The 128,682-nt window shown below is 46.9% G+C and overlaps 2 protein-coding genes and 1 long non-coding RNA gene across 9 annotated transcripts; 1 reads left to right on the top strand and 2 right to left on the bottom strand.

The window, feature by feature from the left end:
* Nucleotides 1–40,179: 40,179 nt before the first annotated feature.
* LOC115848317 (uncharacterized) lies at nt 40,180–67,737 on the bottom strand. Of its 2 annotated transcripts, XR_009560213.1 has the most exons (5): nt 67,523–67,737; nt 63,462–63,580; nt 46,093–46,273; nt 45,734–45,991; nt 40,180–45,016 (listed from the first exon to the last, which is right to left on the bottom strand). It is a non-coding gene; the product is annotated as an uncharacterized lncRNA (long non-coding RNA). The 2 variants fall into 2 exon arrangements; XR_004037649.2 differs by having other exon boundaries at nt 40,180–45,991.
* Nucleotides 67,738–67,988: 251 nt separating this feature from the next.
* On the top strand, nt 67,989–97,286 carry DHX8 (DEAH-box helicase 8). The gene is made up of 23 exons (XM_030849023.2): nt 67,989–68,308; nt 72,670–72,755; nt 73,257–73,329; nt 73,743–73,828; nt 74,514–74,623; nt 75,011–75,352; nt 75,732–75,876; nt 75,965–76,168; nt 76,860–76,947; nt 78,768–78,865; nt 79,827–79,974; nt 81,006–81,187; nt 82,365–82,559; nt 82,865–83,050; nt 83,176–83,386; nt 83,931–84,112; nt 86,344–86,484; nt 89,302–89,457; nt 91,833–91,970; nt 92,457–92,585; nt 92,764–92,960; nt 93,439–93,618; nt 94,471–97,286. The coding sequence occupies exons 1-23, from the start codon at nt 68,161–68,163 to the stop codon at nt 94,688–94,690; spliced, it is 3,645 nt and encodes a 1,214-aa protein (XP_030704883.2). The 5' UTR covers nt 67,989–68,160; the 3' UTR covers nt 94,691–97,286.
* Nucleotides 97,287–98,416: 1,130 nt separating this feature from the next.
* On the bottom strand, nt 98,417–113,325 carry ETV4 (ETS variant transcription factor 4). Of its 6 annotated transcripts, none has more exons than XM_030849024.2 (13): nt 113,168–113,325; nt 112,487–112,597; nt 112,217–112,310; nt 111,948–111,995; nt 104,886–104,939; nt 103,585–103,711; nt 102,950–103,111; nt 102,446–102,723; nt 100,540–100,614; nt 100,311–100,379; nt 99,982–100,154; nt 99,609–99,710; nt 98,417–99,288 (listed from the first exon to the last, which is right to left on the bottom strand). In XM_030849024.2, the coding sequence occupies exons 2-13, from the start codon at nt 112,544–112,546 to the stop codon at nt 99,064–99,066; spliced, it is 1,467 nt and encodes a 488-aa protein (XP_030704884.1). In that variant the 5' UTR covers nt 112,547–112,597; nt 113,168–113,325; the 3' UTR covers nt 98,417–99,063. The 6 variants fall into 6 exon arrangements, with proteins under 6 accessions (XP_030704884.1, XP_030704886.1, XP_030704885.1 ...); XM_030849026.2 differs by having other exon boundaries at nt 102,950–103,093; nt 113,168–113,322; XM_030849025.2 differs by lacking the exon at nt 113,168–113,325 and adding an exon at nt 112,723–112,850.
* Nucleotides 113,326–128,682: the final 15,357 nt, after the last annotated feature.

Raw genomic sequence — 128,682 nt, 5'->3', positions numbered from 1 at the left:
GCACCTGTGACTAAGCCATGAGTCGTCTAGCTATTCCCAAGAGAGGGGAAGTCTAGTAGCTGTTTGAGCCTGGTGCGAGTGAGGACGGCTGGGTATCCACATAGACCACCAATGTTAGCAGTGATCGTAAGAATAAAATGCTAGTGTCGCGAGAGCCTGAATACCCCTGCCCAGACTTTCAGGGCCACACCCACCTCACCAGCACTTGAGGACAATTAGATCTTCCTAATCTGAGTGGGAGTCGTAAGTAAAAACCAAGCACCATTTTTTCCAGTCCCCCGGTCCCGTGCCCACCCTTTGTGCAAACATGGGATCCCCAGAGCATGTTCAGAGTCCCTGCTCCAGAATCAGATTAAAGGACCTGAGGAGGGAGGGGAGGTGCTGGCAACCCCATCCTGGGGGAGCCTTCCTAAGGAACTCGTTTCTTCCTAGCCAGCCGGCAGAAGCTGAGTTTGCTGAGTCCGGGCCAGGTCAGATGTGCTAACACCCGTGCACGCCCCTTCTCCCGCCCTCGAGGTGGCTGGCAGGACGGGGGTGGATGTGCATCCATCCGGAAGGGTGCCCAGGTCTGCGTCAGTGCTGGGGCCTCCTCGACAGAGCTGCCGGGCTGGTTCTGCTGGGGACACGCGCTCCCTGGCCGCCCTCTACCCACACCTGTGACTCATCTCTCCCAGTCCTCAGGGTAGAGTCCTCTGCAGCCCAGGAACAGGCTGGGGAGGACCTGGCTGGAAGGATCCTAGGTCTTGCTGGGAGATCTTTCTTCCCCATTCCACCCCAGTTTTGCTCTTTTGTCTCAAAATCTCCAAGGACACGCTCTCTCCATTTTTAGTCACCTGGGGGACTGAGGTCTCTGGATTTGGGGGGCTATGTGTGTAGAGGTGCTCCCCCATCCCTAGCAGAGAGGCATCCATGATGCCATGGTTCTGCCAATCAGCCTCCCTCCCTATCAAATTAGAACTGTCTTCTGCTCCCCTCTTCTCCCCCAAACCCCTCTCCAGCCCTGGGTGGGGACCATGGTCCACAGGAGACCTGCGAATGTCCTGGCTCGTGCCCTGACCCCCTGGGGGGTGGAGGAAGGGGGGTGCTGGCGACAAGTGAGATGGAGAAGCCAGTTGCTCTGAAGCGTTGTGGGGAGAGGGGAGCACGGGGGCATTCTGATTAGAAAGCCACATTCTGGCAGGGTAAGGGCCTGGAGCTTTGTAATAATCCTTAGTCCATCAAAGGGATGGAGGGCTGGGAGGGAGGGGACCACCTCAGGGGTTCGGCGTGTTGAACTCTGGGCCAGTTGCTTGGGATGGGGGTGGGATCAGGATTGCAGGTAGGTTGTAGTTTCTTTGTCTCAGCTTCTTTATTTAGGAGAATTTCTTTGAGACCCTGAGATGGGTGCTGAGGAAGAGGCTCCTTAAGGGCTGAAGGTGTCTAGGGGCTAAGAGTGGGGGCAGGGGCTGCTTGCCTGTGAGGTGAAGTTGAAGGAAACCAGTGGTCCCAGAGTTGGGGCTCCCTTCTGAGCGGCACCCCCCCAGTCACACCCCCCCAGCCACCGCCCCGCCCCATCCCAGCCACCTCTTCTTGCACAGTTTGGATGGTAAAATCCAGATGGAGTGCACTTTTCCTGGGAGCCCTGTGCTTCCCCAAAGCCCTCGTGAGGGCAAAGATGGCCGTGGTCCCTCACCTTCCCACACCCCCTCCAGTCCTCCCATGCTGCATGTGCTCAAGGAAGAGAAAAAGTAGCAAAAAGGGAGGAAAGAAGTCCCTAAGGAGGGGGTAGCAACTTGCCCGAGGACACAGCTACTTAGTGGTGTGTCCAGATCCTTCCTCCCAGGCCAGCTCCTTGGACTCCCTTGGGCAGACAGCCAGGAGGTTGGAGACAGGGAGCAAGTCCAGGACCTCAGAGCTCTGACCTCCCCCTCCTTCCCTCCCTCCCTGCCTTGATTAGATTAGGGACCAGCTTTCCACTCCCCCACTCCCCTTCCTGAGGCGCGCAGGGGCTTTATCTTCAAAGCCCAGCAGAGCTCTGGCCTCAAATCTGGCCAGAAGTCCCCACCCTCCTTTCACACTGACCATGTGTCATAACAAGTCTTTCTGGAGATGGACACCTCCAACCAGGGCCTGGGAAGCACTGAGTTCCACTGAAGCACTTAGGAGCACACAGGACAGCCTGTTCTCCAACATGGGCATTTTCTGAACGGAGGCCAGTGGGAGGGGAGGGAGCAAAGGCAGTAAGGAAAGCCCAGGTCCGCACTGGGCTGTAAGGAATGGGCAGTCTGTGGCCACACATCGTTTCCAAGGCCATCTGCAGGACCACGGCTGGGGAGTTTGTGGGTGGGTGTCATGGAACCTCTTCCTCTGGCTAAGACAGAGGAGGGTGTTTGTTCTTCCCTCCTTCCTTTAAAATTTTTTTTAAAAACAGTTCCCCCCTTCCTCACTTGATTATAAAAGTAATAGGTCTTCGTTGTAAAAGAAACTTAGAAACTTAGAAAATGGAGAGCCCCATAGTCTAAACTTCAGAGCTAGCTAAACATTGTGAACAGGTTTTTACATATAATCTTTCAGATATTTTTTCTCTGCGTATATTACAAATAGTGTGTGTATATATATATATATATATATATATATGAATGACACATGGGGTTATCTCAGGCATATTGTTGTAGTTTTGCTTTTCTCATTTATATCTTGGGCATAATTCAATGTCAGGACATATGGATTTTCGCATTCTTTTTGATGACTACATGAGATTCCATTGTATGAATGGGCCCTCATTTATTAATTAAGTCCACAGCGTGTCCCCAGCAATGGACTTCCTTGTACATATTTCTTTGTACACTGTGGGGAGATTTCCTGTAAGATGATTCCTAGAAGTGTAATTGTTGTGTCAAAGGGTACACTTTTTTTTTTTTTTTCCGGTACGCAGGCCTCTCTCACTGTTGTGGCCTCTCCCATTGTGGAGCACAGACTCCGGACGCGCAGGCCCAGCGGCCATGGCTCACGGGCCCAGCCGCTCCGTGGCATGTGGGATCTTCCCGGACCGGGGCACGAACCCGTGTCCCCTGCATCGGCAGGCGGACTCTCAACCACTGCGCCACCAGGGAAGCCCTGTTGGAGTGAATTTAATTCAGCCCCATCATCCTCCATCCTCAAATTTCAAGGCGTCTTCAAGCCGAGGGGTGTGTGTGGGGGTTAGGGTGTGAGAGTAGACATCGTAGTGCTCCTGCTTTATGGCAGGTAAGAAAAAAAATCACCAGCGATACGGTAGAGGATTTGCAGGCCTGGGGATTGAGCCCCACCCGGGGCTGCCTGGTTGATGGCGGAGGTGGGCAGATGGTGAGGACTCCCTTAGCACCCAGCTTCTCACAGATGGCAGGCGGAGTGGGCGAAACAGCTCCTGAAATAAATCCCCGGGACTTGGCTCAGGGAGGGAGTGCGGCTGAGATTAGGAGCGTGGGCTGTGAAGGGAACATGGAGAACAGATCAGAGCCTGAAGGAGGGTGGCTGGGGACCTGGACCTCCCCCACTCCCCTAGTGGGGACCCCCATCAGCCACTATAGCTCATGGACTCCTGGAACAGGAAGCAGAAGCGTGAAGTATCACATCCCTCGGCCACTCTGGGTTGTTGGGGCTCCATCTCTGTTGAGGTCATTCAGGCCTCTGGGCTAATCCTGGGTCTATGCCCCTCCTGGGTGGATCGGGATGGTGGGGAGTGAGGCAGGCAGGAGAGTGTATCTCTTTAGTACCTCCCATCCCCTCCTATTAAGTCTGGTGGAGATTGGTGGAGGAGGGTGGGGCTGACAGCTGGCTTTTAAAGATTGCTGAAAGTGAAGTTTTGCGATTTTGATTGTGTTTGTTTTTATAAGATCACTCACTGCTTTCCAGATGCTGACTCTTATCCCTCGGGAGAGAGAAGGCAGAAGTGCTTGCTCATTCCCTGGAATGCTCCCAGTCTAATGGGGGAGGAACAGAACCACCACTCTGACCAGGCAGCACCTCAGAAAGTAACCTCAGAGTAAGACGTGGCTCTGCCACCAACTTCTGTGACCTTGACCAAGCCCTTCCTTGTCCCCTGGCCTCAGTTTACCCATCTATAAAGTGAGGGGGTTGAGTACACAATATCAGATCTTTTCTGGTTCACTTTCTGTGGTCCTCAGTACAAGGTGGGTGTGGGGAACTCCTTAATGATCTTTCTCCCTTCATCTTATCACTCTCTGAAATTACCTTGTTTTGTTTTCAAGTTTGTTTACTGTCTGCATTCATTTCCACGTTGTGCAGGACAGCCCTCATCCATTTTGCACACCACTCTATCCCCAGGACAGTGGTGGGCACACAGTAGGTGATCATCGCATATCTATGGAATGTGGGGTGTCCACTCAAGGATTGGAGGGTTGGGGTGTCACCGCATTGAAGAAGTGGTTTTAGTCTATAAATGCTGACAGTACTCAGGAAAGAAACTATCAAATAAAATTGGGGAGTTTATCTGGGAAGACTTCCTGGAGGAGGTGGGGAAAAGAAGCAGATTAAGGAACTGGAATTAAGTATTCTGATTAACTAGGGACTTGGAGGACCTTGGGCTTGGAAGTACTTTCTTGGCCCTACCTACTGTTCAGGAGGAAAGATCTGAGGTTGAGGTTTAATAGACACAGCTTCCTTCCTCCCTTCCCAGTAATTAGTTGCCTGGCCTGGGATGCTCCCTGAAGTCTGTTCACCACTCCCCTCTCCCAGCTCCTCCCAAGGTCACCCCAGGATAGTCGAACTGTATCTAGATTCCCATTCTCTGCCTCCCACCCCAGAGGAGCTGAGTGCAGAGCAGGTGCTGGGGAAGGGACTCCCAAGGTCTGGACTTGTGCTATCCCATATGGCAGCCACCAACCACACGTGGCCACTGAACCAGGGAAATGTAAGAGAACTGAACTGGGACATGCTGTAAGTGTGAAATACACAACAGATTTTGAAGCCTTAGTATGAAAAAAAGAATGTAAACATCTCATGAATACTTTTTTATATAGATGTGTTGAATTTTTGGATATATTGAGTTAAATAAAATGCTTCATTAAAATTAATTTCATCTGCTTCATTTTACCTTTAAAAAATGTGGTTACCAGAAATTCTAAAATTACATTTGCTGTTCGCATTCTATTTCTATTGACAATGCAGGTCCAGATATTTGGGGGAAAGAGCATTATGGGTAAAAGAAGGGGAGAGCCATTGTTCTTCCTTTCTGCCGAAATCAGAAGAGAAACAGACCAAACTGCGGCAATCTGGAAGAAGGAGGGGAGGTTACAGAAGGGTCTTCTCGACAGGGAGGACTGAACAGCATGAAAGATCTGCTCACCTCCTTCCTGGAAAGCTTTCAGGATAGGTCAAGACTTTGCATATCTCAAGTTATTATTTATTTATTTACTTTTTTGGCCTCGTGGCAATCTTAGTTCCCAGACCAGGGATTGAACCCAGGCCCCCTGCAGTGGAAGCGAGGAGTCCTAACCACGGGACTGCCATGGAAGTCTCTCAGATTATCTTAAAACACCTTATCAAACTATGATTCTCACTGATCCAAACCTGATTACTTTGCAGGTGATTTTGTAGCTCCATTTAGGGTGTTTTCACTCTATAAGCAGCTCTTTAACTGTCTGTTTCATGTTAAGCCCAGTTACCTGGAGTCCACAGAAAATTCCTATCCTGATTTTACCCAATAGTTTCTGACCTTTCATCATACTGCTGAGATAGCAGCAACAGTGTTGACAGACTGAAGTTTCATCATGTTGCCCTCCTCTGCTGCCTTCCTCTGCCCAACCCTCTCCCAACCCCCAAAAGGTGTTGGAGCAGAAAGAGAACTCAGGCAGGACATACTGAAGGGGAAGATGCCAGCTGGGGGTCTGGGTAATCCACCAACTAGATTATCTGCTCCTGAGTTTGCACAAACATAAGCAGGTGGCCTATATGCAGACGGGATGAGCCACGGGGATCAGGTTAACACTGTGTGTGTGTGAGTGTGTGTGTGTGTGTGTGTGTGTGTGTATGTGGGGGAGGGCAGTTCTGCAATAAAAACCCTCACCCACTTATCTCCCACCCAGAGCATTAGTTCAATCAGTCATGTATTTTTTCAATTAATCACCTATAATATCATAAGATTTAGCCTTATTGGGCACTGACACACCATCCTAGGTGCTGGAGCTAAAAGTGTAACCTGTGCACAAAATTGTTCTAGATCCGGTTTCCTTGATGCCGAGCCTGAGACAGGGATTCAGGGGCATGTGGTTTATTGAGGGCAAAGTCTCAGGAGAAGGGGAGGAAGGGAAGCAGGATGGGGTAGGGGAGGGGCTAAGCAAGGACCCCCTCTCACAGCCGGAGTCTAATCTGGGCTTCACCCTGTAGGAAAGCTCTGGATGGAGACTGGGACCACAGAAAGGAGCTCCCTGAGGCAGGTACCCCCACCCCCATACCCCATCAGTCAGCTAATTGGCTGCTGGTTGCTCAAGTCTCCAGAGAAGGGGCCACTGGGAGCCTTTGGAGTCATTGGAGCCAACACTCACAGCCAGCAGAGGGGCCTGGGCACCACTCAGGGTGTAGACCGAGAGACAAAAAAAGTCACTGACCTGGGCAGGCCAGTGCCCTGGTTGCTGTCCTTGTTTGGCAATCCAGTCCTTGTTCTACTCTCACTCTGGACCTCAACCTCAGCCCTTAACTGCCCTTGTCGCACCTTGTTTCTCCCTCCATCTGTTTCTTGGTCCCTTCCTACCCCCACTGTCCTTGGTTCCTGCCTTTGATCTGCCTTCTCTCTTCTGAAACTCAGGATGAAATGCTGAGTTTCTTCAAGAGTCTCCAGGAAGCTGGGGTACTGGGTCACCCCTGTTGACCTCTTCCCTTGCCAATGGGTCACTTGAACCCCCGTTCCCCTGGACAGAAAGCTTTGGTGTCCCAGGGGACATTTGACTCAAATCACTTCTGTTGTGTGACTTCTTTACTGGGTGTATCCATCCCTGCCTCCTCTTGTGGAGCAAGGACAGTTCAGGAGAAATTCATTCTCAAGGCTTGACTCCTACTTAAACATCACAGGATACATTCTCTGGAAGGGAAGTGGGGGATCTGGGCTGGCTTCCTTAGAAACTTCAGCACTGAAAAGAAACCTCCTTTCCTTGACCCCTCCCAAATTCAAACAGGGACTGGGAGAAAGGAAGAGATGATTGTTTCTGGCCAGAGGCTGGGAGATGGATGGACTGACCTCTGAAATTTCCTTTTCTCTGGCACAGCCCTGTTTGTAGAGATGCCAGAATTCTCGTTCAAAAAGCAGGGGAGAGAGGGAACTTCCCTGATGGTTCAGTGCTTAAGACTCTGTGCTCCTAATGCAGGGGGCTCCGGTTCAACACCTGGTCAGGGAACTAGATCCCACATGCATGCCACAACTAAGAGTTTGCATGCCACAGCTAAGGAGCCCACCTGCCGCAACTAAGGAGCTCTCAAGCCACAAATAAGGAGCCCGCCTGATGCAACTAAGACCCGGTGCAGCCAAACAAATAAATAAATATTAAAAAAAAAAAAGCAAGGGAAAGAGTACTCTCTGAGGGCATTTGGTTGTTCTTTCATACCCCAGGTCACACAGAGGGATCCAGTGTCATGCCCTCCACATCCTCCTGTCCCTAGCACGTGGATTTCCTGTGGTATGTGTTTCTCTCTGACACACACACACACACACACACACACACACACACACCTTGTTGAAACCAGGATTGCTAGTTCCAGGGAGGGGAGTGAGGAAGCAGCTGTGGACAGGTGAGTGTGGTCACATGTTTATCCCTCTGGGAGGTGACACTTGCACTACACCTCCACAGGTTTCATCTGAACCTCACCCTAACCTGGGCCCTGTGTCATCAAGGAGGGCAGGAGGGATGGAGGAGTTGAGTTGGCCCTCTGGCAACAAGGAAAGCATTCTTAACAGGCCCTTGAACTGTCAGCAAATCAATTCTCTCCAGGACCACATCTGGAGGAAAGTCAACTTAAAGAACAGCAGCAGGTGGGACTTCCCTGGTGGCTCAGCGGTTAAGACTCTACGCTCCCAATGCAGGGGGCCCAGGTTCGATCCCTGGTTGAGGAACTAGATCCCACATGCATACCGCAACTAAGAGTTCACATGCCACAACTAAGGAGCCCTCGAGCCACAACTAAGGAGCCTGCCTGCCACAACTAAGACCCGACACAACCAAATAAATAAATAAAATAATATTTAAAAAAATAAAGAATCTGCCTGCCAATGCAGGGGACACAGGTTCGATCCCTGGTCCGGGAAGAGCCCACATGCCACAGAGCATCTAAGCCTGCGAGCCACAACTACTGAGCCCATGTGCTGCAACTACTGAAGCCCACGCGCCTAGAGCCCATGCTCTGCAACAAGAGAAGCCTCCGCAATGAGGAGCCCGCGCACCGCAAAGAAGAGTAGCCCCCACTCACAGCAACTAGAGAAAAGGCCCCCACGCAGCAACGAAGACCCAATGCTGCCATAAAAAAAAAAAAAAAGAAAAAAAGGACAGCAGCGGGAATCGGGCCTAGATTGCTGGGTGAACTTCAGTTGATAGAAGCACCCCGGAGAAGTTTGGGGGAAAATCCATCCTTCCTGATGTATTGGTTGAAGGCAGGGTGTAGGGCCAGGATAAAGTGTGCGGTCTGGATCTGGGAAGATGACCCTGGCATTCCAAAGAATTTGGCTGCTCTGAATCAGAGGAAGGGACTGTCTGACCGGACGAGTCGTCCCCATTAGGCTGGGGTTGAGGCTGTAACTGCGGTAATTCGTTGATGAATGCAATTTGCAGCTGGCTTCTCTCCCTGTGACAGGCCTGAATTAGAGCTGCTAGAGGGAGCCGAGGTGGGAGGAGGAGCTGGGATGTTGTTTCCGACTGCTTCTCCTGGTCCCCTTTCAGCTCGCGGCCCCACCCCGAAGAAACAAGAAGGGATTCTTTAGGCTGATTCATTGTCCCCCAACTCCTGAACTTACCCCCTGAGATGTAATTTCAGAACCAGTGGTACTGGGTGGAGAGGGAGAAAGGTATAAAATGAAGGATGCCTTCCGCAGGCTGGTTTGGAATGCTATGGATTTTAAAACTCAATGTTAATTTAGCTTAGTATTTTCTCATTTATTTTATAGCCTCTAAAAGTCCTATAGGAAGGAAGATTTTTGAGCCAAAATACTTATATCTGTCTTATAGTCCCCTGTGCATCTCATCAGACAAAGGGAAAAAATACGAGGCGGAATGATGGAAAGAAGTGAGAGAGAGAAAAATCAACTCCCCCCCCACCCGCCCCAAAAATATATATATTTTGGCCATGCCATGACGCTTACAGAATCTCAGTTCCCCCATCAGGGACTGAACCCGGACCACGGCAGTGAAAGCCCAGAATCCTAACCACTAGGCCAACCAGGGAACTCCCATATAGATAACGGAATTTTAATTTCAAAAGACTGTAGGGACACTAGAGACCATTTAGTCCAATGGTTTTCAAGCCGTTTTAAAAAGTAGTTGCAATGTTTCTTCCAACAAAATCTAACAGAGAAACTCAATGTGCAAAAAAGTTGTGACTGATACAGTGAGAGTGACAGTGGGGGCTCTGAGCCCCCTGGACTGTCCGCTGCCCTGAGTCCTGCTTTCCCTACTTCCTGCCTCTGTGACCTCCCTATGGTATCTGTAAGGGTCACCCTTCAATTAGGGTGACCAACTCATCCTGGATCTGTCCTGTTTTAGCATCAAGAGTCCCAGATCCCAAGAAATCTCTCAAACTGGGGCAAACTGAGACAGCTTGTTGCTCTACATTCAGTGGAGCATAGCTAGAAAACCACATTACAACCCTTTTGATATAATGATAAATATACTGGGGTCAAGAGAAGTGACATGGTTTGAAGTCCTGTGGTTCGATTCCCCATGCCCAGGTGTAGCCTATATATTGGGGTGTAAGTCTTGCCCCTCTGCCCTGTATCCCTGCGAGAGGTAAAACTGTGCACCTCCAAATTTTTCTCCTCCTTCAAGACCCTTTCCTAGGAAGCCTTCCCTGATTCCTCTAGAAAGAGTTATGTCTTCTAATTCTTCTTTTAGAACATTTCTAAGATTGAGTTATTTTTAATCTTGGGTCTTTTCCCACATTTGGATTGGAAGATTCTTGGTTCCAGTCTCATTTATTTTCATATCCCTCAGCACCTAGTGCAGTGTCTGGAATACAGCAGGCATTCTAAAGATGTTTTTAGATAGATAGATGGATGGGTGGACAGACAGATAGATTTGGAGGACAGATGGATGGGAAGATGGATAGATGGAACGGATGGGTGGATAGAAAGGTGGGTAGATAGAAGGCTGGGTGCCACGTTGAAGGCCTTGGGATGGAACAATTGGTCAGTTTCTAGGCAAGTTCCTCTTGTATCAATTTCCCTAATATGGCCATTTTGCTTGAATTTGACTTTTGCATTATCTAACCAACCCATATTCAGATGCAAGGACTGAAGCAGCTTCCCAACCCAATTAGAAGTCATTTAAAATTGATCATTTTTGGATTATTTCTGTCATTGCTTTCCTCTATGGAAAGTTATGATTTAACTACACAAATACAATATTCGATGAACATACCTCCAATAGGCAGCCGATGGCTGTGACGAATACTGTCTGAAAATAAAACAGTTTAAAAATAACAGCAAGGGGAGCGTGTAGGAGGCAGGGAAAGAGGGTGAGCAGCTGGTGAATATAGCTAGCAAGATGATCAGGACTCAAGGGCTGGAATCTGAAAGGAGGAATGTGTGTGAGGTGCACATTAGAAGAACTTCCCAATTCTCAGGATCCCGAGACAATAGGATTAAAAAAAGAGAGAGACAATAGGATAGAAAGTTTTGAAAGAAAGAGGGGGATGATGTTGATCGTGTTTGGAAGCAGAACATTAGACTAAATGATTATTCCTGATTATTGACCTTCTATTCATTCAGCTGCGATTTACTGAGCCTCTGTTCTGACCCACGTGTCAGGCCAAGCAGTTTCATTTACGTTATCTCTGCCCGTTTTGCCTGGGGACAGGAAGACAAAGTCTACACATTCTCAGATGTGCAAATTCTTCTCAGCGATCACATCCACACACATGGTTTTAACCACAGCAGCTACGCTGCCTCCCAAGGGTTCATCTCTAGCCCCACACCTTACCTCCACCCCGATGGTGAATATCCCCCCCAGATGTCTGCAGGAGACATCGTGTTAAACTCAAGAGACTCTGTGTTGAACTCGTCTGTTTCCAGTCCAAACTTTCTCCTCCGTCCAGATTCCCCATCTCTGTCCAAGGTCTCCTCATCTGATTCACTGAACACCCAAGTCAGGACCTGGGCCTCATCCTCTTCTCCCTTCCCCCACCCTCATCTCCCCATGCTGGTCACCACGTCCAATAAGTCTACTTCCTAAATACCTCTCAGATCTGTGTCTTCTTCTTCCTCCCCTCAGAACTGCCCTAAATTCAGGTCCTCACCGTTTTTTTTTTTTCTTTCAATTCCATGACTTACTTTACTAAATGAGTAGGAAATAGAAAAATTAAGACATAGATATTTGGGTGTTTTTTTTACATTTTATTTTGATTAATTTTTATTGGAGTATAGTTGCTTTACAATGTGTTAGTTTTTTTTTAAAGGTTGGTCTTTTAAAATAATTAAATAATTAATTACTTTTTGGCTGCGTTGGGTCTTCGTTGCTGCGCGCGGGCTTTCTCTAGTTGCGGCGAGCGGGGGCTACTCTTCGTTGCGGTGCGCGGGCTTCTCGTTGCGGTGCTTCTCTTATTGCCGAGCATGGGCTCTAGACATGTGGGCTTCAGTAGGTGTAGCACACGGGCTTAGCTGCTCCGCGGCATGTGGGATCTTCCTGGACGAGGGATCTAACCTGTGTCCCCTGCATTGGCAGGGGGATTCTTAATCACGGAGCCTCCAGGGGAGTCCCTGTTGTGTTAGTTTCTACTGCACGGGTCCTCACCATTTCTCACTGGACTATGACCGTAGCTTCCTTAGTGGTCTCTTACTTTGCCATCTTGCACCCTGGGAACCTCTTCCCCACTTGGTTACTAGACTCATTTTTCTAAAATGCAAATCTGATCAGTCACCTCCTCCTCTTAAACCTTCTGATGAAAGCCCAGCTGTCTTTAAAAACAACATCCCAAGTCCTTAGCATCTGTGACAAAGGCTTTCCTACTTTGACCACTCCTCTGCTTCTCTCCTCACTCAGCTGTACCAGATCATGGCCCGTGCCAGCAGGGTTCTCTCTGTGTCAGCCCCAGGCCTTTGCACAGGCTGTTCCCGCTGCCTAGGAATGCCTCTCCTTCCATGTTCACTGATCTAATTCCTCCTCATTCTTCTCAACTCAGGGTGTTGGGTGTGACCTCCTCCAGGCCGACTCTCTGACTACCTCTTCACTCCTGAGTCCGGGTGAGGTGCCCCTCCTCTGACCTCTTATTGTGTCCTGTGCTTGTCTCTTCCTTTCCTCTGATTGCACTGTAGCGCTGTTGCCTGTTCACTTGTCTGTCTCTCCCACTCCAGTGCAACATTTCCCAGGACAGGTATGCTGTCTTTCACAACTGCGTTCCTGTACTGAGGGTGCTACTTGGCACGTAGTATGCCCAGTAAATGTTTGTCGAATGAATGTATGACCTCTTGTCCTTCATCGTGGGTGAGACTTTGATCTCATCCTCCCTCCTGGGGAGGCCAATTCGGGACAGTTTAAGATAGGGCTCCGGATGTGCTGTAGGAATCAGTACATTTCTCTCTCTCCCCTCCCCCGTCTCACGCAGATTTTGCCAGTGGCCACACCCTTGGCACAGATGCAGGCAGCTCGGTCTGCAGAACGTCAGCTGGCAGAGAACAGCCCTTCCCTTCCTCCCTGGCTCTGTCTTCACTCAGCACAAATCATTTTTCCTTTTTGGGTGTTCAGAGCTCTGATAGCAGAGGGTTGGGTGGGAGGGTGGCGGCAGCCGGCAGTCTGCAGGGAGGTGGAAAAGGGGGGGGGGCGTTGTGGGAGAGCCAAGGCGTGGGTGGAAGTGTGCTATGTGCGCCCTTTTGAGGGAGAAAGAAAATTTAGCTCTTTGGGGCCGTCTGGGGTAGAGCAGCTGGGATGTACTTGTCCTCTTTTGTTCTCTGAAAGTTGAGATTGCCCTGTTGATATTTAAGCCTCCTAGATATCGGTGGACTCAGGACTTCCCAGGTGGTCCAGTGGTTAAGACACCGCGCTTCCACTGCAGGGGGCGTGAGAACTAAAATCCTGCATGCTGCGTGGTGCGGCCAAACAAACAAACAGATCTAGAAAGGAAAAGAGGATCTTCCGCATACCTCATTCATTCAGTCATTACCTGGGTGATGCCAGATGCTTGGGGACACAGAGATGAACAAGGCTTGCTGCTCACAGTCCAAGGGGGTGAGTCTGTAAGTAGATATAACACAGAAGCCAGTGTGGTCTGGGATGGCTGCCAGAGCTAGAGCTTACTGAGCTTGGAGGGCAGATCACTCTCTCCGTGATTGCCCTCCAAGGCATCGGCTAAGAAGGTGACATGCCTGCACTGACTTGTTCTTACTACTGCTTCCAACTTCCCTTCCTCAGAGGAGACTCTGTTTAATTCTTCACGAGGAGAGTAGCATCATATATGGTAGAGAGAGTAACTGAGTTTCGAGACAACAACATGGTTTCAGATCCTGGCTCCCCAACTCATTCATTCATTCATTCATGTATTCAGTAAATGCCCTTAATCAGTTGTGAGACCTTGAAAAGTTGACATTAACTCTCTGAGAGTCAGTTTTCTCATTTATATAATTAGGATTCCGGTGACACCCACCTCATCATTCTTTGGGGAGGATTACATGAACTGGGGTACGTGACAAGGGTTTGTAAGCTGTAAAATGTTTTGCAAATATGATCGGTTATTTGTCCTTCCGCTTATGCACTCATTCAGCCAGCCAGTTGCTATTGAGGGTCCTCTTCTAAGGAAGGTCTGACAAGCACCTGAGGCAGAAGCCTGTTTCGTGTGTGTGTGTGTGTGTGTGTGCGCGCGCGCGTGTGTCTGTTGAGTGACTATAGCAAGCCTTCATCAAGCAGCAGCCGTCTGCCCCGTCTAAAGGGAAGTCCTAGCTTCCATAGCCCCCAGCCCTCACTCCCAGGTGCAGGCGGTCATATGCTCTCCCGTCTTTCCCTAGGCTGATGGATGCTGGTACGTGGAGGAGGCTGGCAGGGTGCATGACTCCCCAGCCTTAATCACCCTGCCTACAGGACTTCTCTTTCTACAGGATGATGACCCCAAATAAAAACATGGGTGAAGAGCAAGGTAGTTCCCAGGCTGTGTCCCTGTGGGTCATCTGAGCCGCCATGAAGGGAGTCGAATTCACTATTTTGCACGTCCCCCAGCCCCTCACCACTCACCTCGGGAGCATCCCGGAGAATTCCAGAGCTTGAAGGGGCCTCGTGGTGAGCAGGAGACTGGAGGTTACTTTCCCACCACGGTCATTGCCTTAGCAGACCCTGGCCAACCACACCATCAGCTCCAGCGTGTGTACAGTGCTTTACAGTTTACAAAGAGCTTTAATGCATTTCTTGGCTTAGATTCTCACAAGGACCTTGTGAGGCCGTTACTGGAGAGGCAGAACAACGCAGAGGTGGAGGGTGTGGCCTCTGGAGCCAGACAGCCTGCATTTGAATTAGTCTCTGTTGCTTCCCAGCTGTGGGACTGAGCAAATCCCTTCACCTCGCTATGCCTCAGTTTCCTCATTTAAAAAAAAGAGGCTAGGGCTTCCCTGGTGGCGCAGTGGTTGAGAGTCCGCCTGCCGATGCAGAGGACATGGGTTCGTGCCCTGGTCTGGGAAGATCCCATATGCCGCGGAGCGGCTGGGCCCGTGAGCCATGGCCGCTGAGCCTGCGCGCCCGGAGCCTGTGCTCCGCAATGGGAGAGGCCACAACAGTGAGAGGCCCGCGTACCGCAAAAAAAAAAAAAAAAAAAAGAGGCTAATAATAGTACCTACTCTGTACAGTTTTTGTAAGGACTAATGGTTTACCTGTTTATCATCTGTCTCTCCAAATTAAACCATAAGCTATAGAAAGGAGGGAATCTTCGTTTTGTTCGCTGAGTGCCTGGAGCATTGAGAACAGTGCGTGACACAGAGGAGTTGGCCAAAAAATATTTGTGCAATGAATGAAGAAGCTTGGAGCAAGCCAGGCACACAGTATGTACTGTATGTGTTAGCTATTGTAGTCAGTTTGGGCTACTATAAAAATAATACCATAGACTGGGTGGCTTAGACACGAATTTATTCTTCACAGATCTGAAGTCTGGCAAGTTCAAGGTCAAGGTGCTGTGGCTGACTTGATTCCTCCTGACACTCCTGTTCCTGGTTTGCAAAGAGATGGCTTCTTGCTGCATCCTCACAGGGCCAAGGGAGAGATCTCGCGACTCTTCCTTTTCATAAGGGCATTAATCCCATCATGGGGCCCCACGCTCATGACCTAATTAACCCTACTTACCTCCCAAAGGCCCCACCTCCAAATACCATCACACTAGGGATTAGAGTTCCAACATATGAATTTTGGGTGGGGTGGTGGTGGTGGTAGGTTGGGGTGGGGGAGACACATTCAGTCCATAGCAGCTATTATGATAGAATTTCCCCTATTTGGTTGTAGAAACTGAAGTTTAGAGCACTTAAGTGAATTGCCTGAAGTCACAAAGCCAAAACATGGTAGAGCTGGAGCTTAAAATGGGGCTGCTTACTCTAAACCTAGGGCCATTTCTCTTGTACCGTGACTACCTCAGTTCCTCCTGTTTCCTCTCTTTAATCTCTCCTCTCACCCTCTCCAGGTAAGTACTCATTAAAGGTGGATTGATTGAGTTAATCCAGTTCCTTTTCTGCAGCATAGAGAGCTGTAGGACTTTCACCAATTCATAGCTTTTGTGAGAATAGTTTCTCCATCTCTTAAATGAACATCGTAATAGAAACTACCCCATAGGTTCAGTGTTTTTTTTTTTTTAAAGTATTTTATTTACTTATTTATTTGGCTGTGCCAGGTCTTAGTTGTGGCACGTGGGATCTTTAGCTGCAGCATGAAGGATCTTTTAGTTGCTGCATGTGGGCTCCTAGTTGCAGCAGGCATGCGGGTTCTAGCTCCCCAACCAGGGATCGAACCTGGGCCCCCTGCTTTGGCAGCACAGAGTCTTAACCGCTGGACTACCACAAAGTCCCAATAGGTTCAGTTTTGGGAGGATTAAATGATGGATAATGTATGGAGAGTGATAGGCACATAGTAATAATAGCTTATACATATAAAATATTAATCATCTTCATCATCTGTTAGTGGCCACTAGGCAGAATTTAAACTATATCTTAGATCTAGACTCATAGAATGTTAGAGTTGGAAGAGATCTTAAAGAATATGGTCTAACCTTTTAATTTTATATATGAGGAAATAAAAACCCAGAATCATTTTACTTGCCCAAGGGTTCGATATTTGCTAAAAATATGTATATCCTAGAGGAAACTGGGTGAAGATTTACAGGGACTCTTTTTTTTTTCTAATAAATTTATTTATTTATTTTTGGCTACGTTGGGTCTTTGTTGCTGCTAGCAGGGCTTTCTCTAGTTGTGGTGAGCGGGGGCCACTCCTCATTGTGGTGTGAGGGCCTCTCATCGGTGGCTTCTCCTGCTGCGGAGCATGGGATCTAAGTGCGCGGGCTGCCATAGTTGTGGCTTGTGGCCTCAGTAGTTGTGGCTTGCGGGCTCTAGAGAGCAGACTCAGCAGTCGTGGCGCTTGGGCTTAGTTGCTCCGTGGCATGTGGTATCTTCCCAGACCAGGGCTCGAACACGTGTCCCCTGCATTGGCAGGCGGATTCTTAACCACTGCGTCACCAGGGAAGCCCTGGGACTCTTTCTACTATCTTTACAACTCTTTTGTAAATCTAAAATTATTTCAAAATAAAAATAACAACAGCAGACTTCCCTGGTGGTGCACTGGATAAGACTCCAAGCTCCCAATGCAGAGGGCTCCGGTTCGATCCCTGGTTGGGGAACTAGATCCCACATGCATGCTGCAACTATAAGTTCGCATGCCGCAACTAAGAGTTCGCATGCCACAACTAAGGAGCCCACCTTCTTCAACTGACCTGGTGCAACCAAATAAATAAATAAATATTTAAAAAATAACAACAGCAACAACAATAGCCATTGCAGCTACTTCTAGAAAAATAATCACCTAAATTATAAGGTAGGGAGGGGAATGAGGGTTTGGGGCTTGGGAGGAGAGGTAGGGAGATATTTAGGGATATTCTTCAATTACCTTGTCCCTCCCAAAAGAGATATTGACTCATATTTCAGTGCATTTACCCTGTCTCTGTTATAGCTAGTAAACCCATCCATCGGTTTCTTATTTTCAGTGTCCATTTGATTTTTTTTTTTGTTAACAGATAACTACTTGATTTTTAAAATTTCTTTTCCCTGTTGAAATTCTCCATTTTTCATCTATTTTGTACATCTTCTATTTTCTGAACACCTTAAGAATAATTATTTAAAAGTCCCTATCTTGGGCTTCCCTGGTGGCGCAGTGGTTGAGAGTCCGCCTGCCGATGCAGGGGACGCGGGTTCGTGCCCCGGTCCGGGAAGAACCCACATGCCGCGGAGCGGCTGGGCCCGTGAGCCATGGCCGCTGAGCCTGCGCGTCCGGAGCCTGTGCTCCGCAACGGGAGAGGCCACAACAGTGAGAGGCCCGCGTACCGCAAAAAAAAAAAAAGTCCCTGTCTTCTAACTCCAATGTCTATATCACCTGTGGATCTCCTATTGTGTATTTTTTTCATTTGATTATTAGTCATATATTCCTATCTCTTCACATACATAGTAATTTTTGATTGCATGTTAGAAATTTTGTATATAAACACTGTCGAGCCTCCACAAAATGGTTGCTTTCCACCAGAGAGAGTTCATTCTAGGCTCTGCAAGACACAAAGTGTGGCCGATCCCATTAATCCAATGGGGATCTCAGCTGGGGCAAGGCTGTGTTACAGATTTGGTGAGATTCAGCCTACCTCGGGTTTGCACAGTTCTTGGGATGTGGACCCTCCTCAGCTTCCAGCTGAGGGGCTGGCAGATTGTGTCCTCAACACCGAGACAAAGGTAAGAATTGTCGCTCTGTTTTGCAGAGGTTTGTCAGTGTCTCTCTTTAGCTTTCCTCCCTGCATAGTTTTGGAATTCAGCATGTGTTTAGAGGGGAAGCTGGCTGCATATTAGAGGTCCCTCAAGTCTCGCATTTTGGTTTTCTAGTTCCCATGTGACTGTTGGAAGCTCTAATGGCTTTTCTGCTCAGCAGCAAAACCCTCTGTTTAGGAATAATCCAGATTGTCAGTCTCTCGTCCTGCCCAGAATTCGAAAATGCTCCCAGGGGAAAAGGAGCTACAGATCTCCAGTCATTTCTGAAGGGTCCCCCCAGCCCCCAGAACATTAGTCTCTAGAGGACTTCTGCAGTTCTCTAATGCTTTTTTGTTGTTGTTGTTTTGAAGTATAGTTGATTTACAAAGTTGTGTTAATTTCTGCTGTACAGCAAAGTGATTCAGTTTTATACACACACACACACACACACACACACACACACACACATACATTCTTTTTTATATTCTTTTCTTTTATGGTTTATCTCAGGTTATTGAATATAGTTCCCTGTGCTACACAGTAGGACCTTGTTGTTTATCTATTCTATATGTAATACTTTGCATCTACTAACCCCAAACTCCCAGTCCATCCCTCCCCTACCCCGCTTCCCTTTGGCAACCAGAAGTCTGTTCTCTGTGTCTGTGAGTCTGTTTCTGTTCCGTAGATAGGTTGGTTTGTGTCATATTTTAGATTCCACATACAAGTGATATCGTAAGGTATTTGTCTTTCTCTTTCTGACTTACTTCACTTAGTATGGTAATCTCTAGGTTCATCCATGTTGCTGCAAATGGCATTATTTCGTTCTTTGTTAAGGCTGAGTAGTATTCCATTGTATATATGTACCACATGTTCTTTATCCATTCATCAATCGATGGACATTTAGGTTGTTTCCATGTCTTGGCTATTGTGAAGGGTGCTGCTATGAACATAGGGGTGCATGTATCTTTTTGAATTATAGTTTTGTCTGAATCTAAAGCTTTTATAAATATTAGTTCTGCAATTTATCTGGCTGAAAAGGAAGTATTGGCTTGTTGTGAACTATTCTATCCTACCCAGAAGCACTCCCAAAAGAGATATTATAAAGGATTGAAAAATTGGGACAATATCCATTGTGAAATAATTTTTTCCTCCCTCTCGTCCTCCCTCTTTTGTTTTCCAATAGCCCAGTAGGATGTGGGTGTAGAAAAGAGAGTACGGCCTTGGGGTCAATTCCAGATCTGCTACTTACCTACTGCGTGACTTTAGAAAATTTATTTTATCTCTCCACCTCTCAGTTTTATCTGTAAAATGGAGATATCGTAGAAATTGAAGTAATATCGCATGGGTGGCGCGCAGCACAAAGCCTGACATATAGATTTTAGTACCTTTCTCCTCTTTCTTCTCTCCCCTCTTTCCACAGCTGGTTTAAAGCTTTCTCCTACTTGGTGGCTAGGGGAGTGGGGGAGTTTTCCCACAAAGGGATCAGGGTTAGTGTTTTTTTTTTTTTTTGGCTGCGCCGCGTGGCTTGTGGGATCTTAGTTCCCTGACCACCAGGGATTGAACTGGGGCCACAGCAGCTAAAGCGCTGAGTCCTAACCTCTGGACCTCCAGGGAGTTCCCCAGGGTTAGTGGCTTAAAGGTGGTTTCTTCACTGACTGGTAGAAGGGTGGTCAAAAAGCTTGGCCTCAGGTCCATTTGATGTGAAAGGAGATAAAACAGCGTCTCCACTCACAGCTTGTGGCCCTTGGAAATGACGGCCTTAGGGTATGAGGAGGATAGCACTAGTAATTTAGAGAGGTGATGGGGCTTCCCAGGGGCCCTGCATTCATAGCAGGCTGTCTTTGCCCAAAGTCAGGTGGGGTTACACGACATCCAGGGAACAGAGCTGCTCAAATCTTGTCACTCTTCAATGGCCTCTCCCCGCTCCCCCTCATGTCAGGCACTTACATTCTTGCTCTCATTTGAACCCTACAGGTGCCCTGAGCAGCAGCTGTGACGTGCTGGAGCCAGCTCATACCGGCTTGGCTTCTGAGAGCCAGTTTTCAAGAATTTTGTGAACTGGTTGACATCATGTTGATAACTTGGAAGCTGTCATTGTGGGACTGTTTACACCATGGAAATTAGCAAACACCACAAGGCAGGGCTCTTCTTTTCTTCTGGAGAGCTGGCTGTTAAACATTTCCTGGCATACCATTGGACATAAGTGTTGTTAGCATTTTACGACTGGGTAAACTGGGGCTTCGTGACCCACATTCTCAGAGCAAAAAGCAGCACAGCCAGGATTCAAACTCAGATCCGTTTGGGTCCAAAGTCCTTGAGCGCTTTTCCCTGGGGACATCAGCTGATTTTTTTTCATTGTTGTTGTTCCCATGATGATCTAATATCACCCCAGTTTAGGAAGAAATAAAAGTGCTGTATTCCCCACTGTCTTTCATCTCTCCACCTCCACCCCCAGCGTGAGTACGCAAAGAACTTCAGAATCTCACTTTTTCTCATATGATCCTCATCATGACCCCCTGACACAGGCAGCCACCCCCATTCTACAGATGTGAGGGTACAGTGACTCCCAGCCCCTTGCTCACACACCAGGGCCAGGACACAATAGAGGCCTCCTCACCTGAACTCAGAAACCGTTTGTCATCTCTGGTTGCGTCCTCTTCAAGGAGCAGAATCCTCACTTCAGATTCAGGGTCAGCCACCATGCACGTTTCTTTTCCTTTTCCCTTCAGGTGACAGGAAGCCACTGCTAGTCCTCTACAGGCTCTGATTACTGCCGCCACAACCTTGGCTGTTGCTGTGGTGGATCTGGGCACAGCTGGGAAGCAGACTCTTTGCAGAAACCTGCCTAGAGGCTAGGAATGTAGATTAAGGTACCAGTAGGACCTGCTCTTGGCGTCTGACTCCACCACTTACCTTTGCTGGGGAACTTGGACTAATTGTTGTGAGCCATGGATTCCTCACTTATAAATTGAAAATAGGAAGCTTACCTCACACGCTAGCGAGGATTAACTGAGCTAACACCCAGCCCAGGGGCTGGCATGCAATCGGTGCCCAATAATCGGTGAATTGGAGGCACACTGAATGGACATTTTTAGAAAATTTTTTATTGAAGTATAGTTGATGTACAATGTTGTGTTAATTTCTGCTATATAGCCAAGTGATTCAGTTATACATGTATATACATTCTTTTTCTTATTCTTTTCCATTATGGTTTATCACAGGATATTGAATATAGTTCCCTTGGCCATACAGTAAGACCTTGTTGTTTATCCATTCTGTATATAATAGTTCGCATCCGCACATCCCACCAAATGGACGTTTTGGACAAATGTCAATCAATGTTTGGCTGAGGGTGAAGATACACATTACCATAGAATGAAATTCTTGGGAACAAGAATAAATCTTAAATTTTGTTAAAGATTTAGTTACTGTTGCAATTTTGTTCTTTTAAAAACGTAGTAGCAGGGCTTCCCTGGTGGCGCAGTGGTTGAGAATCTGCTTGCCGATGTAGGGGACACGGGTTCGAGCCCTGGTCTGGGAAGATCCCACATGCCGCGGAGCAACTAAGCCCGTGCACCACAACTACTGAGCTTGTGCTCTAGAGCCCGCGAACCACAACTACTGAGCCTGCGTGCTGAACTACTGAAGCCCGTGTGTCTAGAGGCCATGCCCCACAACAAGGGAAGCCACCACAGTAAGAAGCCGTGCACCACAACGAAGAGTAACCCCCGCTCGCCGCAACTAGAGAAAGCCCGCGTGCAGCAATGAAGACCCAACACAGCCAAAAATAAATAAATAAATTTAAAAAAAAAGAGTTGTTATTCTGACTGAACGGTACTTTGAGCTGCCATCTTTGATTTAAAAAAAAAATGTAGTAGCCAAATTTCTAAAGTTTGTCATACTGCAGAAATACTACTTTCTCAGCATGTTCAGCAGTTGAATTGTTCCTGCAGTCACTACATGGCACATCTGGGAATATTAAATAACAGCTTACTTTCATCTGGGGTAGGTGGAGGGGCAAAACATTTTTTGGATACGTCACTGTTCTCTAACAGTTTCTTCTTATCTGTATTTTCATTATTATGACTGGATTGAATGTGACATGTCACGGTTGTTGTATGTTTTCTCCTTATGAAATTTTGAGGCAGCAAAGTTGACATTCAGCTTTTTTTTTTACATTCAAATATATATTTAATGGTAGAAAATAGTTCATTTACATATTGACATTCTGCTTTTAATGCATCTTCACAAGATAAGAAAGTTCTTAGAGTATTTTCTTGAAAGACTCATAGACTAAATGTCGTTAAATAAGAATTACAGTTCTAAACTTTATTTGCATTAAGGTTATAAACATTAGTTCACCAAATAATTCAACAAAGACTAGATTTATGATATAATATCTATCATTTTGCTTTATATTATCATTTATATTTTCATAATTGTTTCACAGTTCCAAAAGACTGTAATGTTTCCTGCAACGTTTTCTCACTCAGTGCTACTTAGTGTAGGTGCTAAGACCAGCAGCATCATTATTACCTTGGAGCTTGCTCTAAAGGCAACTTCTTGGGCTGGTCCAGAGACCTATCTAATCAGAATATCTGGAGGATGAGCCCCCCTTCTCCTCAGCTCTCCAGATTCTGATAGTCCCTAAGTTTGAGAAGCACTGATCTAGCCAACACACTCTCCTGTTATTTACATAGTCATCCACCTATTTCTTTATATCACCATTTGAAAGTTGAACACTGTTTTTGTACATAGAACCGCCAGTTTTCACATTCATCATTAATTATTAGAAAAATTTAACCTTGAGACAATAATTTCAACACATAGAGCATACAAGGAGATTTTCACTCCAAGGTACATTGGGAATGCTTACCTCTATGGAAATAGCATATCGATAACTTGAGGGACTTCCCTGGTGGTCCAGTGGTTAAGACCCTGTGCTTCCACGGCAGGGGGCAGAGGGTTTGCTCCCTGGTCAGGGAACTAAGATCCTGCATGCTGTGCAGTATAGCCAAAAAAAAAAAAAAAACAACCCCAAAACAAAAAACAAAACAAAACAAAACCTGAATGACAGGCCCTGTTTGTATAACTGATGTTATGATGTTATACCGGCAAGATATAAGATATGGGGCTTCCCTGGTGGCGCAGTGGTTGAGAGTCCGCCTGCCGATGCAGGGGACACAGGTTCGTGCCCCGGTCCGGGAAGATCCCACATGCCGCGGAGCGGCTGGGCCCGTGAGCCATGGCCGCTGAGCCTGCGCGTCCGGAGCCTGTGCTCCGCAACGGGAGAGGCCACAACAGTGAGAGGCCCGCGTAACGCAAAAAAAAAAAAAAAAAAAAAAAAAAAAAAAAAAAAGATATAAGATATGATGGCAAAATATTTGGCCACACGATCACCCATCATGTACAAGTTCAGAAATGTCATTGAAGGACACATTTCACAACTCAGTCTTCCAAAGGATGAGGTCAAAGCAGAAATTTTGGTCATATATTGAGATCAAAGCTGAACTTTGAAGTATCCCTAGTAGCTATTATTAACTATCAAGGTGACATTGTGCGGGAGTTCCCTGGTGGCGCAGTAGTTAAGACCCTGCGCTCCCAATGCAGGGGGCCCAGGGTTCGATCCCTGGTCAGGGAACTAGATCCCACATGCATGCTGAAACTGAGAGTTCGCGTGCCACAACTAGGGAGCCCGTCTGCCACAACTAAGACCCGGTGCGGCCAAATAAATTAAATAAATAAATATTAAAAAGGAAAAAGGTGGGCTTCCCTGGTGGCGCAGTGGTTGAGAGTCCGCCTGCCGATGCAGGGGACACGGGTTCGTGCCCCGGTCCGGGAAGATCCCACATGCCATGGAGCGGCTGGGCCTGTGAGCCATGGCCGCTGAGTCTGCACGTCTGGAGCCTGTGCTCTGCAACGGGAGAAGCCACAACAGTGAGAGGTCCACGTTCTGCAAAAAAAAAAAAAAAAAAGAAAAAAGAAAAAAGGTGACGTTGTGGTCTTCTGGCGCCTGGAGGGGCTTCAGTCTTCTTAATACACCCCCTACCATCTACTGCGCCAATTCCAGCTCCCGGGGAGCTCAGGGTTCCCCATCTCTAAGTGACATGTTCATCTGTGTAGGTGCCCGAGCCAAAAACCTCTATTTTGACACCAAATCCTATTAATCCAATGTCTTAACTTTCTTTCTGCTGTCTCCACCTCTCTCCCAGATCCAAGTCGCAGTTCTTTCTTACAGCTTTCACTTTTACAACCTATAATCCACTTTTCACATAGCAGCCAAAGCGATTAAGCATATATATAAACCAGAGCCTGTTATTCCCCTGCTTAAAACTCTCCCTTGGCTTCCCATCACTTTGCCCATTGCGCATTTCTAGCTCCTGTCTACCTTGTCAGCCTCATTTAGGATCACCCTCCCTCTGAACGGCGGGCATCTAACCAAACAGGATTCACTTTTGTTCCCTGGACACTTCTGGTGCTTTCTTGCTCTGAGACTTTGCACATGTGCTCCCTCTCTCTACCTGAATGCTCCCCACTGCTGCTGTCTCCTGCTGGCTCTTTTCTATCTTTCAACTCTTTATTAAACATCACTCTCTTAGAGAATCCTCTTCTGATCACCCAATTTAACGTAGATCCCTCCTCTTCTCCCTTGCTTCTACCATATAGCCCTTAACAAATGTGTATTTATGTATTGGAGCGTTTGTTTACTGTCTGTCTCTCCACTGGGAAATAGGTTCCATGAGGAAAGGAACCACATCTGCTTTGTCCTTCACTGTCTCTCCAGTGCCCAGCCCATAGCCGAAGCTCCATAACTACGTGTTGAGTGTTAGATGAGTCCCTGTCTTGAGCCTGAGCCCTGGTACATTGTGGGTGGTACCAGGCTCTCCGTGGAAACAGCATCCAACGGGTCTTCATTGGCTATTGGAAAAACATCCCAGTTTGTTCCAGCTCAAATGTCAGCTACTTCAAGAGGCCTTCCCACCCCCCTACCTACTTGCCCCTTCCTTCATTATTCTCTGCCATATTATTATTACGTATTGTTATCCTTGAAAGCCCTTACCACAATCTGCAGTTATCTTGTTTATTTACTTGCTTATCTATTTGTTGTTCTTCTCCCTCGATTGGAAGGAGAGACTTGGCTTGACTTTGTACCCCAAGCGTCTAAAATACAGTAGGAGAACATAAATATCTGATCGTTTTCGCAAATATCTGATAGTTTTTGCATTGTCTGACATTCCTAAGTTTATCCAGGTATATGTAGGCCTAGGATGAGCTGCTTTTATTGTAATAAAAATCAACAAAGCTGTTCCATTTTAGCAAAAGAAGAAGGACACAAAACTGTACGTAGAACACACTGTCAACCAGGTAACAAGTGCATAGGAAAAAGACTGGAAGGAAATATATTAAAATGTTAATAGTGCTTTTCCCTGTGGGCTAGTTTATGGGAATTGCTGCTTCTTAAAATTTAAAAAAAAATTATGCTTACCTGTATTCTTCCGAATGTTCCACAATGGTTAAGACTTATTTTTATAAGAAAAAAAATCTGGAAAAAACATTAAACTGGATAGATGAAATTAAAAAGGGAAATAGAGCAGAGAAGCAACTTCCAAGGCCTCTCCAGGGGCTCTGCCTCTCCTGTAGCTCTCTCTGCCCTGAGAGGCTTGGCTCCTGGGTCCATTGCTCTAGCTCTTCAGTGAGGCTTGAATTGATTCCACCGCCGCAAGACAAAGTGTCTCCTGGGAGGATGGGCCAACAGGACGTCTGGAAGCCTAAGGCTATGTACAGGCTCTATTCTGAACGCCTGGCAGGTTGGGGCTGGGGCTCTTCCAGGCTGGGAGTAAAGAAATCCAGGCAAAGCATTTGGTTGGCCTGGAGATGTGTTCAAACTCTCTACCCAGAAGCTTTGCTTCTCCTTGGGATGTACAGTCCTTTCAGAGGAGAAGCTACCCTTGCTAATTGGAAATACAGTGGTGGAAGGAGGCAAGGGGTGCAGAGGGCCAAGGTGGTAGAGTGGAAAGAGGGTTGCGTCTGGCTTGGGTTCCAGTTCTGGCTGTACTGTCTACTTGCCAAGTGAACAGAAGTAGGTACTTTGTTTCTTTGAGCTGTTTTGTTTTTGTTTGTTTGTTTGTTTGAATCTGTAAAATGGGAAACATAATCCCTGCTGTAGAATTAATTAATCACAAATGGGAAGGGGATTCTCTGCCCTAATTGCATCCCTGACAGAGGCAACAAGAGCCCTACTGAATCTGTTTTGGAATTTCATTTGATCATTTCCTCTTCTTTCCCGACCTATCAAGGTGATTGAGAATATCATGATATACCAGATGGGAAGGTGCTTCATAATCGAAAGGGGACCAGAAGAGGAGTCCCTGTGAACATGTGGTAATTCCTGAAGAAATGCCCTTTGAGGAGTGTTTTGTGGTCAGAATATATTCTCGGCAGCCTCTCTTTCTTTCATTTATTCGTTTGTTTGCGCACATGGCCAACGCTTCTTGAGTACTGCTCTATGCCAATCCCTATTCTGGGCACTGGGCATAGAGTGGTGTGAACAGGCAGATCTGGTCCTTGCCCTCAAGCAGTCGTCTATGGGCCAGAGGAAATCTCGGAGGATTGTTTTTTTTTTTTTTTTTTTGGCTGCATTGGGTCTTTGTTGCTGCGCATGGGCTTTCCCTAGTTGTGGGTGAGTGGGGGCTACTCTTTGTTGCGGTGCGCAGGCTTCTCATTGTGGTGGCTTCTCTTGTTGCAGAGCATGGGCTCTAGGCCCATGGGCTTCAGTAGTTGTGAGCTTAGTTGCTCCGCAGCATGTGGGGTCTTCTCGGACCAGGGCTCGAACCCGTGTCCGCTGCACTGGCAGGTGGATTCTCAACCACTGCACCACCAGGGAAGTCCCTCCCGGAGGATTCTGATGCTGTGTGATTGGTGCCAGGATAGAGGGGCACACAGGGACCCTAGGATCACAGAATTCTCATATCGGTCCTTCCTAAGATGTGGAGCAGGGGGTGTCTGCCCAGCATGGGGTTCCCCCAGCCCAACCTGAGACATCCCTTTGCTCTAGCTCATGGGTCCAGGGTAGACAGCCGATGGGGAAGGTCTGGGAAGGCTCCACGCAGGAGGAATCCAGGCTGGGCATATTCCTACTATAACCCTCTTGCCCAGACCCTGTGTCCCTCCGTACGGTGTTTGCAGAACCAGTCATGCCACTTCAGCCTTCTCGAATTAAGCATCATGAAGGCGGGGAGACTTGGAGTGCAGCCTGGCCACGGGGTTATTTATTCCATCACTTGAATCACAATACATCTCCAGACTTCCCTTGATTTGGCTAATTCAAGAGATGAAGGCCCAGATGTGATGGGGGGCAGGGTTGCCATTAAGCGTCACAAACCCCTCATTTTATACCAGCTGATGGGAGACCGTAATTGCCCAGATGGTGGGAGAGCATGATTAGTCCCGCTTTTATGCCAAGCCCCATGAGAGATGAAATTAGTCATGGAGCCAGAGTGGGAAGGGCTCTTCTGTCTCATCCTCTCTCTCAAGCTGGCCAAGAAGGTCCCTGATGAGTATGCAGTAGAGGAAGCTGGTCAGTCTTCCTGCTTTTCCAATCCAGTCTAGCTGTAGTCTAGGATTCTGGCAGACTCTATGTTCAATACCGCTTTTTCTCCAAGTCCTCTCCTTCTGGCTGCATATTTTGTTCCTCCCCTTTTCCTGTACACTTCACTTCTTCACTTCCCACTCACCCCTTTCAATATGCTTTTATGTTCTTGGCAACACTCTTACCACGGTCAAGAGTGATCTCCTATTAACCAGGACGAATGGCCTCCAGGATTGTTTTCATTTATTTGACCTCCCTATAATGTTTGAAGCTGTTGGCCATTTCTTCCTTCTGGAAACTCTTTTTTCTTCTGGGACTTCCTCCTCCTGCTTTTCTTTTCTTTCTTTTTTTTTTTTGGCTGTGATGCGCGATGCGCTTCTGTGATCTTAGTTTCCCCCCACAGGGATCGAACCCTTGCCCTTGGCAGTGAAAGCGCAGAGTCCTAACCACTGGACCACCAGGGAATTCCCCTCCTCCTGCTTTTCTGATCATTTCTTCTCCATCTCCTTTTTTTGTTTTTTTGCGGTACGCGGGCCTCTCACTGTTGTGGCCTCTCCTGTTGCGGAGCACAGGCTCCGGGGGCGCAGGCTCAGCGGCCGTGGCTCACGGACCCAGCCGCTCCGCGGCATGTGGGATCTTCCCGGACCGGGGCATGAACCCGCGTCCCCTGCATCGGCAGGCGGACTCTCAACCACTGCGCCACCAGGGAAGCCCTCCATCTCCTTTCTTTTCTGTCCTGAAAATGTTGACAAGTTCCCAGTTCTCTGTCTTAGGCCTTTGTCTAATCTCTTGTCTTCCTCAGTGAGTGGCAGATACTGTGGGCCGCCCATTCAACAATCATTCTTTTTCTTCTTGTTCAGGGAAGGTGACCCTTCCTCTGTGCCAGGGAATGGATCATGATTGGTCCAAGAAATCACAGTAAATAATTTATCTTTGCCTGTGATTTGTTTAAGGGTGGACACATCGACATAGCCCTGGCTAGTGGGGCACGAGCAGAAGTTTAGGTGGTAGGGATTTCAGGGGACCATTTTGGGACGACAAGCAGCCTTTCATGCTTTTAAACAAGATGTGAGGATACGGTACCTGAAGCTGCAGCATCTATCTTGTGAGCCTGGGGAGAAGACCAGTAGAATCAATCACAGAGATGCTGCCCAGGATCTTTGATATAATTAAGCCAATGAATGCATCAGTCCTGGCCTGACCCTGCTATTCTCATTTTTTAAGCTGTTGAAAGCATCTCTGATTGATGTATTGGAGATGTATTCTAACATCTCTTAAGACTTCAACTGCTAGCCTTCCGCTGGATGCCTCCCAAATTTACATGTTTAATTCAGACCTCTTGCCTGCAGCATCACAGACATCTTCACCTGGATATCCCTCAAATCTAATGTCTAAAACAGAACTCCATCTGGGACTTCCTTGGTGGTGCAGTGGTTAAGAATCTGCCTGCTAATGCAGGGGACACCGGTTTGATCCCTGGTCCGGGACGATCCCACACACTGCGGAGCAACTAAGCCCGTGCATCACAACTACTGAGCCTGCGTTCTAGAGCCTTCCAGCCACAACTACTGAAGCCTGTGCTCTTAGAGACTGTGCTCACAACAAGAGAAGCCACTGCAATGAGAAACCCGCGCACTGCAATGAAGAGTGGCCTCCGCTCGCCGCAACTAGAGATAGACTGCGAGCAGCAATGAAGACCCAACGCAGACAAAAATAAAAATTTCAAAATACATTTAAAAAAACTGGAAAAAATCAAGAATTCAAAATATAACCATATTAAAAAAATAAATAAAACAAAACTCCATCTATATATCCTCTTATTCTCAGAGCAAGTCAGTTTGTCTTCTGTCATCCTGTAGTATTTTATTCATACCTCTGCTAGAGCACTTGTCACATGGGTTTATTTGTTTTAACTATCTGTCTTCTCCTCTAGAATTTAAACTCCCAGAGGGCTGGAAACTTATCTGTCTTTAAATCCCTAGTATCAAATAGGAGCTCACTAGATTTTTGTTGAACAACTTAATTGGTAAATATTCAGAATGTTCAGATGTGTTCAGCTGCAAGTAATACAATACCTAGAGAATTGTAACTTAACTGTAAAGGCATTTAATTATCTCACAAAACATGGAGTCTGGAGGTAAGTGGTCTGAGAATTAGTTAAGCAGTTCAGCAAGGTCAGGGCACTGAGTCAGAATCTCTGAGATTTTCTTGGCTCAGGATCTCTGAGAATCTCTGACATTCTTCATGGTTGCAAGATAGCTGCTACAGCTCCAACATCACATCCTCACACAATGGGCTTCCAAACAGGAAACAAGAATGGGAAGTCTTGGTGGCACCCTAAGGGCTTCCACTTTACACACTAATCTCTTTGGAGGGTGAGGAAGATCTTCTTATCATTGGTAGCTAGAACTGTTAGATGCTCCTTTGGACCAATTGCTGGCAAAGGCAATAGCAATAACCAGGAATGGCTTAGACTAATCCTGAGTCATCTTTGGTGCTGGGCACATTGCTGTGTTCTTTTTTTTTTTTTTTAATAAGGGATTTTATTTTCCTTTGGCTGCATTGGGTCTTCGTTGCTGCGTGTGAGCTTTCTTTATTGTGGCGAGCGGGGGCTACTCTTCGTTGTGGTGTGCGGGCTTCTCATTGTGGTGGCTTCTCTTTGTGCGGAGCACGGGCTCTAGGCTCACAGGCTCAGTAATGGTGGTGCACAGGCTTAGTTGCTCCACAGCATGTGGGATCTTCCCGGACAAGGGCTCGAACCCACATCCCTTGCGTTGGCAGGTGGATTCTTAACCACTGCGCCACCAGGCAAGACCCAAAAGCAGGGTTCTGAATCAAGGCAGAAGAGGGGTATCTACTGGATAGCTGATCAGCGATGCTTGCCACTGATGTGCTCTGCCCCGGTCCAAGTTCTGCCAGAACCCTCACTGCTTTCTTGGGCACTTCTAACATACATGTGGCTCTATGGTCAACTTGGTGCCCTGATGCAGGAACAATCCCTAAATGCTCCACAGTTAGTGATCCGTAGCTGAGGTGGATTACGTGCAGTCTTACAACTTCGTGAACTTGTCCTCTGGCAGAACTGCTGCAGAGAATTGTGAGGGGTGTTTGTTGCACCTGGGGGTCAGCATCAAGGGGAACAAGCCAGGGCTGAAAATCCAGCTTCAGCTCTGCTTGCCCAGCCATGCACTGTGGCACGTGCTTGTGTCTTCCTGGAGGCAGGAGTATCTTGTTCCAGTCCAAACAAAGGCACCCTAAAGGCTGGGGCTGCCCTGCCTTCCAGAAGGCTGTAACAATTTATCCACCTACCAGCAGCATGAGAGAATGTGTGTGTCTCTGTACCTTCTCCTTGCTAGGTATTATGGTTTCAGAAAATCTTTCATAGTCTCTTATCTGGGCCCCCTGACCCCAGCCGATCTCTGTGTACTTAACTCCCAGTTTTATCTTCCCCCAAATCTTAAATGTCACTTCCTTGCTCAAGATCTTCTATGACTCCCTCTTAGGTGTAAGTTAAGCCCCTTACTTGGCATTCTTGGACCCTCAATATTAGTCCCCACCCTATGCCCCTGGCCTTATTTCTCATCAGGAATCTTTTGCCTAAGCCATTATTTGCTTATACTGTCCTCCACCCTCAAATTGCTTTCTTCTTCTTTTCTGCTCATTCTTGAAGCCATGGCTCGGTTCCCATCTCCTGCAGAAAGATTCTTTGGCCACTCTAGCCTGCCCTCTTATCACCTCTGAATTCCTTCAGTTCAGTGGTTCTCAAACGTGGCTGCACCTTGGGGTCCCCCAGGAAGCTTTAGAAAATACTAATGCCTGAGTCCACCCACGGGCATTCTGATTTAATCAGTCTGGGTGCCAGACTGGGCACTGGGCTTTTTAGGTGCTCCAGGTGATTTGAGTGTGTAGCCAAATTCCAGAACCACCTATTGAAATCATTTGGCCTTATTGCTTTGCATATGGGAGAGCTCCCTGGGGGAGCTTTAAAAGTCAGATTCCCAGACTGCACTCCTGGAGGTTCTGACATCTGTATTTTTTTTTAAAGCTCCCCAGGTGATTCTGATGTGCAACATGATTGAGGACCACTGTACTACGCTCATGTTTTTTCACACTTCCCACAGGGCCACGCACAGAGGCGGTGCTTAATAACATCTGATTGTTTATACATTGACTAAGGAGAAATAAAACGACCTAAGTATGTAAAAGATATTTGACAACTGTCATGTTCTGTGCAAGTGTAAGTGTTTATTATTAAGAGGTTATTGGGAATTCCTTGGAGGTCCAATGGTTAGGACTCGGTGCTTTCACTACAGTGGACCGGGCTTTGACCCCTGGTCGGGGAACTAAGATCCTGCAAGTTAGGCAGCGTGGACAAAAAAAAAAAAAAAAAAAAGACAGTTATTATGACTATTTTAAAGTTCCAAGCTTGTCTTTGCAGTTTTTGAGGTAGGGCTGTGTTTGGTACCAGTGAGTGCCTGGGAAGTTTGTTGAATGGGTACATGAAAGTCCCTTTATGATATTGCAATGCTGCGTAGTACTCAGGCTTTCAGCCTCAGCACAAACCCTTACCAGTGTCCTGTGGTAATGCTGAGGAATTCTTGGTTTGGAGAATAGGCTAGGGCCTTGAATACCTATGTTACCAAGACTTGTATTTTTTTTTTTTTAACATCTTTATTGGGGTATAATTGCTTTACAATGGTGTGTTAGTTCCAAGACTTGTATTTTTAGTTCAGAGACAAAACCAGTAAAAAAAAACAAACCAAAACAAAACTCTGCTTCTTCTCCGTCCTGTCCCTCCATGTCCGCAGGTGCAACTGCTGATGTGGAATAAAAGGAATCCTCTCCTTTTTCGTTTGAGTGGGGATTTTGCAAAGCAAGGCAAGATTGGGATGGAGATGGGGGCAAGGAGGTACTCCGGAGGGGGACTGGGATGGGGTTGGGGGTTGGGATGGAGATTGGGAGGGGAGAGTGGAAAATAGCATTGAAGCGAGTCCCAGGTATGATACAACTCCCACTTACTCTTATTTTTTCCTCTTCCCTCTTGCTAATTATAGAAACAATAGATATTCAGTATGGACAATCTGAAAAACATGAAAATAGCCTATTAGAAATCTATAGACACATCTGACCACCCATAATCCCACTACCTAGAGAGAACCATTGTTATTTGAATTTATTTCAGTCTTATACGTATGCATAACAAAAATGGTATCATGCGGTAGCTTGATTTTCTGTTTTCATTTAGCAATACGCCATAAACATTTGTAAATATCCTCCTATAGCAGAGGTTGGTAAACTTTTTCTATAAAGGTCCAGATGGTAAATATTTCAGCCTTTGCAGGTCATAAGGTCTGTTGGAATTACTACTGTCATATAGCATGAAAGCAATTGTTGAGGACACATAGACAATTAGCATGGCTGTGTTCAAATAAAACTTTATTTACGAAAGCAAGAGGCGGGTCGATTTGGCATGTGGGTGTGGTTTTCCGACTCCCGTTCTATAGCATTATTATTTTTTTTTTAAAATAAATTTGTAAGGCATTTAAAAAAAATATTTATTTATTTATTTAGGCTGCGCCGGGTCTTAGTTGCTGCACGCAGGATCTTTTAGTTGCAGCACGCGGGATCTAGTCCCATGGATGGGACATGGGCCCCCTGCACTGGGAGCTCGGAGTCTTAACCACTGGACCACCAGGGAAATCCCTATAGCATTATTTTTTAAGAGCTTGCTACGATCCCACTGTATGTCTACAATTTTTATTCTCTTACCCTTGAACATTAAATCATTTCCATTTAAAAATATTACAGATATCACTGCAAGTAATATCCGTGAACCCTGGATTTTTCTTTTTTTTAATTTATTTATTTTTTGGCTGCATCAGGTCTTGGTTGCAGTGCACGGGCTTTCTCTAGTTGCGGTGAGCAGGGGCTACTCTTCATTGCGGTGTGTGGGCTTTTCATTGTGATGGCTTCTCTTTAGGTGCATGGGCTTCAGTAGTTGTGGCATGCAGGCTCAGTAGTTGTGGCTCACGGGCTCTAGAGCGCAGGCTCAGTAGCTGTGGGGCACGGGCTTAGTTGCTCCGCGGCATGTGGGATCTTCCCGGACCAGGGCTTGAACCCGTGTCCCCTGCATTGGTAGGTGGACTCTTAACCACTGCGCCACCAGGGAAGTCCAGGGAGAACTATTTTGGAACTTAACGTGAAAACATCTTTGTGATTTTGCCTCAGTAAACAAACCCGACTCCTTGTTTTGAGTCCCGGGGCTGGTGGTCCACCTCTGGGGTGATGTCCTGTTCTGTGACACGGGACGTGGTGCCTTTGTGTGGCTTCCAGGCTTTGCTGACTCTTTAGGAGTTTGATTTGGGAAAGGGAAAAAGAAGGTGACTGCCATCAATTCCCAAGACGAATGGCTAAGAGAGGTTGCTGGTGAACAATTTGCATATAAGAGGCGGTTTGGGAGTTTGGTGAATAGCCTATGATTGCAGATAAACACCACCTGCCACGCTGTCCACCACGGCCCCCCTTCTGCTTGGCACGGAGGGTTTTCTCTTGGGCAGAAGAGCTGTTCTTTTCCTTCACTCTCCAGTGCTTTTATGCTAATGCTTTGGCGCTAGCCAAGCAAACTGGATTTCAGAGAGTCTAGCTGGTTCCTCTGGGAAGAAGGAAGAGCTGCTTCCTATTGAGGTTTGTCTACATTTTGATTAAATTGGAAAAGTGATGGCTGCAGAGGCCCTTTCCCAGTCCTCAAAGGTCCCCTTTGTATGGCCTGTGGACAGCATGCTTGTTGGAATGCAGATTCCATGGCCCCACACCAGGCCCAAGGTCAGCCAGGAGTCTGAGTTTTTAACAAGCACCCTTGGGATCTTATGGACCCCAAGGCAGTGGGTTCTAAACCTAGGTGAGCCTCATAGTTATCTGGAGGGGGTTAAAAACTATAGATCCTCGGGCCCCAAACCCTGAAGGTTCTTATTCCACGGACCAGGGACCTGGGCACGGGAAGTAGGAAGGGTTCTCGTAAGGGATGCTGGGAAGCAGCCAGGTGTGGGAATTTTTTCTTTTTTTTTTTCTGATCATGCTGTGTAGGCAGTGGGATCTTAGTTACCCCACCAGTGACTGAACCTAGGCCCTTGGCAATGAAAGTGCAGAGTCCTAACCACCCTGCCAGGGCATTCCCCACCATGCTAAGGAATTGATCAGAGGTGAAATACTACAGGACCTGGAGCAGAAGAGGCAGGGAAGGAGAACGGGGTGCCGCGATCCTTTCTGGGGGTTGCCTCTGAGTAACTCTTCAGACCTGGGTTGGAAACTTGGAGTCAGGTGGGCATTAGCTACAGAGCTCAGAGAGAGGCCTTTCGAGCGAGGCCCTCCTTTGCTTGTGATTTCAGCACTGAGCTTGTCTGAGCTAAAGCAGGCTGAGCTATGGGGTGGGGTGGAAAGAGCACTGGACTAGGCAGGTCAAAAATTTTCCTTCTAATTTGAGCAGCTCCGTGAACTTGGGCAACTTTTTGTAACTTCTCTGAGTGGGGTTTTAATGTGTAAAATGAAGATAATAATTTCCATTCTAGACACTACATAGAGTTTATTAATGTAAGGAAGAATACAAATAACAAACAGCACTAGGAAAATACATAAAATCACAGAAATGCAAATTTAAGCCAACTTGAAAAACCACCCCTTTACATATGTGGATGGGTTATTTTAAAAAATGAGAGTCCTTAATGCTGGTGAAGTTGTAGTGAAATTGGGGCAGGCATAGACTACCAGGAAACACTGTAAATTGGTACATATCTCTGGGAAAGTGATACAGAACTTTGTGCCAAGAGCCATGAAGATATCCACACCCATTGACTCAGTAATCCCATTTCTGGGAATTATCTGAATAATTAAAACAGAAGCAGAGCTATGTGTATAAAAATACATATTGCAGTGTTACTGATAAAGCGAGAACCCCAAAATCAATAAACATGGAAATGAGCTAAACATTTAACACTTGGGAGAGTGTTTAAAATTAAAGTAGATCTGTGCAATGGAACACTATGCAGACTTTAAAAAGATCATTTGTTATGAAGCCCAGGTAACCACACAGAAAACATTTCTAAGTGTTAAGTGAAGATAGCAGAACCCCAGAAGGTACACTCTTTGCCTATAACTGTGTTCACTGTGAGAACACGTGTAAACAGGGAATGGAAGAAACATACAAAACTGAGAGTAGTTATGCAGGGGGTAGGATTCGAGGTACTTTTCTCTTTTGCAAAATTAAAAAAAATTTAACTGTGGCGCATTTTTTTCATAGAAATGTCTAATTCTTAAACTGTGAAAATCGTTGTACATTCGTGAAATCTTGATGGAAATGAATTTACCATGTATGATTCATATTTTCATCCCTGTCATCCCAGGTCAATAAAACTGGATGCCCAGGCAAATCCTGGGGAGGGAGGACTGGGGCGAGGACTTTGGGTATCTTTAGGCCAAATGCTGGAGGTGGAGGAAAAGAAGACACATAGTTGTTAGCTTCAAGGGGCTCCTAAAATAGAGAAGTAGACAGACACCTTTGGGGGCGTCTGTTTATCCCAGTGGTTCTCAACTGAGGCTGGTACTTTCCCAGGGGGCGTTTTGATTTTCCCAATGACTGAAGGGTTTACTACTTCTAGCATTTAGTAAATGGGGTTGAGACTGTCCCGCACAACAAATTATCTGGTGCACAATGCTCTGGCCCACTCATACATGGCGGCCCCTGTTGAGAAACACTGATCTAGTCCATACTTTGTGGTCAGGGACACCATGTATGAGTGTACAGGTTGCCCACTGCACAATCCCAGGGGCACCATTCACATGGTGGTTAAATATGTGGGTTCTGAAACCAGACTACCTGAGTTCAAATGCCAGCTGGAAGACCTTGGAACTGTTGCTTATCTTCTGTGTACCTCAGTTTCCTCATTTGTAAAATGGGAGTAGTAATAGTCATATATTCATAATAATAATAATGTAAGAATAATCTCATAGGGTTATTCTTAGGATTGAATGAATTAATATATTTAGAATTTAGGGACTTCCCTGGTAGTGCAGTGGTTAAGAATCCGCCTGCCAATGCAAGGGACATGGGTTCAAGCCCTGGTCTGGGAAGATCCCACATGCCATGGAGCAACTAAGCCTGTGAGCCACAGCTACTAAGCCTGCGCTCTAGAGTGTGTGAGCCACAACTACTGAGTCCACGTGCCACAACTACTGAAGCCCACATGCCTAGAGCCTGTGCTCCACAACAAGAGAAGCCACCGCGGTGAAAATCCCGTGCACCGCAAGGAGGAGTGGCCCCCACTCACCACAACTAGAGAAAGCCCGCACGCAGCAACGAAGACCCAATGCAACCAAAAGAAAAAAAAAAAAATTTAGAACAGTGCCTGGTACACGGTAAATGTTCAATTAATGTTGGGTGATTATTATTCTTTGAGATCTAACTTCCCTATCCACTAGGATGGAGGTTCTACTCTAAGATCAGGTTCTACTCTCTGATCTTGACCAGAGATGCCGGGATGCCTGCTCTCCCTGAGGCTTAACTTTTCCTGGTCCCACCTGTAATCCTATTGTAAACTCCCCTGTTGCTTGAGGTTGCCTGAGTTGGTTTTTGTAATCTGCAACCGAGTCTTAATAACTAAGACTGTGAGAAAAGACTCACCTGCATGAAACAACAGGATAATAATACAAAATACGGATAATACAAAAGGGATTTCAATGAAGTGTGAGATGGCTTGGCTTAGAAAATCCATAGATGCCACAGACAATGCCTAATCACAACTGAATGAAATTGCCATTCAAACCACATCATGAAATAAATGGAATGCTGCTAGCTAGGATCTCATTCTCTAAGAAAACAGGCAGGACAAACAATCAGGACCAGTCTAGACACATGCCTGAAAAGTCAAGGGAAGAGACACTCTCCCTCAAAATCACCCCTACTGGCATCTGAAATTCCATCCTTAGAGATCCAGACCTTTGTGTTGCAGGGAGTCTTCTTTGAAAATATGAATGTCCCTGGGAAGGGTCACTCAGAAAACTTGCTACACCGTACTGAGCATGTGTTTATTAAGTGGCTTCCTCCTTCATTTCCCTACCCGCAGCTGCAAATGGTGGCAGCCACAGAGAGCCGGAAGACGATGGAGGGGCAGGGTGTTGCAGGACAGACTCTCCCTCCAAAGAATTGCTGATGGTCTCATCAACCACATGTCTGCAGAGAGAGCGGTGGCCCTTAAGGGACTGGAAAGGATGTTCTGATTTGTTTCTGTCCTGCATGGTGAACAGCGGGAAAGATTGTAACTGTTCTCTTTGCCAAGGACAAATCTGATCTGACTGCTCTGAGGTGGAGGTGGGGAGGAGGGCTGGCTTTTGGCTCCCAGGAATGGTTGTTCATCAACCATTTCCTAAGTCAGTGGTTCTCAAATTTTGCTGCATATTAGAATCACTTGGGAAGCTTTAAAAACTCTCAATATCCAGGTCACACCCCAGACCAATTAAATCAGAATGTCTGGGGGTAGTTGCCAGGCATCACAAATTCTTAAAGACCCCTCCCCCAGGGGGTTCCAAGGTATAGCCAAGTTTGGGAACCTGTCCAAAGTAGTTAGTGTGTGAGGCACCTTACATAGCAGGTGAGAACTCGGTTCCTGCCCTTCAGGCATAATACTTTATTGTATTAAATCTGACTTAAAAGAAAATTTTTTTTCTGTGGGTGTAAAGTTCTAGAATTTTTTGTCAATATAATTCACATAACATAAAATTCACCTTTTTAAAGCACATAATTAAGTGGCTTTTAGTATATTTGCAAAGCTGTGCAACCATCACCACTAATTCCAGAACATTTTCATCATTCCCCAAAGAAACCCCACACCCATTAGTAGTTATTCCTCATTTATTCCTTTCCCGAATCCCTGGCAAACATGAATCTACTCTCTGTCTCTGTGTATTTGTCTATTCTTGACATTTCATATAAATGGAATTACACAACATGTGGCCTTTTGTGTCAGGTTTATTTCTTTTTATTTTTTTAAGTTTTATTTTATTTTTTTGGTTGCGTTGGGTCTTCGTTGCTGCACGCAGGCTTTCTCTGGTTGCGGCGAGCGGGGGCTACTCTTCGTTGCGGTGCGCTGGCTTCTCATTGAGGTGGCTTCTCTTGTGGTGGAGCACGGGCTCCAGGCACGTGGGTTTCAGTAGTTGCAGCATGTGGGCTCAGCAGTTGTGGCATAAGGGCTTAGTTACTCCACAGCATGTGGGATCTTCCCAGACCAGGGATCGAACCTGTGTCCCCTGCATTGGCAGGCAGATTCTTAACCACCGCGCCACCAGGGAAATCTCTTGGTTTATTTCACTTGCTTAATGTTTTTGGGACTCATCCCTTTGTAGCATGTATCACTACTTTATTCCTTTTTAAAAGCTGAATTATATTCCATTGTGTGGATGTACCACATTTCGTTTATCCGGACATATACTTTCGTTCTCTTGGGCATATACCTAAGAGTGGAATTACTGGGTCATATGGTAACTCTATTTTTAATTTTTATGTTTAACTTTCTAAGGAACTGCCGGACTGTTCTCCAAAGTGGCTGTACCCTTTTACATTCCCATCAGCAATGTATGAGGGTTCCAATTTCTCCACCTCCTCACCAACAATTTTATTATTTGTCATTTTGATCATAGCCATCCTAGTGAATAGTTATATGAATTTTAACACATATATAGATTTATATAACCACCACCACAATCAGGATACAGGATTGTTCCATCACTCCAAAAAGTGCCCTGTACTATCCCTTTATTCCACTCCTCTCCATACTCAACCCTTGGCACCCACTGATCGGTTCTCTCTCCCTATAGTTTTATCATCTGAGAATGTTATATAAATGACATCTACAGCATGGAACTTTGTGAGACTGGCTTCTTTCACTCAGTATAAACCCCTCTGAGATTCATCCAGGTTGTGTATGCCAAAAGTTTGTTCCTTTTTATTGTTGAGTAATATTCCATTGTTTGTATGGACTTGGTTTACTTATTCATTCAACCATTGAAAGGCATTTGGGCTATTTCCAGTTTTTGGCAATTATGAACAGAGATGCTATAAATATACATATGCAGGTTTTTGTGTGGACATAAATATTCGTTTCTCCAGGGTACGTGCCCAGGAGTGGGACTACTGGGTCAATGTATGTATGTTTAACTTAATAAGAAACTGACAAGCTATTTTCCAGAGTGGATGTTTCATTTTGCATCCTCACCAGCAATGTATGAGGGTTCCAGTTGTTCTACATCATTGCCAGAATTTGGTATTGTCAGTAGCTTTAATTTTAGTCATTCTAATAGGTATGTAGTGATATCTCATTATAATTTAAATTTGCATTTCCCTAATGACTAATGATACTAAACAGCTTTTCATGTGCTTATTTGGCATCCTTATATCCTCTTTGGTGAAGCATTGTTCATGTCGTTGACTCATTTTTTTTTTTTTTGGCGGTAGGCGGGCCCCTCACTGTTGTGGCCTCTCCCGTTGCGGAGCACAGGCTCCAGACGCGCAGACCCAGCGGCCATGGCTCACGGGCCCAGCTGCTCCGCGGCATGTGGGATTCCCCCCGGACCGGGGCACGAACCCGCGTCCCCTGAATCGGCAGGCAGACTCTCAACCACTGCGCCATCAGGGAAGCCCCCTACTCATTGTTTAATTGAGTTGCCTATTTTCTTTTTTTCAGTTATAACAGTTTATATTATATTCTGAATACAAATCCTGTGTTGGGTATGTGATACGTAAATATTTTCTCCCAGTCTGTAGCTGAGACAGTACTTTTTTTTTTCTTTTTAGATGATGTTTTTATTTTTTAAAAATATTTATTTGTTCATTTATTTATTTTGGCTGTGCTAGGTCTTAGTTGCGGCATGTGGAGTTTTTAGTTGCAGCATGTGGACTTTTAGTTGCAGATGCATGCAGGATCTAGTTCCCCCACCAGGGATCGAACCCAGGACCCCTGCATTGAGAATGTGGAATCTTACCCACTGGACCACTAGGGAAGTCCCAGTCCTTTTTTTTTTAGATAGTATAACTGTTATTTTATTTTAATTTATTTTATTTGGCTGCACTGCATGGCATGTGGGATGTGGTATCTTAGTTCCCTCTCCAGGGACCGAACCCGTGCCCCCTGCAGTGAGCGTGGCTTCTTAACCACTGAACCGCCAGGGAAGTCCTGAGACATAGTACTTTTTGTACATGTGTCTGACTAGAGAAAGGAATGGAACTGATATTTATTGAGTACCTACTGTGTGCTAGACATCATACTGGGTTCCTGGAGGAACAGGGGTATGAGTGAGACAGAGTCCCAGAGGTGGGTGTGGAGAGGTGAAGTTGGAACCACAAGCAAAGTCTGAGCCACTTGAGGGCACAGGGTGAGGCAGAAGAAGGAAATTGTAGCACTGAATGGTTAAAAGTGAAGGCTCTGAAGTCACTCTCTGGTTCTAGCTGCACCATTTGTCACCTGTGTAACCTTGGGCAGGTTACTAAGTTTCTTCATACCTCGGTTTCTTTATTTGGAAAATGAGGGCAGCAATAGTGTCTACTTCAAAGGGTTGGGGGGAACTAAATGACATGTTGCAGGTGGTACGTGGTACGCTCTCCATCAAGGTTATTGCTATTTCTTTTCGTAGCAGCATTGTTCTGCGGCAATCGGTGAACTCCCTTGAGGAAGTGTCGTTTGAGCGGAGCCTCAAGGATGGGAAGGATTTCCGGAAGCTGAGATCGGGGCGGTAAGGAGGTAGAAGCCACTCTGGAACCACAGACTTTGTCTCAAAGCTTATATTTCTTCCCTCTTCCTCGTTCCATCCCTCCCTCTTCAGCCTGTAATCTCTTCTCCTGCAGGGTCTCTTTCTTTCCTTTCCCGACCTCCTCCTTTTTCCTTCTCACCCACTGGAGGCCTCCCTCTGGTGTCCTTGGCCTCCCAAGCTCGCTGACTGCTGGGTTAGGAGGTGCTGCTCTGGGGCTGCAAGGCCACCTGTGGCCCCTCGATGGGGACTCGGTGCCTGGTTCCAAAAGGAGGCCGGAGGCAGCATGGAGGATTCTTCCCCTGAAGCAAGTGCCTCTGCTCAGGGAGAGATGGATTTAGTGCTGGGTCACCTTCCGTACAAATTATTGAGTAGTTTTCTGGGTGGACATCAGGCCTATGTTGGGACAACAGCTGTACCAGCTCCAGCTTGTTCAGTGAATAATTTACTGCCGGGGAATGGGAGCTCAGTGAGCCAGGAGGCATATTTTGTGTGAACTTTGGGACACCTCTGACAGCCATTTGTGTAATTTGTCCGGGAAGATCCTAAAGCTATCTGAATTCTAGTGTTTTGTCTGCCGCACTGACCCTTGGATCCCTTTTATTCACATGGTTGGCTTTGATTTATATTTATTTTATTGTTTTGCTTTCTCTTCTGAGCTCATGACTGGAGCAGTGGTGAGTGTGGAAAATGGCTGTGTGTGAGGAATTACGTTCCCGGGTGTCCCTATTCAAAGGAACCACCCAGCAGTCGTGTGGGTTTTCTCTGCTTTTGTTTAGAAGGAACCCATACTTGACTTATACCTCTGCTGTTACCATTCCTGGAATTCCTAAGAATTTATGAACAAGGAGACATCATTTTGTACTGGGCCCTGAAAATTATGTATCTGGTCCTGTGTGTGTGCCATGGTTCTTGATGCTGAACTTGAGTGACCCTCCAAGGTCATTCTGTCCCTTCTCCTGCTTCCTGGACCATCCTGAAATCCTGACTGTCGAAGACCTTCAGGGAGGCTATGGCAACTCTCTCTAAGAATCTTACAACCCTACCAGCAAAGATATCTTAAAACACACACAGAGATAAAGAAGTTGTTTTAAAATAAGTAATATATGGATTTATATCAAAATTCAAAAGGTATAGAAGGGGTACTGCTGTTTTCCCCTAGTTTTCTTGTTCTCCTTCTGCAGAAGCATGAGTTACCCATCTCTGGCCACCTTCCCAAGACAGTCTTTGAACATATATGCACATATCTCCATATCTCTTTTTCTTTACCAGATGGTGGGATAACTTATACACTGTTTTGAACCTTCTTCTTTTCACCTAACTCTGCATCTTGGAAATAATTCCAAATCATCATATAAATTTGCCTTATTATTTTTTGGATGATGATTTCCCATTGTTTGGGTTTTCTATAATTTACTTAACAAGTCCCCTGTTGATGGACACTTAGGTTGTTTCTGAACTTTTGCTCCTATAAACAATGTTCTCAGAATAGGTTTGCCAGAGTTAGCATATTGAAATACAGGCTTCCCAGTTAAATTTCTTAAAAACAAATTTTTTTTTAAGAAATATTTTTGGCCATGCCACGCAGCATGTGGGATCTTAGTTCACTGACCAGGGATTGAACCCACGCCTCCTGCAGTGGAAGCACAGAGTCTTAACCACTGGGCAACCAGGGAAGTCCCTCCAGTTAAATTTCAATTTCAGATGAACAGTGAATAATTTTTTAGTGTAAGGATATCCCATACTTCTTGGTTTCTTTAGTTTATTTTTTTATCGAAGTATAGCTGATTTACAATGTTGTATTAATTTCTTTTTTTTTAATTTTATTTTTTGGCTGCGTTGTGTCTTCGTTGCTTCACGGGCTTTTTCTAGTTGCGGCGAGCGGGGGCTATTCTTCATTTCGGTGCGCGGGCTTCTCATTGTGGTGGCTCCTCTTGTTGCAGAGCACGGGCTGTAGGCACGCAAGCTTCAGTAGTTGCAGCACGCTGGCTCAGTAGGCATAAGGGCTGGCATAAGGGCTTAGTTGCTGGCATAAGGGCTTAGTTGCTCCCCGGCATGTGGGATCTGTCCAGACCAGGGATCGAACCTGTGTCCTCTGCATTGGCAGATGATTCTTAACCACTGCGCCACCAGGGAAGTCCTACAATGTTGTATTAATTTCTGCCGTACAGCAAAGTGACTCAGTTATACAAATATATACATTCTTTTTTATATTCTTTTCCATTATAGTTTATCCCAGGATATGGATATAGTTCCCTGTGTTATCTACTAACCCCAAACTCCCAGTCCATTCCTCCCCAGGAACATAGTTATGCTAAATAATATTTCAGTGTTTATCTGAAATTCAAATTTATCTGGGTAGCCTATATTTTATTTGGCAACCCTATCCTAGAACAATGCCTAGCATATAGTAGAGGCTCAGTAAAGATTTATTGGGTGAATGGATAAATGTTTCCTCTCTGGAATGAAAGCTCAGGAGGGCAGCTATTTTGGCATGTTTCCTGCTGTATCTGCAATGTTTAATATTTATTTGCTCAACACATGGACAAGTGCTACAGTGAATGTCCTTGTGAACGCTTCATTTGGCCCATGAGAGAATATATTTGTAGGGTAAATTCATTCGTTTAAAAGTCCGATTCTGCCAAATTGCCCTCCACAGGCCTCTGATACCTCTTGGCTGACTTGTCTAATTGTATTCCTGCTCATCACCTAAAGTCATTTAACCTTTGGGGAACTTCCCCCTTGAGGCTGCCTTTAATGGGGGTCAGAAAGGAATTAAAAGTGCTACCCCATTATACCACCCCTTTATGCCTCCTCCATCAATTCATGCCAAGAAATGATGAATTTTAGATGCAAATGGCAGGAGATAACATCTGGCCCTCAGGGCCCCCCTGGCTGTCTTGTCCCCGGAAGCACTGGAGGAGCTCGTGGGCCCTGCCAGCTCCCGGTGATGGATAGGTCATGTTGCTTGGGCTGTCCCAGAGGTGCTTTCAGGTTCGTGGTCCACCTGCCTCCCAGTCTTCCAATCTGTCACTGACACAGGACAATTTAATCATTGTAATGAGGCTGTCACAGTGCACATGCTGCCACCCCTGGCGGGAATGCCTGTTACACTTCCTCCCCCATCAGCCTGAGCACATGTGGTCTCTGTTTGCCAACCACCAAGATCTGGGAGGATCTGAGGTTCCATGCAGCAGAGGGACAGAGTGAACTAGGAATGGCCTTTTTTTTTTTTTAAATAAATTTATTTATTTATTTACTTACTTATTTCTTTATTGGCTGCGTTGGGTCTTCCGTTGCTGTGCGTGGGCTTTCTCTAGTTGCGGCGAGCAAGGGCTTCTCATTGCGGTGGCTTCTCTTATTGTGGAGCATGGGCTCTAGGCACGTGGGTTTCAGCAGTTGTGACACACGGGCTCTAGAGCGCAGGCTCAGTAGTTGTGGTGCACGGGCTTAGTTGCTCCGTGGCATGTGGGGTCTTCCTGGGCCAGGGCTCGAACCCATGTCCCCTGCATTGGTAGGAGGATTCTTAACCACTGCACCACCAGGGAAGTCCCAGGAATGGTCTCTTGAACTAGGACTCTGGGTGCTTGGGTCTGGGTCTTTATTTCACCACTTCCTGTATATTGGCAGGGTGACCTTGGACAAGTTTCTTAACCTCTCTGAGCATCAGTTTCCTCTGCAGTAAAAAAGGGGCTAATAACTGCTACCTACTACCTCAAGGGTTTGTCATGAAATTCAAATCAATACTTTATGGGGGAAGGGGTGTGGAAATTGTGAAGTGTTCTATAAATATAAACTATTTTGAGGTTGAGAGTGTGGACAGCAGACGGTCTTGAGTGGTTTCTGAGTTATTATTATTATTATCTTTTTATCAGCGTGGCTTCAAAAAATCTATCCAGGAGGGCTTAAAGGACAACCACGTGGAAGGTGGGAGTGGGGGCTTGCCCTTTAGAAAAAATTGGAAAGAGTCAATATCAATCAACAGTCCGTATCAAAGCCGGGGATCAGGGCTGGTTGGTTACAGAAATGGGCGAAGCCTCTCTAAGCCGCCCCTTGGTGACCCCACTGTCTCCTCCCAGGGCTGGGAACTGGGGTGTCTGCTCCCTTGGCTTCCTGGGTTTTTCTACCTAGAAGACTCTTTCCAAGATTGTTCATCAGGCAGACAATATCGACTCCACCAGCTTCTAGAAAACTACCATTTTGGGCTTCTTCCAAGTTCTCACCTTGGTACCTCTTGATCCATGGTGGATGGGAGTTCTTGCAATTTAAGAATCAAAGCCAATTTCTCAGCTCTCCGGGTAAGTGCAAGACAGCCTTCCCAGAAGTGGCTGGGGAGCAGAGGAAGTGCTGAGCCCTGGGGCGAGGGAGGCTGGATCATTCTTACACCACAATGAGTGTCAGGGCTATTGAAGTGAAGGCCCTGATCCACCCTGTCCCTGCGGCCAGCTCTTGGTTTGTGGCTCGGAACTCCTCTTTTTCCTCTGAAGTAAAAAGAAAGGTGGCAAATCACAGTGTGTGTGTGTTGGGGGGGGGGCGGGCGGTGGAGAGAGATGCAAAAGGCATTACTGACCTGGCCCCTTACCTCTAGGACCAGTGAGCTTTGTTCTGGTGTGAAATGCCAGTGAGCTGCAAATGAAGAATAACTTCCAACATCTACTTCCAGTGTAAATTACCTCCAAAAGAATCTTGTTACACCTTTGTAGAGTAGCTGCCCTTGTAGAGATGACTTTCTTTGCCAGTTGTTGGGTCTGACAGCTTCACACCTAGAGGTGGGAAATACACAAGAATGAAAGTGGGTTTGTCTAGGCTGCTTGGGGGTGGGGGGAATTCCCTAGGTGGAGAAAACAAATAGAACCAAGCAAAGCAGATCAAAACACAGCTTATCTCACACTGTTCCGCACCTGGGGGCAGATAAATTCTAAGCTGGGGAGGGGGGAAAACAGAGAAGTGAGAGGTGGCTGGCTCTTGGATTGGGGGTGGTAGGGGGTAGGGTGGGGTGTGGTGTGAATCTAGTTATAACTAGTAGGGCACATTGCCCTGGGTGCCTCCACTCCCACCAGTAAAAGAGTGGAAATGCATGTTGCAGAGGAAGTCTCCAAAGTTTAGAGAGGACTGATGGGCTCCTGGCCAGGAGGGTGGTGGCACACGAGTGTTTCCTCACCTGTATTCTCACTTCCCTGGGTGTTTCAGATTAGAAAGCTGGACATGTCCCTTTCAGGGTTCTGTCCCAGGCACAGGAAAAATGGGCCAGCGGAAGAAGGAAGTGAAAACCTTCCCATCTCCTATCTCCATTCCCAGACCCAGTGTCCCAGGACTCCCATGCCCAGCTAGTGTGGAAGTTTGGGAACCTGTGGATTTTTCCACAGAGTGTCAGTTCCCTTCTGCTTTGCTTTTAGCTCCACTGGCCTCCTTTCTGTTCCTGGAAGCCACCTTTCTGTCTTAGGGCCTATGCATCTGCTTTTCTCCCTGCCACGTTCTTGGAGAGACCTTCCCCTTCAGCTCAAAAGTCTCATCCTCAAGGAGGCTTCTCCAACACTTCTGGGAGCTGGAACATAAGGTCAAGTGGGCAGGGATCCCTCAGTCAGGTTGTGCTCATTGATTTATCTCCAGCACCCAGCACAGTGCCTGGCCTGTCGTAGATGCTCATATATTTCGTTTAAAAGAACATTGAATGAATTATTCACCCTGCTTTATATTTCCCATAGCCCTATTGCTATCAAACGTCATCCTGTTTACTCATTTGTCTGTTTACTTGTTTGTTGTCTGTCTCTCTGGCTAGATTAGAACCTCTGGGAGGGCAGGGACATTTCTGTCTTGTTTTCCAACGTCTATCATCAATGCCTGAATGACTGCCTGACACATAAAGGGTTCTAGATAAGCATTTGTTTAATGAATCCACAGGGGATCATGTTTTTCACAGACAAATGTGTCTGAATTAAAGACAACACCCTCCTTAGAAAAAAGGAGGAAAATTCTGAAGCACAGACAGACTGGGGTTGTGTTAAGACTGTTTCCACCATTCCAGAATCATTTCCTGTACTGAAGTGTGGATTGTACGATTTCCTTGACTAACATTAAAAAAATTTAGCTTATATATCTATTGATCACCTACTGTGTGCCAGGCAGTATGCTAGGAATGTTCACATATGTTGTGCCTCAATAGAGAAATTCTGTCCAATAGATTAATATCACTTAAAACTTTGCTTCTTTTTAAGAAGTACAGAAACAGGGACTTCCCTGGCAGTCCAGTGGTTAAGACTCTGTGCTCCCAGTGCAGGGGGACACGGGTTAGCTCCCTGGTCAGGGAATTAAGATCCGGCATGCAGCAGGAGAAACAAACAAAATAAACATCCATTTTATTGAGGGTTCTGGTTTATTGGTTCTTTATTGTTTGCTAGGCATTCAATGCCCTGGAGGATCACCTCCCAATCTATTGATAGCTTTCCAAGTATCTGTCCCACTGCTTCCCTTAAGGTAGGCCAAGACCCAGCAAATTCAAAGTGCTCACAATTCTTGCTCTTTCCATCCTGTCTCCTGCATTTGCCTGTTCTGTTCCTGTCCCTGGGTTATTCCTTTTCTCATCTCCATGGGTCTAAGTTTTCTTACTTATCATTCAATGTCCACCTCCTCCAGGAAGCCTTCCCTTATATTGCCTTGGATTTATGGTAGGGCATGCCTTATCTTTCCCCTCTCAGTTATGTTAATGAGGTGACTTTTGGATGGCACCTAAGGATGGGGGCTGGTTGCCAAAAAGACCAACTAGGTGATCAGAGGGCTGGAACTTTCAGTCTCTCTCACCCCAACCTTGGGAGACAGGAGAGGGGCTGGAGTTTGAGTTCAATCACCAATGGCTGATGACTTAATCAATCATGTCTACATAGGGAAGCCTCTGTAAAAACACCAAAGGACTGAAGATTCAGAGAGGGTGGTGTGCTCAGAGAGCATGTCCTTCCCACCTGCCTTCCCCTATGCTCTCTCACCTGGCTGTTCCTGAGTTATATCCTTCTATAATAAATCTGTAATCTAGTAAGTAATATGTTTCTCAGAGTTCTGAGAGCCGTTCTAGCAAATTAATCAAACCCAAGGAGGGGGTCATTGGTACCTCTGATCCATAGCCGGTTGGTCAGAAGCACAGGTGACAACCTGGACTTGTAATTGGCAAGTGGGGTGGGGGGCAGACTTTTAGGACTGAGCCCTTAACCTGTGGGGTCTGATGCTGTCTCCAGATAGATAATGTCAGAATTGAATTCAATTGCAGGACTGCCAGCTGGTGTCAGAGAATTGCTCGACGGTGTGGGGAAAATAACCACCCATTGTAATTGGGTGCAGAATCCTAACCGCAATATCTTTTGGAGGGACACAGTTCAACTCCGAACAACTGCCTTAACCTTTGTGATGTAAACGCATCATTAGGACTGGCTTCCCTAGTACAGGAATAGACATTCCTTGGTATACTGGGGAGGGCAGGGGATTGGTTCCAGGACCCGCCAAGGATATCAAAATCTGAGTGGCTCGGGGCTTCCCTGGTGCCGCAGTGGTTAAGAATCCGCCTGCCAATGCAGGGGACACGGGTTCGAGCCCTGCCCCGGGAAGATCCCACATGCTGCGGAGCAACTAAGTCCATGTGCCACAACTTCTGAGCCTGTGCTCAAGAGCCCGCAAGCTGCAACTACTGAGCCCATGTGACACAACTACTGAAGCCTGTGTGCCTAGAGCCCGTGCTCTGCAACAAGAGAAGCCACGACAATGAGAAGCCCGCGCACCGCAACGAAGAGTAGCCCCTGCTCGCCGCAACTAGAGAAAGCCTGTGTGCAGCAACGAAGACCCAATGCAGCCAGAAATAAAAACAAACAAATAAATAAATTAAAAAAAAATCTGAGTGGCTCAAGTCTCTTATATAAAATAGTATAATACTGTACCTTGATAAACTAGAGTGTTTGGGAGTAGAGGAGGTTCTGAATAATGGAGTTTTCTGGTTAAAGGAGGGTTACATTGCCCTGGTCCTGGTGATTCTAGAATAGTATAGTCAAGGTGTTTGGATTTTTCTTTTCTTTTTTTTTTGGCCACGCCACGAGGCTTGCAAGATCTTAGTTCCCTGACCAGGGATTGAACCTGGGCCCTCATCAGTGAAAACGCTGAGTCCTAACCACTGGACCGCCAGGGAATTCTCTTGGTCGTTTCTTGATTCGGGATCAACAGCAGTAGCAATGATGACTCCTGGCCAGCAATGATTGACATGTACAGCAAATGTACATAGGTGATTTGGGCCAAAACCAATTCTGCACCAAAGACTATGTCCGGACTTTACATTTGGGAAGAACTAAATATTGGCTTGTTCTGCTTTTGTACCTTTCACTTAGAAGGGAAGTACTGAAACAAACAAAATTCAGTTAAAGATCCAGGTTAGATTGCATCTGGTCAAAACAGATTTTATTGTACATTTGGATTATTATACTTTGATATTACACAACTTTGAATTACTAATAGTAAGTGACTGACATATATCATACTATCACACACATCATACTATGTGCTAGGTACTATCCTGAGCTGTTTACATTCATTAACTCATTTAATCCTCACAACAATCCTATATAGGTACTTTGGTTATCTCCATTCTACAGATGAAAAAACTGAGGCTCAGAGAGATTAAGTGACTTGTCCAAGGTTACACAGCTAGGAGATGACAGGATCAGAATTTGAATCCAGTTTCCAGAATTTGAATCCAGGCTCTACATTACGTTTTTCTGCCCATGGTGATACTTGTCCTGGTTTGCCTAGGACTTTTTGGATTTGGCACCAAAAATTCCACCTCCTGGGAACCCCTTCAGTCCCAGGCCACCCAAGGATAGCTGGTCACCTTACTTCTGGCTCTCAAACATAGTTTTCCAAGGTCAGCTATTTTTTAGTAGAGCCATAATTACCTCTACCTGTGTGCCATTCAGTTCACTGATCGCTAATAAGATAGAGGGGTTATGAAAATGACCTTGTCAAGCTCTTGCTATTGAAGTAAAGTGGATAATATATGGAGAAAATCTGTGGAGAGGACAAAACAGGAGCCAAGGGAAATATTTCCAGATCAACGATAAATAATGACTGAGAGAGAATGGGATGGGCGAAGAGCTGGCTGTGACTGAGGCCAGGACACGGTTGGAAATACCTAAAATAATGAAGGTGACAATGGTGATGGCGGTGTTTCTCAACACCTGTTGAGTGCCTTGTGCCAGGTTCTGTGCTAATCACTTTACCGCTGTTACCTCATTTAGTCCTAACGGTAACCCAGTGAGATAGGCACTACTATTCTGCAACTTTACAGATGACAAAATTGAGGCCCAAAGAAGTTAAATTAGGAGTGAAGGAAGCAGGTGGCTTCTGGGTGAGAAAGACGATGTGGACCTTGGCCTGTTCTTGGCTCAAAAGGTTTTTCAAAATATTTCCTACTTGGAATTTTTCCAGAATCTCTGAGGACAGAGCATTTTTTCCAGACCTGTATTCTGCTCAGATTCAAACTGGAAAAACAGGAAAAGGACTGGTCCCTTTCGCTCACCAGATACTTCCCTGCAATCAGAAAACTTACACATGCAGAACTTGCCGCTCATCTGGGGTTTTTCTGAGTTGGTCAGAGTCAGGCATCTCCTATGTGACTTGGGCAGACAACTGGGTGTTAAAGAGTGACTGATGAGGTCTACGTGCCGCAGGAGAAGCTGCGGGGATGTCTGTGCTGGGACCCTCCTGAAGGGCCACTGCTTTATTTTATATACCTTGATTCATCATTCAACTGTCACCCCTGAGGGCTTGCAATTAATTTTCATTTGTCCTGGTCCTCTAAAAGAGGGTTACAAATGGCTCCCCTTCTGGTGTCCTACAAAGAATCTTTCCTTTTAAAATAGTACCCCGTTAATAGAGAGAAAAGATCTCTGTGGAGATGGGTAATACATGAAGGACTTTTTGCTTTGTTCTGAGGAGGGAGTGGCCCTAATTTGCCAAATCCCAGTGGCTGCCTTTGATTCTGCTTTCAGATAGAATGCATTAAAAAAAGGAGTAGGGACTGCTCGTGGCGTAGTGGTTAAGAATCCGCCTGCCAATGCAGGGGACACAGGATCGAGCCCTGGTCCAGGAAGATCCCACATGCCACGGAGCAACTAAGCCTGGGTGCCACAACTACTGAGCCTGCGTTCTATAGCCCGCGAGCCACAACTACTGAAGTCCGTGTCCCTAGAGCCTGTGCTCCGCAACAAGAGAAGCCACTGAGATGAGAAGCATGTGTACCACAGCGAAGAGTAGCCCCCGCTCGCCACAACTAGAGAAAGCCTGCGTGCAGTAACGAAGACCCAAAGCAGCCAAAAATAAATAAATTTTAAAAAGCCAGCTGTGCAAATTTGACAGATAATCACTAACAAAAGAATTGTTAAAAAAAAAAAAGGGGTAGGGCGGACTTTCCTGGCGGTCCAGTGGTTAAGACTCTACGCTTCCAGTGCAGGGGGCGTGGGTTCCATCCCTGGTGGGGGAAATAAGGTCCCACATGCTGCGCGGTGTAGCCAAAAAAAAATAATAATAGTAAAAATAAAATAAAAATAAGATGTCTTAAAAAAAGAAGCAAAATGGTAAAAAAAAAAAAAGGAGTAGGGCAATGCAACTAGAGATTATCATACTAAGTGAAATAAGTCAGAAAGGGAAAGACAAATACCATATTATATCACTTACATGTGAAATCTAAAATATGGCACAAATGAACCTATCTACAAAACAGGAAGAGACTCACTCACAGACATAGACAACAGACTTATAGTTGCCAAGCGGGAGACGGGTGGTGGAGGGAAGGACTGGGAGTGTGGAATTAGCAGATGTAAACTATTATACGTAGGATTGATAAACAACAAGGTCCTACTGTATAGCACAGAGAACTATATTCAGTATCCTATGATAAACCATAATGGAAAAGAATTTTTTCTTTTTTTAACAGAGAGGTCTTTTTATTTATTTATTTATTTTTGGCTGTGTTGGGTCTTCGTTGCTGTGCACGGGCTTTCTCTAGTTGCGGCGAGCGGGGGCTACTCTTCGCTGTGGTGCGTGGGCTTCTCATTGCGGTGGCTTGTTTTTGTTGCGGAGCACAGGCTCTAGGTGTGCGGGCTTCAGCAGTTGCAGCACTCGGGCTCAGTAGTTGTGGCTCGTGGGCTCTAGAGCACAGGCTCAGTAATTGTGGTGCATGGGCTTAGTTGCTCCACGGCATCATCCCGGACCAGGGCTCGAACCCACGTCCCTCTGCATTGGCAGGCGGATTCTTAACCACTGCGCCACCAGGGAAGTCCGGAAAAGAATATTTTAAAAAAAGAATGTGTGTATGTGTATGACTGAGTCACTTTGCTGTACAGAAGAGATTGCCACAACATTGTAAATCAACTCTACTTCAGTAAAAAAAGTAAAACAAAACAAACAAAAAAAAGGAGTAGGGGGCTTCCCTGGTGGCACAGTGGTTGAGAGTCTGCCTGCCGATGCAGGGGACACGGGTTCGTGCCCCGGTGAGGGAAGATCCCACATGCCGCGGAGAGGCTAGGCCTGTAAGCCATGGCTGCTGAGCCTGCGCGTCCGTAGCCTGTGCTCCGCAACGGGAGAGGCCACAACAATGAGGACCCGCGTACCGCAAAAAAAAAAAAAAAAAAAGGAGTAGGGTGTTTGTTTTTGTGTTATTTTCTTGTTACCATATGCTTTAAAAAAAAAAAAATCCTGATTTAACGGATGTGCAAAGTGTGATTTAGTCAATCAGGTTGAATGGAAGGGTAGCTGTCTGCATGCATTCTGTTTTTTAAAAATTTTGATAAAATGTACATAAAATTTTCCAGTTCAGTGGCGTTAAGTACATTCACATTGCTGTGCAACAGTCACCTCCATCTATCCACAGAACTCTTTTCATCTTTCAAAATTGAAACTCTGTATCCTTTAAACAATAACTCCCCATTTTTCACCTCCCAACTTTCTTTTTTTTTTTTTTTTTTTGCGGTACGCGGGCCTCTCACTGTTGTGGCCTCTCCCGTTGCGGAGCACAGGCTCCAGACACGCAGGCTCGGCGGCCATGGCTCACGGGCCCAGCCGCTCCGCGGCACGTGGGATCTTCCCAGACCGGGGCACGAACCCGTGTCCCCTGCATCGGCAGGCGGACTCTCAACCACTGCGCCACCAGGGAAGGCCCCCACCTTTCTTTTGATAGTATGTGTTAGGATGGTCAGAAGAAGCATTAAAAATATGAATTTTTCTCCCTTAACTGACCCAGCTTTCTGCTCATCACTGTTTCTCAGAAGAAATGATTATACAACCACATGCATCTTCTGCCTCTAATGGGATCAAATGATTAAAGATTTCCCCCTTTACAGCTGTGGGCAGGGACGGGGCCTTGGAGTCACAATTCCCTGAGGCCTATTAAGTTCAACTGGTAAGCTCACTGGGTAATTAACAGTCCAGATAATAGTCAAATGGGACAGATGCTGGGCTGACATTATTTTGAAGAATGATTAGGGAATGGAATTTTTTTTAAAAAGTTAAAAAAAATGTAAACATAATAGATGCTCAATTATGAAAATTTCAAGCTTCATGGAAGGGTATAAAGAGAACATTAATTGTTCCTCCTTAGTTCTCTCTCCTGTTACTTGTGCTGCTTTCTGGATTAAATATGTAGAAAAGCATATGTTTTCAAGTATGTGTACATCCATCTATTAATTTTTTTCTGGTTCTAAAAATATGTTTATTGTATTATCTATTCTTTAAGAAAGACCAATGGAATATTATTGTTCTTACAGCTCTGCCACTTCACAACTGCCCTGTCTTCCCAGTACGGATGACTCATTTCCCTGGTGATGGGCATGAGGGTTGTTTGTAGTTTTTCACTAAGCAGTGTGGCAATGAACATTCTCATGCATTTAGTCATATAGTTTGCATACTTACGTGCACATGTCTATAGGATAAATTCCTAGAAACAAGATGTAAAAATTGGATGGATATTGCCAACTACTGAAAGCTAAAAATTTAGGACAACTGTTGACCTCTTGAGAAGCTTGGTCAGGCCCTCGTGACTCTATAAGCTGAAGGGATGCCCACCCAGTAAGTCAGTTAGGACCATCCAACTGAGGAAGATGCCGTGTGGTCGTAGCACCTGCATAATTTCAGGCGGGGTACTCCTAGCACTAAAAAGTTTCATCCTCATTATAAGTGGTCAATTTAGCTTTCTGATTTCTAAGTCAGTCTCTTGATGACTTTGGTGAATATCAATAAATTCTCTGGAGACTGCTCACCTATCTAAGGGGACCAATGCAATTTACAATTTATTTTCTTCCCTTGAGGTTTGAGATGATCAACCAAAGGGTAGCTGCACTGCTGAAGCATTTAGCCCCTACTGCTCAGTTGCTCTGCTGGATTGCTGGCTTGAATGACCAAAATGCCCAGAGCTGCTCTGAGACCTGGGATAGGTCTGAGTTCTCATTTTCCCGAAAGCCCACGGGGATCCCAGGTTGATCTTGGCTGACCTGGAAGAATCTGCCCTAAGAAACTTTTATCTTCCTATGGGAATTATTCTATTTATTTCCTCAAGATTGGTCTGACTGGAATCTAGCCAGGATCTCTGATTGTCCAAGGCAGATCTGAGTTAGAGATTCTCACCCAACTGATTCTGCCTGGCAGAGGAACTGAAGCCTCTGGGGAGTCTGTGACAGATGTCTCCTAGCGGGTGTGGGAAGAGCTTTGGCAACTTCAGCTGGAGGAGAGTCCCCAAGTGACAGCAACGCCTCTGCCCCAATTTACATTTTGATCTAATTTCTGCATGTGATTTCTGAACTGATAGTCTTCTGGTGACAGGGAATAAAGCAATGACAGGCCTCAATCATCTTTCATGTGCTTAGCAGGAGAAATCATGTTTTCTGCTGCTAGGATTGTCTACTAACAGAAGGGCAGGATTTTCACCTCCACACGACTTAGGCAATGGAATGTCCGCCTGCCTCCTTGAATTAGCTTCACATGCCATTGAAGGTAGCAAAAAGGGATTGGGGCTGTGTGTATGATCCATGAATCATTCGCTAGCTCCTGCGGTAATTTTTTTTTTTCTTGAGCAATTTTTGTGTGTGTGTGTGCTCAAGGCATAGATTTCTGAAACAGATTGCTTGAGTAGCAAAACCTTTCAATGCAAGATCTAATTGTTTCTAGGGCCAGTAAACACTGCCTTAAGAACTTTCTTCAGGGCTGGCAGGCCTGAGAAGTGCCTCTCTCATGCAGTGGGGATCTAAGGTCTCCGAACTTGCAATACACGAGTTCATGATGGGGTTAGAAATGTTCACAGTTGCAGATGTAGCTTCGTGTCGTGTAGTGCAGAACAAGACCACCCAAGTTTAAGTGATTCCTCTGCCCGGGAAGAGTCACTTCATGCCTCTGAACCACATGTGTTCATTCCTCAAATGTTCACTGAGCATCAGTAGCACATGGAATCAATGAATGAATTTATTGAGCACCCACTATACCCCTGGCACCGTGGTAGGCGTCTTTTTTCAGTTTTCCTCTCTAAAATGTAGGTAATACTGCACCTGCTCTCTATTCCTCCAGGGTTACTGTTGGACTCAAAACAAGATAACGTGTGGGAAAATACTTTGGAAGCAGCAAACCATGTAACCATGTAGAGGCCTGTTACCTTTACCTTTATTTCAGATTTTCTACTTCCTCTGTTTTCCCTTCCTATCCTTCCAAGTCTTGGGAGTCTGCCTGGGTGTGGCTTCAAGGGGCTGATTATTCACCATAGTCCAGTGTAGACGCATAGCTGGGAGTGTAGCATTTCCTTCCGAACCCGTGCCCTTAGGCACATGTGTCATCTTGAAATCTACATCAGTGGGAACACCAGCTTCCCACACCCTGTGGGAGATGGAGTTTGAATATGTGTGTGAATCACGTAAAGTTGAAGAGTTGGGTTCCGTGCCTTTGTGCTGTGCTGTCCCTTCCCACATTGTCAGAGACAAGATCTGAGTGATCAGGTGAACTTGATCTGTAGCAAAAAGAGCATGGGCTCAGGAGTCAGACCCTCCAATCCTGGCTTCTGCTCTGCCAGTTACTAATTGTATAGATGGCTTGACCCAGCTTAGGCAAAAAGGGAATCTAGTGGAAGGATCCTAAGACGTTAAGAATCAGGGATAACTGAAGTCAGGGACTTAAATGCCTCCAGGACACTCTTTTCTCTCTGGATTTTTTTTTTTCTCCCTACATGTTGGCTTTATTCTTTTAGCTCAGTGTTTTCCCCAGAGAGGGGATCATGGCTTCTGGTAGCTCTTGTGTCTTATGGATCATAACTTTACCATTAGAGTAGGCCTGGTCTCTTCCTTCAATTCCAGTGTCAAAAATTCTGGAGAAGAAATCTGATTGGCCTGGCTTGGGTCATGTGTCAGGTCCTAGACCAGTCAACTTTGACAAGGGGAGGGGCAGGAAGGGTCATGTAACAGAGACAAAACCATTCCCAGAGATTAGGAAATTCACTGTGAGCCTGATAGCTAACCTATTTATACAGTTACTTCATCTCTCTGAGCCTCAGTTTTCTAATATGTAAATGAGACTAATAATATGGTCCAATGCCACAATGAGGTATACAGCTCTCACATTTTGACACCTTCACGTTGCCCTTAGATTTAGCTAGCAGTAGGGGCTGAAAAATAATAAGATAAATCAGAAAACCTTTAATTTATTAATACAAAGAAATCTGGTGACATGCAATATTTACTTTCACGTATCAAAATATGTAAAGCAGAGACTTTTAAACTTAAATTTATTTCCTAGGCAAGACCTAAATTCTGGAATTCAGTATCTAATTAAACAATACCTTTAAAAATGGTAAATGAGGGACTTCCCTGGTGGTGCAGTGGTTAAGAATCTGCCTGCCAACACAGGGGACACAGGTTCGAGCCCTGGTCCAGGAAGATCCCACATGCTGTGGAGCAACTAAGCCCCTGAGCCACAACTACTGAAGCCCACGTGCTCTAGGACCTGTGCTTTGCAACAAGAGAAGCCACCGCAATGAGAAGCCCACGTACCACAACGAAGAGTAGCCCCCACTTGCCACAACTAGAGAAAGCCCGCGTACAGCAACGAAGATCCAATGCAGCCAAAAATAAATAAATAAATTTATTTTATAAAACGGTAAATGAAACTGTGTGAATAATAAAAGATGCAAACCAATCTAAAGAGTATTATTACAGAACTGACAAAAAGACAAAAAACACTAGTGTAGGCATAAAAGAACATAATTGAACGTGAAATTTTTCTGTTTTACATAAACCAGGTTAAAACTAATAAAGGGAAAGGTAAAATGTAGAAAATTAAATGAATAGCTTTTTAAAATAAGTCAAAAATTCAAAAGTATATTAAACAAATACATTAATAATATATATCATTATATATACAACTTTTAACATACAAGAGTGTGTGCAATTAATGTCTGTCTTTTATATTTATACCCAAAGCTGAATGATACCCAAAGATCATGTTCCCATGTGCTGTGGAGGAAGAAAGGTCTCCTTTGAGCTGGGATGATAATAACTTGAGCATCAGACGGCTTTTTGATCACAAACCCAGTTGAAATTTACAGGTAGCTGTGAATGACTAGGTGAGGCAAATGGGGGCAATATGGTTCTTGGAAAGAATTGAAGGGTATAGTTCAAGGCTTAAACCACCCCTGCTCAAATTTTCTTCTGAAAAGCAGCAGAAATTAGAGGCCCCATCATTTGAGACCTGGCCAAATTGCCTTGCTGCCTGTCTCCCCACTTCCCTGTTTCTTGCAGTTCCTACCTACCTCCTGCGGTTGTGATGATGATGATTAAAGTATCTAGCCATGTGCCTATGTAGGTACTCAAAGCATAATGATTCTCTTTTACATACGGCTCAAAAAAAAATCTTTAAAAAATCATAGGCACATAAAAAGGTTGGCTATAGACATTCATTGTAAGAGCAGGTCACATGGCTCAAATATTGACCACAGCACCCTCTGATTTGTTTAAAATTTGCTGAGAGGATCCCTCAGTGATTTTTAATCTGATCTGAGCAAGCTCAATTTGAAAAATATCTCAGTATTCTAAAGGCTTCTTGGTCTATAAAGAATCAGGCAGGCAAGAGCATGTTTGGATGAAGATTCACATTTCATCCATGAAACTATATAAAATGCTTATATTTTATCTAGTATTACACAGACACATGATATAATTATACTACATGGTATGCCAAAAGCTCAGAATAGCGGAACACTTATTTAAATTATAGTTTAGAATTTCTCAAATCACTACCTTTTCCTAAGAAGTCCATGTCCTCATGACATTGTCAGCCCAATTTAAAAACTAAGCAGGAAATCTAGTTTATCATTTGAATGCGCAGTCTCCATCATACAGCAGAACATCTAGCCATGTGGCTTTGGGCAAACCACTTGATCTCTTCAACTTGAAAAACATTTTCATGCCTACCACGTGCAAGGCTTTGGGATGGACTTCTGTGGGATGACTCAGGCATGCCTTTGAGGAGAAGGGCATGCTGGGTAGGGACTTTCAGTAGAAGTTAAGTACAGAATCTGCAATGGTTCTGGAAGTAGACGGCGTATGAAGGAGGGGGGGCTAGCAAGTGGTTTGGTCTGGTGGAAGCATAGGGGACAGGTAGACGTGCAGGGGGAGCTAAGGTTGTTGGGGAGCTGTTAATTGGATAGAAGGCTCATAAGGAAGGCAGGCGTCGCAGATCTGGAGCCTGGATGACCTGGAGAACAGGATGCCTTTTAAGCAACATTAGGGAAGATGGCAGTGTTAGTTTGGGGAAACCAAAAGAAGGATGCTTTTGGTTTTAAATATACTGAGCTTAGGATCCTACTTGGTTATCCAGCTGGAGCTTCCAATAGGTAACCGAAATAGGGGAGTTGAGTTTGAGAGTTGCAGGGACTGGAGATAGAGATCTGAGAGTTGCCAGAAGTGATAGTTGAACTTGATTGGATCTGTATTCATTAGGACGTGGGTTCCACCGATATAACAGCAACACCCAAATATGGTAGTTTAAACCAGACAGAAGTGTATTTCCTTCTCACGTAATAATTCAGGAGTGGGACCTCCCTGGTGGCGCAGTGGATAAGACTCTACCCTCCCAATGCACAGGACCCGGGTTCGATCCCTGGTCAGGGAACTAGATCCCACATGCATGCCGCAACTAAGGAGCTGGCGAGCCACAACTAAGACCTGGAGCAACCAAATAAATAAATAAATATTAAAAAAAAAAAACGAATTTGGGAGTGAGCAGTCTAGGGCTGGACTGGTGTCTGTGGGAAGTCAGAGACTTAGGATCCTTCTACCCTTTTGCTCTATGAACCCTAGGGTCATGACCTTGTTCATATGGTCCAATATGACTCAACACTATCACATCTGTACTTCCAGCAGGGAAGGGGGAAAAATGGGAAAAAGACAGGACCTGAAAGTACTATAGGAACAGAATTGGGAGAGTTGCCTACTGATTAGTGCTTTCACTGCCATGGCCGGGTTCAATCCCTGGTCCGGTAACTAAGATCCCACAAGCTGCGCGGTGCGGCCAAAAAACAAACAAACAAACTATAGGACCAGAGTCCCAGACTTAGCTAGACATGTGGCTGCCCACAATAAAGGTTACATTACTCATCTGCCTTGTAGATAAGTAGCCAATAAGAGGTGAGCAAAAGACACGTGAGCAACTCCTATATCCACCCTACAACATGCTTTGAATACCACTATATCCTTGGATAATGAATCAGAGAGTGCACTGTGGTGAAAGCCAAATTAAGGATAGTCTCCTGAAGGAGGGGTTTCACGATGCTATCCACATGTCAAGGAGTATGAGAATTGAAGACTTTAGGGCAGTGGCCCTTCAACCAGGGTTGGTTTTGCCCCTCAGGGGACATTTGGCAATCTCTGGAGACATTTTTGGTTGTCACGACGGGGGGCAGAGGATACAATTGGCATCTAGTACGCAGAGGCCAGGAATGCTGCTAAATCACCTATAGTGCATAGGAAAACCCCACCACCGGCAACGAATGATCTCTGCCCAAAAGGTCAGTAGTGCTGAGGTTGAGAAAACTTGCATTAGGGGATTAGGGAAGTGGTTCCCAAACTTTGCTACACATTAGAATCACCCGGAAGCATTAAAAAATCCTGATGCCCAGGTCACACCCAGACCAGTGAACTCAGAATATCGTGGAGTGAAACCCAGACATCAGTATTTTAAAAAGATCCCAGATGATTCCAACGTGCAGCAAAATTTGAGAATCACTGGATTAGGAGGTAACTGGTAACCTCTCTGAGAGGGGAGTTTCAACAACGACTGGCACAGAGTGGGCTCTCAGTACATGTCTGTTGAATGAATGAATACATAAATGAATAACATCATGAGGGTGGAAGCAAATGGTCAGGGGTTGAGGGGATAAGTTGGACAAGGGGGCAGGTGGGAGGAGGGGGAACAGAGAGATTTGAGTACAGTTTACTTTTCGCAGAGCTCTGGTTGTATCAGGAAACAGATAAGGAGAGTAGGTTGAGTGAAAGCAGATAGAGAAAAGATTTCCTTTTTAAAAAAAATTAATTTTTAAAAAAATTTTTGGCTGTGTTGTGTCTTCATTGCTGTGTGTGGGCTTTCTCTAGTTGCGGTGAGCGGGGGCTACTCTTCATTGCTGTGCGCGGGCTTCTCATTGCGGCAGCTTCTCTTGTGGAGCACGGGCTCTAGGCGTGCAGGTTTCAGTAGTTGTGGCATGAGGGCTCAGTAGTCGTACATTGGGTTAGAGAGAGGAATTTCAGATATTGAGGTCAGGGGAGTAGAACCATTTCAAATAAAGATGGCGTCTAATGAATTGATTTGATTACATTATCTCTTAAATCCCTTCTAACTCTAAAACTTCATGAAGGGCTTCCCTGGTGGCGCAGTGGTTGAGAGTCTGCCTGCCGATGCAGGGGACACGGGTTCGTGCTCCGGTCCGGGAAGATCCCACATGCCGCAGAGCGGTTGGGCCCGTGAGCCATGGCCGCTGAGCCTGCGCATCCGGAGCCTGTGCTCCGCAACGGGAGAGGCCACAACAGTGAGAGGCGCGCGTACCACAAAAAAAAAAAAAAAAACTTCATGAGAAGTACAAGTGATTGAAACTGCATTTAAATCCAAATATGCAAGTAGCTGACAGCGTGACCCCAATCAATACTTGTGAAACGTGAAGTCCCATCAGGTCCAAGTCCATGGGGATAAAACAGGATGGGGATTTCAGCATGTGATCAGTAGGGAGGTTGATCAATCATTATGGGATCTCCATGTCTTGCAAAATTTTTCAGGTAAGTTCTACTCACACCACTATTTGAGAGTTAGGGAAGATCAGAGTCTTTCTGGGTCATGTAAAAACAAATACATGCAGGGATTCCCTGGCTGTCCAGTGGTTAGGACTCTGCGCTTCCAATGGGGGGACTTCCCTGGTGGCACAGTGGCTAAGACTCCACGCTACCAATGCAGGGGGAACGGGTTCGATCCTTGGTCTGGGAAACAAGATCCCGCAACCTGAGCAGCACGGCCAAAAAAAAAAAAAAAAGCAAATATATGACTAAGAAGAAAGAATATCTTTGCCCCACACAAACCTTTGTGATAAAGGTTTATCCGCACTTCCCTCCTTCCTTTCCCTCAGCCAATTTGCAGCAAAAGAGGGTAAGATGTTGTTGTGTGGAACAAATGATTTTTTTGAAAGGTGAAACCACAGGTTGGTGTTTATGGAGGACAGACCAGGGGCGCTACTGAGAGGCAAAGCGGATGCTTATTAGGATTTCTGATCATTACTGAAGCAGGCAGGGAAGCTGGGGCCCTGAACTCTGTCTCTTTCTTCTTGGCCTTGAAAGCAGGAGCCGGCTTCCTAATTGCCCCATATGCTGGTTTTATTTGGTGGCTCAGCTGGGTGTAGTGAACCCTAGGAAGAGATGCATTCATTTTTAGTTACCTCACCAGATTGCTAATTTTCACTCTGGAGGCATCAATCACCATAATGACTATAATCCCAGGACAGAGAGGCAGCTATTTCGGCACCAGGGCAGCAGCTATTGCTACCACCAAAGCTCCTTTGAGGCTCAGGGCCTGGAGAGCCCAGGGAGAAGTCCCTCATGGCTTGCTCTGCCGGGCACTCTCAGATTTGGGATGGAGGGCATGCTGGGAAGTCATCCTTCTTTTCTTGGGGGAAGAAATGGAGTTTCCAAAGGAGCAGTGTCTTTGGAGTTAGTGGCAAGTGTGCAGATTAACACAGACCTTTGGTCCGGAGCTAACTGGGCAGCTGTTTACATGCCTGACCTGCAAACAGAACACCAGCTCCTCTTTTCTCTGCTCTTTTCCTATCAACATACTTCTTGGTTTGCCTTGTTTTTTGCATCTTTCCTGAGGAAAGCCTCAAGTTGCTAAAGAACGACCTCAAGCAGAAACCAGAGGCTACAAAAATACCCTGCTCCCAGAGGTCGGGGCTAAGTATCACTAGAGAAAAAAAAAGCTCAGTGTAACTTGTCACGTTGTCACCTAGACTTGTAATATTGACTTAAATTTTTTCTTTCCCTTTCTTTTTTTTAAAGTTTTAAATCCTGCCATATGCTGATCTCCTAATTGTCTTCCTTGCCTTTTTTTTTTTTCCCTCTCTTCTCTTTTTTAAAAAAAAATATTTATTTATTTATTTGGTTGTGCCAGGTCTTAGTTGTAGCAGGCAGGTTCCTTAGTTGTGGCATGCATGTGGGATCTAGTTCCCTGACCAGGGACCGAACCCAGGCCCCCTGAATTGGTAGCGTGGAGTCTTAGCCACTGTGCCACCAGGGAAATCCCCCCAAAATTTCTTTTTAAAGAAAACCAACCTAAATGAAGTCTACGAAATATCCACTACATCCCGAAGCAGGGTCACTTAAAGACGATTAACTAATAAATAAATATGTGAAAATTTCTTACCTTTTCCACAGACGATGAGGAGGTAGAGATGGGGGAATAAATTCTCTTAACAAGTTCACATCCTAAGGGTGTCTGGGTGTCTGACTTTTTTTTCTTCCCCTGACATTTTAAAGACAGCCCTGAAAGTGAGAGAGAAAAGAGGAAACTTAACTGTGACAAAAAAGGAAAAGTCTGTTAAGAAGGAATTTTTTTTGCCTAATAATATAAAACTTTGGAGAATTTAGAGCTCAAAGCATCCTTTGTTAATGATGGCAGGTTGACGGCCTAAGAGGAGGGGAAATTTTAGGTCAGGGACATTTGGGGTGAAACTGAGGCTGTGCTTGAGCATCGTAAGATAAGGCAGACAAATAAAGGATTGCAACAGGAGGAACGGCCCTCTGAGATGGCCCTGGCCCCATCTGCCCCCTTCCCTCCCCTGAGCTGACCTCAGAGGACCAGAAGCAAGCGTGCTTTGTTTTTTGTCTTCCAATCACCTGCCCTTATGTTTAGGCAGCAGACAGACCAGACTAATAAACACAGCTCTGCCCCCAGTCACGCATATGGTATTAAGAATATTCTAGTTCTTCCTTGATGGCTTTCTACTGCCTTTCTGCCCCCTAATGATCCTTTCTAGAACCTACCACAGTGCCTGTGCACGAAGTAGATGTTCAATACATGTTTGATGAATTGATTCAAATTTGGAGAAGAATTTGGGGGAAAAGAGTAAAAAATGAGGGGTGTTTCACTACTTCACTCTCTCTGGGGTCCTGTCCCTCTCAGCGAGAGCCTCGGATGAAAGGGCTCAGGCCCTTCCTACCAATGACTTTCGGTTGGTTCCCAGAGTCTCCGGTTGGGTCAGGGCCCCAGTGGAGCAGTGAAGTCGGTGCCATTTCTTTCTGAACTCTCCCTGCACTAATAACAATAACAGTTGAGTGGCAGTCACAGGCTTAGAAGCAAATCATTCTGACTTTGCCTTCCAGAGCAGAGCTGTTTCCCCTGAGGTCCCAGCAGAAAAAGTCAGGGCTCTCTTGGTTGCAGCAACACCATTTTTAAAAATTAATTAAATTAAATTAATTAATAATTAATTTTTGGCTGCATTGGGTCTTCGTTGCTGCGCGCAGGCTTTCTCTAGTTGTGGTGAGTGGGGGCTACTCTTCGTTGTGGTGCGCGGGCTTCTCATTGCAGTGGCTTCTCTTTCTCTTTTTTTTAAACGAATTTATTTATTAATTTTTCAATTTTTGGCTGTTTTGGGTCTTCGTTGCTGCGTGTGGGCTTTCTCTAGTTCGGGCGAGTGGGAGCTACTTTTCATTGCGGTGCGCGGGCTTCTCACCGCGGTGGCTTCTCTTGTTGCAGAGCACAGGCTCTAGGCACATGGGCTTCAGCAGTTGTGGCACGTGGGCTCAGTAGTTGTGGCTCGCAGGCTCTAGAGCGCAGGCTCAGCCATTGCAACGCACAGGCTTAGCTGCTCTGAGGCATGTGGGATCTTCCTGGACCAGGTATCAAACCCGTGTCCCCTGCATTGGCAGGCACATTCTTAACCACTGTGCCACCAGGGAAGGCCTATCATTTTGTTTTGGTGACAGGAAGTCCTGTGGTTTTTCTCACCAACTTCCCTGAGGATGCCATCTTTCAGCTACACACATGTAGTTTATTTCTGCTTTCCATCCATCCAATCTAGGGCTGCCAAGAGGTTCAAGACTTTCTTCTCTGCTTCCTACTTTCCCCCAAGCCCCAAGTTCTTACCCCAATGCCAGAAGCTGGGACCAGTCTCTGGGACAAAACAGAAATAATGTGGGAATTGTGGGTAGGGTTGAACACATACATCAATCTAAAAGCAAAGCCCTTGTTATTACAGGAGGGCAGTGGGAAATTATTTCTTATCCATCATGGGTGGTGGTAGTGATTAAGCATAAGCTATTTGTTTCAGTCTTTTATTTTATTTATTTATTTATTTATTTTGGCCACACCAGGTGGCATGTGGGATCTTAGTTCCCCGACCAGGGATGGAACCTGTACCCCCTGCAATGGAAGCTTGGAGTCTTAACCACTGGACCACCAGGGAAGTCCCTCGATATTTTAAATATTGTTTTGTGAAGGTAGATTATTTAATGGGAACTATCAACAGCTGTATTAAAGGGGCCACATGGAGGCTGTCCAAGGAAAGCAATATAATAATAACAGGCAATTAATTACATCTGGTTTAATATTTAAAAACATATCCAAAGGACAATGAGAATGAATTCACTTTTTTTTTTGGCTGTGCCACTCCACTTGTGGGATCCTTGTTCTCCGACCAGGGATTGAACCCAGGCTCTCAGCAGTGAAAGTGCTGAGTCCTAACCACTGGACCACCAGGGAATTCCCAGAATGAATTCACTTTAAAAACTTATTTTAATTTTATTTTTTATTGAGGTATAGTTGATGTACATTATTATATGTTTCAGGTGTACAACATAGTGATTCACAATTTTTAGTGGTTATACTCCATTTATAGTTATTATAAAATATTGGCTATATTTCCTGTGCTCTAAATATATCCTTGTAAGAATGAACTCACTTTTTAAAAAAATTTTTTATTGGAGTATAGTTGATTTACAATGTTGTGTTAGTTTCAGGTGTACAGCAAAGAGAATCAATTATACATATACATATATCTGCTCTTTTTTAGATTCTTTTCCCATATAGGCCATTAAAAAGTATTGAGTAGAGTTCCCTGTGCTATACAGTGGGTCCTTATTAGTTATCAATTTTATAGTAGTGTGTATATGTCAATCCCAATCTCCCAATTTATCCCTCCCCGCCATGAACTCACTTTTGAACTGCATTTGGTCCAATGTCTTTCATGGGGAGAGAGAGGAGCATTCCACATGCATCTGTGTTTGGGCTGTCAATTTATCAGTATCTATGCATTTGTTGTTTTCCTCTGGCTTCAAAAAAAAAAAAATCCCTTGGTATTACAGAATATATGTGTATTGAATAAAAAAACTTTGACTTCTGAAAACGTGTACTTTGCATGGCATATGCAAATAAAATGTAGTCAGTTTTGCTGTTAATATTTACTATTGAGATGTGTGTTCAATAATTCCCAAATAATTCAAAGAGTTCTTATGGTACTGCTACCAATACTACATGTTATAGTTCTATAGTGCTTTTTCCCACAGAGCTTTTAAAACAAAACAAACTCCACGTTTTTTTCCCCATCCAGTTAAATATTGGAGGAAAGCAGAGCATTAATTTATATATATTTTGAAAGGCAAAGAAGCACAAAGAAAAGAATTCAATGGAATAAGCCCCAGGTATCGTAACTCCAGGCTGGCAAGTTGAGCTCACTGAATCAAGGGCAGGATTTTCCATCCCATTCATGGGGAAAAGGAGGAAGAGAAAGGGGGAGTGGGAGGAATGCAGAGGGTACAGTACTAATTCCTTAGGAACGTGGAAACATGGAGCTCTTGGAAGCAGTGAGAGCTACTGCTCTGGGGTTTTCTCCCTCTGCTATTCTTCAGTTCACGGTGAGATGTTGGAGGAACAGAGTTCAAAGGTGCAGCAGTGTAATGTAGCCTGAAGCCAGAAGCAAAAGGGTCTGATTTCATCCCTTTTGATCAGACAGCCACTCACTTGGGGGTGCCTCTGTTTCCTCATTCATCACGCAGAGCAGTGTAGTGTGGGAAAATCCTCACGTCTGTCACATAGGAAAAGGGGGCCTGAAGCAGAAGCTGGGAGACCTGAGCTTATCGACTTTGGGTTCACAGCACAGCTGATATTTGGGGGAACAAGTTCTGAGAGGACTGAGGGTATGAGCATCCGGAAAATCGGGGGTTGAGAAGTGGTTTTCACAAGAGCTGAGCCAGGTGGCTCTCTGGGGTCTCAGACTGAGGAGATCTACGCTTGACAGAGTTTACGGTGACCATTGTCTCAGCTTTGGGATTATAGCAACTGCCATTTGTAGTGTGTTTACTACGAGTCAGGCTCCTTGTACAGTTATCTCATTTGATCATCACCTAAACCTAGTTAGAGCAACATCATCCCAGTTTACAGATGAGAAAACTAAGCCCCAAGAGATTAATTGGCCCAAGGTCACTCACCTGGATAGTGGAAGTATCAGTTTCTTCGTCTGTAAAATGAGTTAATGACAGAACTAGACTCCATCGCCTGCTGGTTTGTTACAGAATCGCTTGAGATAGTCATGACCCAAGCGGAAGCAAAGCCCCAGGAATATAGGGATCGGCTGTAAAGCGAATCTTGCCTTTTCCATATTTGAATTCGGGTACCTTTTTCAAGGCTTCTAAAGCGCGGTTCGTTGGGGTGGAGGGGAGTTCGATGGGGGGGGGAGGTCGCGACCGCCTTTCCCCAGATCCCCTTGCGCAGGCCCCGGTCGCCCTCTGCCGACGTAGGGCGGAAGCGCGTGGAGAATGAACGTTTCCGAGCCTGAGAGCGGGCCAAGAACCTCGTTGGCCTGTAGAAGGCGCCTCCCTGTGTGCAGAGTAATCCACTCAGCCGTCCCTTCCTTAAGCACTTCCTGTCTGATCTCTATGGTCCATCCGATAACGCCAAGAGAAGCTCCTGGAGATACCAATTTACCGTAAACAAAATCGAAGTGCGCTGACCCGGAAGAGGAAGCTGGAGCGGGGCGGGAGTAACTCGGAAGGCCGGCAGTGAGGGGGCTCGGCGGGTACAGTAGCTCCGAAGGCTGGCAGTGAGGGGCGCGGGGCAAATCGTAGCCATGGCGTTGGCCGTGGCTACGGCGGCAGCCGTACCCGGAACAGAGCTGGGCCCCGCGGAAGAACTAGCCAAACTCGAGTATCTGTCTTTAGTGTCGAAGGTTTGCACTGAGCTGGACAATCACTTGGGGATCAACGACAAGGATCTGGGTGAGTCCGCGGAGGTCTCTGCGCCATCTGGGTTTGGGCTTGAGGGAAGGGGAAGGAGAAAGGGGATTGATGGACCGAGTGTGTGGGTCCGTGTGAATCTATCTCTTTGTCAGAGACTTGGCCCAGGCAACCTGCGGCAGTGGCCTCCTCTTGAGAGCCCTCCGGGCCGAGCTGTTAGAAACCATTTCCCAGAGCTGTCGGTGAAACCTGGAGCGGCCATCGCTTTGGTTTTTTTTTTTCAGCCACAGACAATTAAACAGCGTTAACAACAACAGCGTAGAGCCACATAATGATGATGATGAAGATGTTCATGGCAGACACTTATTGGGTTCTCATTACATGCCAGATATTATGCTCAGCGTTTTACTTACATTATCTTATTTGGTTTTCATACCACTCTGTGAGATAGTATCTGTTTATAGTTTAAGAAAACAAGGCTCCAAGTAATTAAGTAACACCCCTCAAGATCACATATCAAATGTGAGCGAGCCTGGTCTGAATCCAGGTCTTTTGTAGTCTGTGGCTTTAACTGTGCTCTTAACCATTCCTGCTTATACTATCTCTCAAGCGCCAATGTCTAGTGTCTGTCAAACATTAGACGTCTTGGGACAAACTGTATACAGGGAGAACCCAAACTGAGAAAATGGAAAAGACTGGGGTCCTACAGCTTAAGGCCACAGGCAGGTGGAGTCCTTATGAAAGCAGAGGGATGGATGGGGTCGAGAGCATGAGTGGAGGGATTTTTTGACAGGTACAGGGATGCTTCATCCATTTTAAAAGGAAGGAGGACAGAATATGGTTGTAGATGCAGATGGATTTAGGGACTGGTGGTAGGGAGATGAGGGAGAGAGTTCCAATGTGACTGTTCTGTTTTCTAAATGAAGATGAAGTCATCAATTGGAGAGATGGAAGGGAAGGGACACATGCATGACAAAGAGGGGTCAGGGAAGTTAGATGTGTGATCTTGGGTAAGATGTAATTTCTGTGAAGCTGTGTTTCTCATCTGTGAAATAGGTATGATACTGTGTTCTTCACAGGGTTAGTATATAGCACCTGTATATTTTAGTTCACTTTTCTCTTGCCTCCCATCAAGATGTACCTATCCTGTATCATTTTTCCTCAGTCTTCTCTTAGATAATAATGAGGTGATATTCTCGTCAGTTTGCTATCTCTCTGGGTAATATGTTCCTTCATTCAGCAAATCTTTGTTGAGCTAGGGGCTTAGGAATACAGTAGAGAACAAGGTAGATTCCCTCGGTCAGTGCGCTTACATTGTTTCTCTCTCCCTCTCTTTTGAACTACAGTGTACTAATGCCTTAGCCTCTTTTAGAGGAAACAAAAAGTTATTGAGACCAAAACTGCCTCGCCCCCACCTTCGAGGGCCACTTGCAAGTCCAAGTTGTCAGGTGCAATAGATCTGAGGTTCCACCGACCCCCTCCTTGGGTTTGATTAATTTACTGGAGTGGCTCACAGAACTCAGAGAAACGTTTTACTAACTGGTTTATTATATTTATTTATTCATTTATGGCTGCGTTGGGTCTTTTGTTGCTGCTCCTGGGCTTTCTCTAGTTGTGGCGAGCAGGGGCTACTCTTGGTTGTGGTGCGTGGGCTTCTCACTGCGGTGGCTTCTCTTGTTGTAGAGCATGGGCTCTAGGCGTGCGGGCTTCAGTAGTTGTGGCACAAGGGCTCAGTAGTTGTGGCTCGCAGGCTTCAGAGTGCAGGCTCAGTAGTTGTGGCGCACGGGTTTAGTTGCTCCACAGTATGTGGGATCTTCCCGGGCCAGGGATCGAACCTGTGTCCCCTGCATTGGCAGGCAGATTCTTATCCACTGTACCACCAGGGAAGTCCCTAACTGGTTTGTTATAAAAAGATATAACTCAGGAACAGCTAAATAGAAGGTATGTGGCAAGGAGAGAGGAGCTTGCATGCTCTCTGAGTGCCCCACACTCCCCGAATCTCCATGTTGTTCACCATCCTGGAAGCTGTCCAAACCCTGTCCTTTTGGGTGTTTATAGAGGCCTCACTGTATAGGCACAGTTGATTAAATCATTGGCCATTGATGACTGAACTCAATCTCTAGCCCTTCTCCCCTCCCTAGAGATCAGGTTGGGGCTGAAAGTTCCAGCCCTCTAATCTCCTGATTGGTTTCCCTGGCAACTAGCCCTCATCCTAGTTACCTAGGGGCTTTCCTAAGGTTATCTCAGGAACATAAAAAAAAGAAAACTTACTCTCTGCACTTAGGAAATTCCAAGGGTTTTAGGAGCTCCATGCCAGGAATGGAGACCAAATATATATTTCTTCTTATAAATCACAGTATCACACTGTTAAACCCAGAATTACAAAAACAGTAACATTAAAAATACTAATATTGGAAAAGTGTGATAAACAATATTATTTTGATGAAACTAAATTGCCAGAGTTGGTTTTAATAACAAAAAGGTATATATTTACTTCTTTTGTGTTTTATTTGTTGACTTGATTCTTTTGATTTTGACCTTGATGTATTATCATTTAAATCAGTCTCATTGTTTTTCCTGTTTTCAACAATGAGCTTGTTTTTAATTACTGATCCAGTTTTTGGTACTTCAGTTAATTTAATGATGTCCTCATATAATTCTGAAAATTAAAAAACAAAATCCTCATTAATGACGGCTGCAGTACGAATATGCTGCTGGCTGCTTTAGGCTTGGCTCTTTTGAGCATTGTGTGACTAGCACCATGTGACTTAGTTCTCCCTCCACATTTCTCTAAAGAATTTGGGCTCTGAAATCAGATTTCTGGATTCCAGTCCTGGCTCCACCAATTATTATTGGGTAATTCACTGTCTCGAACCCTCAGCCTCCTCAGTTGTAAAACAGGGACAATAATGGTACCTACCTATGAGGGTCGTTGTGAGAACCATGGGGATAACCCATGTGAAACACTTAGCGTAGTGCCTGGCATGTAGTAGATGTTTGAAAAGTCTTAACCACTGATGTTGTTATTAACTTGTTACTTAAAAAAAGCTGATGGCATCTGGCTTTCACTTAATGTCATAAAAAAGGTAAAGGCAAATTTCAGCATGGAAATGGTATGGTGTTACTAGTTTATAAGTTAGCTATCCAGATCTTCCATGTTATTATTATTTTTTAAGGATTAACATCCAAATGAAGGGAATTTGCTGGCGGTCCAGTGGTTAGGACTCCATGCTTTCACTGCGGAGGATACGGGTTCAATCCCTGGTCGGGGAACTAAGATCCTGTAAGCGGAGTGGTGTGGCAAAAAAAAAAAAAAAAGAAAGAAATCCAAATGAAATCATTAAAATTTTCATGTGGAACTTACAGTGTGAGGCTTATTATCTCAGCCTATCATAATGCACTTTTCTCCTGAAAGTCTCGTAATTAATAAATAGTTCTAGGGCTTTCCTGGTGGTGCAGTCCCCGATGCAGGGGACACGAGTTCGTGCCCCGGTCCGGGAAGATCCCACATGCCGCGGAGCGGCTGGGCCTGTGGGCCACAGCCACTGGGCCTGCGTACCGCAAATAAAATAAATAAATAAATAGTTCTAATATTAGAAATTTCAAAACGAAACCGGTTTGTAGAGAAAAATCTGTGGGAGAGGGGCAAGTGAGTCTTTCACCGACTCTGATGTTGTACCATCCAGCAGCTGCCTGGCCCTCATATATAGATCAGGTGTGTCCTTTCAGAAACTGTAGAAAGCATCCTATTTGTGCGTGTGTCCATGTGTGCGTGCATGTACACATGCACATGGGCTCATGCTCTTGGACGTGGTTGCCTCTAGAATCTATATGGTGGAGTACATATCTAGCAGTTTCATGAAGAGAGTACAGTGATCTGGGACAAGGAGGTCTTCCTCCCTTAAATACACTCAAGGGCCTGATGAGCCATTTCTTGTTTTTACTTATGAAAATTAACTAGACTATACATGGCTAATCTTGGTAGTCTAAATTCTTTCTTTACCCTTACTGAATGGTGGTCGTCGGTTTTTATGACTGTTGGATAACCCAACTGGTTTTATTTATTTGTTTATTTATTTATATTTTGCCGTACACGGGCCTCCCACTGCTGTGGCCTCTCCCGCAACGGAGCACAGGCTCCGAGCACGCAGGCCCAGTGGCTGTGGCCCACAGGCCCAGCCGCTCCGCGGCACGCGGGATCCTCCTGGACCGGGGCACGAACCCGCGTCCCCTGCATCGGCAGGCGGACCTCCAACCACTGCGCCACCAGGGAAGCCCTGGTTTTATTTTATTTTTTTTATTTTATTTTATTTTTTTTCCTGGTTTTATTTTTAACATACTTGAAACTGATTTCTTGCTCAAGTCTCCATTCTTCTTCTTGTAATCCCTTTTCTCATTTGCAGCTGAATTTGTCATCAGTCTTGCTGAGAAAAATACCACCTTTGATACTTTTAAGTCTTCACTGGTCAAAAATGGTGCAGAATTCACGGTATGTGTATGTAGAGAACCCTGTTTTGTTTCAATGTCACTGTTGGATTTAAATTTTTATAGTACATGCCAATCAAGTAAGCCATTAAGTGTGATGTTTTCATGCCACTAAGCAGTGGTAATGTAACCGAATTACCTGTGACACCTTTCTAGGAAAATGGGGCAGGATTTCCATTATTAAGTCCTTATGGGTGTTTACATTCTTGTTCTGTGAATCAGGAAGTGAAAAGCAAGAATCTAGGTTTGAGAGGTAGTTCTAAACCATGGGAAATAAAATGGTTGATGGGAACTAAATTACTTCCCCCCAAAGAGTCCTAAATATTAGCTTTCTCTGAGGCTATGTTACTAGGTTCGTGCCATATTAGGTTGACACTGTATGCTTCATTTGTCCCAGTTAGCTAAATTCAGGTGCATAACCACCCTTTTCTAAAGGACACCCCTTTTCTTAGTGTTTTTAAGCACTGATCCAGGAGCTGACAATTTTTGTTGTTTCTTTTCAAAGGATTCTCTTATTAGTAACTTGCTGCGTCTCATACAAACCATGCGGCCTCCAGCGAAGCCTTCCACAAGCAAAGGTGAGCAGAGCTCCTAGCCAAGCTTCATCTCCAGAATAGTTTAGATTGTAAGCGTCCTGTAAATTGCATTTATTTCCCTTGCAGCAGCTGCTGAGCAAGTAAATGTTCTAGTAAAATTTTCAAGTGATTTAAGACAAAATTAAAATGATAAGACATAACCAATCAAATGAATGCTGAATCATACTCCCCACTGCCACGCCAGGATAGTTTGTTAAGGGTTTTGTAATCAGTGTTTTTTTTTTTTTTTTGGAAAATTGAATTACGTTTATAGTAATGTATGTGAGTAATATGTAGAAAAATGTTCTGTTTTTAGTTTGATGCAAATCTAATGTTGAAGTTCTTTTGTTAACCACTAAGAGTATTAAATATATCTTTTTTTTTTTTAACCCCTTCATGCGCTTTAATGAAACAAGATCCAGTTGTTAAACCCAAAACTGAAAAAGAAAAGCTGAAGGAACTCTTTCCAGTCCTTTGCCAACCAGACAACCCTTCAGTTCGGGTACTGTTATCATGAGAGCATGAGGATGGGGTGTCTGCTGTAACTGCATTTTCCCCCTTCCTCACCCCTTTTCTTTGTCTCATTAGTTATTAATTTTAAGTTTGTCTACACTGTAACATATTTTTCAAAGTGAAAGTGGTCACTCCCTGAGCACATACTGTTGTATAGAATAGTGTTAAAGGGTTCAGAGAACCATATTTTAGGGAAATGAGATTGGGAATTATGGAAAGCAGTGACTGGGGATCTGGAACAAGTATGAAACAACTTAAGGTTCTGGAACAGATGCCTGATGTGTGAAATTAGATTTTGACATCTAATTTTAGATGTCATTTAATTTTTCTGACATTTAATTTTTCTAATTTTAGAAAAAAATTTGACATCTATTTTCTGTTTATAGTCATCATTTTCATGCTTTCACGGGAGGGGTGATATCTAATTGCCTTCCATAGGCTTGTATTAAGGACAAGGGGGATTTGCCAAGTGTAGAAATGATTTCCAGGAACCTTTGCTCATACCTTCTTCCTCTCTCTCAAATTGTGTTGGAAATCTCTGTCCTCTCTGCTTCTTTACATAAGTGTTCAGAAATGTAGGGGGTGTTAGATTTGTAGATGTACCTGAAGTACAGATTCTTGAGTGACTTTTCTTGTCCCCTCTTCTCCTAACTTGGCTGCCTCTGCCCTTGTAGACCATGCTGGATGAGGATGATGTGAAAGTCGCTGTGGATGTCCTGAAAGAACTGGAGGCCTTGATGCCCAGCGCAGCAGGCCAGGAGAAGCACAGAGATGCTGAGCACCGGTTTGTCCCTAGCGTCCTGTCCTTTGGAAGTTTAGGATATGGTGATAGTTGAATTCTGGACCAGCCAAGCAAAATTTTGGGCAAGTTTACAGAATCTAGACTGGCCACGTACCATACTGTTGCATCTATTTTCATTGCTCCCTGTCGAGAATGTTTATGCAGCAAATGCTGAGGTGTTCAGAAGATAGAAATCCAGGTTGAAAGAGGATGAATATGTTTGTGGCCTCCTTTATTGGCCTGCAGGGATGTCATAGTTATTGAAACTCTGGTTCAGTTCAGCATTTAGTGGGTACCTGCCATGTACATGGCACTGTGCTGGGTGCTTGGGAAGGCAAAGATGGAATTGGGCTGGTTTCTTTTTCAGATAGGTATTTGTTGATTTGTTAGGGACAAGACAAAGAAGAAGAAGCGGAGCCGAGAGCGAGACCGCGAGCGAGACCGAGACCGCAATAGAGACCATAAGCGGAGACACCGGTCCCGCTCTCGATCACGTTCCCGGACCCGGGAGAGGAATAAGGGGAAGTCTAGATATCGGTCCAGGAGCAGAAGTCAGAGTCCCCCCAGAGACCGGAAAGACCGAGACAAGTATGGGGAGAGGAATCTGGACAGATGGCGGGATAAGCACGTGGACCGCCCTCCCCCAGAAGAGCCCGCCATCGGGGACGTTTACAACGGCAAAGTTACCAGCATCATGCAGTTTGGATGCTTTGTGCAGCTGGAGGGGCTAAGGTAATGGCTGGTACTCTGCTTTCACACCACTGAAGGACAGAATTTCTTTTATCACGGGATTTTCACATTCTAAAAAATTACTGTATCAGATTGTTAGAAGTTGACTTTTTATTTGAAATGTCATAGAGCCATTTATTCCTTCCTCTGCCTTTGGGAGGTCTGCCCTTTTGCTGGTTGAGACAGATGAGAATTTGTTGCCCCCTGGCCCCCAACTTTTTCTCTGGGAGGGTGGTAATCCTATTTTATTGTTTGGCCACCTTCTTGGAACTTTCCTCTTGAGTTTAAGACCATTTCCCTTTGTTCATTTCCAACAAGCGTGGAAATCGGTTGGGGAAAAAGTATTTTAGGCATGTTCCAGACGTGTGTGACTCTCCCTCAGGAAGCGGTGGGAAGGCCTGGTGCACATCTCTGAGCTCCGCCGGGAAGGCCGTGTGGCCAATGTGGCTGATGTGGTGAGCAAAGGCCAGAGGGTCAAGGTCAAAGTGCTGTCCTTCACTGGGACCAAGACCAGCTTGAGCATGAAGGTAGGTGAGATATCCAGCCGGTTTCCACAACTGATGGCCAGGGAAACATGACGGCAGGTAGGCTATGTCCCTTGTTTTTGTGCCTTAGGATGTGGATCAAGAGACTGGAGAAGATCTAAACCCAAATCGACGACGGAATCTTGTTGGGGAGACCAACGAGGAGACCTCTATGAGGAATCCGGATAGACCCACCCACCTCTCCCTCGTCAGTGCCCCTGAAGTAGAGGACGACTCGCTGGAGCGCAAGCGCCTTACCCGCATTTCTGACCCGGAGAAGTGGGAGATCAAGCAGGTTGGGGCCATTTGCTCTTATGGCCACGTAGTCATTCAGCAGGTAGCATGGTGTTTAGGAGTGTGGGCCCTGGAGCATGATGGCTTGGGTGACTTTAGGCCACTTGCTAGCTTGTGGTCCTGAGCCAGGTTACACTACCTTTTTGTGCCTCCACGCCCCCATCTGTAAAACAGGGCCAGTGGTGACATTGTGGGGATTAAACGAGTTAGTAGAAGTGAAGCTCTTAGGTTAGTGCCTTCCTGTGTTATGTGTTATATAAATGTTCATTCTTGTTTTCATCATTAGTCAGTAAACATAAAAGCGCTGTTGGCCAGGCCACTGTGCAGATGCTAGGGCTATGAGGACCTATCGTGGTTCCTACCCTTGAGGATCTCTCCTCCAGGGGAGGAGATAGATTGAAACAAATAACTGCGAAGACTTACATATTACATAATAAGGGGTGTGCAGAATGCTGTGGAGTCAAGGGAGGGAGCAGATAACACCCTGGGGATGAGACCGTTGAGCTGTGCTTTTGGGGGCATGTTGTCGTGCCCCCCTAGGGATGGGATATATGGTGTTCAAGGCCCTGCAGTCCTGGATCAGCAGAGGAAAAAACCTTGGTTTCCTACATGAAATCTCTGTATTAACTCTCCTACCAAAGAAGAGTTTTGATCTAGCAGGTGACAAATGCTTCCTTTTATCCTTTGGCTAGATGATTGCTGCCAATGTCCTTTCCAAAGAAGAGTTTCCAGACTTTGATGAAGAGACTGGCATTCTCCCTAAAGTGGATGATGAAGAAGGTAACCAGCCACTTAGATGGAGCAGGATGATGGGTTGGGAGGACAGTTGGCAAGTTGAGCCGTGGATAGGGTTTATTTGTAGTTTAACCCAGTGCTTAAACTCATTTGTTCCTTGGGTCTCACCACTAATCTCTCAAAGGAAAAGGGTCTCCTTACGATGGAAGCAAAAAACTTCATTTTTCTGATAAATGTGTATATATTGTTACATTTGTTGCTTATAATCAGTTTTTAGGATATAAAAAGTCATAATTGTATTTTGCGGAGTGAATTTGATCTCACATTTTTAGTAATTGTTCTGTAAACCCTGGATCTGCCTAGATTACCTCTGAGTTGCCCTGGAATAATTTTTGACTTAGCCCATAGGCAATTTTTTAAAATGATGAAATAAATTCCTTAATAAAGTGTGTATAGTTTATATAACAATAACAAATGAACATCTGCGTATATAGTTATATAGTTTATATAACAATAACAAATGATCACCTGTGTACCTACCACCCAGTTAAGTAGAACTTTACCTACCAATACCTTTGAAACCCATACATGCCACTCTCTGATTAGATCTTCCTCCTTCCTCCTTTGGGCAACCACCATTCTAAATTTTGCGTTAATTATTTCCTATTTTCCTTTAGTAGATAGTTTTACTATCTACTATATATCTATCCCTGAACATTGTATTGTTCAGTTTGTCTGTTTTTGAACTTCTTTTTTTTTTTTTTTGAGTCACCATCATTCTTTCCATATTTATCTATGTTGATTTTTTTAAATTTATTTATTTATTTTTGGCTGTGTTGGGTCTTTGTTGCTGCGCACGGGCTTTCTCTAGTTGTGGCAAGTGGGGGCTACTCTTCGTTGCAGTGCGCAGGCTTCTCATTGTGGTGGCTTCTCTTGTTGTGGAGCATGGGCTCTAGGCGTGTGGGCTTCAGTAGTTGTGGCATGCGGGCTCAGTAGTTGTGACTCACGGGTTCTAGAGCACAGGCTCAGTAGTTGTGGCACACAGACTTAGTTGCTCCGTGGCATGTGGGATCTTCCTGGACCAGGGCTTGAACCTGTGTCCCCTGCATTGACTGGCGGATTCTTAACCACTGTGCCACCAGGGAAGTCCCTCTATGTTGATTTTTATAGTTATTTTTCACTCGTTTTCATTGCTGTAGAGTTTTTCTGTATATAAATTTACCATTATTTACTCATTTTACTTTTTGATGGGCATATAAGCTGTCTTCTCGGTTTTTTTGTTTACCTTTATGAATAGTTCTATTATGAAGTTCCTGTGTTTGTCTCTTAATTCACATATGCAAGACCGTCTCTTTTTCCTAAACATGTAGGAGGAGAATTTCTGGGTGGTAGGAAATGTGTGTATTCAACTTTACCAGGGAGTCCACATTGTTTTCTAAAGTTTTTGTACCAAGTTACACTTCTACCATAAGTGTAAGTGAGTCTCTGTTACTCCACATCCTTGTCAGCATTTGGTATTGTCCATTTGTCCAACTAAAATTTTTCTCCCTAATCTATTGTGGGTTAGGAGTTATTCCATATGAAGTTGGATGGCAAATGCCTTAGTGCCATTTAGAGTGTCAGACAGCATTTTTCCACAGGCTTCACTTCTTTTGAAGAAAGCTCTGATCAGGTCTTGGGCTGGGGCACAGATGCCCTAGAAATGGCTGGTGGAGGGGGAAGCAGACACCTGCATTACAGTTTTGACCTTGGGAGCTATCTTTGATAAAGATTGCTGATGCTTGTGGAAATGTATTGTTTTGGTGAAAACGATCAGTCATTTCTCTCTTTTTTTTTGGCTGATTCTTCTTTTGGGGGACTTTTAGATGAGGACCTTGAGATTGAACTGGTTGAGGAAGAGCCTCCATTCCTGAGAGGGCACACCAAGCAAAGCATGGACATGAGCCCCATCAAAATTGTCAAGGTGAGAAACACTGAGACTCTAACCTGGACGTGTCAAGTGAACTTCTTTTCCTAAAGTGGCAATTCAGTTTTTCAGAGCAGGTTACTAGATCTGAGTAAGCAGAATTCAGGCCTCGGGAGGTAGTAGTGACTGTTGGTCGGGGTCCAGAATATTTTTGTTTTAGAGGAAGATTGACTTGGCTTTGTTGTTTTTGCCTTTTAAATTCTTATACTCTCATTTTAGTGTGTTTTGGGAGGAAGCAGAGGTAAATATGAGTGCTGGATCTACCATCACTGCCTTTGCCCAGGCTTTAGGGCTTGAGTCATTACCTTGCAGATTCAAGGGCAATTTTGAAGGGTTCACTTGAGCAATTGGGCCCCCCAGTAGAAAGCTTGTGACATGCAGTGTGAGGAGAAGAATTCACTGAATAATTATGATAAAATTTTAGGTTTGGAAAAGGGTATCTTAAAGATCTCCCAGCCCAGCTGATGCTTGTAATCCGCCCATGTATCCTTCTTCAGTGTTCCTCCCACGTGGTCTTCTCATGTCTGCTTGAAAATGTTGGTGAATTCACCAGCCCTTGAGGAGACCCATTCCATCCCCAGATGGATCTGATCAATAGTTCTTCTTTAGGTAGACCTGAATATGTTTTATTGAGGCATCTCACTGGTCTCAATTTTAGTTCTCAGGACCATACAGAAGAATTCTTATCCATTTCTTACATGTCCATTCTCTTGGGGTTCCCATCTTCAAGCCCCAAATCCCTAATTTCTTCAGTGATTTATCATTGTCCTTGTTCATTTTCTCTGAATATAGTACAGTTTATCCATTTCTTTCATGCAATCTGGTGTGTTAATATGAACTTTCTTCTGGGTGGACCTCTTTTTAGATTTGAGTGGCTTAACATCTGAATTTTATTTCCTAGATATTTAATGCATGCTGAGATCCCATTCTGATGTTGCTTTGTCCTCTGTTGCACTAGAACCCGGATGGTTCCCTCTCCCAAGCAGCAATGATGCAGAGTGCCCTCGCCAAAGAAAGGCGGGAACTCAAACAGGCCCAGCGGGAAGCGGAGATGGATTCTATTCCCATGGGACTCAACAAACATTGGGTTGATCCTCTGCCTGATGGTAGGACTCTGGGAGGGGACTATGGACTTTTCAAAAAAAAAAAAATCTGAACTTTCACATACACAGGGAGAAGGCACTGCCAGTACATAACTAAAGATTTAGCCTTGGCTTTGGTGATTTAGTTTTTCCCTTCAGTTAGAGCACGTTTTTGGTTTGTTTTTTAAATGTTTTCGTAACCGTGGTCAAATCATTAGACTGGCTGTTTTCTTCTGAGTAACTTAAAAACTTTTATTCCAAAGATAATACAGCTTTGAAACTTCTCTTTTCATATAAATCTTTGTGTAGTAAATATTAACTGACTGCTGGATACAGTCATAACAAATACTTACTGTTTGTGTTAGGTACCTGGGTATACAACTGTGAAGGAAGCAGACAGGATCCCTGCTCTCTGAGGCTCACATTTTAGTGGGGAAAATGGATATTAACCAAATACTACCAAATTACTGACCAAATCACGATGAGTGCTACATAGATAAGAAGTACAGGTAGTATAGTTGGCTGTGGTGGGTCATTTCCCTGGGAAGGTGGAGACCCGAAGGATAAATAGGACTTAGTCTGTCAAAGGGGCTGGCGTGGGGATTGGGGAATATGTTCCAGGCTGAGGAATAGCCTGTGCTGAGGCTGTGATGTGGGAAAGAACTGTGTAGCTGGAATAGAGAGAATGATGGGCAGAGAGGTGGGGGGTGAGTTGTGGCTGCCAGGAATTTGGAGATGGCATTAGGAATTAGGGCTCAATCCTAAAGTTCACGGGGAAATGGTGCAAAGTTCTACGCAGGGAAGTGGCAAGATCAGAGTTGCATTTCCAAAGGATTATTGAGGGTGCCCTACAAAATGGATTGGATGGGGCAAGAGTAGACACATGTGGTGAATTAGGAGGCTTTTATAATAGTTCAGAGGAGAGAGATGGTGGCTTCAAGACAGAGATAGCAGAGAGGAGGGATGTACTGGAGAAATGTGATTTGTCGAGTGTGGGGGGAGAGGGCAGCGAGGTAGCATGAGGATGATACTAAGTCGCCTGTTTTCCTTTGCAGCGGAAGGCAGGCAGATTGCTGCCAACATGAGGGGTATTGGGATGATGCCCAATGACATTCCCGAGTGGAAGAAGCATGCCTTTGGGGGCAACAAAGCTTCTTATGGAAAAAAGACCCAGATGTCAATCATTGAACAGAGAGAGAGCCTGCCCATCTACAAACTGAAGGAGCAGCTGGTCCAGGTGAGAAGCCCTTTATGATGTGTTGGTGGGGAAGTCAGGGTGTTTTCTAAAAAGAGGATGACATGTTTTAATTGAAATTAGCACATTTGAAGTGGCTTTTCCGAAGGTGATAGGAAAAAAGCATTTCCAAGTACTTAAAAAATATGTATATGTTAGTCTACACATTTTTTTTTTTCCTATGAGGAAATAAATCTGTTTGAACTAGGGATCCCTAGAGCAAGTGGACAGAGTATTGTGTTGCACAGACAAATAGCTCTGGACAATAAGCATAATCGGGATGCTTGACTTGACATTGAGGCAAATCTTTGCTTGAGATACTTATTTCCATTTTCTGGAGCTCTGATTTAAGACCACTAAACCTTCCTGAGGCAACTGAGTTCACTAGTTTCCAGGGAATCCTTTCAATGACATCTTATACATATACAATGAAGTACAAATATATACGAAAACACAGATATTATATGTTTTATATGAGCTGTATGTGTTTCTAAATGACAGCGTATTATATGTACTGCTCTGTGTTTAGCTTTTTCTCCTTAGTGATATAGCTCAGCATTGTTCCCTTTTTTTTTAAGGTGCTTTGTTATGTGGATGTGCTCTGGCTTATTTAACTAGTCCTGTGTTAATAGACATGTATAGGTTGATGGATGTCCTTTGCTGTTATAAACAGTGTAGAAATCAGGTGACTTTAGGGGGTAAAGTGACTTTATAGATTTGGGAATGGCAGTAGAAAGGAACATTGTATTTAACTTTTTTATTTACTACTGAATTCTTTAACCATGTTTGTGTAACACTTAAAAAATACATGTACGTATATAAAATATTAGGTCTATCTGGATAGTTATGCTTTTAGCATCATCTTTGTGTTTTTATGAACTTAAGGAAACCAATAAATTTAAAAAAATTTGAGTCAGTTAAAAAGAGAATTCTCATAAAGTTTAAAGTTTTTAATTTGTCATACATGCGATTAAAATAAGAAAGAGCATTGCTCATAGAAAATCACTGTTAGCATTTGTTTCTATGCGTCATTAAAAATAATTTAAGCTCCGATTGTCATCTTCCGTGTGTATACTACTGTTTCCCCTTCTTATCCTTTAGTGTTAGAGCATAATCAGTTGCTTTACTCCAAAATGTGCGGCAGATTTTAATGACCGTGTTTATGTTTGGCTGTCTTCAGGCTGTCCATGACAATCAGATTCTGATTGTCATCGGAGAGACAGGGTCTGGGAAGACAACGCAGATCACCCAGTACCTGGCAGAGGCGGGCTACACTTCCAGGGGCAAGATTGGGTGTACGCAGCCCAGAAGAGTTGCGGCCATGTCAGTGGCCAAAAGAGTGTCAGAGGAGTTTGGTTGTTGCTTAGGCCAAGAGGTAAGTGGTTGGCGAAGCTATGCTGAAAATGCCTGAAGAAAGTGTAAAGGCCCAGATCTCTGTCTCTAAGATGGGAGCAATTCTACCTTTTTCAGGTTTCTCCTGAGAGAGAGGGTTCTCATGGTCATCACTGATCTGTTCAGGATCAAGTCCAAGGCAGATTTTACTTTGAGGGAATCATTGTACATCTTGGTCAAATTCTGTCTGTTAAGATTATGGGTAATAGCCTGGGCTAAAATCTTGCCTGGAGATTGCAAAAAGGAGAGGTTTGTGTCTTAAGGTTTTCAGCTTCTGTTCTGCTTTAGGTGGGCTACACCATTCGATTTGAGGACTGCACCAGCCCCGAAACAGTTATCAAGTACATGACGGACGGGATGTTGCTCCGAGAGTGCCTGATTGACCCCGACCTCACTCAGTATGCAATCATCATGTTGGACGAGGCTCATGAGAGAACAATTCACACTGATGTGCTCTTTGGATTGTTGAAAAAGGTAACTGGGTGCTCTTTGGTAACCTTTATTCTACCTGTTGGGAACTGAATTCTGGGAATTGGATTTGAGTGCCTGTGCCTCTTCGGGCAATCCTTTTTCGTCAGCTACGTTGCATTTCCCTTTAGACGGTTCAGAAGCGGCAGGACATGAAGCTGATTGTCACCTCAGCCACCTTGGATGCGGTGAAGTTTTCTCAGTACTTCTATGAGGCTCCCATCTTCACCATCCCAGGTCGAACATACCCAGTAGAAATATTGTATACAAAGGAACCTGAAACTGATTATCTGGATGCCAGCTTGATCACTGTCATGCAGATCCACTTAACAGAGCCACCAGGTAGGGGGAAAGAGCATTTTTTCCTCTTAGACCAAGTCCTAATGTAGGTATTTTTGCTCACCTTTAGAAAATGCCTTTTAGGGACTTCCCTGGCAGTCCAGTGGTTAGGACTCCACGCTTCCACTGCCGGGGGCCCGGGTTCAATCCTTAGTCGGGGAACTCAGATCCTGGAAGCCTCGTGATACGGCCAAAACAAACAAAAAAACCAAAAAAACCATCCTGTAGTTTAGACGTTTAAAAAAATGCCTTTTAAGTATTGGTCTGTCTATAAGTCTCAGGCTTACATGTTTGAAATGGTGGTGATGAAAATATAAATAATGGCGTGTAGGGTTTAAATGCATCTATTTAAATATAGACACAAATTTTAAAAAATTAAAAAAACCAAAAACAAACAAATGAATAAACATGGATAGATGAAAACCTCTTGATTTGTTAGAGGTCAGAATATGAGTGTGTTTTCCATCGTTTGGAGTTTGGTGAATGTCACTGTGGCCTTTGTATAGGGCACACACACAGAAAGTCAATGCTTCTGTTCTCCTCTTAGGTGATATCCTGGTCTTCCTGACTGGTCAGGAAGAGATCGATACTGCTTGTGAGATCCTGTATGAAAGAATGAAATCCCTGGGACCCGATGTTCCAGAGTTGATTATCCTTCCAGTGTACTCTGCTCTTCCCAGTGAGATGCAGACCCGAATCTTCGACCCAGCTCCACCTGGCAGCAGAAAGGTAACACAGGCTCTTGTGCTCTGAAACCATGTGCTGTATGCAGCTGGCCCTAACGGGCATTGCTTAAGGTGTATGTGAGTCTTGTTTATTATGTTTTAGAAAGTGGTCCAACCAGTTTGTTAAGGAATGAGGGTCTTGTATGTGATCTTGCTCTTCTTCCTCTCTTTTCCTTCATTCGACAGATATTTTTTTGAGCATCTACCAGGCTTTGGGGTAGACACCAGGGCTGCAGTCTGAGGACAGGCTTCTATCTGCTGTGGGACATCCACCGGTAGACAGGCCTTTAACATATAGTGTGAACGTGCTGCTGGTGTGCTGGATGCCCAGTGGGGGAGCACCCAACCCAGTGTTCTTACAGGAAGTGAGGATCTAAGCTAGTCCTGAAGAACACGTGGATGTTCATCTAGACAAGAAGGGCAGGAGAACATGCATTCTGAGTAGACAGAACAGGCTGTGATAGCCGAGGGGTGAGAGAGTGTGGCCATTTCAGGGAGCTGTGTAGTTCCAGCAGCTGGAATTGACTGTGAGTGTGTGTATTGAGGCAGTGGGAAAGGGGACAGATGGATTTTAAAATAACAGTTTTACTGAGATATAATTTACATACCATACAATTGTCCCTTTAAAGCATACAATTCAGTACACTTTAGTATGGTCACAGAATTTTTTTAGTATATTCACAGGATTGTGCAGCCATTAATTACCATTATTAATCATTAATCAATCACCATTTATCACTACTGTTAATTTTTAGAACAATTTCATCACCCCTCAAAGAAACCCTGCACGCTTTAACAATCATCCCCCATCCACCCTCTGCTCAGCCCCTGGGAACCACTCATCCACTTTCTGTCTCTGGATTCTCCTATTCTGGACATTTCATCATTTCATATAAATGGAATGACATAATGTGTGGTCCTTGCGGACTAGCTTCTTTTACTTGTAGCATGTATAAACACTTCATTTCTTTTTATTGCTGAATAATACTCTGTTGTAGAACAGAGTGTACCACATTTTGTTTATTCATTCATCAGTTGATGGACATTTGGATTGTTTCCACATTTTAGCTATTATGAATAATGCTGGTATGAACATTTGTTTACAAGTTTTAGTGTGGACATGTGTTTTCATTTCTCTTGAGTATATACCTAGGAATGGAAGACAGATGGATTTTCTTTTTTAATTGAAATGTAGTTCATGTACAACATTATGTTAGTTTCAGGGGCACTACAAAGTGATTTGACATTTGCATATATTATGAAATGACCACCACAATGAATCTAGTAACCATCTGGAGGATAGAAGGATTTGAATAACATTAAAGAGTTAGAATGGTCAAGACATAGTGGATGCCTGGAGGTTTAGGGAAGGGCAGAGGGGAGAAGTCAGGAATGACTACCAGTTTCTGGCTTGGGCAGCTGGATGGAAGATGGTGCTGAGGAGGGAAACGAGGAGGAGCAGGTTTGGTGGGAAGACAGTGATTCCTCCTCTGTTCTGTTCCTGGTGATGACACTTCTCTCCGGGAGGGCTTCTGCAGCTCTCTGGCAGGTAGAAGCGTTTCAGGGCCGGTAAGATGCTGGCATGGGGTGAGATGTTTCGGTGCCTCCTAACAATGATTTTTCTGAGCATTTGTGTTTTATTATCTGAACCTCTGGGTGGAAGAACAGTGGCAGTGCCAAGCTGAGACCAATAATGTTCTAGATCACATATACTGCTGCATACACACAAACTGTGAAATTCCTCTGCCGCCTTATAGTTCATTTCATGATCAGAAAAAAAATCTCCCTCTTGTTCCACATACACAAACAGCCCATTTTGTAGTCCAGATGTCCCCGTGGGGGACGAAAAATCTCATTTTGCACTGGCACATGTGATGCCAGGAAATCTCTGCCTTCCCAGCGTGCTAGAAAATTAAAATTGTAGTAATCAACATTGGATCTAGAAAATGAGATATGTAACCATTTGCACCAAATGAAATTGGCTTTGATTGGCCACTGCTTTTTCCTACTCCACTTCTCTCAGGTGCCGCTCCCTCCCCAACCTAACCCTTAAGAGGAAGGCACCTCCCCTTCTGCCCATTTGAGGCCAAACTGAGGTTAAGTGCTCTCTAATCATCTAGAGAGAGGGAGGGCCACACAATCCCTTTGGGAAGGTGTCTGAGTTCAGAAGTCTCCTCTCACACCTCTGGGCTGAGCCTGGGCGGCTCAATCCAGCTGTGTCCTTCTTGCCTGCAGGTCGTGATTGCCACCAACATTGCGGAGACATCACTGACTATTGACGGCATTTACTATGTGGTGGACCCTGGATTCGTGAAGCAGAAAGTTTACAATTCTAAGACTGGGATCGACCAGCTCGTGGTAACTCCTATTTCTCAGGTATGGCAGCTTTTCTGAAAATCCTGGTTAGGGCTTTTCTGAAATTTTTTATGGTTTTGTATTTTGAATTTTATGGTTTTAAGATGCTGGCTGCTTTCTTGAGATAAGGGAGATTTTGTGTTGTTTGCTTTTAATCTCCAGAATTGTGTGTCAACATTAAAAAGCCCCATAAAACTGGAACTTAAAAAAAAAAAAGAAATTGAATCCTAGCACCCTAGATGATCTAATATAAGTGGTAAGAACATATATTTTAAAGTATTGCACTTAGCCACAGATATCTGAGATAGTAATAATTCATGAGATGATAATATGTTTCTTTGGTAATTATGGAATAATCTCCTACCTAAATTATATTTAAAAACGAATAGCCTGATCATCCCTTTTGAAGGCAGTTTGGCCACAATGTATCCGAAATGTAAAAGCTCATTTCTTTAACCTAACAGTTCCGCTTCTAGAAGTATATCTGAAAGTTAGAAATGATTGAACACATATCCAAAGGTAATGGAAAAGGATGTTCACTGGAGCATTGTTTATATTGGAGGGAACCTGGAAAAATTCTAAATGAGCTCCAAAAGGGAAGTAGTTTAATAAAATGTGGTAAATTCATTCCATAGAATGTTATGTGACATTAACAAGGTGGTGTGTATCTATATTTAATGGCATAAGCATAACTCTGATATAGCGTTTGAAAAAAGTGAGCTACAAAATAACATGAGTAGTATAATCCAGTTTTTGTTTAAAAATGTGTGTGCTTGTGCACAGTGTGTGTAAACGTGCCTGCGACCGAGAGCATGTTGGCGAAATGTTAGCCAGCATTATTTCTTGGTGGTGCTGCTGGTTACTGTGCTGATGGGTAAAGCACGTTTTCTTCCCTGTACTCTTATATATTGTCCTTTTTAAAAAAAATTTTTTTATAGGGGTATAGTTGTTTTACAATGTTGTGTTAGTTTCTACTGTACAGCAAAGTGAAGAAGAGTTCCCTGTGCTATACAGCAGGTTCTTATTAGTTATCTATTTTATATATATTATCTTAATATTCTGTAAGAGGTATGTATTACTTTCATAATTTATAATACCATAAGGCTGTTTTCATTTTGAAACTTTAGTAATAATAGCTAAGACTTGCAGGGTACTTCCTAAGTGCCAGGCACTGTCCCAGCTACTTTCACATGCATGAACTCATTGTATTCTCAGTTGATCCTTTGTTGTAGATGTTATTATTATCCTCATTTCACAAATGAGACTGACAACCAGAGGGGTTATGTGACTTGCCTGTTACACAGCTGGTGGAGCCAGGATTTAAACCAGGGCAGTCTGGCCCCAGCATGTGTACTCTGTACAGTTCTCCTGGGGGTGATACGTGCAACTCGCAGTGATGGAGAAATTATTTATTATTATCTGCTCTCCCTGATTTGGAGAGACACCTGTAGAATGCTGTGGAGTCTGCCACGGTGTGTGATTGCTGCCTGCCTTTGAGTGGGTAGTGACCTTGCATATTCCATCCTTTGGTTTGGAGCTGGCATAGGAATTTCTAAATCCTGATACTATTTATAAGACAGATGGTTTTGTCAGAAAACAGCCCTCTTCAGATTGCTATTCACTGTTTCCTAGCAACCTAGGGCTAACCTACATTTTTTTTTAATTTCAAAAATTAGCGCCCTTCTCCCAGGGCGAGATTACATTACATTATTTTGGAAGTTACCCATAGTCCTACTACCACCAATCACTGTCATCATTTTGATGTTTTTCTTGCCCATCTTTTTTCATGTTTGTTTCAGGTTGCAATTCTAGTAGTGTAGTAAGTGTGCGGTTTTTAATTAAGTATTTAATTTTCCTGAATATTAAGGTGATATATGTTCATTGTTGGATATTTGATAAAGAAAATAGAACTCATCAACAAGCCTACCATTAGAATTAGCCACAGTTAACATTTTAAGGTATTTTTTCCCTAGTTTTTTACTTCTGGTAGTTTGTGTATTTGCATTAAGATTAAAAAATAAATAAAATTAGTATTACATTGTTTGGCAACTTGCTTTTTCACCTCTGTGAGTGAACATTTCCTCCTGTCATTGAGCATCTCAAACCGAATTTTTAAAACAGCTGCAGACTCATTCACTGGTATGATTAACATTATATTTATTCAGTTCACTTACATTTGGTCATCACTGTGGAGGGTGGGTTTTGTCATTTTGTTTTATGCTTTCTCATTTATGATGTGCCACACTATTTTGTGTTTTTTTTAATATTTTTTATTTTATTTTATTTTTTGCCTGTGTTGGGTCTTCATTGCTGCGCGAGGGCTTTCTCTAGTTGCAGCGAGCGGGGGCTACTCTTCGTTGTGGTGCGTGTGCTTCTCATTGCGGTGGCTTCTCTTGTTGCAGAGCACAGGCTCTAGGCGCATGGGCTCAGTAGTTGTGGCGCTCGGGCTTAGTTGCTCCGCGGCATGTGGGATCTTCCCAGACCAGGGATCGAACCCGTGTCCCCTGCATTGGCAGGTGGATTCTTAACCACTGCGCCACCAAGGAAGCCCCTGCCACACTATTTTGAAGGTATATTTCTGTGATCTTTACCATATTTCTTCTATTCACTTGCTTGTATTTGGCCTCACTTGAACAAAGTTTCCTGAAATGCTGAGTGTTGGAGAGGGGATGATAAGAGCGTTGGTAGGTAGTCTTGGAAATGACCCTAAAGGAAGTGAAATAAACCCCATTTTAGGTTTTGCCTGTTGCTGAGTGCCCCTCTTTTAACAGATTTCCTGGGTAAAGCTGTTAAGCAATGTTTAACAGATATGTTACTTTTATATGCCCACTCCTCTAGGCTCAGGCAAAGCAACGCGCTGGCAGAGCTGGGAGAACAGGCCCAGGAAAGTGTTACAGGCTGTACACAGAACGTGCCTACCGAGATGAAATGCTGACCACCAACGTGCCGGAAATCCAGAGAACCAACTTAGCAAGCACAGTGCTCTCACTCAAGGTAGAAATCACTGTCTTGTTAGAATGCTTTGGTAGAACAGTCCAATCCTATGGCCTTAGTAAATGAATCTCAGTTTTATGAACCTTGTTAAATACTTCAGTAACCTCATGGAACCAGTTCCTTTGAGTGGAATGCAAACGGCTGTGATAACAGCCTCTCTGCTGCGGGGCTGGGGCTAAATTGGCATGTGTGCTGTGACATTTTTTCTTGCCATCGTAACCAGCAGGGTATTTGGTTATAAAAGGTTTTAGCTGGGAGCATTTTCAAACAGGATATTAGGAAAAATCGAATCAGTGCCAAACTGTGGACAAACTCACTTCCCTCAACCCTTTAACTTTCAGATCCAATTCTGTTCTTTTAGAACAGAAGCAAAACCCCCAATCCAAAAAGGGGAACTGTTAGTACAGATTTCAGCCTGGCCCCCTGGGGACTCGGTTTTCATTCTGAATCATTGCTCTTCCTCTCTCAGTCCCCTGTGAGGACCTTCCTTGTCTTTTGGCAGGGGGAGCTGCATGAGTAATTTCCTAGATGATGGGACCCCCGCCCCCCACCCCCCGACACTGATGCTGCGCTGGAGCCCTAGCACTTCGCTGATGCAGAGTGCTCTGTTGTCATTTATTATTCATTCCCTGTAAGAGAGGCTAAAACAGAGCTTCAGAAAAAAAAACCTGCTCCAGTCTCTGGAGTGAGAACAGAGAGGCATCTGTGGCTCAAACTTCTGCTCCGAGCTGTGTGTCCTTGGCAAATTTATCTGCTCGGCCTTCTGCCCTCTATTCTCTCAAAAGCGGGGGCTGTTAATAGTCTCTCCTGCGAACATAAAGGAGATAATGCAGGTAAGGGCACTGGGCACAGTGCTTACTGATTGCTAACATAATTCCTTGTAGTTCTTATACAGTAAGAATTTATTGAACACCCGCTGTGTTTATGGTCACCATCACTTTATGGGAAAGAAGCAGAAAGCTTAGGTCCTGCCACATCTCCCTTTATACACACTTGGATAGGGCATCATTCACTTGTCTCTCTTAGTCATCAAATTTGGTAACAAATGTATCGAATACACACTCTGTGCCAGGCAGATTGCCGGTGGTTTTGTGTCCACGTGTCTCACCATTGTGAACTCTGAGAGCAGGGACCATGTCTTAGTCACCTTTATATCCCTGCCACCTAACATGGTACAAGGCACTTCCTAGGTGCACAGGAGAAATTATGTATGCAAGAGACAGGGCAAGCTAGTTGTTGTCTTTTTTTTTTAAATTATGATAAAATACACAATACGTTATCACTGTAATCTTTTTAAAATGTCCAGTTCAGTGGCATTGAGTACATTCACAGTGTTGTGCAGCCACACAGCCATCACCACTGTCCATTTCCAGAACTTTTTGATCATCCCACATCGAAACTCTGTACCCATTTAACTAAACTATCCCTTTTCCCCTCCCTTCTGCCCCTGGTAACCATTATTCTACTGTCTGTGTCCATGAATCTGCCTATTCTAGGTACCTCAGATAAATGGAATCATAAAATATTCGTCCTTTTGATCTGGCTTATTTTACTTAGTATGATGTTTTCAAGGTTCATCATGTTGTAGCATGTGTTAAAATTTCATTTTTAAAGGTGAATAATATTCCATTGTATGTATATACGGTGTTTTGTTTATCCATTCATCTATTGATGGACATTTGGCTGGTTTCTACCTTTTAGCTATTGTGAATAATGCTGCTGTGAACTTAACGTACAAGTATTTGTCTGAGTCCCTGCTTTCAGTTCTTTTGGGTATATATCTAGAAGTGGAGTTCCTGGATCATTTTGTAATTCTCTGTTTAAGTTATTGGTGAATCACCAAATTGTTTTCCTCAGCAGCTGCACCATTTTACATTCCCACCAGCAACATATGAGGATTCCTATTTCTCCATATCTTGCCAACACTTGTTATTTTCTTTCTTTTTTTTTTTCTTTCTTAAATTATAGCTATAGCCATCTTAGTGGGTATGAAGTGGTATCTCATTGTGGTTTTGATTTGCATTTCCCTAATTACTAGTTATATTGAGCATCTTTTCATGTGCTTGTTGGCCATTTTTATATCTTCTTTGGAGAAATGTCTACCTTTGCCCATTTTTAAATTTTTATCTTTTTGTCGTTAAGCTGTACATACTGTCATTCTGAGAGAGTGTTTTTTAAAGTTTCCCGAGAAAGTATATGCTTTCTATCAGTCTTGAGTTTTGTGTGGCGCATTCCTGGAGATTCCTGCTGATCCTGCTAGTGGCTTCCTAATTGCAGTCGAAGATATAAGAGAGAAGGTGACAAGTAGTCTCCCTCCATGTTAACACTGGTGAGGCTGACCTTCCCATCACACACGTTCTTCTCTTCTGTTCTAGGCCATGGGCATCAATGACCTGCTGTCCTTTGACTTTATGGATGCCCCGCCAATGGAAACCTTGATCACAGCCATGGAGCAGCTATACACATTGGGGGCCCTGGACGACGAGGGCCTACTTACTCGCCTGGGCCGCAGGGTAGGGGACAGAACCTAACTTCTGGTGCTTTGGGGAAGGTTCCCTGGCTAACCTTCCATACTCTGTTCTGTTTAAAAGATTAAACTCTGAGGCCCTGGATAAGCTTTGAGTAGAATTCTACATGCCTGTTTTTAACCTGGATTTTCCGCTGTCACTTAAAACTCTTTCTTCTTTACAGAAAAAGAAATTCTATTCAGTTAATCTTACCTCATGATATATTATTGAGTCTAGCCTTAATTTGAAAAGATGTCTGCAAAATTCCCACCTATCCCAATGGTAGTTATATTCTTGGTCACATACATTTTGTTGGGTTTATTTGGGAAATTAAAAATAAAAAAGTCTTCTGATAGAGCCAGGCATCCCGCACCATAGTGCTTAGGTAAACCTCCTGTGGTCTGTTACCCACTCTGACCAGTGTTTTTACACTAGCAACCCCAGATGGGTCTGCCCCAGGGATGCAATTGTAGTTTCTTCTTCTCCCTCTAGATGGCAGAGTTCCCCCTGGAGCCAATGCTGTGCAAAATGCTGATCATGTCTGTGCATCTAGGCTGCAGTGAGGAAATGCTGACCATTGTGTCCATGCTGTCTGTGCAGAACGTCTTCTACAGGCCCAAGGTAGGGAGTTCAGGCCCACATTCAGATAGGGGTCAGGTGAAGTTGGGTGAAATCAGCCTGTTGCCACCACAGTGCTTAATGTGGACACTTGATGGGGCCGCAGAGGGCTCCCCAGCACTGCTGGATGTTCAGTTAGTAGCTGTGGGGTGGAAAATGATCCTCTCCGCACTGCTTGCAGGATAAACAAGCCCTTGCAGATCAGAAGAAGGCCAAATTCCACCAGACCGAAGGGGACCACCTCACCCTGCTGGCCGTGTACAACTCCTGGAAGAACAATAAGTTCTCCAACCCATGGTGCTATGAGAACTTTATCCAGGCTCGTTCTCTGCGCCGGGCCCAGGACATTCGCAAGCAGATGTTGGGCATAATGGACAGGTAACACCCGGTGACTTCTCATGTTCAAGTTGAACCTCCTTGAATGCCGTGTCTGTTTGTCTCTGTACGAACCTGTGAAGCTGTAGGCACCTGTCCTCTTGCTCCTCACATAACTCTTTTCCTCCAGCTTTTCCGTCTTTGTTGTACTCCTCCCCAGGTAAGGACGTGGCTGAGAATCACTTCAGAAAGTTCCTAAGAGGGAGATGATATATTATTTGTTGACAATGCTCTTTGTTTACAAGCGTCTGCAACATTATTAGTTGGGTTGAATTACAACCTAAGCAAAGTGTCTGGCTCTTATGGCATCCATCTTGCCCGCTGTGTAGAGCTGCCCCTGGAAGGACTGGAAGCAGGGTCCTGGTGCCAACTCTGGGGACCCCAAGAAGGATGTGTTGGGTACCATCATTCCAGAAGATAGAACCTCTGAAAGCAGAATAGTCTCACACCTTTGTCCTCTCTTGATTTATTCTCCTGCTAGACACAAGCTGGATGTGGTCTCCTGTGGTAAGTCCACAGTCCGAGTGCAGAAGGCCATCTGCAGTGGATTCTTCCGGAACGCTGCCAAGAAAGACCCACAGGAGGGTTACCGGACACTGATCGACCAGCAGGTGGTCTACATCCATCCTTCCAGTGCTCTCTTCAACAGGCAGCCCGAATGGTAGGTGGGCAGAGAGCTTGTGGATCTGCTGGCCTTTTGTGTTTGTATCCTCACCCACCCCCAGCACTTCCTATTCTAATATTGCTCATATTTCTAGAGAAGCAGGAGCCTGAATTAGACACAATATCAGGCCCTTTTTATTTATTATTTATTTATTTATTTTTAGTTTTATTTTTTTGGCCGCACTGTGCGGCACGTGGGATCTTAGTTCCCTGACCAGGGATTGAACCCGCACCCCCTGCAGTGGAAGCGCAGAGTCTTAACCGCTGGACCACCAGGGAAGTCCCGAGGCCCTTTTTAGAGAAAATCATGGGGGTAAGAGCTAGGAAGGATCTTAGAGATTATCTAGTGAGGTGGTTAAAAAAAAAAATTTTTTTCAAGTAGTATTTAAAAAAAAATTGGAATCTTACCCACCCTAACATAAAACCAATTATAAACCACGGTGCCACCACGGTGGTAGAAGAGGGCTGGAGATGAAGAGCCTTGCCTGCTTGGCTTTCCCCATCCCCTTGTGGCAGCCTCTGAGGTCCTCTTCAGGGCCCTAGAGGTCTATGGCTACAGCCCAGAAAACCACCCATTTCACAGAGCAGGAATCCGAGGTCCAGAGAAGGGATGTGATTGGCTCCGTGTCATTTAAATCGTTGGAACTGGCAGTTCTCTGTGGTTAGAGGTGTGCAGGCTCCTCAGTATTGGGGTGTGGCTATCATAAACAGAGACTGCAGTCTCCTCAGGGGTCAGGCAGGAAAGGTAGGAGGGTCAAATGCAAGCTCAGCTGAGGCCCACCAGGGACCAGGGTGCCGTGGAGCCAGGCCTGTATCGGAGGCTTGAGCCCTCTCTCTGTACCCCGCTCAGGGTGGTGTACCACGAGCTGGTGCTGACCACGAAGGAGTACATGCGTGAGGTCACCACCATTGACCCCCGGTGGCTCGTGGAGTTTGCTCCAGCCTTCTTCAAGGTCTCTGACCCGACCAAGCTAAGCAAGCAGAAGAAGCAGCAACGACTTGAACCCTTGTACAACCGCTATGAGGAACCCAACGCCTGGAGAATATCCCGAGCCTTCCGGCGGCGCTGAGAGGCAAGAGTCTGTTTGTCTCTTCTGCAGCAGTGGGCCAGGGCTTGGCCTCGCTCTTATTGATGAAAAGCTGATCCTGAGGATACAGCTGTCCAGTGACTGACTATCTCAACTGGGCATTTCCTAAACTTGTCTCTCATTTCTTCCCTGGTGGTAAAATAGAAACAGGGATTTACGCCTGGTTTGATCAGAGCCTCCAGGCCCCACCACCCCAAGGTACTCAGCCAGGGCTCACAGCCAACATGGGAGTACAGTGCATCATCTCCAAGACAGGGGAAACTTCCGCAGCCCTCGGATGGGAAAGGGGAGTCATGAGCATCTGGTACCTGGACTCAGTGAGGGCCCTGATGCCCTAGCTGGTACTCTGGAGGAGGGAGCCACAGAGCTCGCTGAAAGTGTTGGCCCCGCTTCCTGCCCCTGTCCAGCCCCTGTACTTTTGCTTAACCTCCTGCAAATATTTATTTTCTTAAGGAAACAAAATTGGTTTTCTGTGGCTGTTTCTTCTAGCTGAACGGTTAGTGTTGGCCTGGGCTGAGGGTGAGGAGGGTTAGTACCTGTGGCTTCAGTGGAGAGTCCCCTGAAACCAGAGCCTGGGGCCTCTTTGGGCTGGGAGGTGACGCACAGCCGGACCTCCAGTCTTATCTCTCAGCACCGGCGCTGGTCCGGCTCTGCGTGGACCGCCCCGTGATTAACCGCATCCACTGCACAGGCGCTCCACTTGGGGCGCCTGAGTGGTTGCAGATGCCGCATATTGAACACAGAAGGCTCTCCCCGGCTCCGTTTCCCGCCTGCCATGCTCACAACATGCAGCGTGTCCTATTTCCTTTTGAAACATGTAAGTGATGACACAACCTTCAGTTTATTTTGGTTTTATTTTTATCCTCCTGAGGTCTGACAAAGGGCTTTTTTGGTCAAAGCCTCCCTTCCTCCCCCCCAAACTGAAAATCAGCAGAGCACCTCTCAGAGCCTGATTTGTGCTGCCTAGGGTCTGTGCTCCTGGCCTCGTGCTTGGTGGTTTTCTCCTAGCATTTGCTGGGGAATGGCCACCTCCAAGTGCCCTCCTCACATTTCCTGAGAAGCCTCTGGGCTTGGACTTGGGAGAACATCAGGCAGATGCTGCTGGGCCAGGCTGTGGAACTTCTGGGAAGTTGGTCTTGTAGAGAAGCCCCCGGGGGATTGGGGACATCCTGTGTTATGGTCCGCACTGCTTCCTACCTCCTCACACCAGTAAGTAATGATGTAAATACTAGAACTACTATACAGTGGTACGCCGGACACTAAAAGAGACCATATGACATATCAGGATATAAAGGACTGTGGGCTGTCATTGAGCAGCAAACCAGCCACCCTGAAGACACAATTCAGAAACAACCCAGCAGAATCTGCTGACTGTAGGTCCCCACCCCTTTACTGAGCTGAGTGAGCTCCTACGATTCTGAGTGTGCCTCTCAGGAAGCCCAGGCCAGCAGTTAAGGGCAGGGGATCTTTACGTGCTAACCTTCAAGGTATTATAGGGAGAGGTAGTGCAGGGACGGACCGAGGACAGTGAAGTGGAAGCAGGGGCTGAGTACCCAGCTCGCCAGTCTTAATTCCAGCCCAGGTCTCTCCAGTTTAGGAACAAACTCTGGGCTTGGCAGCCCACCTGTCCCAGCTGGGTGACCAGCACTGACGGCATTCGCACCTCTGAAGTCATCGCCCCCAAGGAAGGAGGTTTGGGTTTTAAGCTGAAGTTGAAAAGGGGATGTTTAACAGGCCAAGGGTGAGAGACAGCAGGCTGGTCATCTTTCTGGGTTAGGTGAGCGAAAAGAAGGACCCCAGCTCTGTGGGTGTTCCTTGAACATCTCCCCGAAGAGCTGGGGTCATGTCTCTGCTGTGACAACATGACTGGGGTCTGACCTTCTGACTGTGCACCAGGAAACAGCATGTAGGCAGTATTGCTGAGCCTGCCCAGAGGGAGAAGGGGGCTCCCAGCCAGATTGGGAAGGACTCGCCTGCTGCTCCTACACAGTGGGGCCCCTGTTTCTCTTCCTTGAACCAGTATTTCCCGAGATTGAGTGACAGCCCAGGAGAGGATGTGGGTCTCACGCAGGGAGTTGGAGTCTTCTCGGTTGTTAAGAGTATGCTGTTTACCCCACCCCTGTGGGAGCCTAGCTCAGGAGTCTCCTGCCCCTGCACATGTGCCGAGTCTTGTACTTGTCTGTGTGTCGGGGGACCATCCCCACAGGCCACATGTCAGCTCTCCTGCTGGGTCACGTGCCTTGGTCCAGGGTTCACCTTCATCCATTTTGGAGCACGATTTGGTTTTGGCTGTCTCTCCTTCAGACAGAGAATTCTCTCCAGTGGTCGTGGTTGTGATCTGGTAGCTGTCTCCACTCGGAGCAGTGCCCTCCAAGTGTAAGGATTTGAACAAGAGTTGTGAGGAGTGTCTCGTTAACGCGCATTTCAGAGGGCAGAGGTCACGTGTCTCAGCCTGTGGAGACCTTTCCAGGACACTGCTTCTCACCTAAATTCCTGTCTCTCCTCATGTGCGCCTACTGGGGACCTCAGGGTTTCCACTTGACTTTACACCTCTTCCCACCATGATACCCTGGCTTTCATGTACAATTAAATCATATATTTTTAAAAACTTGTTTCTTAAAATTTTCTGTCTCTTGCTCTAAATTATGAAAATCAGCATTGTTTTCTGTTTCTGGGGAAAAAAATAACATTGCTTTTTATTTGTGGGTAGGGTTCGAGTGGCATCCCTTTCTGCCATCTTGGCGTAAGCACTGGGCAGGGGCTGAGGGTGAAGCATTAACGGGGTTGGGCCGGCCCTGCCTCAGCGCAGCTGTGGTTCCCTGCAGTTCTGATGTACCTGGATGGAGAGCACCCGTTTTCACCTAAGCCTGGCTCCTAGGAAGCTGCTTACACAGGGGCTGGGTCTAGAACTGCCTATCCTGCCCTTCCCTTACGCACAGCCACCCCGTTGTCATATCTACTGTTACACTGCCTCTCTAGGTGTCACTTTTGCAGCCTGGCCTTTCCCCGAACCCCAAAAACTCGGCCCAGGGTTCTGGTTTCCCCCAAATTTGGGCAAGGAGAATCCATGCTGTTTCTCCTTCCCTTTTCCTGCGAAGGTCTGGCCTGTTCTTCCTCCACTAGCCAGGACCCAGGGCTCGGGGCTGCTCCAGCCTCCCTGCACCCTCCTGCCTGGGTGCCTTGCTTCTCTCCCTGCTCTCCAGATCCTCTCCACACAAACTCTGTCCTCACCTTCAGCAAAAACAGCAACCTGGAGCCACGGCGGGAGGGGACACACAGTTGGGGTACACATGGGTAGCATGGTCATGGGAGCAACTGTGATCACAGAAACCACAGGCCAAACTCTGCCTGAAGAAGCCCCAGGAGGCCCTCAAAGCTCTCCTAGGCTCCCACTTCCCTCATCCTGGACAGGGAGATGGCTGCAGGTGGCCAGCGGGCACTAGGCCAGATTACAAAGTACCCTTTGTCCATTATTTCAGACAGTCCTCACACGATAATCCTGGGAGGGGGAAAGAGCAGGCACCACTGAGCCCATTTTCCGGAGGAAAAAGTCAGAGGCCAATTGTTTTTTCCTAAACCCATAAGGGAAGTTAAGTGTCAGGGCCAGGCCCCAAACTCAGGTCACGTGCCCCTAAGGCCAGAGCTCTTTCCAGCCCCAGGTCCTTCTCCCATGGCAGCAAAGAGGACAAAGGAGAACTCACAGGAGACGCAGGGGCCTTTATTAGGGTCTGGCAGATGTAGTGGAGATGGAGGTGAATCCCAGGCCTGGGCCTAGGAAAAGGCAGAGGGCCCTGGGAGCAGAGCCCAGCCATCCCTCCTCCACCTGGCAAGCCCTCCCCCATCCCAGGTTCCTCACTCCAGCTTCCCCGACTCTAGGAACAAAGAGCACCAAGAACTGCCAAGTAGGACCCTCCAGGGCCACAGCCTGGAGCAGAGTGCGGGATGCAGCGTGCCGTCTCCCCAGCATGGGAGATCAGGGGAGCTCAATGTCTCCCTCTCCGCCAGGATGAAGTGGGGAAGCTCCTTCTCTGTCCCCCAGAACAGAACAAACTCTTGTTCTCTGTGATGGGGGAGAGGGAGTGGGGCTTGGCCTCTAAGCAGGACCTAGGAAGAGGCCAGAGGTGGAGTCCCCGGAGGAGTTTCAGAGACACCACCTTCACACTCGCAGTGTCTCCACTTTCCCTTCCCATCAACTCTGGGGAGCAGCTCAGAGTCTGGGCTGGAGTGACTGATGGGCAGAGGGGATCTGCTCCAAAGACATCTGTGGGTTTCAGAGTGGGAGTTTCCCTGACACCAAATTCAGCTCTATGTACACAGGGCAGCACCCCCGGCAGCAGGGGAGCAGCTGCTAGGGGCTAGTAAGAGTAGCCACCCTTGGGGCCAAAGGGCTGGGCGGGGCCAGCCAGCTCTGGGAGGTAGGCGGGGCTCTCGTCCAAGTGGGACAAAGGGACTGTGTCCTCCTCACTGACGGGCCGGTCAAACTCAGCCTTGAGAGTTGGACGCTGATTGTCCGGGAAGGCCAGAGAGAAGAGGGCCTCGGGCTCGCACACAAACTTATACACGTAACGCTCGCCAGCCACCTGTGGGAAGAGAGGGCCGGGTCAGTGTTGGGGTGGGGAGAGCAGCCCTCCTACAGATGCCCGGGGCACATTTCTCCTCCAGCTGGTTCTTCTAAGAAGCTCCTGTTCTCTAATCTCAACCTCTCCATGCTTTAGGCTTTTCCATTACTATTTATGTGTATCACTGTTTTGGGAGAGGGAAATCTTGGGATTGACCAGTTTGACTTCTCTGACTGGTTCACTGTCTGCTCCTTCAAACTTGTGAGAGTGCTCTCCTGCCCCCATCACCTTCCCACCTCCACTGCCCCCCACCCCCTTGTCCTTGGACCCCTAAGCCCGACCTTCTGCATGATGCCTTTCTCGTAGTAGTATCGGAGTGAGCGGCTCAGTTTGTCGTAATTCATGGCTGGCCGGTTCTTCTGGATGCCCCAGAGCCTGGCGACCTGGGGACAGGAGACAGAGTTTGGGGATGGCGATGGCAGCTCAGCGGAGGAAATAATGGGGCGCAGGTCAGAAAGAGTACTTGAGATTCTTGGTGCAAATGCTCAGCTGGCCCTGCAGCTAAGCCCCAGCCCACAGACCCTGGTTTGGCAGGAATTCAGGTTAAATAAAGCAACGGTGCTGGTGAAGGCACATGCCACCAGTTCCCAGGTGCTCTCATCTCCAGGCCCCAAAGTCGTTGGGAGGAGGGGTGGGGACATCTGAGAGGCCCACCTCCTCAGGCTCAATTAGTTTGAACTCCATCCCCCGGCCGGTCCAGGCAATGAAGTGGGCATTTGTCGGGTCATCCAGCAGGGCCACCAGAAACTGCCACAGCTGCAAGGCACCCCGGCGCTGGTAGGGCGGCCCCTCTCTGAAGGCTCCCACCCCTTCCTGCTTGATGTCTCCTGGGGAACACAGGAAACAGGCGGTGGAGGGCTTGTGCCCTCTGGTCCCCCAAGCAACCCGGTCCCCTCTCCCCAGGGGTCTCTCCAGGCCCTTTCTCATGAAATGTGATGTGATTCCTGGGGGACACAGAGGGCATGAAAGGTCACTTCTCTGACCTTCAAATTTCTCAGGGACGACGCAGACATCATCTGGGAATGGTCGCAGAGGTTTCTCATAGCCATAGCCTTGAGGAGGAAGTTGCAGGGATCACTCAGATCTGGGGGTTCACTGATACGAGACCCCAGAGAGTCCAGAGGGACTCCTGGCCAGGAGCCCCTCCCCCAAGGCACGACTCCCTCCTCCAAACTTGGAGGGCTTGGCAGGGGAGGTAGGAGGCTGCCTTACCCATGGTCCCGTCACCTGGAGAGGGCCCGGAGAAACCCTCTGCGTGAAGGTACATTGAAGCATACCCAGGGACGTCTGGCGGGGGGGAAGAAAGAAAAAAGGGCGATGTTATAGGTAGCTGGGGTAGGGGCGGCAGTCCTGCACACATTCAAGAACTTCTTCTGCCAGCCTGCCTTCCGGTTCTTTTCCAAGAGGCCTGCCTACCACCAAATCCTAGGGGAAGTTCCCCCCAGAGGGAGTGAGAAGCCGGAAGCCCTCAACTTGAGGGCGGGGCCAGAGGGCCTGGATGGCAGCAGCTGGGGCTGGGCAAAGCTGCTCCACAAGGCCCAGGATTCCAGGGAGCAGCTGTTTCCTGTGAGTTTATGGGGAGGAGGAGGGTAGAGATGAACCTCCGGGGAAAGGGTTCAATGTCCCAGCCTAAGATTCCCTTGGAATGGGCTGACGTCCGGTCAGCAGGGCAGGTTCCAGCCCAGTGCGGGTGTGAGGGAGGGAGGGAGAGAGGGAGGAAAGGAGTGGGGGTGGGGCGGGGGGAGAGAGAGAACACGCATGCATCTATTTGTGGAAGAGGCAGTGGGCACACGGGGCTGTGTGTTTTCAGGTCTGACAGCAGACAGTCCACTCTATTTCATTCCATTCCACGGAACTGACACCTCCCCACCCCACCTGGAGGCGGCCCCGGTGCAAAGCCAGCCCTTCAAGTGCCAGCCCCTTCCCGCCCTACCCCCACCACTCCCACCTATGAATGAGATGGTGAAACCCGACACCTCCGGGAGGAGGCGGGAGGGTGGGCTCATTCATGCCTCCATTTTGTGAATGGAATTCCTGACTCCATTCAGAGAAAGCTGAAGGGGGAGGGGCAGGAGTTCAAGGGCATGTAACACGATCTCCTCCGGTCTACATCCTTTGAAGGTCGGCGGCAAGAGCGTCTCCCTCCTCCTTCCTCCATCTCACTGCCGGGCATGGCTCAGGCTTAGGGCCCGGGCTTGAGGAGAGGTGGGTGCACCTTTCTGGTTCTTGCTGGGGCAGTCTGGAGGATTTAGGGCTCACCCCCCTGTCCCGAAAAGACTGGGCACCAGGAATAGAGAAATTCAAAAGCTCTGGCCAGCTCTGAGCCTACCCTAATCTCTGAATTTATTTTTTCTAATGCAAGTTTGCAGATAAACTCAAATTTGGAGCTGGTAGCAATGTTAACAGGAGACAAGGTTTTCTGGGCCTTTCCTGGGCGCATGGGATTTTGAGCTGTAGCTGTTTTTGATCACTGCAGCTGAGTGCATCTCACTCCTGTCAACAGCCAGGTGGAACTAGAATTTAAAGCAGTCCCTACTTCCGGTCTGGCCAGGATGGCGGGTCCTTCCAACCTGGAGGCTCGGAACAGGATGTGAAAACCACATGTGAACCCCGCCTTCCAACTGGGAACTGTGAACCTGGCTAGTTTCAAGTTCATGTTTCTCCTCATTAAAATCCCTTTGTATTTTTAAGCTTCTGTGGGGACAGGGACCAATGACACGTCCTATTCATCTTTGTGTCCTCCAACTGCACACACTCATGCTCCTGGCACAGTACTTAAATCTCAGTAGGTAATTAAACCCCCAAGCACCTGCTAAATAGAAATAGGAAGAAATGCCTTAACTTTCCTATCAAGTCACAAGCTACCTGAGGGCAAGGACCTGCACATGTCACTTATCTCTTATCTGAATATAAGTTTGCTGATTGAAAAGTGACAGTTCTTTTGAATCTATGAAAAGAAGTGGTAGGTGGGTGGGTTGAATGTATGAACTGGTAAATGGATGGGAAGGTAAAAAAACTTGTGGGGAGACATTCTAGGTTTAATGGAACTGATCACATGCCACCCCACCCAGCAATCCCACCAAAACCCCTCCATCTCCTTCCCGGGAGCATCTCTTACCTGAGTCGTAGGAGAAGTCCATCTGCTCCTGTTTGATCACTACCCCCGCCCCTGGGTACCTGTGCCCATTGATTCCACCCTGGCCCACTGCCGGCTGGCCGGGCTGGCCGGCCTGTTCATACAGGGGGTCAAGGTATTCCCGCTTGAAGCTCTGCTGGGGGTAGGGTGGGCAGGGCTCCGACAGCTGGTGTTGGTAGGGGGCTGGGAGAGGTTCCCGGCCCCCTCCCTGAGAGGGTGTGAAGGAGTGGCAGATATCCAAGGGCTGCTGGAAGACAGAGCTGGATGTGGTTGGATGGAGAAGGAAGAAAAGAGAATATTAAACGAAGCCCTCCTTGTGCCTGCTGCTCCCAGAGCTCACAGAGTGGGCTCCGGCCGGGGGGGATGGGGGGGATGTCAATATCCCTTCCTCCCTACCTCCCCCCATGCCAGGTTTCTTAAGGGCAGCGAAGAACACTCAGGGATTGAGAAAAAACTGGTGAGACCTGGTTCTCCTTGTCACCTTACCTATGCTCCCCGAGGTACCCATGGCCAGGGTGGGGCTGGGAGGTGCCAGAAGATCTCAGGAAACTCCGTTGTTCTGCCCGGGGAAAGGGTTGCAGGGGCGACTGTCCGGGGGCACCAGGGGCGGGGGACTTGATGACGATTTGTCTAGGGGGGTCATAGGCACTGGAGGTGAGGGGGAGACAGGGGTGAGGGGGCAGAGAAGCTGGGCGAGCATCTCTGAACGCTTCACTCCCTGGGAAGTCAGGTCACAGGGATTATGGGAGAAGAGTAGAGGGTGCCGGGAAAGGAACAGCATGAGCCAGACTCAGCCCCAAATGAACTTTTTCTTCTCCTTTCTTAATCCTGAAGCTGGGTGTAATCTTTAGAACACCTCTCCCCAGCCCAGAGCAGCTGGGCTGGGTCAGACAGCAGCTTCTCCAGTGGAAACACCCTGCCTGGGTCTTAACACACATCCCTTGAACCCGCTGCTGCATTTTTCATCCTAACTACTCAGGAAATCCTGAGCTACATTACTGCATTACAGGAGCTCGGAAATCCTTTCCGTGTCTAACCTGCATCTCAACCGCTGCCATTGCTCACAGGTGCCCACCCCCACCCTCCATCCAACCCTTCCCCAGGGCGGGGCTGGGGCTCACCTGGAATAAAGGCACTGCTCGCCATGATGGTAGGAGAGGGGCGGCTTCCTGCTGCAGGGCAGGGCCCGCTCTGTGCGGGGACTCTGGGGTTCCTTCTTGATCCTGGTCGTGGGGCTGTGGAAAGCTACTGTGGGGGTCGGGAGAGGCAGAGCAAGGCCAGAGAGTGTCACAGGAGAGGCAGGAAGAGCTTCGGACACCTTCTGCTCTTTAAGGACCAGCTGGGTGCCAGTACAGCCTCATCCCCCTTCTCTGGATCTCCGTTGTCAGACACTTCTAAGAACAGTTGGCTATTTACATTATGTGTAGCCTTATACCTCAGGCTAATGTCCCATAGGAACCAAAGAAACTGTCTGAAGTTCAACATTTAACGCAATCCCCCCACCCCCCAAACACCTTTCTAGGGGTGAGCACCTCCAACGAAAGGCTCTGGTTTTCCTGACTGCCCTGTAAAATTCCAAGGGAGAAAAATGTTTTCTTCTTTGGGGCTATGAAGAATCTTTCTTTTTCTGGTTAAGGTTGGATATTAGCCCACTTGCCTGTCAGCTGACTAGCATCATACACATGCTCCTAATTATCTGGGAAGAACATTGGCCTTTCCTGTGGCCCCTGCTGGGTTCGCCAACTCCAGCCACCAGGCTGAGCAGCAGAGTTGGTTCCGAGGCAGTGAATGTGAGAGAGTCGAAACCTGCAATCGACGGTTCTGTTGTCGATCATTTGTGCCCTGTTTTCATGTCATTGAAGATAGTTGAGAGCAAAGTATCCGACATTAAAGCAGGGTTTCTCAACAGTAGCACTAGTGACATTTGGGCCAGATAATTCCTTGTCATGGGGGCTATCCTGAGCATTGTAGGATGTTAGCTGCATCCCTGACCTCTACCCACTAGATGCCAATAGCACCCCACCCTCAGTTGTGACAACCCCAAATGTCAACTGACATTGCCCCATGTCTCCTGGGGGGCAAAATCGCCCCCAGTTGCATGAAAGTAACTTAGAATGGTAGAACTGGACCCTGCTGCACGGGTCCAAGCCCCTCGTTTCAGAAATAAGGAAATGGAGGATCACAGAGATGAAATGTCTGCTCCAAGGTCACACAGCTAGGATGGACAAGCCCCGATTTGAAGCAAGGTCTTCATCTCCCAGTTATTGCTTGGTCTTTGGGTCCAAACCCAAGAATGGGGAGCCCTGCCCTTCACCCTCTTCTAGAGGACAGAACAAGTTGATCTTTTGGGATTCTCTATCCCTATGACTCATTTCCTGCCCTCCCCTACTCTCCATTCCCTCTACCCAGGCCCTCTACTCACAGTTTTCTGAATGGAAATCAGGAACAAACTGCTCATCACTGTCCGGTACCTGAGCTGCAGAGAGAGGCCAGAGGTGAGTCTGGGGTGGGGGCCCCGGATGGCAGCCCCTGGCAGACACCATTATTGCAGCCCTGCAGATTAGCACCAGCCCGAAGCAGGGAAACAGCTTTCCTAGGACTGAAGGCAACTCCACCCCAGGTCCTAGCGACCTCCATCTCTGGGTTCCATTAACACCCTGGAGGGAAGGCTGCAAGTTCTCAGAACCCGTCTGAGCAGATTCCAGAGTTTTGTCCTAGACGCTTCGTCTTTTTTTCCCTCCACTTTTATGAGTGAAGACAGCCCTGCGCCTCAGTTTACAAAGCTCCCTCAGAGCTCCCAGCAGAGCCACATCTGGGGCGCGCAGGTACTGTAAGGAGTGAGATTCTGTGGGCTTAGAATCACATGGGAAGATTCTGAATCTGGGCTGGACCCAGGAATCTGCCTTTTATAGAACCTCCCGGGTGAAAGGTAGAAATCTAGAGCCTGGTAAAGGAGATGGAAGGGAAGAAGGAGAATGGTTCAAGAGAGGTGATAAGAGGATGACAATGGGAGAGGAGGCTGGGGACACTGGCAGGTCAGGTGCCTTATCGCTCTGATGGGCAACTAGGAGAGAGAGAAGGGTTCCCAAGCTTGGAGCTCTGAGGAGCACCCCCAGGGTGCCAGCGTGGGTAGAGTTGAGTTTGGGGATTAGGCAGGAAAACTAAAATAGAACAACAGCTCATCCATGGCCTCCAGACTGGATATCCGGGCTTTGATTTCTAGTTCTTATCCTGGGCTCACTAACTCCTTCAGGTGGGTTACAGCTCAGCACCTCTCCTGACCCCAGTCTTTGCCCACTTTTTGCCCCTCTCTCAGGAATAAACAGATCACAGCAGGAAGGGGAAGGGTAGACACCGAGAGGGACTTCCTATCAATCTGGGAAGAGACTGGCTTGAAGATGAAGCAATGGAACCCATGGAGAGGGGTCTTTTGTTCCCTGGAGACTGCTCTCAGATTGGACAATAGGAAAACTCATGGATAAAATGACCGGAGAGTTGAGAATGGCTGGTAAGGGTGTGGGATACGAGGAGATGGCTGGAGATCACGGCCACTCGTCCTAGTCTATACAGGACACACCCCAGTCTCTATGGCTTCCCTCCTGGGCCAAGGCTCCATCATTTCTTCCTTGGATTTCAGCCACGACATGTTATCAGAACTCCCAACATCTACTCTCCCCAAAACTGTCAGAGGGATCTTTTTACAACAGAAATCCGATCACTTCTCTCCCTTGCTTAAAGCATGAACCCCAAACTCTTGCCCTTGGCCTCTGTGGCGCCCAAGTTTCTGGCTCTTGCTTACCTCTCTCACCTGCCTCTCCTTGCCTGTTACTCTCCAGAGCTCTGGTCTCCTTTTGGGTCCTCAAACTTGACCAGCTTGAACCCTCTTCCCCACATCTTTGCCTGTTTTTTTCTGGCCTTTGAAGTGTTAGCTCACTTTGCTATCTCAGAGGCTTTCTCTGACCACCCAAACCAAAGTGGTCCCTCCTGGCTCTCGATCGCATCCCTGTTTTATTTTTTCCCTAGTACATATGACTACCTGAACTTATTAATTTACGCACATGTAACTTATGTGTAATTTATTGTCCATCTCCTCTACCAGAAAGTTAACCTTGCTGAGGGCAGGGGCTTTGTCTGTCTTATTTGTCTGACTCCCCAGCACCCCTCAAACAAGGTCTCATTCAGAAGAGACACTCAATGCATTATTTGTCAACTATATGAATAAACTACAATGACGCCTTGTCCTCAGGCCGGTGAGAGCCAGCAACATGGGCCTGGGAGCAAGAACTGAAGAGATCCTAACCAATCAGCCCTTCCCTCCCCTTTAGGGCTCCCCCTCTCCACCACCAGGTAACATTAGAGGCAGGTCCCCTGAAAAGCACATCTCACAAGGGATGCTTTAGGCTGTGATCAATTGCTTGGCAAGTGGATTCTTCACCAACTTACTTTAAATATCAGAGGTGTCAAGTGCTTTAAAATACACATTTATGCGGGGTGGGGGGGAGGGATAAGTTGAGAGCATGGGATTAACAGACGTACACTACCGTATATAAAATAAACAAGGATTTACGGTATAGCACAGGGAACTATATTCAATATCTTGTAATAAACTATAATGGAAAGGAATAAAAAAAGAATATAGGTATACACATATATACATGTATAACCAAATCACTTTGCTGCACACCTGAAACTAACACAATATTGTACATCAACGATACTTCAATAAAAAAATAAATTAAATAAAATAAAATATACGTTTGTAGGTAGGTGACTTCCTGACAGAGGGAACCCAATGGCTGAGGGGTTTAAGAATCAGGAACCACTAGCAGCTAAAGAATTTATGAAAGAAAAGTAAGCATAGAACCATCCTAAAGTGATCAGATAGATCACCAGGGCATGAAATCCCGTGGCAAAAACAAATCAACCAAAAAACCACACAGCACATCTTTTCAGGAGCGCGACTAGGGCACAAAGGCAACCATTCCCAAACTGGGCCCAGTCAAGAATCCTGGGGCATTGTTAACAACGGATTCCCAGTCCCCTCCTCTGGAGAGTCTCATTCCACAGGCCCGGGGTGGGGGCCAGGCATCTGTATTTTAACGCATGCCCCTGGTAGCTCTTAAGAAGAGGCAGGTTTGGAAAACTGGATAAAGGGAAGGGTGCAAAACCTGCTCAGCTGCCCAGGGGTGCAAGGCCCAAGCCCATCCCTGCTGTGCCCTCTGGCCCGCCCACAGACAAGACCCCCAGAGTGGCAGGAGGGGGGTGATAAGAGCAAGATGGACAATATTTCCCTCCCTGCCCATGCCTGCTGTGCCCTCTGGCCCACCCACAGACAAGACCCCCAGAGTGGCAGGAGGGGGGTGATAAGAGCAAGATGGACAATATTTCCCTCCCTGCCACCTGGGCAAGGAGGGTTCCAAGGGTGGAGGAGGTGCAGAACACGGGGGAGGCTGACGCACATAGGTCTGCTTCTGGGGCTACGTTAACTGCCGGTTTCCACGGAGGTAACGGGCTGGGGGCATCTCCTGCTGGCGTCACAGACCAGGTCACGTGACGCTAGAGCCCTGGGGTCATCTTGTCCTTCCTCTTGCCTCAGGCCTGAAGGTTGGACCAGAACCCCCAGTCCCCCCAGCAGTCCCAGAGGAGCCCCCCCCGCCCCAGCACACTGACCACACCTCAAAAGAGGTGGCACTATCTTCATCCCAGGGCCATGAGAAAGCAGCCCAGGCAAGAAGGGGCTGTGGTGGGAACCCCAGTCCCTGCCTGGCCTCTCTCCAGAACACCGGCTTCTCCCAAAGGGGCAGGACAGGGCTTCAGTCGCACAGAGACTGTCAAGGATGGGAATAGGAACAGTAACGTGGAGCCTCTCATTCCTGGACAGCAGGAGAATTTCTAATACCGTGTTTGGTCTTGAGTGTCAGCCGCTCTGTATTTGTTGAGCTGGCTGAGCTCTGGCTGCCAAGCCAGTGTGCCAGGGTCTGCCCTCAACTCCATCCTGGCACTAAGGTGGAGTTCACCTGCCTGGGGACATGACAGATAATTAAGGAGGGGACGGGAAATGTGCCAAGCCAGCACGATACCCAGAAAGAGAGAATTTTAGGGAACATCCCTCCAGTGGGGGGCGGGAGTCAGTAGAAGAGAAGGGGCTTAGGGGCCTCCCAAGCTGGGCTCCAGGAGAGCTGGGAGGTGAAAACCACCAAGTAGCTAAGCCCACCCCAGGCAAACCACCCACCTATATGATACATGCCCCATCACCTTCTCCCCCTCCTAGGGTACAATTACAGGGTGAAGGGGTCCTTAAGGAGCCCCAGGGGGAAGGGGGGCCATTCCCCGGAGCTTCTGCTCCATTGTATCACCACTGGCCTCATCTCTCACCCTTACCCCGCCCCCACCCTGGCAGTGTGCTGGAAGGAACCAGTTCTCTATCTATGGAGGGGACATTTGTCCCCAAAAGCCTTCTGGAAGGGGAGGAGACAGAAAGATGTAGAAGGAGGCATTGTAGCTAGGAAAGACTGGGAGAGGGGATTAACCCCATATCGCCCCACAGACAGACTGCAGCACCAGCGTGCACACACGCAGGTTCACACACCCTGATGCCTCTTACTTCACGCCAGCACACGGATGAAACACATCCTCTCTGCATACCCTTCCCACACAGGTTCTCTTTTTGGACTTAAAAATACGATGAGGGAAAACCAAGGGGCAAGGGAGCTGAAGACCTTGGAGGAAGATTTGGGAGCAATGATTCTTATGGCAAGGGGAGCACAGACCCACCCCTTTGAGAATCTCGTAAAAGCTACGGATCATTCTCTTCCTAGAAAAATTCACATTCCTTTGTGTAGGGTGTACCCCCAACAATTTTATACACATATCAGAGGGCGCAAGGACCCCTGCCACCTATCCACAGAGCTTTTGGGAATCCACGGACTCATACAAAGGACATACATGACCCAGAGTCAATGTTCCTTACCGCCAAAGAGACCAACATCATTGTCTCTGGGGGTTCCTGTGGGCTCCCAACAAGCCCGGAAAGGAACCCTCGTCCAGAAGCGGCACATCTTTAACCATAGCCAGACACAGCCTGGGCTCAGCCTGTCTGAGCCTGAGTTTCCCTGTAGTAGCCTGATTATTTCTCCAGCAACTGAGCAGATCCCAGGCACCCCGAAAACAGACACACCTTCTTAGTCTCACTTCACCCCCACCCTCTCCATCTAGAAAACCTCCAACCCAAAGATGTCTGAGCTGCCTCGACCGAGCCCCCCTCCCCCTCCCCCTCAATGTTGCACGGACACCAGACGCCGCACCCAGAACGCCTCCGCCAGCATCCAGCCGGGTGTCCCCCGAAATCTTCACAGCCTCACCCACACTTCAAGGACCCACTGCGTCTCTCCACATTGGGGCTTTAGGGGGAAATCAAGCTGAGGGAGGATGGGCTCTGGCCTCCAGTCCCACGCGCCCCACCACTGGCAAGTTTCCAAAGGAGCTAGTCCCTCCCTGCCACCCCAAAACTCCCTCTGGGCTGCAGGGTCACTGACCTGGTGGGAAGAGGCAGGAGAGGAGGCTGGGGCGCTGCTGGGATGGTGCAGGGGGACAGGGCCCCGGCAGCTGCATCTGTCTCCGCAGAGAGAGCGAGAAGGAGCGATCGGCCTCAGCATCCCCCCCTCACGCCTGGCCATCCATCGCCAGCTGGGAACCTGAGCTGCTCCCTCAGAAGGAAGGACAGGGAACCAAGGAGACCCCAGCGGCCCCCCCCACCTCCGTCTTGCGATCCCCACCCACTGGATTTAAATGTACAGGGACTTCCAGGGCAGCAGCAGGAAGCACACACACTGGCTGTCACACTGACACATGCAGATAGACACAAGTACAATTTCTAGACCCCCACCGCCAAGGGGTGGGGCTTCCAAGGTTGAGAGCAGAGGAGAACGTTTTCCTCCCCTTCCCATTCCAAACCCAGCTGCTTCCAAAATGCCACCCTCTGAGCCTACCCCTAGATCACAGCCCCGGGAGCTGCCCACCTGGGGAGCCTAGGGACCCTCAGCTGACAGACGAGGAGCCTGGCAAGCCAGACAGAAATCGGGCTTTGGGAAAGGAAGTCTTTGAGAGACGGTGGAAACCGACACCGCTGCGTCCTTCAGCTCCAGCCTAGCTCCGAAACCTCGAGCGGAAGATGGGAGGACTGGGCATAGCTCTGCATGTAACTCGCAGCTGGGCACACAGGGCTTGCAGAATCGGGGAAGACAAGACGTGCACAATCTCCCCCAGAACCCCCAGATCCCTCCAGCACCCACGAGGCCGTTCAGCCTCGAATTCCACAAAATGTCTTGAGCGCTTGCTCTATGCTAAACAGTCAGTCTGTTAGCGTACATATTTTGGGGACACCACAGTCGTCAAGACAGATCTAGTCTCACCTAGTCAGGGGTCTTTCTCTTCTACCCCAAGGTTTTAAAGATGGCTCTAGAGGAGCTGGGTTTGAGTTTAAAAAAATCGTCAAAGGTGGAGGGAAGGGGAGATCCCAAAGAAGAGAAAAGCCCTCAAGAAGGGGTTCCTAGTGCTGTAGTTTCTTGGTTTTCAGTGTTACACTGAAGGGACCCTCAGATGGGGGTGTTAACCCTTCCCTCTCAGAGACTGCCTAAACACCATAAGCCTCCTACCTGCAGCCCCACCGGCAACACCCTCAGGCCCCACCCAAACACACCAAGGAATCCAACCAGGAGACCCCCCCCCCATCCCGGAACACACCTCGCTACCCAGAGGAGGTCTCGCTATTGACCCCACCCCTCCAGCTCAGAGCGCACCCCACCCCCGCCCCCAGCAAACTGGAGGGGCAATTTGCCTGGGGAGGGAGGTAGTCAAGAGGGAAGGAGGCGGGAGGATCAGTTGCCATTAGAATTACAATCAAGGCTGTTTGAGGAAGAAGCCCTGGGCTGCTTTGCCAAAGTGAGGCAAAAAAGAATTATTTAAACTTTTGCAGTTCTTTTGGCTCAAACAGTAAATTGTTTGGCGCTGCGGGCTGGGAAGAAGAGAAACCAAGGGTGTAACAATGAATGTTTTGGCAATTCCAGAAAGGAAGTAACAAATGAATCTCTACTTCTCCTCCTCCAGTTTCTTAAACTCCCGACTCCCGCAACACCCCAACCTACACCTCGGCCTGGCGGCTGGTGCCAAACAAACTTTGCAAATGAAAATTTCAACCAGGAAAACGGGCCTGGGGCCAAGTTCCATTCAAATAGGCAAATACCCCACACAATGGTCTGATTCATCCGCAGGCCTAGTTACACAAGCCTGGCTCAGGGCAGAGAAAATAAATATCAATATAAGTAACCACGCTGGGAGCTGGAAAGAGTGGAGAGGCAGGGGACGTGGGGAAGGGGCCTTGCAGAGGCCCTTGAGGGTGAGGAGAGAGGAAGCGGGCTAGGCTGGAATAGTAGGGGTAGAGAGCATCCCCCACCCCAATAATAGTAAAGGTCACAAAACCACTCACCTTCAGCAAGCCACGTCTCCTGGAAGTGACTTAGATCCTGGAATAGATCTGAGGGGTGAATAATGGAATTGGAGAAGGTGAGCTGGAGGTGCTCGTGAGAGAGCGGGAGCCCTAGCGAGCCGGATGACCTCCCCCTTGGGGGTACTGGTGGATAATGACCAGAGTCCCTTGGAGGGCGAGTCCTTTTGGGAAAAGGGCGGGGGCTCCAGGGTCAGCCCTCGGGGTGTGTGAGGTGGGGAGGGTAGCGGTTTGTCGCTCTGTCTCTTTACCTTCGGAGTCGGGGGGCGGCAGGGAGCCCGGGTCCATGAGCTTCCCCTGCGGGACCATCAGCGCTTCGCGCAAGCTCCCATTTCCGGGAGATTTCTGCGGAGAAGGGGAAGAATGCCCCCGAGTCACCCTGAGGCCGCCTGGTCTGGGGGGCGGGGCTGGGGTCCCGGGGTGACTCCGGGGCGGGCAGCCCTGGACCCCGTTGGGGCCGCTGGGTGGGTAGGGGCGGGGTGCAGGGAGGGGGCGGGCGTGGAGGCCGGCGCGGCGCTCACGCTGCAGAAGGTGTAGGGCACTTGCTGGTCCAAGTATTCGCCTTTCATCCTCCGCTCCATCCGGCCGCTCCCTCCGGCCACACGGCCCGGGCCCCGCGCGGGGGCAGAGACCTGGGGGCGGGGGAGCTGCGTTTGCACACCGTCTGGGGGAAGGCAGCGAGGTGGGGGTGGGGAAGGGCGACCGGGAGGGGCAGTCGCGAGGCTCTGGGTCCGACGGCAAAACTTCTCCGACTCACTTAGGCGATGGGGAGGTTTCCGCCTGCCGAGCCTAGCGTCGCCACCACTCCCCTCCCGCCAAAGGAGGTCCCACCTGCTCCTGGGAGCCGGGCTCGCCGTTTCGGCTGCTTTCTGCAGCCCTGCTTTGCCCAGGCTCAGTTACATAAGACGTGTGTGTGTGTGTGTGTGCGTGTGTGCGTGTGTGTGTGTGTGTGTGTGTGTGTGTGTGTGTGTGTGTGTGTGTGTGTTCGCTCTCTCGCGCGTGTGCGCTGGCGCGCGGAGGAGCGGGCGAGGAGCGCACCATTCGCACACCCACAACTCTGGCGCCCCCTCCAACCCTGAATCCCAGCGTCTCCCACCCCTTGCCCTGGAATCTGCGGAGGCGGCTGTGAGAGTGTGGTGCGTGTTGGAGGCGAGGCTGGGAATCGCAGACATTCTCCCTCCCTCTCCCTCCCGCAGCCTCACCTGAGGCCCGGGCGTCTGTGCTGGAGCAGCGGGGGGTCCCGAGCATACCCCGGGACCCCACTGAGGGCCGTGGGGCTAGGCCGGAGCGAGGCGGCCCCGGCCCCGGGTCCCCCGCGCACCGGCTTGTTTTCCGGGCGCCGCCGACAGTTGTGAGCCCGGGGGAGCCGCTGATTGGTGCATTTCCTTCGCCTCGGCCTCGGCTCTCTCTCCCCCCACCCCGTTCCCTTTGTTTCATTGACTTTTGTGAATGAAACCCCAGGGCCCGGCTCGCCCGCCAATCCCGAGACTCGCCCGGCCGAGCCGGAGGGGCGGAGTTTCCCAGCCGCGGGGGCCAATCAGAACGCAGGGGCTGGCTCCCGGCTTCATTCACCGCTTGGGCTCTCATTCATAAAAAAATAAACTTCTCGCGGCCGGAGTTCATTCATAAATAGCTGAGAGAAAACGGGGGCAGTCGAGGACCCTACGTCTCCTCTGCGGGACTCGTCTGTGGCCCTGAGGCTCGGCTAGCACCTCCGGCTGGCGTCTGCACACATCTCTGTGCATCTGCGTGTACGTGGGAGTGTGAATATATCTATGTGTGCGCCCTGGGGGGAAGCGAGCGGACTTCCATGCCCCGAGGAACAATAATAAAGAGCATTTATGAAGCGCTCTGCTTCCACGTGCTCATTTCACTCCCATAAGCTGGCGAAGGGGTTCTATTTTTTCCATTTTACAGAGACAGAAAATGAAAACTCAGAGAGGGGCAGTGGCTTTGCGGAGGTCACTCCGTCAGCGCCGCTGGGGTTTGCAGCCCGCAATCCCCTATGTTCTCCTGTACAGTCCTTTGAGGCCACAATTAAATGAATTAAAGCTATGTGACAACAACTGATACACAGTAGGCCCTCAATAAATGTAAACTGGCACGGAATCCAGACTTTTTCTCAAGGGTCTGCTCTCTACAGAGCTGTTCTGTGACCCACTTTCTATTGATTGCAGCAGAAACTAGAGGCCCGGCATGGATCTCTGAAAATGCAGTTCTCTCTCCGCCATCTTTCTTCTTATCCTGAGAACAAACACAAGGTATGAGGGAGCAAAAGCCGCAAGGGATCTGATGATCTGGGGGCAGGACTGCTGTCAGTTCTAGCCAAAAGCTACTCATAGTCTGTCACCTCATTCATTTACCAATTCATTCAATAAATATTTATTGTGCCAGACACAGTGCTGGGTGCCAGGTAGGCAGCTGTGACCAAGATAGACACTTGGTGTGCTGTGCTGCTTAGGCTGGAGCCATGGAGGCACACAGGACATGACATCCCCCAGGTCTTTTTTTTTTTTTCCTGAGATAATCTGGGTCTACAGTCTATGCCCTCCTTTGAGGAGAGCCTGATTTGTTTCCTGCCTGTTTGTGATAAACACAAGAGAGTGACCAAACCTCAGGCCTGTTTTCAAAATTCATCTAATCTAACACCCCCACTTTACAGATGAGGCTGTCGAGCTTCAGAGAAGGAAATGATACATGCAAGCTCTTTCAGTTGTCAGGATCAGAGCTAGAACACCAAACCTCTAGCACCTGTTTAGGGCTCCTTTCAGGAGATCATCCTGGACAAATGAAAATAAACTTCCCTCTCTTCTCTGCCGAAATATTTAAGACTCATGCTTATTGCCTCTCTTCTCCAGGAAGCCTTCCAGAGATCCTGAATCAGTTCCGTAAAGACCCTACAACATTCTTGCCTGTATCTCTGTTGTCAAGTCTTTTTCTGCCTCGTGGTCATCCGATTGTATGGAGAGCTTTCCAGGGCCTGGAAAAGATCTCATTTGCCTCTTTAAGTCTTCCCCAGCTTACTTCAAGCTTATGAGGGTCCCAGGAAATAGTTGTTTAGTGAGTACGTACAATAAAGACCAAACTAATCGAGCTTAGCAAGGAACCCTCCCCAAGCAAGGAGAGACAAGCCCAAGCAAATCTCAGCTTTAAGCTGGATGGGACCAGTTTAGGGAGGAGCTTGTGTCTCTGAGCCAAGAGAAGTGGGGGAGGAGGAAAGGCAGCTTCCAGGAAGGCAGCTCTGATGTAGTTTCCATGACAATGAAGAAGATTCTGGTGGGTCCTGGAGAGGGCACTCCAGTCTGGGGCTCTCTTTGGGGTGCCCCTCTGGTTCTGAGTTCTTCCATTTTTCTGGAGGCCCCCTGGCTCCCTGGAGAGTAAGTGCTTCCTTTTCATTCCTCATCCAGGGTCGTGGCTGAGGGGCCCTCCTCCTCCGGCTGTGGCTCAGCAGGCTGGCTGAGTCGCCACTGCTGTCACCTGGCCTCTGATTCAACATCCAGGCTCAGAGTGAAACAGGAGGGGAGGGGGCAGGGCACAGCCTTTAAAAAAACAACATAGCCATAGGCTATGATGAAAGCTGGTTAGAACCAACTAGGTCCAAGATGGCAGAATATTTGACTTCCAGTGGACCTCGAGCCTCAGTATATGCTCATTGTAACACATCAGCGAGCTAAATGACACACCCACAGGCGCCATGACAGTTCCAAGGCTGACCATAAAGACCAAAAAGTGGGTGGTGGCCCAATTCCTGGAAATCTCCACCCCTTCCCCAAAATAGTTGGAATAATCCTCCCACTCATTAGCCTATGAAATTACTCAGCCCATGAAAACTAACCACGCCATATTTCGAGGCTACTCTTGCCTTCTGAGATGGCCCACACTCTGTCTGTGGAGTGCATTTCTCTCTAAATAAATCCACTTCTTACCTATCACTTTGTCTCTCACTGAATTCTTTCTGTGATGAGACATCAAGAACCTGAGCTTCATTAAGTCCTGAGACCAGGTGTGTGATCTCAATTAAAATACTGTGGGTTCATAATTCAAAAAGAGTCATGTACCACAATGTTCATTGCAGCACTACTTACAATAGCCAGGACATGGAAGCAACCTAAGTGTCCATCAACAGATGAATGGATAAAGAAGATGTGGCACATATACACAATGGAATATTACTCAGCCATGAAAAGAAACGAAATTGAGATATTTGTAGTGAGGTGGATGGACCTAGAGTCTGTCATACAGAGTGAAGTAAGTCAGAAAGAGAAAAACAAATACCATATGCTAACACATATATATGGAATCTAAAAAAAAAAAAAAAGGTTCTGATGAACCTAGGGGCAGGGACGCAGAGGCAGAGAATAGACTTGAGGACACAGAGGGGGTAAGGGTAAGCTGGGGCGAAGTGAGAGAGTAGCACTGACATATATACACTACCAGATGTAAAATACATAGCTAGTGGGAAGCAGCTGCATCACACAGGGAAATCAGCTGGGTGCTTTGTGACCACCTAGACGGGTGGGACAGGGAGGGTGGGAGGGAGACGTGAGAGGGAGGGGATATGGGGATATAGGTATACATATAGTTGATTCACTTGGTTATACAGCAGAAACTAACACACCATTGTAAAGCAATTAGACACCAATAAAGATGTTAAAAAAAAAAAAAAAAAGACCGTGGGTTCGGGACTTCGCTGGTGGCGCAGTGGTTAAGAATCCGCCTGCTAATATAGGGGACACGGGTTCGAGCCCTGGTCCAGGAAGATCCCACATGCCGTGGAGCAATGAAACCCATGCGCCACAACTACTGAGCCTGCGCTCTAGAGCCCATGAGCCACAAATACTGAGCCTGTGTGCCACAACTACTGAAGCCCGCGCGCCTAGAGCCTCCTGCAACAAGAGAAGCCCCCGCTCGCCGCAACTAGAGAAAGCCAGTGCAGCAGTGAAGACCCAATGCAGCCATAAATAAATGAATGAATGAAAGAATGAATGAAGAAATAAATTTATTAAAAGAAAAAAAAAAAGATCATGGGTTCAAGTCCCAATCTGGGTTTCACGGTTTTAAGAGCAGTGACATCTCCAGGGGGAACATTTGAGCTTCTTCGAGGTCTTGAGGTAGTTGGGGAGAGGAAGGAATAGAGGGGCTGGAAATCACGTTTTACTGAGGAGAGGGTCCAGAGCTTTTTTCTGTTGGCAATCACATCACAATAACCAATATTTACTGAGAACTTCCATGTGACATGCCCTGCTGCAAAGACTTGGCCTGTATTTACTCACGCAGCCTTCACAGCAGTCCTGTGGGGAGTCATCTTCATTTTACAGACGAGGAAACTGAGGCCTTGGAAACACACATCTACCCCAAGGATCTGCTCCACAGACTGAGGACTCCCCAGACCTACTCATGGGCCCAAAGACTACATTTGAGTGAATACACAGCAGGAGGGATGGAGAACACGCTTGAGCCAGAGAGTATACATGGACACATCCAGATTAAGGAAGCTCACAGTCCCCTCCTGGACACACAGCTTCACGGAGGACACATACAACATACTCCCTGACACCCTCCAACACACCTCTGGTTGGGGGCTGTGCAGGTTAATGCTTCCTTCTCTCTGGAATATTGGGGCTGGACTCTGACTTTGTTTCCTAGGAGTCTAAGTTATAAAATGAAAATGTGGATTTTAGATATGCAAATGTCCAACAAAGGCAGCTTGGGACTTGTCTGAGAGCTGGAAGTTCCAAGCACTGGGATGAGGAGGGAGATGCCTGGATTAGACCTGAAGGGCCCAGGAGCCATCAGAGAAGCAGGCTCTCCTAGGCGGCCTTTCAGAATGTAGCGGTGGATGCTGGGTGACCTGCCCAGCGCGACTATGCGGGGAAGACAGAAATGCCTTCAGACGCTTGGCTTCCGCAGTGTCTGGAAGAGCTGAGTCTCACAGGCTTAAAGGGCAGTATTTAGAAGGTAACCCAGCTTAATAGTAAGGCCAGATGGATGGATAAACAGGGTCAGGAGGTAACCTGTGACGCTTTAGTGTCTCCCAAACTGGAGCTGTCACCAGGGGGGAATGAACCAGAGAATATAGGGTCAGGGCCTATTTTCTGGTGGGGATGGGAGAACATGGGGTCTTCGCCATGGGCCGGTGGGTCACCAAGAAAAGAGTGCCACTCTTGGATTGCGTTTCGTCCTTGTCTCACAGTCCCACTCTTTCACACTGCTTCCTCTAAACGGCAGGGCTTCTCAGCCCAGGGTCCACGGGTAACGCTGCCTCTCACTGCTGTGGCCTCTCCCGTTGCGGAGCACAGGCTCCAGACGCGCAGGCTCAGTGGCCATGGCTCACGGGCCCAGCCGCTCCACGGCATGTGGGATCTTCCCGGACCGGGGCACGAACCCATGTCCCCTGCATCGGCAGGCGGACTCTCAACCACTGTGCCACCAGGGAAGCCCAGATAAGGCTATATCTTGAAACCAACTGTCTGCGTCGGTGTGTGCAGACGTGTATGCATTTAGCTGAGTCCAGAGCTTTTATCGGAACCATCACAGATGGGTCTATGATCCCCCATCTCCCCAGGTTAAGAACCACCGCCCTAATGTCTTTTATCCTAGATGTCTTTACAAACATCTTGTCAATATATATGATCTTAAAAGTGGTTGGAAAGAGCACTTTTGGAGACTCTGCTTGGGAGGGGGTGGAGCAATTGCTCCCCTTGTTCTCTCCACCTTCTACTTAGTGGGAGACCTCTTGAGAGCCCCACAGAAAAGGGGGCGGGCCCTCCCTCCAGCCATTTGGCTGGGAGCACGTCGTCTGGCTGGAGGAAATGTAGGGGTAAAGCAGATGTCTTGCGCAGCTCCGGAGGGCACCCTGGTAGAGGAGAGCTGTCTCAGGAGAAAAGGCCTAAAAATGAGGCCATGGGTGGAAACCGGGCCTCTCTTTCCCTTGGGTGTTGTAGGGGTGGGATGTACTCAGGAAACCTGGGAGAAACAAGAGGAGGTGATCACCACAGCCTGACTCTTGTGGGATCTCGTACAGCAGAGAGAGGCCACAGTCAGGAATCTGAGACGGGAGGTTCTGCTTTCCCCAAGAGACCCTCATCTGGGTGTGAGATTCTCAGGAGTAGAGGGACAGACACAGTGACCTCCTTGGGCCAGGCCAATCCCTGGGAGGGGCTGATTTTAGGACTCCTCCTTTGGGAATCACCTTTTGGGGAACCGTATAAGAACTGGTCAGACACCCACTGAGGAACATTTCAATATTTTTAAACGGGCTAAATAAATGTGTCCTCCTTTCATCTGGGATATTGTCATGGGAGGAAAGTTTGCGCCTAACGCTGGGAAGAGTCTGGGAGGTCAAAGCGTGCCCCTGAGGAAAGTCACTTTTATTTTTAGAAGGTGCTGGTGACTTCAGCTTTTCCTCTTTGCTGCTGGCAGCCGCTCAGGACTCTCCCAAATGCCAAGTCTTCCTTGTCTTGCTCTGTCTCTTCCCCTATTAGTTTAGATTTCAACCCTCGGCCTTTAGACGAAGCAGCCCAGCTCAAGAACAGGCCCTCCCTGAAAGCTGCAGGATGGAACAGGACCTTTTTTTCCCTTTCGAATTTTTTCCCTTTCTGTCAAAGAGAGACAAATGGACAAATGTCAGCAGCCTGAAGGATGAGAGTGGAATCGGTGCCAGTTGGGCAGAATCCAGGATGATCCCCTTTTTAATTAAGTGCGGATTTGAATTATGAGGGGCCGTAGCTCCTGATGGGCAGGGCACTGCCAAGGGGAGGCAATTTCTCTCCTTAAAGATTAAATGCCGTTCATTCCACTTAGTCTCTCCCCAGTTCTCTGAGAGCGTCTATATTTGCTCTTGTCATCACGAGGAACGCCCCAGCTGGCTAAGGCAGAGGCAGGGAACCCAGAGCTGGCAGAAGCCCGGGAGCTTGACTTCTCCTGGACTCTTTTTGGAGGAAATAGTGGTGGTGGTGGGAATTCCTGGTTTTATTTCTGAGTGGTTTTTTTTTTTTTTTTTTCAAATCAGAAACTCTTCTAACTCCCCCTGAGGCATCTTAAGGGCTTCCCTGCAACTGGGGAAGCGCTGTTGTAGATTTACTTCTCCTGTTGATTCCCAGCTATCCCTACTGGCGACCCCAGTCCAGATTTATCTGGTAATTTACAGCCACAGTTGTTAATTTACGATCTGGGGCCATGGCCATGGAACCCAGAGCCCAGGAAACGATGCTCGTCCTGGGTGAAGGCGTTCCTTTCTTTTCACTCCGTGGGGACCAAGCCCCTGGGTGGAGAGAGGATGGCAGAAAGGAAGGATGTTAGGGGGAGGCATGTGGAGAGGACACAGAACCTCACCAGATGGGGCCCAGGCACTCTGGATCCCAATCTGAGTTTCCAAAATATGGTATTTTCACGTGTGCTTACGTGCTTTGCATTTTATTGTATTCCTAAGCCTTTTCAGATATGTTATCTAATTACCTTTTCCCAGCATTCTTCCAAGCAGGTATTTTTAGCTCCATTTTGTAGCTGAGTACTCTAAAGTTCAGAGAGCAACTGGCCTTCTGTCACCGAAGGGTGGGGAGTGGGGGGGGATGGGAGAGTGGACCAAACTCCCACCTCCTGATGCCCTCTTCAAGCTCCACCCAGCTCCAGGGGCAGCCGCTTCTGAGAGACCCGTAGAGACAAAAACATATTGTTCTTACCAGCCTGATCCCCAGTCCTCTGATATCCTGACCCACCTGACCCTTCCCTCCCTGACATTTCCTTTTCATGCTCTTTTTTTCCCCCTACAAGACCCACTTTCCTGTTAATACCTGTTAGGGTCTTGTTAATTGTGTATCTTCTTAGCGGGTAGTTCGGCATTTTCTTAAATTGCATATCAGACACGAAAGTCTCCCACAAAGGGAAAACTAATGCAGGGGGAAGCATTTTGCTCCCTAGAAATTGAGAATGTAAAGTATATTTAATTAAAATGATAAATCTGATTTTCAGTTTTGTTTTTACTACCGCTAAAACTAATCCACTTTATGAACGTTTGCAGGAGGCTGCAGGCCATCAAATCAGAGAATATTAGAGCTGCGAGGCACCTGGAGATCTTTCTGGGCCAAACCTTTCATTTTATAGACAAAGAGACTGAATCTTGATTGGGGAAGGGATCCCTGAAGTTCCAGTGATGTGTGAGGGGTTGGTTCTTCATGGCACCACCTTCTTTCTTAATCTACTGGTGTATCTCAAGGGCAGGAATCTTCTGGCTGTGCTCCTCTCTCTTTAAATGTCTCCCCGCATCCACTGTGCAAACTCCTGCTGGGAGGGGCTTGGCCTCTGGAGCCCCTGCCCCCACCTCGCCAGTTGGTACCGACCACTTCTCTACCCAGTTCTGTCCCTCTGGCTTTCCTGGCTTCCCAGGCTGGATTCTTATTCTCAGGATCGTTTGGTGTGATTTTAAATTGTGTTTGATTCTCTGTAATATTCTCTCTGCCTCCTCAAGGTAGTAACCAGACCTTTGTTTTTCTTGTCCCGGTTGTGTCACAACCCCCAGGGTTGTGTCTGCAGAGCTGAAAACAGAAGCTGTTGAATTCACATTTTCTGTTGTTTTTGTTTAAAACAAGGTTGTAAATGTTGCAGACCATCATTTATTTGAATAGGTAAGACATGCATTTGGTACAAAATTCAAAAGTCGTATAATGCTCTCTGGTGAAATTTTACAGCCTTTCCCCTGGCAATCCATTTTACCTTACTAGAGGCAGCCGAGATGACATGTTCAATTTCTTGTGCCTTCTTGGTGAGACAAACAATACACATATACACAACAATGGCAGACCTCACACACATACCTGAATCTCCTCTCCTTTGTTTATACAAATGGCGTAGACTTGTGAACATGGGGGCATGAAAGTACCAAGAGTCAAAGAAACTTCATCCTGACACAGCCTGGCCCCACCAGAGAACAAAGAGTTCAATAAACTGAACTAGAACTTCTAGAGGTTGTTATATGTGCTGTTAAGATGGTTTTGCCCATCTCCGCCACCTCCCATACAATTAAAAACAACATAAACCATAGAATAAATTAGAGGAAATCCAGACAAGATTGGATTTTCATCATGATTACCAATACCAAAGTATTGCAAAGGAAAAAAGAAAACATCGGTGCCTCTGTTTTGCCCTAAGCACAATCTGTGTCTGATTACTTGGCAAGGGTTTTGAGACAAATATCCTGGTTGTGCCTCTGACTGGCTCTGTGATCTGGGTGAGTCAATTAATCTCTCGGAGCCTCAGTTTCCTTATATGTACAATGGGGACAATAAGATCTACCTTGGCTCAGGTCTAGGGATAATGGGTAGAAAATGCCGAGTTAACAAGAACAAGCCCCTTTTCAATCTCTCTCTGTAAATGTTTGTGCAAGGTCTCTCTGGCTGCCCCCTTCCCCCGGTGCACCCTCACTTCATGGCCTGCTCCATCTAGGCCTCTCTGGCTCCCAGTGTATGGGCTGATGTTCCCCTATTTCCCCTCCATCTCCTCCACGCTGCTGTCCTGGGAAGCCTCCACAGCTGCTTGGCCGGGATCTGGGTGTGTCAGTTTACAGGCAGTGACCTTTCTCATCTACTGGTTATTGGTGACCAGTTTCATTTGGATTCTAGGGGAAGAGGCTTTGAGGTCCCCAGGGTCTAGTCTGCAGTGGCTGTTGGGATGCTATGCTTCCAGGGACAAGAGGTTCCGCCTCCTTTGGCAGAGAAATGGGGATCCTGTTAAGAGGCAGGAGATCAGAGGAAGGGAGATTGTGGGTGTTTGTGTGTGTGTGTGTGTGTGTGTACATACACAAGTTATAATAGTCACTGCTTCACTTCTTATTTCCAAGAAGCCAGAAGGCTGCAGTAATTTCTTCAGAACGAGTCCTCCCAACTCCACCCTGCCCTGTGACTGCCAATTGTCTGTAGGATGCAATCCCAGCTCCTAAACCTGGTCTCCACAATGTTCACACTCCCCAGTCCCACGCTTAATACCCAAGTTCATCAACCCGGGGACACATATTGTCTTTTTTTTTTTTTGCGGTACGCGGGCCTCTCACCGCTGTGGCCTCTCCCATTGCGGAGCACAGGCTCCGGATGCGCAGGCTCAGCGGCCATGGCTCATGGGCCCAGCCGCTCCATGGCATGCGGGATCTTCCCGGACTGGGGCACGAACCCGCGTCCCCTGCATTGGCAGGCGGACTCTCAACCACTGCACCACCAGGGAAGCCCCTCTTTTTTTTTTAACAGGTTTTTTTTTTTTGAATTTTATTTTATTTATTTTTGTACACAGCAGGTTCTTATTAGTTATCCATTTTATACATATTAGTATAATATGTATAAAATTATATATATGTCAATCCCAATCTCCCAGTTCATCCCACCACCACCCCCGCTTTCCCCCCTTGGTGTCCATACCTTCGTGCTCTACATCTGTGTCTCTATTTCTGCCCTGCAAACCGGTTCATCTGTACCATTTTCTAGGTTCCACATATATGCGTTAACATAGGATGTCTGTTTTTCCCTTTCTGACTTACTTCACTCTGTATGACAGTCTCTAGATCCATCCTCGTCTCTGCGAATTGCGACACGTATTTTCCTTTGGGCTTCTGTGCCTTTGCAAATGCTACTTCTTCAACCTGAAACCCTTCTTTTCCTCCCCTACGGATGAAACCTCACAAGGCCCAGATGAAATGCTTCCTCTCCACTTTCCCAGGCAGAGGGCCCTCCGTCAAATCCTGCAGGACACTCAGAGCACACCTCTCTTGGAGGGAGACCTGGTCTCCTGCGTTGTTGGCATGAGCATACTCAGCTCTGTCCCCTTGTGGTAGAAGCGTGGAGTCCTAGCCACTGGACCACCAGGGAATTCTGCCCCCGTGCGCCCGCTCCCCCCGCCCTTGCTACTTTCTAGCTCTGTGACTTTGGAAAAGTTACTTAGCTTCTCTGAGCCCCACATGTGTGTGATATGGCATAAGTGAGTAACACATGTAAAACTGTTGGCTTGGCACATGGTGAGGGCTAAAAGAAAGATTTGCTGTTGCTTTTTGGCTGTCACTTACTATGTATTCCCATCTCCCAGCACAGTGCCTGGCATGTAGCAGTTGCTCAATAAATGAATAAAATGGATTCATTAATTAATCAGTTACGTTCTCCTACCTCCCCCCACCTCAGCTCCAGAGATGCTGCTGTTTCTCCAAGTTTGGGACCCCAGATGTAGCATTAGTCTGGTGCTTCCTCTGGAAGGCAGGGCTCCCAGCATTCCACATAAACTGACACCTGTCCCCACCCCCACTCCACCCCAGAGAGCGGGCAGCAGAGGGCATCCTGAAGCAGCAGTCACCAAACGAAAGTGTGAACACTTGTCCAGGATGTCCTGCCTCCAGATGTGGAGAAATCGGAGCTTCGCCACCAGCATTCCTCACCTTTTCACTTTCCCTTCTTTGGCTCTAGCTACAATCTCTCTGGAACCAGGAATCCTCAATTGGGACTCTCTGCCTCCTTGCCCTGTTCCTCAGAATGGGGGTGTCTGGACTAAGCCTCGTATCTCCTTTTCTCAGTCTCTTGAGGTCACTGACACAATGAAGTAGCACTAGACAGAGAATGAGAGGGTTTCAACTGCCATTCCTGGCTGTGTGACCTTGGGCAAGTCACTTAACCTCTCTGAATCCCCGGGTTGTGGTATGAAAATGTAGAGATGGGTGAGACTCAGTCATGTAAAGCTGCACGGAGATTATTCTGGTGGTTCCCCTTCCCTGCCACGGCTGCCTGCCCTCGGAGACTGACAAGGCAGGGTCAGAGCCTAGGGTCTCTAGAGTTTGAGATCCTGAGGGGACCAGGGAAGAGGGGTGGACCAGAGCCACCACCATTACCCTTGCCACGGAAAAGTGGGTGACTTGGAGGGCATGGGCAGATACCCTCCTACCAGGGGGCCCCATGGGACAAGGCACCACGACTGTGGCTTGGGACTGCCATGTTTCTCCCTTCACATGCAGTTGCTGCAGTTGGGTTTGGGCAAAAAGCACACCGCCTCCGCCACTGTTTGAGCAGAGAAAGTAAGCTTCACAGCTCCTGGGGGGCGGGGTGCCAAGTCACCCAGGCCCCCTCCTTCTGCCCCAGGGAAGACACACTCATATCAGTGTGGTTCTGGAATCTCCATCCTCAGCAGAGAGCAGCAGAGACCACATGAGGGCCTGACATGCCAAACTGGGTGAGAGGGGTCCGGCTCAGAAGGACCTCAAGGGAAAGCCACCGCTGAGCTGAGCGGGAGCTCAGAGCCTCTTCAGACCGTAACTGGGGTTGGGGAAGCCCCCCTCTGGGAAAGGCTTCCCCACCCTCGTGTTGACATATACCTCCCCCATATTGCCTCAAACTTGAGTTATGAAACATGTTCTCATTATAACATTTCACTGCCGCTCCCACCCACCTCCCTGACTAGATGGGAAGCTTCTGGAAGGTGGAGGCCTGTTCTACACCTCCCTGGACAAACCCCTTCCATCATTACCCACTTACCTTCTTCCTTCCTTCACAGATATTTATTGAGCACTGATGTAGGTGCCAGGGACACAGCTTGGATGCCTGAGGCTCATTCTTTTGGGGTGTCAGCTGCTAAATCTCCCAGTTGGGTCTCCCAGGCTCTCCAAGGTAAAATTTCCCCTACTCTATCCCAGAAGGGGACAGTGGGTCCAGCCTGTTAAGGAGGAGCCAGAAACTGCATGCTTGCAAAGGAAGCCAATTCCCTCTTTCTTCCTCCCCACAGTACCGGGGTGATGCTCCCACGGAAAATTCACAGGCAGGATCTGGAATCTCAGCGGGGGAGCAAGCCCAGGCTCCCTTCAGGGGAATCCCTGCCGGCCAGACCAAGCCTGAGCCCTGGGAAACAAGTTCAAGGCTACTGGTGTGTGCAGGCCTGGGCAAGGTCAGGGCCAAGTGGAGCCTCTCTTTCTCTCACACTGGCTTAGAATTTCTCACTCAGCTCTGTGGAGGGCCGGCTGTGGACATCAGGCCTGGGACCGCAGAGCCAAGATTCCAAAGAGAAAATTCTAAGGCAAATATCTCAGGAGTTTTTAGTTTTCCCACTTGCCACAATCCCTTTCACCACCACCCCTAGAATCTTCTAATTTAGCCTCGTGCTTACCAGCCTCCTGCTGCTGGTCCTGATATCCCCGAAGCCTGGAATACCCTCTCCCCGGCCCCATGCCTGAATCCTACCCCCTTCAATGCCGGCCCCCCATGCCACCTCCTCCGAGAAGTCTCCCCTGATCCTCCCAGTGAGCATGTGTCTCTCTGTCCTTGGAACACCCAAGTTCAAGCTGTGGTTAGGACTTTGGCTTCTGAAATCAGACAAGACTGGATTCATAGGCTGCTGGCTCTGCCCCTTCCCAGCTGGGTGACCTCAGGCAAGTTCCCCCTCCTCACTGAGCTTGTGTGTTCCCATCTATAATAAGGGGATAATGACAGTACCTCTCTTCCGCACAGTGTTTTTGAGAGCATTAAGTGATTTTATACAGGCTTAGAATAGTGCCTGGTACCAAGTAAGTTCTCAATAACTGTTAGCTATTTGTATTTTACTTATAACATTCTCCCCGTAGCAGAGAATCTTCTCTACCAGAGGGTGAGCTCAACCCACAGAAGGACCCCATGAATATGTGTTGAATGAATGAATGAACAAATGGGGAGGGGCGGGGCCAGCACTGCAGGTGTGAGCTTTCAAAAGAGTTGCTGTCAGTTCTGTTCAAGATGGTCTCCTGCGGTTGACACCGACAGTGACCCTTCCCCCTTGGTCCCGAGGAAATGCCACCCAGGCACAAGGTCTTCAGCTCATCTCTGTGATTCTCGGTTGTTCTTAAAGGCAAGTTTCCCAAGTGTCTCAGGCTGCCTGGCCTCCTCCATGTGGATGCAGAAGGAAGGTGGGAGCACAAAGCACGCTGGCTGAACCCCTTCTTCATAGGTGGTGCAGGGCGGGTCAGGGCCGACCCCAGTGGCGCTGTGGCTGAGCCCTGCCATGGGAGGAGAAGCTGCCACTTCTCACCCCGTGGGCTCAAGTCCAGAGTCCACAGTGATGGGCAGGGCTCCCCCCTGAGGATTCTCAAATCTGCTTCTCCAACTTGTCCTGAATAAGTCAGCTTTCAGGAAGGTGAGAACATGATGTATTGGGAGCTCCTCTTCTCCTTGTGCGGGTGTCCCCTTCCCACACCCTGGAGAGGTCTGGAAGGCAGCAGGGAACTGGAGCCAGACGGCCATGCCACATGGAAGCAAACCCCAAAGCCCCTGCCTCTTTGTCACCTCTCAGTTCCACTTCCTGGCTCTCCTGACTCGGGGAGGATACACCTCCAAAGGTCCTTCTTAGCCCCCTGGACGGGGTTCCAGCCGGGAAGATGGGTCGTGGGCTGCCTCTGCCCCTGACTTTCCCAGAGATACTTGGTCCCCTCCCTTGGCTGCCCAACCTTGCACGTGGACTCCTACTATCGGTGAATTAGGTCTTCCGTCTACACTTTAGAGCAAGGCTTGGTGGACTTCTTCTGTAAAGGACCAGACAGTAAATATTGTAGGCTTGGTCAGTCATACCGTCTCACTTGCAACTACTCAGTTCTCCCACTGCAGCACAAAAGCAACCAAAGACAACACCTAAACAAATGAGCATGACTATGTCCCAATAAGGTTATTCCTCGAACTTACACTAAAATTTAAATTTCTTATATTTTCCATATGTCATAAAATATTATTTTTATTTTGATTTTTTCCCAATCATTGAAAAAGGTAAGAACCCTTTGGAGCTTACAGGCCTTACAAAAACAGGCAGTGGGTCCAACGTGGCCCATGGGCCATAGTTTTCAAAGCTTTGCTTTAGAGGTACTGGTCTTTCCATGTCTCTCAGGAGAGCATCCTCTGGCTGTAAACTCAGCTCCAGGGGCTGTGCAAAGCAGGTAGGTGTCTTTCATTCAGCATCAGCAGACTGTTCCAGGGCCTGGGCTGAGAATCAAAGGGGCACAGAAAAGGAGTGAGGCACCCAGCCTGCCCTCAAGGAACTTCTCATCCAGTAGCAGGGGGGGTGTCCAAGACAAGTCCAAGGAAGATTCTGATACACGGTCAAGGACAATTGGCATCATGAAAGAGACCTTACCTTGTCTGTGAATAAATAAGTTCTTTGCAGAATGTAAATTGGTGCAGTCACTATGGAGAACAGTATGGGGGTTCCTTAAAAACTAAAAATAGAGTTACCATATAATCCATCAATCCCACTCCTGGGCATATATTCAGAGAAAACCATAATTTGAAAAGATACATGCACCCCAGTGTTCATTGCAGCACTATTTACAATAGCCAAGGCATGAAAGCAACCTTAATGTCCATCGACAGATGAATGGATAAAGAAGATGTGGTGTGTGTATATATATATATATATATATATATATATATATATATACACATATATATATGGGTATATATATAATGGAATATTACTCAGCCATAAAAAAGAATAAAATAATGCCATTTGCAGCAACATGGATGGACCTAGAGATTATCATACTAAGTGAAGTAAGTCAGACAAAGACATATCATATATCATTTATATGTGGAATCTAAAAAAATTATACAAATGAACTTATTTACAAAACAGAAACAGGCTCACAGACTTAGAAAACAAATTTATGATTACCAAAGGGGAAAGGTGGGGGGGAGGGATAAATTGGGAGGTTGGGATTAACATATACACACTGTTTTATTTTATTTTA

This window comes from Globicephala melas, chromosome 20 (genome assembly GCF_963455315.2).
Source record: "Globicephala melas chromosome 20, mGloMel1.2, whole genome shotgun sequence".
NCBI lineage: Eukaryota > Metazoa > Chordata > Mammalia > Artiodactyla > Delphinidae > Globicephala > Globicephala melas.
Note: the sequence above shows the minus strand (reverse complement) of the source record. Positions and strands in the feature narration are given on the sequence as shown.

What these genes read in the sequence shown, in the direction of transcription:
- DHX8 (XM_030849023.2), top strand. Translation starts at nt 68,161, where the DNA reads ATGGCGTTGGCCGTGGCTACGGCGGCAGCCGTACCCGGAACAGAGCTG. An exon ending in CAGACAACCCTTCAGTTCGG is followed by an intron (nt 73,829 to 74,513) that starts GTACTGTTATCA and finishes CTGCCCTTGTAG; the next exon opens with ACCATGCTGGATGAGGATGA. An exon ending in ACGTCTTCTACAGGCCCAAG is followed by an intron (nt 92,586 to 92,763) that starts GTAGGGAGTTCA and finishes CACTGCTTGCAG; the next exon opens with GATAAACAAGCCCTTGCAGA.
- ETV4 (XM_030849024.2), bottom strand. Translation starts at nt 112,546, where the DNA reads ATGGAGCGGAGGATGAAAGGCGAATACTTGGACCAGCAAGTGCCCTAC. An exon ending in TGCCCTACACCTTCTGCAGC is followed by an intron (nt 112,311 to 112,486) that starts GTGAGCGCCGCG and finishes CCTTCTCCGCAG; the next exon opens with AAATCTCCCGGAAATGGGAG. An exon ending in TCCAGGTGACGGGACCATGG is followed by an intron (nt 100,380 to 100,539) that starts GTAAGGCAGCCT and finishes TTCCTCCTCAAG; the next exon opens with GCTATGGCTATGAGAAACCT.